General features: G+C 49.3%; 2 protein-coding genes across 8 annotated transcripts; one reads left to right on the plus strand and one right to left on the minus strand.

The window, feature by feature from the left end:
* The first annotated feature begins 202 nt into the window (after positions 1-202).
* Positions 203-74,437, plus strand: LOC125641024 (protein FAM163A). Of its 4 annotated transcripts, none has more exons than XM_075131501.1 (5): positions 203-280; positions 65,972-66,062; positions 68,514-68,536; positions 69,602-69,716; positions 71,300-74,437. In XM_075131501.1, exons 4-5 carry the CDS (start codon positions 69,624-69,626, stop codon positions 71,702-71,704), a joined length of 498 nt encoding a protein of 165 aa, XP_074987602.1. In that variant the 5' UTR covers positions 203-280; positions 65,972-66,062; positions 68,514-68,536; positions 69,602-69,623; the 3' UTR covers positions 71,705-74,437. The 4 variants fall into 4 exon arrangements, with proteins under 4 accessions (XP_074987602.1, XP_048716278.1, XP_048716280.1 ...); XM_048860321.2 differs by having other exon boundaries at positions 206-1,042; XM_048860322.2 differs by lacking the exon at positions 203-280 and adding an exon at positions 58,743-58,932.
* A 143-nt stretch (positions 74,438-74,580) lies between these two features.
* Positions 74,581-118,643, minus strand: LOC125641017 (ADAMTS-like protein 2). 4 transcript variants are annotated; one of them, XM_048860303.2, is made up of 18 exons: positions 118,444-118,639; positions 101,444-101,586; positions 94,022-94,097; positions 92,983-93,085; positions 92,573-92,718; positions 91,701-91,824; positions 88,745-88,825; positions 87,134-87,309; positions 86,360-86,807; positions 85,698-86,133; positions 84,781-84,887; positions 83,378-83,504; positions 81,563-81,776; positions 80,643-80,798; positions 79,930-80,100; positions 76,754-76,930; positions 75,291-75,435; positions 74,581-75,203 (listed from the first exon to the last, which is right to left on the minus strand). In XM_048860303.2, the coding sequence occupies exons 1-18, from the start codon at positions 118,543-118,545 to the stop codon at positions 75,085-75,087; spliced, it is 3,051 nt and encodes a 1,016-aa protein (XP_048716260.2). In that variant the 5' UTR covers positions 118,546-118,639; the 3' UTR covers positions 74,581-75,084. The 4 variants fall into 4 exon arrangements, with proteins under 4 accessions (XP_048716260.2, XP_048716261.2, XP_048716265.2 ...); XM_048860304.2 differs by having other exon boundaries at positions 101,444-101,581; positions 118,444-118,638; XM_048860307.2 differs by lacking the exon at positions 74,581-75,203 and having other exon boundaries at positions 75,330-75,430; positions 118,444-118,643.
* Positions 118,644-118,984: the final 341 nt, after the last annotated feature.

The raw sequence follows: 118,984 nt of genomic DNA on the forward strand, positions 1-118,984 counted from the left end.
ACGCTTGGCACTGGATCAAAGCAGCTCACAGGCCTACCAAAACCGGGAGGGATAAGCAGATGCAGCAGCTTGATTTCAGAACCCCCCTGCCCCCATAATGATCGGTGTAGTTTGGCCAGGGTCAAAGGTCAAAGATTTCATTCGCAACTGCGCAGAGCCGGAGCTGCCCTGGGGGTGCTGGTGGCAGGGGTGGGGAATTCAGAGCAGAGGTGTACAGGAAATACAGATGACTTGGAGGAGGAAGGGCGGCTTGGGATTCCAGCACCATGGACAGGACACGGTGAGGCCCGGCTGGTGGCCCTGGGCGCGGGAACAATGGCAGGCGCCCTGCACGGCTGGCGCGCTGGGCTGAGTACCAGGGCGGGGATTAACCCGTTGGCTCCCTGCCTGCTCTGAAGCTTCCGGACGCTCGGCGGGACTCTCTCGGGAGCCGCTGTTTTCGATCCACCCGTCGGGAGCGGGGGCGGGGCTGTCCCTGACTCCTCCGGGCCGCGCCCGGCTTGCTCGTTCCCAGGCGGGATACTGCTGCGTGTGGGTGCCCCTGGCTCCAGCCTGGCGCCTGTCCCCGCTCCGCGAGTTCGAAGCTGCGCTGGGGCAAGTCCCAGCCCCGCTCTGGGCTCCTGCTTTTCCTGTGGCCCCCGCCTCCCAGGCGGGCCGCCCTCCTTCCTCCCTCGGCGGCACGGCGCGGCCGGCTCAGCGGGGGCGGGGGAGCCACCCCTGGCCAGTGCACTTGCTCGCCGCGTTGCATCCTCGGTGGCTTCCCCCGAGTGAGCTCGGAGCGGGATTTCTGATGCCATCGTCTCGTCCCGTCGCCACCCCACACCTCGCTACCGCCTTGTAGGGGGGCGGGGGCCAGGCGGTGCAGCAGGGCGCCCCCTGCAGCCGAGGGGCGCTCACCGCAGCCATGAAATATACACGAGGCTCAGAGAGCTGAAGGCGCTTCCATCACCTCCTACCTCAGCAGCAGCTCAGCCCCTGCCTCGCAGCCCGTCCTGCCTGCAGAGCAGGCGGGAGGCGATCGCTCGGAGCAGACGCTTGCAAGGTAAGCTGCTTTGCTGGGGGCGGGCGTCTCTCTGTCTGCGGGGAGGCTGTGTGGCCAGAGAGGAGAGGTCTGGAGAATCCGGTGCAAAAGGGGAGCTGTGTCCAGAAGGCAGCGAGACATTTCCCTCTGCAAACTTCTCGGCGAGGTCTTTCCCTCTTGCATGGAGACCCCCCCCCACCCCGCCTGGGGGAAAGTGCTTGGCTGTTATGCTGGGGATGGCTCCTCTTCGCTGACAGCCCTGCCAGGCGCCTTAGCTAGGAAATTTAACTGAAATCTCTTGCTATCCCCTCGCCCCGCCTCCTATAAAAGGGGGAAAAAAAACCTAGGAGGGTGCATAGAAAAGGAAGAAAAGTCAGATCTGGCCATTGGTGAATGGTGAAGCACTCGCATGGCTGCGGGGAATGATCTGAGAGCAGCCAGCTAGAGCAGCGGGGTGAGCTCTTGACACTGGGCTATTTGTTTCCTAGCTGATTTCCTCCCGTCCGCTCCAGAGCTCTGCTTTGGGGAGCCCCACTGAAGGGTGGGAGGGCTGGCGGCAGCCTGCCGCGCCTTGCAAGAGCCCAAACTGCCGTGTTGGACTTTCCGATTTCTTGGCTAACTTGTGTGTTTGTGTTTTTAAAGCAGTAACACCCTCTCCTTGAGGAATCCTAGCAGGCAGAGAGGGGAAGGATTTAGCAAACCCATCTCTGTGCCAGGCTAGGATTGTCCCCTACAGCACTTCTTGTGCTTTTCCTAGGCTAAGTTTGAAAAGTCCCAGGTGATGGGGCTTCCACCAGGCCCACTATGCAGGTGTGCTGGACAGCAGGGACATGGTAACTCAGCAGAGCCCCAACCTTGCTCTCCTATACATACAGTCGAATGACCGCCTCATCTGCCTGATTTGCTGAAATGAAGGAAATCAGATCCCTTTGTTCCCAGGGATCTCTGTGTTGTCTCTCGCTGCAGTCCATAATTAGGAAGGAGAGCTGGGTTTAGCCTGAACATTACTGCCTGCACCCTATGGGTGACTGCTTCACCATTGGTGGGGCTTGTTTCCTCTAAGCTCATCCTGGAGGCTGAATTTCTGTCCCCTGCTGCAAAAGGGCCTATAGTAACATTTAGCCATGCAGCTGGAGTTCCTCTCTGTTGTTGATTCTGTCTGTATATTGTAGAGACGTTCAAATATGCTGTGGAATAGTCCATCAGTACACACAGAGTTCTCTTACTGTCCTCCGCCAGTTCCCTGAATGGTCTGCCCTAAGAAGCTTAGTTTTTAAATGTGATGCTGTTTGTGACTTGTCAATATTTGGGCTGTTCCTGAGCCTGGTTTTTAGTTAATTAGCATTAATAGAGCCTCAGAAGGGTCAGGCGTTGTACTAAGCTGGGCAGCTTTGCTAGTGATCTAGGAAGTATAATAGGCTCATTAAATGGGTAGGAAGGGTTTTCACTTGTTTATAAACCAGAGATTGTGATAATGGGAGATTAGCATTTGCCACTAGTGGAAATTAATTAATGAGACAACAGGCTTGAGTCTCCTCATGCCAGGGATTTTTACAGTGGTGAGTCTTCATTGGGGTTACTCCTAGTGCAGCGAGAGCAGGATCAGGCTGTAGTGATGGACATAGTGCTGATGAAGGGCTGTGAGCAGATGACTCAGGAGCCCTTGTTAAACTGCAGTGTGGGTTACTGATATCCCATGCCGTGGGTTCTTCAATGTGGTGTCCTCATTGGCTTTAGCAGCCACACCACTCCCCACTCTGCTCCAAGTAAAAGGTCCACTCCAAAGTGGTCCAACAAGGCCCTTGCCCTGATGAAAAACAAACTTTTCCTCATCATTTTGTCTCCTAATGGTTTGGGGGTATGAACAACAGTCTAGTAGAGGCTGAGACCTGGAAAACTCATAGTTTCTTTGAAAGATCAGATTCGTGTTTGCGCTGCTCTGAACAGAGGTGGATTTGACAACGGAAGAAGGGGAATCCAAGTGTATAAGGCTATTGAATGAGTTATGACAGAAGTTACCATAGACAAAGATCAGGTTAATAGATTCTAAGGCCAGGAGGGACAATTGTGTGTAACACAGGCCAGAGGATTTCTCTGAATGAATGCCTGATGATCCCAGCGAGACCTAGGTCTTTCCTCCCTTTGGAATTTCTTTCAGGCACCTGGCTGCTCAATTCCAGTCACGAAACACCCTAGATATAAGTGTGGGTAGGGGTGTCATGGCCCAGTTACCAATCCTCTCCTTGACAGGGGAAGGAGCTATAAATATCAAATATCAAAAAATATTACGTGTGGCCTGAGCAAGATCAGTTAATTTAACAATAGACATAAACAGAAATAGAACCACCCTGGCCCATTGTTGTATGTGTCCTGTGGATAAATCCAGGACGCTAGTCACCAGGGCTGCCAGTCACCCCCACTAAATGAAGGTAGATAAGCTTAGACAGACAACAATAGGCACACAATCTTGTCTGTCCTCCCCCCCCCACCTCCCCCATCTGATTTCCTTTCCTGCACATCTGCTACGAGAGCAGAAATTGAGACCCTGGCTGAGCTGCTCACAGATTGAAGTGCTGACCTTTCACATGGCTGTTTTGCTACTGAGATGAAATATTTAGCGCGGCTCCATTACTGTCTTTTTCTTGAAAGTGTGTTTCATGCTTCATCTGCTGGAAATGTTAAGAGAGTTCATGCCACATTTTTCATTCTGCAAAGTCAAAATCTATCAGGGATATGGGTGGTGTGTCTCTGGGTAGTTTCACTGCAAACCTCATTCTCCCAGCATAAATATATATCTCTTGGGTGTCTTCCATGCAGAGTTCTGCATCAGAGACCCACCTCTCATTCACTCATTAAATGGGATTAGTACCCTGTCCATGGCGTGCACAGAGACAGATCCCCTTTACTCACATTGGTGAGCATAAGTAAGGATTAAAGCCCAAATCCATTGTCTTATCTGGAGTTATACCTCATGTACCCCAGAATAAATGAGCTCAGAATCAAGCCTCATGGAGTTCCAACAGTGCAACACCGATAGCAGTAAAAGGAGAATTGGTCCCAAGAGGGTTTTCATTGCAACAGAGACAGTTGGGGGGGGGGGGAACGCTGTGCAAGCATTAGCCCACAGCAGGGTGCAGTTCTGTTCACAGGGTCAAAGGTCAGACCTACGACATGATGACATAATATCTGGCCACCCTGGGATATGTTATCACACTTTAAAATGTAGGAGGATCCACTGCAGAATGAGTAAAGGCGGTGAGCTGGGAAACCAGGCCTCGTATCTGAGGACCTGATTCCTCTCTCATTTATACCAGTTGACAGTAGCAGTAGCTCCATTGGAATTGAGGGCATTATACCTGTGTTAAAGTCATGCGAGAGTTCCAAGGGGCAGCAGGGATGGGATGCAAAGGGAGTGGTCTGCATAAATTAACAGTGACCTATCTGGTGAGTAAATAAGGGAGGAGTCCTTGGCCTGAAAGGTGGCTGTAAGGTGATGTGACTAGGGCAGAAGACAGGGATACAAAGCAAAACAAATGCTTTTGTCTTTTTGTAGGGAATAGTGTGATGATATTTTAAGAGCTACAGGAACTGAACTCAGACATATGAATAAGGCTTTTGACACAGTCCCATATGATATTTTCATAAACAAACTAGGGAAATGCGGTTTAGGGGAAATTACTAGAAGGTGAAAAGAAAAGGAGTACTTGTGGCACCTTAGAGACTACCCAATTTATTTGAGCAAATAAATATGCTCAAATAAATTGGTTAGTCTCTAAGGTGCCACAAGTACTCCTTTTCTTTTTGCGAATACAGACTAACACGGCTGTTACTCTGAAACCTACTAGAAGGTGGGTGCACAACTGCTTGAAAGACCATACGGAAAGAGTTGTTATCAATGGTTCACTGTCCACCTGGGAGGATATATCTAGTGGGGTCCCGCAGGGCCAGTCCTGGGTCTGGTACCATTCAATATTTTAATTAATAACTTGGATAATGGAGTAGAGAGTATGTTTTTCAAATGTGTAGATGATGCCAAGTTGGGAGGGGTTGCTAGCACTTTGGAGGACAGGATTAGAATACAAAATTATCTCAACAAATTGGAAAGTTAGTCTGAAATCAACAAGATGAAATTCAATAAAGAGAAGTGCAAAGTAGTCCACTTGAGGGACCAAAAATCAAATGCACAGCTACAAAACAGGGAATAACTGGCTCAATGGTGGTACCGCTGAAAAGGATTTGGGGGTTAGAGTGGATCACAAATTGAATGAGTCAACAATGTGGTGCAGTTGCAAAAAAGGCTAATATCATTCTGGGGTGGGTTAACAGGAGTATCATATGTAAGACCCAGGAGGCTACTGTCCCATTCTACTTGGCACTGGTGAGGCCTCAGCTGGTGTAGTGTGTCCAGTTGTGAGTGCCACATTTTAGGAAAAATTTGGACAAATTAGAAAGAGTTCAGAGGAGGGCAACAAAAATGACAAAAACTTTAGAAAATCTGACCTGTGAGGGAAGGATAAAAAAATTCAGAGAAACTGTCTTGAGAAAAGAAGACTGAGGTGGGACCTGATAAGTCTTCAATTGTGGTAGGGCTGTTATGAAGAGGATTGAGAGCAATTGTTTTCCATGTTCACTTAAGGTAGGTCAAGAATTAATGGGCTTAATCTGCAGCAAGGGAGATGTAGGTTAGATATTAGGAAAATGTTTCTAACTATAAGGATAGTTAAGCACTGGAATAGGCTTCCAAGGGAGGTTTGGAGGTTTTGAAGAACAGGCTGGACAAACACTTGTCAGGGATGGTCTAGGGCAGGAGTGGGCAAACTTTTTGGCCTGAGGGCCATATCTGGGTATGGAAATTGTATGGCAGGCCATGAATGCTCACGAAATTGGGGGTTGGGGTGTGGGAGGGGGTGAAGGCTCCAGCTGGGGGTGTGGGCTCTAGGGTGCGGCCATAAATGAGGAGTTCAGGGTGCGGGAGGGGTCTCCAGGCTGGGGTTGGGGTGAGGGTTCTGGGAGGGGGGCCTGAGGATGAGGGGTTAGGGGAGCAGGAGGGTGCTCTGGGCTGGGACCGAGGGGTTCGGAGGGCGGGAGGAGGATCAGGAGTCGGGCACGGGGTTGGGGCATGGGAGGGGATCAGGGGTGAAGGCTCTAGTGTGAGCTTACCTCAAGCAACTCCCAGAAGCAGCAGCATGTCCCCACTCCGGCTCCTACGCGGAGGTGCAGCCAGGTAGTTCTGCGAGCTGCCCCATCCACAGGTTCCACCCCTGAAGCTCCCATTGGCCGTGGTTCAGGGCAAGGGCAGTGTGCGGAGCCCCCTGGCTGCCCCATGCATAGGAGCTGGATGTGGGACATGCTGCTGCTTCTGGGAGCTGTGTGGAATGAGGCAAGCCCCCAACCCCATTCCCTGGCTGGAGCGGGGCAAGTCCCAGACCCCGCTCTTCAGCGGGAGCTCGAGGGCCAGATTAAAACATCTGGAGGGCTGGATGCAGCCCCTGGGCCATAGTTTGCCCACTCTTGATCTAGGGTTACTTGGTCCTGCCACCTGGACTTGATGACCTCTTCAGGTCCATTCCAGCTCTACAGTTCTATGACCCAATGAATCTATTCTACAGTGCCAATATAGTAGGCAGAGCCTGGTTAGGTTTGGCTAGTCCTGACCCTGGGGTAGAGCTGGGACTGGTTTGGGATTGGTCCTGGCCAATGGGGAGGACTGAGGGAGATTTGAATGGTGCCATGCCTAGGCAGGCTTGGAAGATCCTTTTGTTTGATTGCCAAAAGAGAAGTTATGGTTCCAATATTTGCTCAGCAGGTTTTAAATGGTATTTCATTTCCATCCTGTAAGAAGGACCAAGTAAAACAACTCCATCTGCTTCTGCCAGGTCTCTGAGGCTAGTCAGCAGCACTCCATGACGAATGTGTCAAACGCTGCGAAGAGATCCAATACATTTGACCCTGGCCCATGTCTAAGATGGTTATTTCCCAGGGCCACCAGTGTTGGCTTAGTGCCTTATCCAGATCTATATCCAATGGTGAAGGACAGCAGCAGAGGGCAGGTATTGTTGGAGGCAGCCCTTACCTAGGTTCTCGGTCACTTTGTGCAGCTAGTATGCTATTTCCCCACCCCAGAATGCATTTCTTTGTCTGTCTAATTTTGATTACATGGAAGTAAAACTGATCCTGCTTAAGCCACCATTGAGGTTTGAATGTGGGATCTTCAGAGCTAAAAGCCTCCATTGCTGGAACTCTAGCAAGAAGGGTGTTCCAGCCATTAAGGCACTAGCCTGGGACTGTGGAGACCTCTGTTCAATCCCCTGCTCTGCCACAGGCTTCCTGTGTAACCGTAGCCTTTCTGTACCTCAGTTTCCCTCATCTGTACAATGAGGATCATAGCACTGCCCTGCCTCCCGCGGGTGTCGTGAGGACAAAATACACTAAAGATTGTGAAGTGCTCAGATACCCCAAGGTTTAAGGGGGCTAGAGGAGTACCACAGCTAGATAGAAATAAGTTGAGAATGAACTAAGTCTGTTGGCTGGAAGAGGTAAGGGATTCTTCTGTGGCTCAGCCACTAGATGGGCACCAAAGCTCCCACTCTCCTAGTGACAGACAGACAGGCAATGCCTGTCAATGTTAGTCACCCTGTCGGAGTGGCAGCTGAGTGCTGTGCCCATCTGAAGGACACACCTGCATATTAATGAGGGTTTTATGAAAGAGAGAACTAGGCTGCTTTTGTTTTGCTACCTAAAAATTAAGGCAACTCCACTGGGGCTGGATCCTGGTGTAAATCACTGCAGGTCCTTGGAAGCTAGCTGAGGATCTAGAGATGTGCAACTCTCCATAACTTTAGCAGGGATTGGACATGTGCGCCTGAGGACAGGAGCGGGCCCTGGGCTTTGTTTTCTTGCATGCGCCCATCCCTGTAGTGTGTGAGCACGTGGGATGCTATCGGAGTATGACTTTGTGAATGTAATTACATTTAATGAGCCATTAAACTAAACCTCTGTTTATGCTCCAAGATAATGTTGACAGTCCCAGCTGTATGTCTTGTATCCTCGCAGGAAGAGAGTCTTTGCTTTCCTGTAGCTGATGGCCAGCGTTGCCCCTCCCCCAGCCTCTTTAAATCCTGTCGCTGCAAGAAAAGGGCAAGGTACAAGCTTTGGAGCCACACAGAGCTCTTCTTCTGGCCTGGGCAGTTACTTATCGAGATGGATATGGAGCTGTGGCTCTCTGACAGCCACATTCTCCGTCCCTTTGAAAGGAAAGAGAGACTTTAATGGATCATTTGACAGAGTGACAAGTAGGGGTGGTGAAAAAGTAGCAGAGGGGCTTTTATTTTTGTAACCAATTCTCCATTTGGTGGGTGGGGGGCCGAAGGCAACCTCTCTCACTAGCTGAGACCAACCCATTGCAAAGGGGCCAAATGGAGCCCTGCTAGAAGGAAGCAGAGCTCCATTGAAGTCCGTGGAGCTGCAGCTGCATACACCAGGCATAGATTTGGCCCAGAAGCTTTGGACGGAGGATTTTTAAAGCTGTCGAAGGTTTCTGGACATCATTAAATGAATAGGAATTGGATGTCCAAATCTGCCAGGCAGCTTTGAAAGTTCCCAGCCCCAAAGGCTCCCATCTGAAGAAAGGTGACTATCAAGTGTGCATTGGAATAGTAATGGGGAAAGTCCTTTAATGCATCTGTCATAAATATAAAGGGAAGGGTAAACACTTTTAAAATCCCTCCTGGCCAGAGGAAAAGCCCTTTCACCTGTAAAGGGTTAAGAAGCTAGGATAACCTCGCTGGCACCTGACCAAAATGACCAATGAGGAGACAAGATACTTTCGAAGCTGTAGGGAGGAGAAACAAAGGGTCTCGGTCTGTCTGTGTGATGCTTTTGCCGGGGACAGAACAGGAATGGAGTCTTAGAACTTAGTAAGTAATCTAGCTAGATATGCGTTAGATTATGATTTCTTTAAATGGCTGAGAAAATAAGCTGTGCTGAATGGAATGGATATTCCTGTCTTTGTGTCTTTTTGTAACTTAAGGTTTTGCTCAGAGGGATTCTCTATGTTTTGAATCTAATTACCCTGTAAGGCATTTACCATCCTGATTTTACAAAGGTGATTCTTTTTACTTCTATTAAAATACTTCTTGTAAGAAACTGAATGCTTTTTTCATTGTTCTTAAGATCCAAGGGTTTGAGTCTGTGGTCACCTATACAAATTGATGAGGATTTTTATCAAACCTTCCCCAGGAAGGGGGGTGCAAGGTTTTGGTGAGGATTTTGGGGGGAAAGACTTTTCCAAACGACTCTTTCCCAATAATAAACCCGGTTAGACGTTTGGTGGTGGCAGCAAAAGTCCAAGGGAAAAAGGTAAAATAGTTTGTACCTTGGGGAAGTTTTAACCTAAGCCGCTAAAAGTAAGCTTAGGAGGTTTTCATGCAGGTCCGCACATGTGTACCCTAGAGTTCAGAGTGGGGAAGGAACCTTGAAAGCATCGCTGATAATTAGCCAAGGGAGTCTTTATAAATGGAAACAAAGAATACTAGTACCTGTGGGGAAGGCTGGTTAAAATAGAGAAACAGCTGCATTTTGTCCTAGGGGTTAAGCCCTCCATTAACTTAAATGCAGCTACACTCCTTTATACCAGCGGTGGATAAGTCCATAAACACAGTCCTCCTGTTCATTCGGATTTAGTGTTGGTGAAAGCCCTGGAGACTGAAGCCTGTTTGTCCACAGAACAGGTTTCAGCAACAGTGCAAGTTCCCTACCAAAGGGCCTCATGCCTGACCTGGCGAGGTCACTCCATAGGCCGAGTGAGGAGTTCAATCTGCATCGTTCATTCAGTTCCTGGACCCTCTGCTGAGACTGCCAGCCAGGGGGGCAATTGTGATAATGGTTTTGGGACGTGGACACCTGTCAGTTAGGAACTAGATCAACCGACTTGTGCCACAAGGTAGTCATTGCCCATAAGAGCCTTTTCCACATTCCACTGTTCTGAATCTGGAGACTCCAGTCATGCTGGCAGTCAGCCCAAATCAATTATGACAGGACTCTGGGACTTATAGTGCCAGTGGCTTCTAACCAGTTATCCCCTTCACAGCCCCACGTGTGCCAAACATCAAACTCTCCTTCCTTGACTCACGTAGGAACAGAGTCAACTTCTTTTTGGTTCACCTTCTAATTGATTGCTAGGCTTTACCATACTGTCGTAATGAGCACTATCTGTGCCCCTCCCAAACAGGGATGAGTATCTCTTCATAGCACACCTCTGTGGGAGGGAGGGTTGTCCCCATTTTGGAGAGGAGAAAACTGTGGCACAGAGAGAAGTAGGCTTCTGTTTTTCAGAGGATCCCTTAATTTTGGACCCCCAACTGGAGATCCCTAGGGAAGTCAGTTGGATCTGTGCCTACACAGCACCTCTCAGAATCCGGCTTTAGACAACTCAAATTGGTCATGCAAAATCAGGGGATGTTATTGAGAATGCAGGTCTAAGTAACTCACCTAGGAAGTCTGAGTCAGAGCAAGGATCAGAATGCAGGTCAGAGTCCTTATCTACCAGGGCATCTTTCCTCTTTGGATCCAAAGGACACAAGTGGACTGTACATATGTGATGAACAGCAGTATTGGGAAACAGTTTATAGCTTTGCATTCAGCTTTTCAGCCTATTTTTAAGGTGTTTATATGACTAAATTGCTGATCTAGGGCAAACATATCCACTCTGTCAGTCTGGATCTTGTTCATTATCTATAACCACATCCAACAAAACATCATGTCTATAACCACATCATATCAACAGGACATGCAGTATTTTCCAGCTCAGTGGTAGAGTGTTTTTTACTTTTCTCTCTCCCTGATTTTGCCTTGGCTCTTTACTCTGCAATGGCAAGTGTTTCTTGAAAAGTCGGAAAGATTTCGGGGAAAGTTTTCAGATTCTTGGTGACAGTTTTGAATTGGGAGCAATCTGCAACTGACCTTGGGATCTCTGAGTCTGATGCAGCAGATGTATCCAAAACCTGCACGTGTACAACAGGCTTCGCTCATCAGTGAAAGCTTCCCTCTGGGCATAACTTTTGTGAGGAACAAGGTTTACTATTTCCCCAAGGGATTTTGCAGGGGTCATGAGTCTGATAGGGAAGCCCAGGGCCAATGTGCAACAAGGAAAAGCATTCTGGGTGGAAGGCGGTGTGCTGTTATACAAAGCTGAAGAGCTTTGATGGTGGTAATGACTGCAGAATGGGTCGGAAGAGCCAGCACCTGTGCATCCGGACATGGATGAGAGAGAGCTGCGGTTGGTTGGCTGGTTTACGTCCCTTGTCAGGAACTGCACTGGGCAGCATTCCTGAGCGTTGTTTCAGAGAAAGCCAGAGAGAAATGCTTGTTAAGACCCAGATCCTCAAAGGGGATCAATGGGAGTTGGGCACTCAAGTACCTTTGAGGATCTAGGCCTAACTTCCCAGTGGGAGCTGTGGCTCAAGCGGCAATATAACTGTCCTCAAGCCCTGGACCAGCTGCCATCTGTTTGGCTTTTAACCTAGTCTCCAAAGGTGTTAACCACTGGGAAACACTGCCTAATACCACTGTACAGGACTTGCTGGAGCACCTAATGCAGCATGTTCTCCTGGCTACACTCCAGCTGAACAATTACATCTTGCCTTCCCCAAATGGCCCCTGAGTTTCCCATTGGATGTCGTATCGACTGATCACTGCTGAATCCACCAACTTCCATAGTGCTGTCTGAACTGGCATTGTTGTGGGGTTTTTTTGGTTTTTTTGGTTTTTTTTTTTTACTCCCCCACCCTTGGGAGGCTAATGCACCAGTGCCCCGGTTCTTCCTTAAACATGACAGCCCTGGCCTTTGGAGTCCACAACAGTCTGTCTAGACAGACACTTACCCACCTGTAGTATGGTTCGGCATTGAGCCCTATAGGCAGGGTAAGCTCTTCTCTCAGGACTGAGTCCCGGCACCTCTAGGCTTGGCAGTTCAGAGCCCTGGCACTTTTGCTGCATCAGTTATAAATGTAAAAAAACCAAAACTGCTTGAGCCCCGGCACTTCTTTCAGTACAAATTAAGCATTGGCTCTTCTTCAGGTCAGGCCACTCCCCTGCTCCAAATCTTTCCTTTCGAAGGTCTAGTTCCCTAATGAGGCTCGTTTGTCAGCCCTTCCCTCTAAGATCATAGCTTGTTAAAATCTCCTCAGGGTGTGGCAGGTAGTGTTGATGAAGTTTGTTAGCCCCCTTTTTCCCCTGGCCAGTGGTGGGATACATGCACCTCCTCATGGTATTCTTCCTTTCTTCCTGTATTAAACTGTTGTGCCGTGTTGCTAAAGAACTGCTGTGTTCCTCCTCAGCGGTGGAAGAAATGAAATTCTCTCCATGCACAGAATATATAGATCCTTTTAGGAAGCTGGCTATTGCCAGTAGCATGGAGAGGCGTATACAGTCAGGACTTTCTTTTTGTCCCCAACTGAAATCTTGCGTGCATCCTCCCAGGCTATTGGAGTAGGATGCAAATCAGGATCCTGATTCCATTTCTAGATCAGGTGAGGCAAGGGAGCTGCTGCAAATTACCTCAAATTATATCTCTGCACCAGGACGAAACTGATAAGAACTTCTCTGTTTGCACCTTGGATCTCTGCAGGTTTGGTGCTGTTAAGCTCCTTCATAGGATTATGCCTGCCTAAGAACATCATAATACACAGTTTTAAGTAGCAGAAAAAGATTAGATCTGGGAGAAGAGCAAATCTCCACTGGATATGTTCAAAATACTCAAAGAATTTAGAAATTAAACTGGGCCCCTGACTCACTGGGTGTACAGGAACTGGCCACTTGGCAAAATTAGGGCTAGTTGTGACATCAGACAAACATTTTGAGACTGATTCAGCTTTCACATGCACCAAACACATACCCTCAGGTAGGTCCATAGGCTTATTGGAGTTACTACAGAGAGCAGAACTGAGCCCTCTGACTCGCTTCAGTATCTGGCTCCCTCCCTGCACACCATTGTCTTGAGTCTGCTCTCACGTCCGTTGGTGCAGGACAGGTGTCTCCTCACTGAGGTCAGGGGAGTTAAGCAACTGTGAGATCAGAACTGGGCCTTTTTGCCTTTACGCGCCCCAGAAGGTGTCCCATCTAGCAGAGCCTGAGAAGACTTCACCCAGCACGCAGCTGTGAGTGACCCAAGAGCAGCCTTTCTTGTGGCGTTTTGGCATGGCCACTCCAGCAAGCGCAGAGGTGGCACCAAAAGGCATTTTTCAAACCTTTGGAAGAAGCTGGAGTAGAGCCGGTTCTGGACAAAGCTCTGGTGGATGCTTGTTTCCTCCGAAGCAGTCTGCACATTCCTGCCTGGGAGACATCTGCTGCTGGTGATGGCTCTACCCCCAGGGCACCGGTGCCAGAAAGAGCTCAGCAGAGTGGGGGCATGTTGGGTGCAGAGCACTCTTAAAAGCTAGCCCTTATCTAGAGGCTTCAACTGGAGTTCTATTCTCTAGAAAACCTGGTGATGATTGTGGGTGTTGAGCATGTGAAAGTCTGGCCCTGAATGCTGTTGAAAACCTGATCCTAGGGGCATGAACTCAGAGAAAAGGTGAGAAAATAGAAACAAATTTAAATCCCTTGACTTTCATCCCCATTCTGTATGCCGGCCCCCGCGGTGCATGGAATGGAATAGGTCTTCTGCAGGAAGGTTGTTCTGCTCCCCCAGACTGGATGTTCCAACAGGAGGATCTAAAGCAGAAGCAACAGCACCACTTCACTGAAGAAACCCAGCAAGGAGCACCTAAGTTCCCTTAATGAGTTCCTGTTCAGTCAAGCTGTCCCTTCTCCTGCAGCGAGCCCCAGGCACCCCAACATGTGGGAGTGAGCCCAAACAGAACAGCTTGTAGGATCGCAGCCTGTAATGAGCTCATGGAGAGTTCAGGCCAGATACGTGCCCTGCCTAAACTATTTGATCTAGTGTCTTTACTATTCACTCTGACCTTGTCCAGACTAGGATTTGAAAGGTGTTTGCTAATACATGTTACGTGCCTAGTGTAGACAAGGCAGTGTGTCTTTATCATCTGTTAACTTGGCTTAGTTGACACTGCCTTGTCTACGCTAGGCATTTGACACGTGTTAGCAAACACCTTCTAAATCCTAGTCTAGACAAGGCCCCTGGGAGAAACTTTAGCAAGAACTTGCACCTCTCACACTGCTAAGGATAAGGGAAGAGCTGTTATACAGCAGAAACTAAATATTATACTTTCCTAATTTCAGTAGCATTTGAGGGAAGCCCCTGCAGTGAAGGCATGAAAAGGTCCGGTAACAGTCTGGGTATTTCTCCCATTTCTGGTTTTGGTTCTTCTCCATAATGAGCACTGGGAACTGTAGCTACAAAGACTGCCACAACTCCTTGCATGCAGTCTGACGGAAAAAGAACTGAATCCATTTCCCTTGCCTAGCCCCTCTCTCTCCCCGCACTGGTAGTACCTGGAGGCACGTGAGTTCACTCAGCAGCGACCCCACTGGTGGAGATAGGAGTAGCATTGATGGGTTCTGAAAAAACTATTTGAGCATGGTATGTGTGGGACAGAGATATATAAGGGGAAAGCACTTCTGATGAAGAGTAGCTTGCCCCATCCTGCTGCAAACCAAGAAATGATGTCCTGGCAGGAAACAAACCCTATTCTTTCTCCCAGCCTTCTGATTTGGGAGCAGATTCCCTGCGGAAAGCCCAGTTAGTGCTTTCCTCGTGTTTAAAAACTGCAGCGTGCCCTTTCGGCAGCCTAGCCCACTGTAATGTGCGAACTCTGAGCTCTGTTGCTCTCAGAGGGTGGGAATGCGACAGCGCTCAGGCAATGCTGCGCACTGCTCAGTGGTAAAAAGGCCCTGACTAGCCAGGGAGGGGGATGATCAGGTGTATGGGAGGACAAGGCTGCTGAGAGGGCTAGAGGGGATTCCCGGAAGGTGCCCCCAAAATGTAAGTTTTTACACGATTCATCACTGGTGTTTTGAATCTGGAGTAAATGACTGAAGTCAAGTGCCCCTTGTTTATCTGGAAACCAGAGTCCAGCTGGGTCAGTGAGTGCGTGTGCCTGGAAGTGCTTGTATGAGCGTGTGAGAACAGGGGGCACGTGTGGGTGTGCACGACTGAGTGTCTGGATATGCATGCATGTGACCAGAGTGTCTGTGCGTGCACCAGTGTGAGAGGGTAGCTCTTCAGGATAGTTCTTTAGCCTTGTTCCTGTCCTGCAGGCGGTGGAAATGCTCGGGTTCAGTGGGCCAGTGCCATTCAACTCTAAAGGGGAATGGATCCTCAGATGGTGTAAGTCAGTGTAACTTTTTGGAAATCAATGGCGCTATGCTGGTTTACATCAGCTGGGGATCTGGCACAGGATTCCTATTGTGGTTATAAGCCTTTCAGAGTTAAAGTCAGGCCTCTAAATGTTTTATCTCCCCTCTCCTCAATTACAGATTAATGGGAGCCCTAACTTGGGTGCCATTTTGGAAGCGCAATAATTACAAAACTTTTTACATTAATCTTTGTTTTAAATGCAGTTGTTTATGCAATGGTCTGCTAGTGCATCACAATTAATTCACCAGCTCCACTCAGTGCTGGATCTCTCTATCCTCCCCCATCAGTGCACCCCGACCATGCCCTGGAAGGAGAACCCTGACCCTATAAGACAAGTGCTAAGAGCAGAATTGACAGTGACATTGCAGAATCCTAGAAATGTAGGGCTGGAAGGGACCTCGAGAGGTCAGTCCAGTGTCCCGCCCCACACACAATGAGGCAGGACCAAGTATACCTAGACCATCACTGACTGGTGTTTGTCCAACCTCTAATGGAGATTCCACAACCTCCCTAGGTCACCAGTTCCAGTGCTTAACTATCTTTATAGTTAGGATCTAGCCTAATATCTAACCTCAATTTCCCTTGCTGCAGAATAAGCCCATTACTTCTTGTCCTACCCTCTGTGGACATGGAGAACAATTGGTCAGTGTAGCAAGTCGAGCACTCACCTGCGTGGCACCTGCTGCTGGTTGCCTTGGGAATTAGCCATTCCAGCACTCAGAGCGCCTCCTACTGACCAGTGTCTCTCCTGCCTCAGACCCCCGTGTCCCTTCCGGACCCCAGTTCCCCTTTTCTTGGAGTGCCTGTCCACAGCAGTAGCCCACACTCTGGGTCTCCCCTCCCAGAGGAACCCCCTCCCCTTATGCCCACCTTGCCTCAGTGGCTACTGCTATTCATCATCTAGCCCCCCTTTCTCTGGGGCAAACTGCAGTCCAAATTGGCCAATCATCATTGGCAAGGGGGTTGGACCAGCTGCCTCTGCCTATCCCTGAGCTGCACCTCCGCAGACCCAGTATCTCCTTAGGCCTTAACAAGGCCTCAGCCTGGGAAGTTGCCAGGCTGGAGATCCCCAGCTCCTCTTCCTCTTCCCTGCTCTGCTTCTGGTACCCTGTGCTCCAAGGCAGCTAATTCCTTTTAACTCCAAGCTGGAGTGAGACTGACCCAGCTCCTCCCTTAGCCCTTCCTATACTGGCCCAGCCTGGCCCTGATTGGCTGCCTCAAGCCCGCTCCTGATTGGCTCCCCAGGACAGCCCTTTTGCAGGGCTGTTTTTAACCCCTTCCAACCAGAGCAGGGTGACTGCCCTGCTACAGTCAGCATCTTCTCTAAAACAGCCTTTTACTTATTTGAAGGCTGTTATCAGATCCCCCCCGGTCTTCTCTTTTTAAGACTAAACGTGCCCAGTTCTTTAATCTTTTCTCGCTGGTCATGTGTCTAAATCTTTTATCATTTTCATTGCTCCTCTCCACGTCTTTCTTAAAATGTTGCCTCCAGAACTGGACGCAGTACTCCAGTACTGAGGCCTTGCCAGTGCCAAGTAGAGCAGGACAATTACTTCCTGTGTCTGACATACAACATTCCTGTTAACGCATCCCAGAATGATATAAATTCTTTTGCAGCAGCATGATATTGCTGACTCGTATTCATTTTGTGAGCCACTGTAACTCCCAGATCCTTTTCATCAGTACTTGCAGCTTGCCAGTTATTCCACACTTTGTAGTTTATGCATTGGATTTTTCATTCCTAAGTGTCATACTTTGTACTTCTCTTTGCTGAATTTCATCTTGTTGATTTCAGACCAATTCTCCAATTTATCACAGTCTTTTTGAATTCTAATCATGTCCTCCAAAATGCTAGCAACCCCTCCCAGCTTGGTGTCATCCTGACATTTTATCATTGTATTGTTCAGTCCATCATCCAAGTCATTAATGAAAATGTTGAATGGTACTTGACCGAAGTCAACCCCCTGTGGGACCCCACTAGATCTCCTTAAGTACGATTTTCCAACCAATTGTGTACCCACCTGTTAGTAATTTCATCTAGATCACATTTCCCTAGTTTACTTATGAGAATGTCATGTGGGCACTGTGCCAAAAAGCTGACTAAAGTCAGATATATCATGCCTACTGCTTCCCCCTGCTAACCACTGGACCAATAACCCTGTCAAGGAAGGAAATTAGGTTGGTTTGGCATGATTTGTTCTTGAAAAATCCATATTGACTATTACTTATTATCCTCTAGGCGTTTTCAAATTGATTGTTTAATAATTTGTTCTAGTATCTTTCCAGGTATCAAAGTCAGGCTGATTGGTCTATAATTCCCCAGTTCCTCTTCGTTCCCCCTTTTAAAGGTTTTACGTTTGCCCTTTTCCAGTCCTCTGGGACCTCACCTGTCCACCATGAGTTCTCAAAAGTAATTGCTTACTGTTCCAAGATTGCTTCAACCAGTTTCTTAAGTAGCCTAGAGTAAATCTCATCAGGCCCCACCAACTTGAATACATCATAGCAAAGAGGCTTCTAAGCATCCTGTAGGTCCACAGGAGATCTATAGGCCTGTGTCCTGGGCCCATGGTCTTTCTGCTAACAGCAGGAGTTAGTTAGCAGTTGACTTACTGGATGTTAAGGTCCAGGGAAGACCATGCCCCTCATTGGCTTAGTGTCAAGCCTGAGACCAAGAGAATGAGAAGGACCATTTGGAGCCAATTATAGAACAAAGAGGCAGAGGCAGGTTACAGGGTTGCCGTCCATCCCTATTCTATGGGATGGTCCCAATTGTTATAAACTTGTGGGACAATACAGTCTATGTGTCCCTAGACTGTGTAGTCTTCAGGGCAGGACCAAGCCTGTAAAGTGCCTAGCAACTTGTTGGGTCTTTTTAGACCTCTCCCATTTCTGTGGGCTCTTGTTGACGGGGGAGTAAGTAGGGGCCTGGTTTGGCTGTGAGGAGATCGGACCAGGGTTCTATTTGTGGCTCTGTGTGACCTTGAGCGAGTTTCTGGGCCTCTTTCCTCTGTTACCCTTTATCTGACTTGGCTGTGTAGATAATAAGCATTTCAGGCAGGGTCGGTCTCTTGCTATGTGTAAGTTCAGTGCCTAGCACAATGGAGCCCTGATCTGCTACTATAGTCAATGTATTACTGCCACTCCCCGATCCTCCATGCTGTGTATTCCACCAGACAGATCTGAGCAGAAGTAGCTGGGTTCCTACACTGTTCCAGAGTTCTTGGGGGACTAGCCCAAACTACTGGTGGGGGGAGGGAAGTGAAGGATGTGGGAGCAGTGAATAAGCAGGGTCATTCTCACCCTTTCCTAGCCATGGCAGGGCCTGCAGGGTGAGTGGCAGAGAAGCTGGCAATGCTGGTTCTACACCTTTTGGTGGAGCTCCTGGGTCAGTGAAATCTCCAGCTGGGGAGCTCTGGCTGCTTCTCTTCAGGCGGCACCACGGGAGTAGAACTGGGGGCCCTGTGTATCCTTCACTGAGGACATGATACTGCACTACTGAAATCAGGGGGAAGCATTGCCATTTATTTAAATGTGTGCAGGCAGACCCTTGATGGACCGCCACTGGACACCTCTCTGCTCCTTCTCCTGTTTCCCCGCTGCTCAGTTTCCTTCTGGTGAGCTGCGTTCCCTCTTGGGCTGCCTGTACAGTCATTTGCCTTCATAATGCCCAGTATCAATTTATAACTGTAAGAGGATACTCCGTTTCTTTCAGGGATCCCGTTTGTGGCAGAAGAGAATACAAGGCAATAAATGGCTTCTGGCCATGATCAAATGCTGAAGGGAAGTTGGCCTGCATGATAATCTCCAAAGCCCTTTACTGAGCAGATTCCCCCTTAGGCCATGAATACCCATCCTATCTCCACTCGGTCCAAAGTCACTCAAATCTCAGGAGCATGTTGCAACGCTCTCCCCACTCCCTTCAGGCATTTGAAAATGGGCTGGGGGAGATCATACGTGAGGGGAACTGGAGGTGGAGGGGGATTTGAGTTTTTAAGTTCCTTGACTCTTCAATGGTACTGCTGCCATGAGGATGTATGTTTAAGTTCTGTCCAGTCTTTGGACAGGCACCCTTCATAGCATTTCTGTCAATCAGACAGAGAAAACAAAGCAAAATCTGCAAGGATTATACAGTCAAGTAAGAGAAGATTTAAAAAATATGTATATAGGAGGGGACAATATTTTTCTTACCTCTTGAGGCTTTGGAAGTTCTGAATCAGTATCTTCTCAGCCTGCCCAGAGATAGTGAGGCTTGTGGGAATTGTGGGTGGAGTTTAGGGGAATTATTTGGAGGCAGAGCAGAAAATGAATAATTGAGGGGTGACCTCTTAGTGCAGGGCTGACAGGGGTAGCCCAGGAGTGCATCCATACATGTCATAAATATATAGGGAAGGGTAACCGCCTTTCTGTATACAGTGCTATAAAATCCCTCCTGGCCAGAGGCAAAACCCTTTCACCTGTAAAGGGTTAAGAAGCTAAGATAACCTTGCTGGCACCTGACCCAACATGACCAATGAGGGGACAAGATACTTTCAAATCTGGGGGTGAGGGGAGACAAAGGGTTTGTCTGTCTGTGTGATGCTTTTGCCGGGAACAGATCAGGAATGCAGCCTTACAACTCCTGTTAAGTTAGTAAGTAATCTAGCTAGAAAATGCGTTAGATTTTCTTTTGTTTAATGTCTGGTAAAATAAGCTGTGCTGGAGGGAATGTATATTCCTGTTTTTGTGTCTTTTTGTAACTTAAGGTTTTGCCTAGAGGGATTCTCTATGTTTTGAATCTGATTACCCTGTAAGGTATTTACCATCCTGATTTTACAGAGGTGATTCTTTTACCTTTTCTTTAATTAAAATTTTTCTTTTAAGAACCTGATTGATTTTTCATTATTCTTAAGATCCAAGGGTTTGGGTCTGTGTTCACCTGTACAGATTGGTGAGGATTCTTGTCAAACCTTCCCCAGGAAAGGGGGTGTATGGCTTGGGGGGATATCTCCAAGTGGGCTCTTTCCCTGTTCTTTGTTTAAAACGCTTGGTGGTGGCAGCATATGGTTCAAGGACAAAGCAAAGTTTGTACCTTGGGGAAGTTTTTAACCTAAGCTGGTAAGAATAAGCTTAGGGGGTCTTTCATGCAGGTCCCCACATCTGTACCCTAGAGTTCATAGTGGGGAAGGAATCTTGACATGGTGGCAGAGTGGTGGGATCATTTTGAACCAGAAGCACAGAAAGATTTTAAAGGGTTTTGTAAAAGGTGATTGCAGTTGTAGATTCTGTCTCTCTGCCTGGGGGACAGAGCAGCAGGCATAACAAAAGGATTTTTCTGTAGGCTGAGAACAGCTATCAGAGAAAAAGGCATCAGGTTACAGCACAGCAAAATTTTACAAGCCAGTTTTTTTGTTTGTTTGTTTTCTTTCTAACTCTTGGGTGTAAAGTTAGTTAAAAACAGAGAGGTTAGGATGACAGACAGCACTGTTCAACAGAAACTGGAATTAGCCAGATTTGAGGCTGAGGAAAAACAAAAGGAATATGAAAGTATCTTGTCCCCTCATTGGTCATTTTGGGTCAGGTGCCAGTGAGGTTCTCTTAGCTTCTTAACCCTTTACAGGTGAAAGGGTTTTGCCTCCATCCAGGAGGGATTTTATAGCACTATATACAGAAAGGTGGTTACCCTTCCCTTTATATTTATGATGATACGGATCCTCGCAAGAGGATGCAGATTGAATTTTCAGAGCAATAATTGGCTGAAATCCATATAATGGAAAATCTGTTTTTGGTCAAATCAAGCACTCCTGCCTCAGGCAAAATCTTTACTGAAATTAACAGGAGTTTTGCCTGAATAAGGAATGAATAAAGTCTGCAGGGTTTAGTCCATTCGACATAGAGTAGGAGGGAGACGCGTTAGTTGGTTTTTAGAGCAAGAGAACGGAAAGCAGGATTACTAGCTTTTATTCTTGGATCTGCCACTGACACATTTTGGGCAAGTCCCTTAACTTCTTTGTGCTGTAGCTTCCCCATCCATAAAAGGGAGCTAATAATACCTACCTCACAGGGGAGCAGTGAGTCTTACTTAATTAAGGTCTGTAAAGTGTTTGGAGATCTCTGTATGAAAGGTGCTGGATGAGTGCCAACTGTCATTTTTGCCATATGTAGTGTATTTTTATGAACAAACAGATTTTTTTTTTTGTCTCATGGGAATTCCTATCTCCAAATTGCAGAAGCAATACAGCGCACAGTGAAAGACTGATTTTTAAAACACCTTCCTTCTTTGCATTCATCTTCCCTCTCCACTGCTTGCAGGACTCTTGTGAGGCTGGCCAGGACAAGACGTTTTCTAGCGATCTGCCATGTCAGCGGGAACTCGTTTATTGGGCCTACACTATTCATTCCTCTTCCTGATCATTGTACTGCCCGGGGCGCTAGTGTTAGACCCTGGATAGACATAGAACGGAAAAACAACCCTGACTCCAACGGGCTTACAATCAGAGTTCCACCCCCACTCAGATCAGTGGGATTTTTGCCATTTCCCGGTTGAAAGAAGGTTCGCCCCCGTGATTAGAAATTGGGTCACTTTGCCATGGCCAAGTATGACAAGTTAGCTGAGATGCCACCTTTCAGTACCGAGTCCTCAGATCTGCTGTTTCCAAAAGGTTTTTACTTCTAGCTAGTTCCAATCTGAGTTTTGAGAATTGGGGCGGGGGAGGTAGGGGAGAGGGAAAATAAAAAGAAGAAAAGCGCCAGCCTTTTGTAGAGCAATCATAATGTGAAAGCTCTCAAGGGCTAAACAGAAACCCAAACCAATTACAGAACCTTTCCCGGGGCTCGGAAGAAACAGGATTCACAGAACAAGCTGGCAGCATTGCAGAAAATAGAACTGCTGGACTAGAGAGTCCCAACTGGATGATGGGTGACCTTGATCATATGCCAGTCAGTTACCATCAGATGTGGGACCAACAGCCTTGTGGGTTTTCAACTTCCCTTTTCTTCCTGTCTTCTGACTGAGGTCACCAAGTAAAGCCAGGATCCGTCCAGTGAATGGTGGGGATGGGGCAGGGCCAAGTTTCAAGAGCTGCATTCGTGTTTTCACAGTGACGCTTTCTCTTGCTCTGTTTGAGCTCCTGAGCCGATAGGGGCTGATTAGACCTGAGGGGCTGTTGAATTTCTTTGTGCCTTTCAAATAAAAGGCCAGATGGAGCGAGAAGTAGCAGTGGGCTGACACACAGCTCATGAAAATAGCATGCCGTCAATGGAGTCTCACTGATTTATAACCACTGGGAGTCTAGCTGTAAGTCTTCAGAATTCCCTGATCTGTTTTATTGCTTATTGCCTAGATCTTCCCTTCTGGTTCTTGTTTACTGTTATATTTGATTCCCCCTGACTCGCTGGAACATGCATGTGTGCACCATAGCATGGTGCTTTACAGAGCAAATAAAGAGCCTGACTCTGATTTTGCTGACACTGGTGTAGGGGCTGGATCCTGCACACACCAAAGTCCCATTGACTCCAGTGGTACCGGATCAGGCTTTAAATGACATTCCATTGAAGTGGTGTAAGGGGGATCAGAATCAGGTCCCTGGTTATCTGTGACATGACTCAATGCAGGGTGATAAGGAAAGGGGGGCTCACCCAAAATTAAATGATCATTAATATTATAGTAACTGCTAGGAGCTGGGATCAGGGCCCCCTTGTGCTAGATATGGAACAAACTCTTCTAAACACACAGCCTCTGCTCTGTGTAGCTTATGGTGTGGCTTGAGTTTTGCAAAGTGTGCGTTAGTTAGGTTGGTAGCTTTTTGGGGAAGGGCTGTCTCTTTTATTCTGTGTTTGTACAGTACCTTGCACTATGGGGACCTTGACTACAGCTCCTTGATGTTATGGAAATACAAATAATCATCCTCAGGTTAGACCAGTTTGTAAATATTTTGTTGTATTTATTTAGATGTTAGTCTGGTGTTGGAGAGTAGCTCATCATGTTCTACACTCTACGTGTTTCTGCACTGTGTACATTCGCTACTACATCTCCAGAGAGTTACCTAAACTAGCAGGGACAAAATGGGTCACATTTTTGAAACAAAAAAAGAGAACTTGGGCCCTTCTGAAAGCTGGGCAATGAAAATGGCATAGGGGGTTTTATGAAAAGTGGTGTTGGAGCAGCTATGGACTGGAGCCTTTTAACCCATTAGTCACCAGGCGCCAGGATTCTGATGAGCTGCCTTCTCTTGTGAGCTTTCTAAACTGTTCTGTAACTTTACACTCCTAGCCCCTCCCACAGGAGCAAATGTATGTGGGTGGGTGGGTGCGGGGGGAAGCTGAGGTCCAGGAATTCCTGGCTGGTTTCTCCTGCCCTTTGACCATATGGCTTTACACTTACCTCCTTCCCAGGAGCCATTCCTGGGGGGAAGGGTTCACTTAGTGGAGGGGGAACCTGAATGAGTTCACACTGATGGGAGTGGCGGTGGGCAGAAGCATGTCTGATGCCACTGGCAGTGGCCACACCCCAGCCCTGCCCTTTTCCATGTCCACCTGGATAGACTGATGCTGGCAAAGAGCCCAGGGAGGAGCTTCGGTGATGGTGTGGAAGGAGAGGCCATGCCACGGAAGTGGCACTTTGTTGTTCCCCACTAGCTTTTTGTCCCTCTGCCTGCAGAAGAAAGGAGAGCCTTGTGGTCTAGGCATTGGCCGAAGATTCAGTCGTGATTAAGGTTCAATTCCTAGCTCTGCCAAGGCTTCCCTTTATGATCTTGGGCAAGTCACAGTCACTTTGGGCATAGCTACACTGCAGCTGGGACTCAGCCTGGCCCAGTGGACAGACTGGTGCTAACTGAGCTCAGACTAGCCTGTTAAAAATAGCAGGATGGAGGCAGCCTGGACTCTCATACTTACCCCCTGGGTCTGAGCTCAGGTGCCTATTCCATCTCTGCTGGAGCCGCACCGTCCACACCGCTCTCTTTAGAATGCTTACTCCAGCCCCATTAGTGTCTACCCAGGCTGGAAGTCTCACTCCTAGCTGCTGTGTAGACATACCCACAGTACCTCTGTTCCCCAGCTGTGAAATGGGGGCTAACCATACCCATACTGCCTCTGTCTGGCTTGTCTCTGTAGACTGTAAACTCTTCAGGGCAGGTACTGTGTATATGGACAGCACCTAGCACAGTGAGGCGCTGCTCCTAGTCAGACTCTCTAAGTGCTGCTGTCCTACAAATAATAAATATGATGGTGGGAGAGAGGGTGATTTGGGCTTTAAAGACAAGGACCACACTGCCGGCCCTTTAAGGAGAGCTTTGCTAGCCACGGGGGGGGGAGCACATCCTGTGCCGCTGACCCTGAGCAATTGAGGTTGGTAGAAAGAGGAGACAATAGTTTTGAGCATCTTTCTGAGCAAGCACAGGCAAGAATCCCCCCTGGCAGAGGCGACACCTCCTCCGAGAATCCGTGCACTCCTCATCCCCCCACATCTCCGGAGAGCGTAGTACACATTTGTATCTGTCACATCAGATCCTTCCGCACTACCGCTCTCTCAGCCAGCTCCAAGCTTTGGCTCCCCGCCCTGAATCCTCTCTTGGGACAGGCCATCACTTATTCATGCCTTTTCTTCTTCTCTGCCTTTTCCTTCCCTCCGCCTCTCCTACCTTTAACTAACTCCCTGCCCTCTACCTGTCAATGCTGCCTACCGGAATAAAACCAGCAGCTCTCTCTGCTCGGAAGACAGAGGAGAGCATCAAATATTGACGAGACTCAGCGAGGCGGCATTGTGCTAGTTCAGAGGCGATGCTTGCGTGAGCTCAGTCGCTGGGGTCCCAGGTGCACTCCTTGCGCCGCGTGTTCAGATCTGCAAGTAATGCTGCACCATCCCCTTCCCTTCCTTTCACTCAGAGACCCGGCCTTTTGTTCCTCCGGTAGCAAAAGCTGCACAATCCTGATCAAGTCCAGAGATGGCCTGGACCAGTCTGGCTTGCTTCAGACTGGCAGTCTGAGCATCACCCTAGGCTACCAGCTACAGCCCCCGACTATCTGTCCCTATGTACCCTTTGGATGGCAGTTGTAGCACCAGTTGGCAGGTCTGGCGTGGTCCTGGACCAGAAGTCATAGTGCTTGTCCTGGAAACCTCAGGCCACAAGCCCTGGATAAACACTGTGGCTTAAACTTTCAGCAGACAGCAGGGTTTGTCCACTGCCCTCCTGTGTTCAGCAGGGTCCTCAGCGCAGCAACCCCTCAAACAGTCTCAGTTCCCCTTTCTCGCTCTCCGCACTCCTGCCTGTGTCTCCTCAGTTTCAGCTTTGGTGCTGCCCCTGCAGGGAAGAGTGGGGGCTCTGCCCTCAGAGCGGGGGGGGAGGGGGCAATCCAGCTGACCTCCCCCCCGCAGAACAGTTACCCGGCCTATTCACAATGGGCTGGACATTGGACAAACCAATTGAGGAACACTGTTTTTTTTCTGTAAGGTCGTCCCGTGCCAGTGATTTCAGGGTCCACTTGTAACAACAGCAGTGACATTTTTCAGGTGGGGGGGGTCACAATGTTCCCTTAAGGCCAGGCTGCTTGCATGACCTAGTGAGATCACGTGAACCAGAGGGACAGGAGAGATTGGGGAGATGGAAGGGAGCAAAGTGTAAAAAGATAATGAGATGGAGAGAAGAGGGAAGGATAGAGATGGACGAAGAGCTGGAGAGAGAGAGGTAGATACAAAGGGCAGGCAGGTGAGAGCTATGAAGACAGGGAGCCGTGCAGCTATAAAGATTAAGTTAAGCAGGGTAAGTGATAAATATCCTGCCAGACGCTGGACTCAGGGTGTCTGGATGCCATCTGGCAGCTCTCTCTGCTCAGTGAGGGCTAAGTCAAATCTGCTGTCCAAGGAAAGTCTCCCAGCACCTTCCAGCGCAGGTACCCCAGTTCAGCATGAGCTTTGTGTTTACATAGATCAATGCAAAGTGTATTTAATTGAGGATGATGGGAGGGTGTGGAAGCAGGTTTCTAGCCATGCATGCCCTCTGTTTACATAGATTCCTCTCCCTGACAGCTGGAAGGAGGAGTAGCATCTATGGGAAGCTGGTGGCAGATGGGGCAGAGAGGTGGGGGAGGAGGCAGCTGGCAGGTGTTCGCTGTGTTCTGAAAGGCAGTGACAAAGGCCAGCCTGAGATGTTCTCCAGTTTGAGTGTTGAGCAGTTGTAGCTGCTGGGCTCAGCAGAGGAGTTTTCCATAATTCTCAAATGCAACACAACATCAGCTTTGATGCCATCATCTTTCTCTTAATCATTGTTACCCATGCTCTGCCTTTCCTGGGTGTAACCTGCCTTCTTTAACTACTGCAGGCGGGAGCTATGGAGAGCTGAAGAAATAGCGGTGAAACACAATGAATCCAGGAATATTGGTCCAAAGCTGTCAAAGGAGCACACACCTTTTTGTGTTAGGTCTCCATGCACTTTTGAACAAGAGCTGTTTTACCAGCCTGAAGGCCATGGAAAGTCCATTTCAATTGTGTGTTCACAAGTGTTAGTAAAAAACCCCAGACTTTCCTTTTACATGTTGCAAGTATTTGCACCTGATTGTTGTTGGCTCCTCCAATCCAGGAATAGAAAACCGTGCTTTGTTACTCTTCTAAGCAAACACAGCTTAAATAGCGAATATCCCCTGTTGAGTGATTATTATTATTTTGTATTACCTTAGTCGCAGAGGCCCCAGTTACACAATGAAATAGACAGTCCCTATCCCAAAAAGGTTTACCATCGAAGCATAACTGCAGTGAATCATTTGTAAGCAACCCAGAGTGTAAAGCATTTGCAGAAAAATACATAGGAAAATTATGAACAGACTGTATTTGAGGGTAGTGTGATCCGCGGAGGGGGATTCCGGGAGAAAAAAAGGAGACTGAATGTATTGAATAAATTATTCAATACAAATTATTCATTCAGCATGTCAGCGGTAGCATCACTTCTGTTTGTTTCACACCTGTGTCCTGCTAGTGCCAGCCAAGTCTTCTTTAACAAGAGCATCTGACTCCCTTAAGAGCATGTACCACCAGCCTGCCTTTTATTGAACCTTGGCACTTTAAGGGAGAGGAATTCTGGGAGATATAGTTTCCCAGGTGGGATGGCCGGGAAGAGTAGTCTCTAAACGGGTGACCAGGAGAGGGCCCATGTGACTGATAGGCTGTATATAAGCCCTGTTACTCCGCATGGGGAAGGAGTAGAGTTACACCTTCTAGCATGAGTTTCCTTCTAAAAGTAGTGGCTGGGACTCCTCCTGCAGGAGCTCTCTGAAAGCCGCATCCTCCTGTTTCTACCATAGGATATCTCACAAACTCCACCAATGCCGGCTGGAGCTCTGGGGTTAGTAAGCTTTCTGTGTGTGCTAGCCAGGGCTGCTAGGGCGGTAGATTCCCTGTAGTGCTGCCTTGCCACGGTCAGAGAGAGCGCAAGCACGAATCATCCCTATGCCAGGTGCTGGTGTGAAGTGTTAGCAGCTGCAGCCTGCAGGTAAGGCTCTCGTGGCTGTGAGCTTCTTCACAGCAGTGCCCTGTCCCCCTCTGGATGGGGAAGGGAAGTCATCCCTAGAAGGGGACTGTACCACGTGATTGAAAGAAAAACACCCACCTGCTAGCTGCTCTCGTATTCAGGCCCAGCCTGGTATGATGCAGCCAAAGCCCTTTCTGCTAACTTCTACCCTATCCGCAGCCAGTGTGCTCTGCCATGCCAGGAGCCCACTGATATGTAACCCTAAGGCACCCATCTGATCACAGCACTGGCCGTGGCAGCAGGACTTGGGCTGGGCAGATGCTGCCCCCTGTCTCTACACAGCAGCTCACCAAATACAGTGGTGCCTGCTTGTCACCGTACCTGAAAGGCTTGCATGTGAGATCTGCCTCCCACTCCCCGTCATATGGATCCCTCCTTGTATTGCTCTGGCATTCTCATGGTAGCAGGGTTACATAAAGCAGCCTCTTGACAGCCAGCTCCACACCTGCTCCCAGGGTATTCCATTAGCTCCTGCTGCTGTTGGTGCTTTCGTGGTGCTCCCTAGTCATCACAGCCCCAGATCGTGATGGGTGTCAGGTGCACTCAGCCCAGCAGAAAACATGCCTCCTGACAGAGAGGAAAACAGGTGTTGATAGCTGTGACTGGGAATCCGGTATCTTTCCCCTGACGCTCTTTCAGTAGAACTTTACCTTGTAATAACTACACTGAAGGCCAGCGGGAGATGGCTGATATCTACAGGGAGGACTATAGATTGAATGGCCGGGATGTCTTACGACAATAACTTGGACAGCACCTAGCATGTTGTAAAATATGAGCAGGGGGAGGGGGGTTTGAGTCCCATCCCACTAGCCTCCTGCAGCACAAGTGGAGCCCAGCTGCCCGTGCTAGGATACGGGCTTAGTTATCAACACTTAAATTGACTGGCCTTCAGGGCCAATTATGCAAACAAGCATAGGCTGAACCAAATGTTAGGCTTCCAGAGGAATGAAAGGGAGGAGAATATGCCAAATGGTATAATACTGCTGTATAGATCGGCGGGCCACCGTAGTCTGGAATGCCATGCTCCGTTCTGGTCACCCCATCTCAAAGGATGTTGCGGATATAGGGGGAGTTCAGGAGACCGCAACTTAGACTGTAAGCTCCTTCAAGCAGCAACCATCCATTTGTTCTGTGTTTTCTGCAGTGTGAAACACAGTGGGGTTCTGGCCCGTGACTGGGGTTCTGGCCTGTGACCACAGTAAAATAACTCCTGGTGACTGGCACAGGACATGGTGAAACCCACATGAAAAGACACTGAGAAGAGCGGGATGGCTTATTTTAAAGAGGTGAATAAGAGGGGACGTGATTCACGTGTACAAAACAGCAAATGGGCTAGAGGGGAGAGATTAGGAACTGCTAGTGTCCTTGCCTTGTAACACAGAAGCAGGGGAACATTCAGTGAAATGGGAAGGTGGCAAAGTCAGAACTGACTAAAGAATTTTGTTTTTATACGCACATAAGTAGCCGGTGGAATGCCAGAGGGCTGCCACTGAGGCCGAGAGTTCCTGGGCCTTGAGCAGTTCCTGGGCCTGGCACAGTCCTGTCCTAGCAAGACCCCCTGAGATGCTGTACAGTAGCTGCTTGGAGCTGAAAGCTGGGATGTCCGTATAAAATAACAGACCACTGGATTCTGTCACTTAAAGGGACAATTCAAGTTTAGTTCCCCTCCCCCTGCCCAGCTGCAGTTCCAGCTGTGGGGCTCACACTCACTACCTTGTTTGTACCTGACTTTTTGGAAGTATTTTTAAAAGGTGAATTATGACTCATGTCTCAACTGCTTTGTCTTCTGGCCAGAACACCAGACTGGGATCTGGGGGACAGGCTGGGTGACTGAGTCAACACCCTGTTTTCTGCCTCAGTTTCCCCATCTGAAGATTAGAATGCTTTCCTCCTTTTTTTTTAAATAAAGCACTTTGAGCTCTTCTGATGAAAAGAGCCATAGAAGAGCTACTAGGGATCACGAAGCTGCCATAGCAGGGGCCTTGGGCACTGGTGCACCTCAGTCTCTCCTGTTCTCTGCCTGTGGCACATAACAGTCTAGTTTCCTATGGGCTGTAATACTTCAGTCTCGTTTTGGTTGTTGGGTTTGCTGGGGGGAGGGAGGGCACTGCATGGTGTTGATGGTATCCAGGAGGTCAGACTAAGGGCAGAGGAAACCACCAGCTTTTCTAAATGCCATGACTCTTAGCTGACAGCCAGCAAGCCCATGTGGGCCTCTGCAGAATCTCATTTCTGTTTGCTGAGAGCAACGATCCATTCAGGGGGCGGGGGGACCACAACAATGGGGCAGCAAAGGATGGGCTGGACTCCTAAAGGTAAGAACTGACACATGAGATGGCTGTCAGGGGAGGTCAGCTGTGTTTGGCTATAAAATCACAGTAGGGCCCTTTAACAATGACACAGCCTACTGCTCAAGCCTTCTGAGAAGGCCCAACGAGGCAGTTCTGCACCCTATTGTAAGCAAAAGAAGAGGGTAAGAGAGATGCAGTCACTTGCTCAGCTTGGCCTCCAGTAACCCTATGAGGGTGAGGAGAGGGAGCTGATTAGAAACATGTTGCAATTCTAGCAGGAGTAGCAGTGCCCTCAACTGGATGGACTCTGAACTCCTCCCCCATGTCATAGCCCCTGCTGACAGTTTAATGGAGATTCTCATTTAGCTCAAGCTGTAGGGGCCTGGGACTCTAGTGCAAGAGAATTGGAGCCCTATTCCCACTGTCATCCTGAAGTACTAGGTGGTGCAGTGCAGCACCATGGCAAATGCCAACCTGCTAGGGTGGCAACAGATTTGTCATGATGCATAGCACCTGCCTCAGTCTTTTAATAACCTTAATTACTATGGGAGGGATAGCCATTTTGTGACATAGGAACCGATGCAGAGCGACTAATGTCACTCACCCAAGATCAGTGAATCGGTCTGAGAGCTGTGATTTGTAATGCAGGAGTTCCTACTGCCCATTCACTTGCTCAGACCACTAGATCTCATCACATAGTCCTTGCTAATGATCTCCAGGAAGGTACTATACAGGCAAATAGTTGTTTGTTTTTTATGGGCTTTCTAGAATTGTGTTCCCCAGCACTCAGTAGCACTTTACAGGGCAGATCCCATTTTATCCATTGTTGAAATGCAGTCACTTCTGGGAGGGAACATGACTGCACACAACAGCATTACCTAACACTTTGTGGCAGGAGGTGAATAGTAACTTGTTTGCTGTAGCGGGAGTTTAGTGCAGGTAGGCAGAATGCAAATGTATGAGTCCAGAATGCTGCAGGGTTTGTTGGACAAACTGTTATGAAGTGTTGGGATTTTTGAGGACCACAGTTTGCTAGTCCTTCAGCTTATATCTGATATGAAAGACATGACCTTCAGCAGCCCAATTGTCCTTGCCACCACCTTGGATCGGTACTAAGGCAGCTGCCCAGTGTTTCTGGTAGCTCTCCCATCCAAGTACTGACCCAACCCACCCTGCTTAGCTTGTGAAATCCAAGGGGGCCACAGCACACAATGGCCACAAAGGATGAATTATTTCAAACTTCACTTTCCTTGGAAAAGCCTATCTTGGCCTTGTTCATATCCTGCTGGAATATGAAAACAAAGTTGTTGTTTTTTTTTTTCCATGCTGCTTCTGTGATTTTTTTTTTCTTTTTTCTTTTTCGTTTCCGCTTTCTTTCTTCACACACAACTGTCACGTCAGCAGGCCAGAGTAGTGCAGATGGTCTGCCCTGCCAAACACTTGGGTCCAGCTTCTGATCTCAGTCCCACTGGTAAAAAGTCAAGGGAATAATTCCAGTCAATAGAATCACTCTGGATCTGCACTTGTGTGAGCAGGATTTATGTTTCAAAATAGAGGGCCTTCTTTCTCATTATCTATAGTAGATTACAGCTGGTAGCAAGACTTCATTGCATGAGATCAGAGAGGACTGGAGTACTGATCTGGGATATGGTATTGCTTAGGGGGCATGGTGTGGGCTTTGTAAGGAGATGATGGAAATGCACCAAGGATCTAACATGAGACTGGCTGGTATTGCACATTTTACCACAGATCACACTGAATTGTTCATAGGAGTTGGGCAAACTTTTGGGGGGGGGGGGTGGAGCTGACTATCCATTTCTAATCAGACATATTGGGCCGAATCGTGCTCTGGTACAGCAGCGCAATTCCGTTGATTTAGTGAGGAGGAGCTGTTCCGTTATTTGCTGCTGTTGTGTCTCAAAGAAGTCACTGGGATCAACCTATCATTGATTTTTGGGTATTCTAATGGCCTTGCCTCCCCCAGTTTTTGCTAAGAGTCAAGTGGCCTCGCTCCTATGACTAAAAGCATAGGGGAAATATTTTGCAGAGGGCTATTACAGTTGCTAACAAGCATGGGTGTTTTTTTCTTTTTAATGTGTCCAGCCTAGTCTTGCACAGACCACATCCCTGAGCATTCAATGCCTGTAGTAATGATTCTCCATACTGGGATGAGCAGGGCTGGGATACTATTTAGTGGTTTGATTCTGCAAGCAAGGTGCAGTGTCCTCAGTGACCATTACCTTCAGTGGGGCTTGAAGATGATTTTCTGCTTGCAGGGTCAAGCTCTAGGTGCACAGCTATGTATGCACAGTCCCACTGCTCAAGAACCAGGAGCTGCAGAAGGAACTAGCCTCTGACGGGCAGTGGAGGTCAGTGAGAGGATCAAAAAATTTTGAGGAGGGAAGTTCAAGTCCAGAGGGGCTGATGAATTTCCTCATGCTACAGTGCGTGGCTGGGAGGGAAAGGAGTGGCAATGAGAGCATGTGCTGAGAGCTGGAGGGGAGAGGATGCTTAGTGGGCCATGTCATCTTGTAAGCTGAGGATCACAGCTAGAACTTTGCCTTGAGTTCTGCTATCTTGACAAAAAACTGCAAGTGCTTCTGAACGAAGATTCTCCTTTATCCCAGCCTGCACCAAGCACATGCAGGAGCCTGATTCTCTGAACTATCTTCCATGAGTTCTAGCAAAACTTTAAGTATCTGATTGGCTGGGCTAATGCAAGCTTCCTGAAGTCTGGCAGCTGAGATTCTGGGCTGGAGGCCATCCTCTGTTCCCTGTCTCTTGGTCATGCTGCAAGAGCTTTGCAGGGAGGGGAGGAGGACAGGTGGAGTGGGGAGGTCAAGCTGGGGAAGGGAATAAAGTGAAGCTGCGACACGCACCAATCAGCTTTATTGTGGAGTAGAGTTAGTGGATCAAATTGGAAGATAGAGATTCAGATCCTCAGCGGATGTAAATTGGGGGAATGTAAATGAAACCTGGCCCATGCTTCCTATTTTCTGTAGGCTGTCTTATGTTTAACCAGACTCAGTTAAACAATTGTGTAATGATTACAGCATGGAAGGAGTCTCATCTAGTGAGTGTTGTACAGTAGCAAGCTCCCAATACAGGCTCTGAGTCACTTTTGTATTATTCTGGTTTTTACCCCAGTATAAATCTATTGACTTCAGTAGTTACACTGGTGAAATCTGGAGTAACGCAACAGTATCTCGGACACCAAATATTCCTTATTTATTTGGATTTATGCCCCAGCAAAAAGGGGTGTCTAGACAAAGCTCTAGGCCCCCTTGAAACAATATCAAAATAAATAGCATCTTGTCCTCTCCCAACCAACCTTACTCAACCCCATCACAAAACATAAAATGATGGATGCTAGGCAAAATCAGCCAGAGATCAGTCAGAAAGCTCTCAAAATATAATTAAGGAAAATACATGGAAATCCACTGCTTGCATATCTTGGAATAACTTGCCCCACATTCATCAAGATCTGCAATGTCTCTATAGACAATAGCAGAAATGAATTTAGCTGATTGTCCTAGAATGTCCGCTGTCTTTATACATTTTAAATGTTGCTATAGTATGTTTTCTAAATGTCTTGCATATTACTGAGTCATGTGCACACACAGCCTGAACTCCCAGTGTGCTGACCTCATCCCCAGAGGTCCACATGAGTGGCTCCGATTGCAGGATCGGGTCCCTTGATAGCAGAATGGCTTTCTGCACTCATGGTGGCTGGGGGTGAAATGACTGAGATGTACTAGCTGGACTGAGAAGCTTAGTTCAAAGACAACTATCCCAATTTTGTCTTTTCTAAATTAAGGGCTTTTTCTGGGTATTTCATCTTTAGTTTAGTCTTGTTTACAAGCAGGCTTATAGGCTCCTCAGGTTACCCAAACGCAGTAACACCCAGTGCTCTCCTAGAACAAAAACCCCCTAGTTAACCAAAGAGATAGACATGGTATTGGAAACCTCAATGGTGTAAGATCCTTAAAATCTCTACGGAGAGCAAACTGTTGTCCTCAATAAAAAATCATGTTTTTTTGTGAACAAGTTTTTAGTTGCGTGCAAAGATTGATTCTGCGCGCCAAAAAAAAAAAGCCTTAAAATGCCAACTGGGTGTGTGTGTGTATAATAAAATAGCATTTCAGCAATATGAAAAGGCAAAGCAATTTCTGGAAATGTATGACTAAAACTTGAAATGAAGCAATATTTTACACATTGCTAGTGTGTGTGCACTGCATCCTTTCTAAAAATCTATTAAAATTGGCCTGAAACTGGTATGTCAGATCAGGGGCCAGGGCTTGCTAATTAATAGATCTTCAATTGGGAGGAACTGCAGCTACCACTGAGGAGAGAGAAATGGCGAAAAGGAAAGTAGAAGGGTTGCAGACCAAAAATAATTGAAACAGATTCGGCTTGGAAAACTGCAGGCTGATGGATCATGGGAAAATAATTGGAAACACATGCCCTCAGTGGGAGGGGTAAACCTGCCAATCTGTGATACTGAAAGAGATGATGGTCCAACTTTCAGAAGAGCTTGGGGATTCGATTTTCCAGGGCTCAGCACTCTGCAACTCCCATGTAACACTTAAGGCCAGGATTTCAAAGATCAGTTTCCAACATGCTGAGTGGCCTTGACAATTCTGGCTCTAGGGGTGGAAGTGAACAACAAATTGGGCATGAGTTTGCAGTGTGATATGGCAGCAATAAAGGTTGGTGGAATTTTTTTAAAGTAGCTTATTGCCACTTCCCTAGTTATTAATGCCTTTCTCTGCGATAGGGCAATTCTTCATTGGCAGGGAGGTGGACGGACTGACTGGCTCTGATTCCTTGGATTCATGTGGTTGTCTTTCATTTCTAGACACAGAAGACCAAATTAATCCATAGAATTACCCCAGGAATGAGTTTGGCCCATATTGTCAAATGTGCATGAGGTCAAAAATGCAATGAGTGTGAGGGGTCTCTGCCTAGCCTGCAATGGATGTATTGCACAACTATTGCCATAGGCCAATTTAGCAGGGCGGGAATATTTGGTTGTAAAGCTTGCCAAGGCTTGTTGTGTGCGCCTAGCCAGTAGTATGGACTCCTTACTTTCATAAGCACCACATTCATCTTGGTCCAGCTCCTACTTACATGAGTATATTAACCCACCAAACTCCATGCTCCAACTCAGGCTAATGCTTTCTTAGCAGCTGGGTCAGCAGACCCAGTAACCCCACTGTAGTGTCAGCAGAGATGACCTTCTAAACACCGCTGGATCAGCGAGATGCTGTCCGTATCCTGTTGTTTGCCTCTGTAATCTGTTTCGAAAAGGCAGCCCCAATGCTGGTTTCTCTCTCTTCTTCTCCCCCCCCCCCGCCCCAATTAGGCCAGTTAGATGATTCTGGAAAGACAGTGACTGGGCTAATTTAGCAGGCAGACATTTCATTGAATTAGCAAATGCATCCGTGAGTGAGCCTGGAACTGTGGTACGTGTGCTGGGGTGGAGTTCACCAGTGCAGGAATGGAGGGGGTTGGGTGACGTAGACTTGAGCTTATCTAATATTCTTATTAGCGATAATCTGCAACAAAGGAAAATACGTGAGCTGAAAACAGACAACAGGCTCGACCTCTGCTGTCCCCAGTCTGGTTTAAGTCAATGGGAGGCTAGCCTGAATAAAGATGGGGGCTCTAGTCTATACTGAGGAATTGGAAAAATGACCTCTCATTGTTGCTCCTGAGAAGAAAGATGGCCTCATGGTTTGGTGCTGGACTGGGACTCAGAAGGTCTGGATTTAGTTTCTGGCAGTCCCACAGACTGCGCATGTGACCTTGGGGATGTCCTTTGGGGCCAGGATTTCCAGTGTTCAGAATCCAGCAGCTCCCACTGTGATACTTGGGGCAGATTTAGCTGATCTCACATGGGAATCTGGCCTTTTGCTTCTCTCCACCTTGGTTTTCCAAGTGGGGATCTGACATCCTTTATCTCTTTTGTTTGCAAGCTGTTGAGGGCAGGGGACTCTCTTGCTATGTGCATGTACAGTTCTTAGCACAATGGGGGCCTGATCTCCATTTGGGGGGGGGCCTCTAAAACACTATGTCAGTACTCATCAATTTCTAGTACCATCCCCACCTGCTCAGTTCCTTCAGCATCACTTCCTCCTTAAAATTTATGCCCAAACGCCACCCTCTTCCATGGCTTGCAACCGGCTGCTGTGGCCCACGTATTGCTGGTTAATGCCCCTTGCTCCTGACAGCTCTTATGCTGCCTTTGTGTGATGTTTCCTTTATTGTAACAGCTGCAGAGTGTGGCAGAGCTGTCTGAATAGTGCATTTCTCAAATTAAATGGGGGTGTAAGTAGTAATCACACTTGGCTTCAGCCAACTGGAATGACTTGCCAAGCCTGCCTAGGATTGTTGCCCAAAATTTGCAGGATTATTGCCCTCTGTTCGTGGGATGTTCATAATTTGGCTGGATTCAGCACCATGGGTACAGTGAGGAGCCATCACCGAATGGCTGTTCACCATCCTCTTTCCACTACTCCCTTCAGAGCAAAGGGGTTGGCAGGGCCCTGCTGGCGTAGGGCTGGTCTCACTTGTGAGCAAATCCCAGCTGTATCTAGGGCTGTGTGGATGATTTGACTAACCCAGCCTGTTCACAAAAGGCCTGGGCCTGGAACGGCTGGAGTCTGCAGGTCAGAAGCAAGATGCATTGAGAGCGCTGTTGGAGGGGAGGAGTTTGCACGCTAGCTATGGCGTTAACAGTACAGGACTGGACCTAGCTCCATGCCCAGAGGTGTGGTCACACAGCGACCAGCTCTTCTGGGGTCCCCGCTGACAGGCAGCCAGCAGAGAGCCGCTACACCCCTGGAGCACAGGGAGGGTCAGTGGGATGACTATTGGCATGCAGGGGTAGGGCCTAAGAAAGTGGTCCTCACCCACTCAACTGCCAAATCTTCCCATCCTCCAACGGGATTTTGGAACTTAGCCCAGGCCACTATTCATCTGCACACAGGACATTACAAAAGCTGGTCAGGGCCAGAACTGTATTGTCCTGCGACTCTCCTGGCCACTAAAGTCACTCTAAGGGCTTGATTACACTTGCAAGTTAGAGCACATTAAATCAGCCCCGGGTGCCCTAACTCCTGAGGTATCCACACTGGCAAAGCACTTAGAACGCCTGAACTCTGCAGCTGGAGCGCTCCTGGTAATCCACCTCCACAAGAAGCATAAAGCTTGCTGCGCCCCAGCTGAAACACCTGGGTGTCAGTGTGGACAACGTGTTGCATTACTGCGCTGTGATTGGCCTTTGGAAATGTCCCACAATCCCCTGAAGTCAAGTGGCCATTCTTGTCATTGTTTTGAACTCGGCCGCAGGCATGCGGATATCCCCTTTCAGAGCTCTGTTTCTGACAGCCGGCATGCTTATCTGCTCCGGGACAAAGCAAACCATTACTGTGGAATGCTGGCGCTGTGTGTGTGTGTTAGAGAGGGCGGGGGGGTCTGTTGCTGTCTGAACTTACAAGACAGCATGCTGACACACTCTCCCCCACATATACACAACACACTCCCTGTTACACTCCACCTCTTCTTCCCTCCCCCCACCCCATTTGAAAAGCTTTCTTCAGCCACTTGAACACTGGGATAGCTACCACAATGCACCGCTCTTTGTGGCATTGCAGGAGCTGCTAATGTGGCCACGCCACTGTGCTTGCAGCTGACAGTGTAAACGCACTGCAGTGTTTTCTGTGCTGCGGTCTCCGAAGGCTGGTTTAACTCCCAGTGCTCTACATCTGCAAGTGTAGCCAAGCCCTTAGACTTCTTCAAGGGACGGAAACCTGTAGGGCAAGTGCCACGATGGCCCATCTCGTCCACTAAGGAGGCAGAATTGCAGCCCGGGACTTCCGAGGCAGGTGCCCCAGGTCTGAAAAGGTCACTCCATTGACATCGGAGCAGCGCACTGGCTTTGCTCAGAGAGGGGCATGGAAAGCCTTGACTAGAAGAAGAGGGAGGGGCGGCAGCAGCAGCAGGTGGGTCCCTGGCCTGGCTGCAGGTGAGGGGGCCAGGCGGGTGCCTGGCCTGGCCTGGCCTCCCATCCCCAGCTCATGCATGGTGCTGCTGGACTCTGGTCCCACATGGTTTGGCCTAGTCCTTTTGAGGTGGCTGCCATGAGAGTAGATTAGGCTCTGAGATAGTAAGGTAGAGGGGAAAGCTAGTGAGCTGTGATGGAATGAGTCAATGTGTGGGGTGGAACTGGGTTGTGAATGAATGGGCAAGGGGGGGAAATGCAGGAGGGAATCTGCGAAGGATAAATACCAACAATGTGGAAACCCAGTGCACAGAGCGATCATTAGTTCAGAATGCAGGCTCCAGGACAGCTGGAGACAAGGAGGGGAAGGATGCCTCCAAAAAATGCTCTGGCACACATCCTGTTGGCACCACATCGCTGCAATCGCTTTGGTCCCAATCCTGCAATGAACTCTGCAAGGGCAGACCCCTGTGCTGGCATGGAGCCTTACTGACTTCTACGGGGCACTGTCTGGGTGGGGAGATCTGCTTGCACAAAGCCCATTACTGTGGAATGCATTGCAGGGTCAGGCCTTTGCGTGTATGTTGCTTCCTTCCCCCACCCTCCATCTGTCTTGTCAATGGATCTCAACCTTTTCCATACCGTGCCTCCTAGCTGTCTCTGGAAACAAATTTCAGGACTCTCCCGCCCCGCCCCTCTCAATGACTCAGATAAAGGGTGGCCACAGCCCACCCCACCCCAAAACATGCTCACAGCCCCATGTTAAGAACAGGGCTGGATTAACCTTTTGTGGGCCTGGCCCCAAACATATTTGTGGGCCCCTGTGGGGGCAAAGGAGCATGATGCGGGGAGGTCAGTCTCCAGAGCAAGGAGCCAGCCAGGGGCAATGGGGCATAGCACGGTGGGGCTGGCCCCGCTCCACCCAGCCCAGTGCAAGGGCACTGTATACAAACCAGCAGTTGCCAGACACACACTGGCCAGCCCAGCCCTGTGCTGCCAGTGTGCCCCTTCCCCTCGGGGGTGGGCCCATGCCGTGCCACACAGCCCCCAACTCACTATGCCCAGCGTCTCCCAGAACTGCTATGCCGGCAGCCCCCCACACAGACCCTGCACCACAAATGCACAGCGGCTTGCACACCACCACCCCTGTCCAGCACCCCCGCCCCCACAGCCGCACCACTACTTCCCAATGCACTTCCCCACAGCCCACCACCACTACACAGAACCCCACTCAGACCTCCCACTGGCCAGCAGCCCCTCACACACCTCCCAGAGACCCACTCCCTCACACCCTGCCCCCTGGCCACACTCACCGGCCCAGCTGGAAGGTGACGGTGTCTACCAGGCTGAGCTGGCAGCGCGGCCAGGGCTGGTGCAGTCCCCAGGGTGGGGAATAACTCCAGCCTCTCAGGAGTGGCACAATTAGCTAGGTCAGGGCCTGCCCCCGCCCTGGACAGACTCCCTCAGGACCCACTTGCCTGGAGATACGATGACCATACGTCCCTGTTTGGCCAGGACAGTTCCCTTTTTAAGTTCTGTCCTGACCATCCTGACACTTTTGACAAAAACAGGCATTTATCCCATTTGCTCTTGCCAGCTGATCAGTTGGCAAGAGCAAATGAACAAATGCCCATTTACCAAAAAAGTCCGGTGCGCCCCCCTAGCGGGACATGGCAGAACGTGTGTGTGTGTGTGTGGGGAGGGTGTGATGTAAGGTGTCAGGCAGCCGGGCTTGGGGGATCAGCCCCAGCCGCAGGTAGAATAGAGCTTGGGGCGGGGGTTGGGGCGAGCCCCAGCCCCTGGCAGTGCTGCAGGGAGCTGAGGTGAGGGAGGGATCAGCCCCTGTCCTGGCAACAGCATGCGGAGCTCGGGGAGTGGGGGGTCAGCCCCTGGCTGCGGCGTGGGGAGCTGTGGGGGAGGGTCAGCCCCAGTGGCGGATTTAGAGTTAGTGGGGCCCTGTGCTCAGCTTCATTTTTGGGGCCTCTCCTTGGGACCCAGCCAAGAAAAAGAACTTTCTCCTATCTCCCACCCTCCACCCCCATTTTCATTCTTTTTTTCTTCATCCTCCTCCTATAAGTAATAGCAAGTAAATGGAAAATAAAGTGAGGTACCTGGATTGTTCTTGTATTCTAACTTACTTTTTCACAGACCACTTGAAAACCACTTGAAAGGATCTCGGCAGACACTTAATGATCTTTCCAAATATTGTTTGTACCATTAGCTAGCTACAGTAAAGCGCTTTGGATAAGAGTGCTTTATAAAAAAAAATGTAATAAAGTTGGGGTGCAGGGTCTGGCCAGGACTTAGGGTGCGGCTGGGAGTGCAGGGTGTGGGAGGGAGTCAGGGTGCAGGAGCAGGCTGGGGGTTGGGATGCAAGGTCTGGCCAGGAGTTGGGGTGAGGGAGGGGGCTCATGGTTGGGACAGGAGTTTGGGGTGTGGAGCGCTTACCTGGGGCAGTTCCCATTTGGTGCGAGGGGTGCAGGATGGATGTGGGGGGGTGCAAGAGTCACGGAGGGCAGGGGTCTGGGGCTGTGTGAGGGGGGTGCAGGAGTCAGGGCTGGGGGTGTGGGCTGGGGTCGTGGAGGTGCTCCCAGCCCCCTGCCCTGAGAGTGGGCTGAGCTGGGGCCCCTTTGGAGCCTTGAACTGTGATCAAACGCTGCAATTGCAGTATAGACAGACCCAGGGACTGCAAGGTATTTGGAGCAGGGATGTGTGTCTGCAAAGCACCCTGCACATGTTAGGCAATGCAAGATAAGCACGCCTAGCAGGAAAGATTCTGGAACAAGAGGGCTAGCTGCTGCATTGCTGGAGGATGTGGTAGGCAGAATAGCATAGAGGCTGCTAGTCCACATCTTACTGATTTGCTGGGTAAACAGGAGAACAGAGTCTTTTGTCCATAAACCAAGCACATACGGATGAGAACACACAGGGAGCAGAGGTGGGCAGGGCAAGAGGCCACGGTTTGGTAGTTCTTTTCCAACCTGAGCCACACTGACTCACAATGAGTTGAGCACTAGCTTGTCTCTAGCCTGCTAAGCCTTCAAGGAACAATGCTTGGTCGATATTAACACCAGGGCTGGGTTTTTGTCCCAGCTGAAGAGGGAAGGTGATGGTCCTGTGGCTAATGCACAGGCCTGGGGACTGGGTGAGCTTGACTTTCTTCCTGGCTTCACTCCAGGTTCGCAGGGTGACCCTGGGCAAGTCCTAGCCTTTGTGTGTCCACATCCCCATCCGTAAAATGGTGATAATGCATCTCACTCACCTTACAGGGGTGTTGCAAGATCAAATGCTTTAATAGCTGCAAAGCATGTTGAGGCCCGGATGAGAGGTGCTGCATAAATGTAAACATCACCCTCATCTGATTGAAATGGGTCCGGCCTTCACCACATTCTTGACCTCTGACACTTGGGAGGGTTTTGTGGATGGGTGAGTAGACGGTAACAGCAGAAAAAGCTGCAGCAAAGGCTTGCCACGTGGGAGGCTGATGGGGCCTGATTCACCGTTACCGAATAGGAATGCAAAGCGGAGGTAAAATGCTATTGCTGGTGTAAATGGCTGAACAAGGTGCAGGTGATGGGGAATTGAGCCCAAAGAGTGGGCGCTCATTATTCGGTTGCTTTGGCCTTTTGGTTTAGATCAAGCATCGATGCCACTTACAATCTGATGTGTGATTTGTCAGGGGACGGTGGGGCTGCCTCCTGCTCTGATGAGGGGATGGAGTTGGTGCCTTTCTCATCTTTAGGATATCCCTGTGAGGACGCCGAAAAGCAGACTGGTGGGCGCTCAGTGAACACCACTAACCTAACAGAATACAAACACAGGCAACAGGGTGGCTGATATTCCTGTTCCCATAGGATCCTGAAATTGGTGCATGGGTGGTTTACATGTTGCACTAGGGCATAGTCAATTGCTGGAGGACACTAGACTGTTAGTGGCATAACATGGGTGTCAGGAAAGTGATCTCATCTCTCACGCACACCGCCAGTACAGCAGATCCACCCCTTTTACGCAGGCACATGCAATGATACTTTCTTGCCACGTTAGTAAAACTAGCCGGGAGACTATACAGGGTTATATGGGATGGTGAAAGTACTTTGTTCCATTTTTACCATCCACTGAGAATTCCTATGGGGTGGAAGATCTGCATATTAATTAATAAGGGATCAAAGATACTGATTAAAGCAGTGCTCTATTGATCATAGGCTGGTCTTTGACTAATATTATAAAATGGATTTTTCAACATTTAGTTTGCTGAAGGGAAGTGGAATATGCATAGGCACTGGTATTGTAGCCATGGCTAGTATCTAGCCCTCTCAAATAAAGACAATTTACATTTATGCAGGGTGGCGCTTTAAATCCAAGGAACCCATGCTGAGCTCTAGGTAATCTAACTCTGTATATTCAAACCCAAATGGAAATGCCCTGATGCAGCCATACCAAACAAACAACCTCTGAAATGTATTGCTGTAAGATGCTTCTTTCCCCACCCCAAACCACTGTGATTTGTTTTGTTTTATGTTTCCTTTAGCACCAACTCATGCTTATTGTTAATCCCGGGTGTTAGTGGGATTGTTGGTGAGAATATGGATTGCTCCCAGGTAGAAGGGTAGCGGGATTGGGTCCATTGCCAGTGCGCATTCTGAGGCAGGGGCTGTGTCTTCTATTAGTTTGCTAAGCGCTGGGTGGTATATGTAATATACTTTGTAAATATTAATGACTTGGCTTCATGACACTCATTAGATGGGTAAATATTACTATTCTCATTTTATGAATGGGAAAATTGAGGAACCAGAGAGGTTGCCTAGGGTTACACAGGACTTTTCTATAGTGCTGTGGATAGATTGCAGCTCCCCCTGTCACTGATCCACACTAGTCACAAGGCTCTCTTTCCATAATAGCAAAAATAGACTTTGTGTGTAGAGGAAAGTTGGGGTTATTAAAATAGCCTGGTTGTTACAAATTGAAGGACCAGATTTGGATCTCAGTTTCACATGGGTGTAACTGAGATCAAAAGCGGATCTGCGGTGATTTACATTTTTACTATGACTTTTTCTTCCAAATTTTGCTCTTAGCATTGCGCCTCTGGCTAGGTATCAGGCAAGAGGGACCAATGAACTTTTCTGTTAAAGCATCTCTTTTATGGTCAGAACTGCTTGTGGTTAACACAGATAGTGGTGGTCTTGTTTGAAATGAAAATGGAGGGGAAAACCAAGTTTTATGTTTTTTGCAAAATGAGATCTGACTATAAATGTTGTTGGCAATATGGGCTTGATACAAAGCCCATCAATGGACAGACTCACGTGAACTTCAGTGAGCTCTAGCTCAAGCCCCCAGCCCCAATTAAAAAGTCCATTTCTATTCAGCAAACCCCTTCGAACAGGTGCCGAACTCTCATTGACTTCGGTGGGGCTCAGGGACTTGATATAATGTGCTTTGCTGAATGAGGGCTCATGTCTGTCTGTCTCAGTGAATATTGCCACAACAACACCACAGCCCAAGGTAGCATCATCACTTGGGGATGTAGGAGCACAGATGTGCTTTAAATAATGAGCAAAGACCTGGTCCCAGCCCCAAGAGCTCAGGATGGGCTGCTGTTGAGATAAAAAGCGAAGGAAAGGGGGTGGATGGGAGAAAGGATTAGGTTGTTTGATGGTAAAATGCACATCTGATTAGCTCCTGGTTTTGCAGGATTTGTAGGTGTTGCAGAATGTGAAGGAGCAAGAATTCTGCTTGATTCCCTCCACTCCCCCGACCAATGTTGTAAGGCATTGCTGACAATGCTGACTTTTGGCAAAACCTTGTATTGACTTGCAAACTGTGCAAATTTGATATGGACGTCACTGAAAGAGAATAAATATAGAACATCAAGATGTTTTTAATTTACAGAGTCACTTTTCAGGCCATAACTTCACATTGAGCCACGGCGTCAATTAAAGCAAATGTATCTCTGCACCAAGTGGTTTTGCATGTAGTTTAACACAGTCCCTATCCTTCACCAAGGATTGTGTCTGCCTTTGGTCCCTTCTTCCTCACCTCCCTGAAACAGTTATGCTATTGTATCCTCATTCTAATTGCTTCCAGAAAGCCAGGGAAAGGCCAATGACACGTAAGGTAACTGCGCAAGCCCCAAAGTTTCTAACAAGCTATAATGGTAATTTGAATCTCTGCTTCTATTTGTATTGCATTTTTCTGAAAGACCCTTTCAACTGCTCTTGAAATGCAACCACCTCTGGTGTGGAATGCAGCAGCCCACAGTAATGTGACAACAGTTTGTGATGGGAATTTTTAAAAGACTAATACTGTACAGTTGAAATAAAAGGGGACACTGTCACTGCCCCACTTGGAACTGGGCCAGGATATCCTTTCTTTTGTAAAAAGTGCATGATTACTTGTCATAAGATCAGCCTGGCCCAGCTGACGAGGAGGGAGGCAAAGGTGACTGTATAAATTTGTGGCTGCTAGATTCTAGGGCTGACCAGGCACCAGTCTAATCTCTGTCATAAATTAGAGCAGCCTGAAGGCTGCTTTGATTTATACCAAGCTGCCGATGGCTCCTATTTCCAGCCTCTGGGAATAGCTGGCCACATTCCCTGTGCTGGGGTAGGTGAAAACATATTGCTGCTACTTTGGCTCCCTAGGCCACAGGGAGATTTCCCTTACGCAAGAGGAATCCCCAGGTACCCTGTTGAGCTGGCTTGTCTGCAGCAAAAAACAGCTGGAGCAGAGTGCAGAATTTGGCGTTTGAGTCTCTTCTTGCCATTAGCTTAGTCTGTGACTGTCAGTCAAATCCCTTAACACTCTCTGCCTCAGTTTCCCTATCTGTAAAATGGGGACAGGGATGCTACCCACCTTTTCCAAGGGGTTTGAGGTTGATGGCTTGAACGCATCTAGAAGTGCAAAGGAGAACTTTCACTGGACCAAAATAAATAAAATCAGCTCAATGTCTTCCATTTACACTGATCTCAAGGACAGAGGGACGTACTGCAAGGTTAGGTACACGTCAAATTAATACTTTGGTGAAGATTTGCGGCTGGTAGAGCAAACAAGCCAAAGCAACTATCTCTGTGTGCGTATTTTTTGTTCAGCAATGCAGTCAGTCTCTTCTCCTTAAAGAAGAGGATGTGTCTGTCTTTAAATCGCTGGGACTAAAGCAATGCAACGCTAGGTAGCTTTTTCCCTCTGAGTTTTAACAAAGCGTTATCCTCTGTACTAAAGAGCTTTTTCTTGATCCAAAAGTCTGTTCAAGTCAAAAAATGTTTTGCCACAGATACTTTATCTCAAATCAAAAGAGAGCATCCCAAATGCATCTAGACTGTGTATTGATTGACCGACATACTAACTGAATTGAAGGACACGTTAAGTTACCTCGCTTTCCTTAGTAAGCCAAGTGCAAAGTAGCAGAGTTCTAAGCAATAATCAATTTGTAGGACAAAGGCTGTTTTTCAATCTCTAGTGTTGAGGTATTTCCCCTTTTTTAAATGAAGGCGCGGGTGGGTGTGGCAGCAGAAGTGACTGTTTTGGCAGTCCAGTGAGGACCACAAAACATGTGAGAGCCAAAAGTTGAATGCTGGAAGCCCCCTTCTCCCTCCCCCCCCCCGCTCTTTTTTTTTTTTTGCCTCGTGGTTGCGTCTGTTGGCACCAGAATGTGCCCAGGGTCTCCATTCTTCTTTTCTGGAATACATGCAACATGACTCTCGGTGCTGCTGGAAGGCACTGGGCATCTCTGAGCACACAGGGCTAAGCAGAACTTCCCGTTGCTGGCCTGTCAGTACGTCTAGCTACAGACGCCCCCTGTAGGAATGAGAGCAGAGTTCACATTTCCTTACATGCAGCCCACTCGTTAGAACCATGGGCCAATTCATCCATCACACTGATTGCGTCTCTTGAGGGCTGCCACCCTAGCAAGATCAAAATCGGGGACAAAGTGCTCTGAGGAGAGCTCCCGTTGTCATCAGCAGGAATTGGTGGGTAAAGTGAGCATGATCTCGCCTGTCCTGTCTTACTGCACCGGGGTCGATAAGTCAGCGGCAAATGAGCTAGTTTTAGAAAGGGGCCATGTGTCAGCTTTGTGATCTAATGGGCTTGCTTGGAGTTCACTGGATCTACCATACCCAATTCCAGAAGCTTCTGGATGTGGAATGCTTAATCTCCCTAGCAACAATGACCCAGACACAACTCACTCCTACCTCCCCACAATGGGTCTCTTAGAGAGATCTCCCTATTAGGCACATGGGTTACACCATGACAGCCAAACGCTGTTTCTCATGCCGCAGAACAGGTGTTTTCTGGGAGTGCGGGAGAGAGCCAGCCATCCTTCTAGAACAGCTGCAAGTGGCAAACGCCTGTCCAGTCTCTGAAGATACTCATGGTCTCTTAACCCAGTTTGGTCCATCTCTGGGGCCTTTTTCTTGAATTTCATTTCTTTTCTGCAGAGTCTTGTCATTACACCCACACAAGGGTAGAGTCGTAAAGGGGCCCCTATGGCCCAGCTTGGGACATCTGAAATGCTGTAGCTAGTTATAGAAGGTGCTTCTGATTCAAAACTGCTTATCTAAGTGTATAGATCTCAAAATCAGAAGGAACCATTATATTCTTGTAATCCCACGTGCTGAAATAATGCAGGCCTAGGATTTTTATTTTTATTTATTTTATTTTTTACCCAGAGATTCCTGGGTTCATGGCTGTTCTCCTGCTACACCATCTTCCCACCCCTCCCCCATCATTATCATACTGTTTGTACATCCCAGCCACAGCATCTCATGTGACCTGAGCATTGGGTTGTGATACAATTTTGTATCACCACACAACCTGGAAAGGTGTTGTCTTTTTAATCCCCTTGCTGGACAAGCCACGGTAATGGGGGCAGTCCCATGCCCTTTGGGAAGGCTGTCCTTACTGGACCCCTGGGGACTTAGAGAATTACAACTGCAGAGGACCAATCTTTTGTCTTGCGCACCTTTTTTCCCCTTTGAACTTGTAAAAGAATCTAGAATGGCTTGTGTAATCCTACAGTGGTGTGCGTATGCGTGAGCACAGCTGGAGAGTAGAGAAGACTTTTTTAGTCTGTTTTTTAACAAGGCCAAGTGACAGGTTTCAGAGTAGCAGCCGTGTTAGTCTGTATTTGCAAAAAGAAGAGGAGTACTAGTGGCACCTTAGAGACTAACCAATTTATTTGAGCATAAGCTTTCGTGAGCTACAGCTCACTTCTTCGGCTGCATCCGATGAAGTGAGCTGTAGCTCACGAAAGCTTATGCTCAAATAAATTGGTTAGTCTCTAAGGTGCCACTAGTATTCCTTTTCTTAAGGCCAAGTGGTACATGAAATGTTTAGACTGCAATGCGTTTGTTTCAGGGAGCAGGCAATGAATTTCTGTACCCACCCTTCCCAGAAGGCACAGCTTCTGATGAGAAGGGATAAAACTCTTTAAATACAGCAGTGTCAGAAAGGAAAATAGGGAAAAGATCCCTCCAATGGTTATATAGGTCCATCAATGGCTATTAGCCAGGATGGGCAGGGATGGTGTCTCTAGCCTCTGTTTACCAGAAGCTGGGAATGGGTGACGGGATGGATCACTTGATGATTACCTGTTTTGTTCATACCCTCTTGGGTGTTGTAGGAGCAGCAGTGATCTGTATGCTCTGTATAACCTGTATGTTCAAAAGTTCTGTTACACCTCACCCCCCCCCTCCCTCTTTGAATACCTGTGAAGTGGCTTTTTCCCTCTCCCCCTCCCTCCTGGAATGCTTGTGGGATGAATGGGCTGGTTGAACAGCTGGAAGATCAGAAGAGCTCCCAGGAAGATAAGGTGTCCGGGACTCTAATTAGGCAGTAATCACACACTCAATGCATAGACACTGTCCGAGGTGGAGTGTGACCAGCCAGACGTGGCCAAGTCATCTCTAGTCGCAGGCCATGAGGAGCAGATCCTTAAAAGGGGAAGGGGCCATGTGCTCAGGAGTTCACTCACAAGATTGTACCTCCCGTAAAGGCCCTTAGCCTGGCCAGTGGTTCGTCGCATTGCATTCTATCGCACCGTCCATCGCTGCTCTGTGGGACACTTACCTTGAAGGATCCTGGCATCTCCAGTGCCGTGCCTGTCCTGGGAGTGTGAGTATGCGAGTGTGAGTGTGACCCTCCCACCCCGTTTCTTTTGAGCTTAGCTATCAGTATAATAAATGTGCTGCTTTCTGCCAAACTCTGGTGGGTCATTAGTCCTCCCTAAGCTTACTAGCTGGCCCAATTTCGGGTAACATAGGGCACCTGGCATTGGCCACTGTCAGAAGACAGGATACTGGGCTAGATGGACCTTTGGTATGACCCAGTATGGCCGCTCTTATGTTCTTCTGAATTGCTGCCCTAACTCCGCAAAGCACATATTTAACTTCATGCCTGTAATTAGGCGCTTTGCTGGGTCAGAGCCTTTGTGCTGGTGAAAAGTGCTAGCCTGTGATGGCCCCGGACACAGCGGGCTGCTTTTGGGGCCAAATCTGACACCCATTAACATCAGTTGGAAAACCCCTGCTGATGGCCTCATGGCTGAGCCTGCAATCCACAGAACAGATGCAGCTTGGGAAGCAGCTGAGCAAGAGTGAGTCTTCCACACCCCCTTGTCAGCATGCCTCCGCTTTAGCTTGAGGATAGAGGGCAGCCTCTAGGAGTCTGAGGGGGGTGCCATTTCTATGGCCTGCTCTGGCCTTGGCCTCTCTTCAGTGGCTGCTAACAAGGGAGCTGATTCTTGGGAGCTGTGAGTTTGGGGTCATGGACATTTGTTCTCTGGGAGGTGGGCTGAGCCCACCAAGTCAGGGTGCTGAGGCCGCTGAGACATTGCTAACATAACAGGGCTCAAGAGGGTAAGAGTAGTTGGAATTCTTCCAATCCAAAACTGTTGTCAGTAGCTCATTGAACCAGTCTTGTTCAAGGATTCCTCTTGAGTTGGATCAGGTCCCAACTGCTTTGATTTGGGCCCAGTCATCTCCCCTCCCCTGGTTCAGCGCAGTGCCAAGATACCAGAGCACCCCTTGGCTTCTGTGCTCTCAACACCTTGTTTGTGGTGCGAGAACATTGTCTCTGTCTCTCTTTCCAGGATATTAGGGATGGCCTGGAAAGCCACTTCTCTCCCCCCACTCCACACCATAATTCTCACAGCCCACCTGCTTGGTCTAACCCTCGGGATAATTTCAGGCTGCTCTCATAGTTCTAAATCAAATCACTGTGACCAGGAAATGAAGTTTTCTGGATGCAAACAGCTCCCTGCCTCATAATTCATGGCTCACTCAAAACAGGTCACCAAAGGTCAAACTCTGCCTTCTTCCAGCCACTGTCAGTAGCCCTCCTGTATTAAAAAAGCCCAGTGGGCTTTGATAACGTAATAGAAAACTGTTCTGCCCCCATCTCTTTATATGTGGAAGGCACAGCTCCGGTATAAAAGAACTCAGGAGCCTCGTGTTTTCAGTCTGAGTTCTTAGCCCTTCTCTGGGTTGAGTGTGTTGACTGGATGATGGAAATATTGTCCCGTTGGGCTAGGAAGGTATTGGTTTGGTTTTTGTGGAGTATTTTTTTTTTTGTAGGAAGAAATCAAATACTAAACGTCCAGCCACATCGTTTTGGCATCTCACCGTAACTTTCCAATCACTTGTGTGAATGGCCAGATCCTTCAGAGTTTGTTTTGTTCTCTCAAAAATCATCTCTAAAAAGACAGTTAATTAACTGTATCTGTATTCCCTGAGAGCACTGTGTGGCTGTCTAGACAGATCAGCGCAGCATATTCCAGGCCTCCTCTGGCGCACTGTTCAGAGGGACATGTTCCTGCTGGTTTGATGGCAAACTCCTTTCCTCTGTAGCAGCTACGAGTTCCTTGGGGAAATGAATGTGCTAGTGTAATTTGTATTAATCTCCTTAGCTTGCTTATGTCTCTTCCTCCTGAATTTCCCCCAGCTAGGGAGGCATATTTGGGGTTTCTTGTATTTGGCATCTGAATGAGTGGTTGGAGAACAGATTTGCTAACATAATGTGGCTTTCCAGTGTGGCTAAACGCAGCAGGGTGGCTGCTAGAGTGGAGTGGGAATTTGACTTTTGTTGTGCACCCCATCTCCTGCTTTTACAGATCATGAATGCTGAGCTAAACTCCTGACCATCTCTCCAGAATCAACCCTTTCCAATCCACCTGCAAAGAAAGAGACCCAGACTGAAGGATCCTAACTAGTGGCAGGGGAGAACAAAACCCATCCCCAAATCCAACAGAACCTCTTCTGGCCGCTTGACAAAGTTCAGATCTCTTATCCCCCTTGCCTATTCAGCTATTATCGTTTCCAGCCAGGGGCAGGTAGTGAATATGGCGAAGGCTAATGGATTGTTCTTGTGGCGTTTCCATATGAGTTTGCTGTTTTGAAGCATGTGGATAGTTCAGCTAAGGTTCTGATCAGCATCTGAACTCTCAGGGTATGTCTACACTACGGAATAAGGTCGAATTTATAGAAGTCGGTTTTTTAGAAATCGGTTTTATATATTCGAGTGTGTGTGTCCCCACAGAAAATGCTCTAAGTGCATTAAGTGCATTAACTCGGCGGAGCGCTTCCACGGTACCGAGGCTAGAGTCGACTTCCGGAGCGTTGCACTGTGGGTAGCTATCCCACAGTTCCCGCAGTCTCCGCTGCCCATTGGAATTCTGGGTTGAGATCCCAATGCCTGATGGGGCTAAAACATTGTCACGGGTGGTTCTGGGTACATATCGTCAGGCCCCCCTTCCCTCCCTCCCTCCGTGAAAGCAAGGGCAGACAATCGTTTTGCGCCTTTTTTCCTAAGTTACCTGTGCAGACGCCATACCACGGCAAGCATGGAGCCCGCTCAGGTAACCGTCACCGTATGTCTCCTGGGTGCTGGCAGACGCGGTACGGCACACAGTAGCAGCAACCCCTTGCCTTGTGGCAGCAGACGGTGCAGTACAACTGATAGCCGTCCTTGTTGTGTCCAAGGTGCTCCTGGCCACGTCGGCTGGGAGCGCCTGGGCAGACATGGGTGCAGGGACTAAATTTGGAGTGACTTGACCAGGTCATTCTCTTTAGTCCTGCAGTCAGTCCTATTGAACCGTCTTATGGTGAGCAGGCAGGCGATACGGATTGCTAGCAGTCGTACTGTACCATCTTCTGCTGGGCAGGCAAGAGATGAGGATGGCTAGCAGTCGTACTGTACCATCTTCTGCCGAGCAGCCATGAGATGTGATGGCATGCAGTCCTTCTGCACCGTCTGCTGCCAGCCAAAGATGTAAAAGATAGATGGAGTGGATCAAAACAAGAAATAGACCAGATTTGTTTTGTACTCATTTGCTTCCCCCCATCCCCTGTCTAGGGGACTCATTCCTCTAGGTCACACTGCAGTCACTCACAGAGAAGGTGCAGTGAGGTAAATCTAGCTATGTATCAATCAGAGGCCAGGCTAACCTCCTTGTTCCAATAAGAACGATAACTTAGGTGCACCATTTCTTATTGGAACCCTCCGTGAAGTCCTGCCTGAAATACTCCTTGATGTACAGACACCCCCTTTGTTGATTTTAGCTCCCTGAAGCCAACCCTGTAAGCCGTGTCGTCAGTCGCCCCTCCCTCCGTCAGAGCAACAGCAGACAATTGTTCCGCGCCTTTTTTCTGTGCGGACACCATACCAAGGCAAGCATGGAGGCCGCTCAGCTCACTTTGGCAATTAGGAGCACATTAAACACCACACGCATTATCCAGCAATATATGCAGCACCAGAACCTGGCAAAGCGATACCGGGCGAGGAGGTGACGTCAGCGCAGTCACGTGAGTGATCAGGACATGGACACAGATTTCTCTGAAAGCATGGGCCCTGCCAATGCATGCATCATTGTGCTAATGGGGCAGGTTCATGCTGTGGAACGCCGATTCTGGGCTCGGGAAACAAGCACAGACTGGTGGGACCGCATAGTGTTGCAGGTCTGGGACGATTCCCAGTGGCTGCGAAACTTTCGCATGCGTAAGGGCACTTTCATGGAACTTTGACTTGCTTTCCCCTGCCCTGAGGCGCATGAATACCAAGATGAGAGCAGCCCTCACAGTTGAGAAGCGAGTGGCGATAGCCCTGTGGAAGCTTGCAACGCCAGACAGCTACCGGTCAGTCGGGAATCAATTTGGAGTGGGCAAATCTACTGTTGGGGCTGCTGTGATGCAAGTAGCCCACGCAATCAAAGATCTGCTGATATCAAGGGTAGTGACCCTGGGAAATGTGCAGGTCATAGTGGATGGCTTTGCTGCAATGGGATTCCCTAACTGTGTTGGGGCCATAGACGGAACCCATATCCCTATCTTGGCACCGGAGCACCAAGCCGCTGAGTACATAAACCGCAAGGGGTACTTTTCAATAGTGCTGCAAACTTTGGTGGATCACAAGGGACGTTTCACCAACATCAACGTGGGATGGCCGGGAAAGGTACATGACGCTCGCATCTTCAGGAACTCTGGTCTGTTTCAAAAGCTGCAGGAAGGAACTTTATTCCCAGACCAGAAAATAACTGTTGGGGATGTTGAAATGCCTATATGTATCCTTGGGTCCCAGCCTACCCCTTAATGCCATGGCTCATGAAGCCGTACACAGGCAGCCTGGACAGTAGTCAGGAGCTGTTCAACTATAGGCTGAGCAAGTGCAGAATGGTGGTAGAATGTGCATTTGGATGTTTAAAGGCGCGCTGGTGCAGTTTACTGACTCGCTTAGACCTCAGCGAAACCAATATTCCCACTGTTATTACTGCTTGCTGTGCACTCCACAATATCTGTGAGAGTAAGGGGGAGACGTTTATGGCGGGGTGGGAGGTTGAGGCAAATCGCCTGGCTGCTGGTTACGCGCAGCCAGACACCAGGGCGGTTAGAAGAGCACAGGAGGGCGCGGTACGCATCAGAGAAGCTTTGAAAACCAGTTTCATGACTGGCCAGGCTACGGTGTGAAAGTTCTGTTTGTTTCTCCTTGATGAAACCCCCCGCCCCTTGGTTCACTCTACTTCCCTGTAAGCTAACCACCCTCCCCTCCTCCCTTCGATCACCGCTTGCAGAGGCAATAAAGTCATTGTTGCTTCACATTCATGCATTCTTTATTCATTCATCACACAAATAGGGGGATGACTACCAAGGTAGCCCAGGAGGGGTGGTGGAGGAGGGAAGGAAAATGCCACACAGCACTTTAAAAGTTTACAACTTTAAAATTTATTGAATGACAGCCTTCTTTTTTTTGGGCAATCCTCTGTGGTGGAGTGGCTGGTTGGCCGGTGGCCCCCCCACCATGTTCTTGGGCGTCTGGGTGTGGAGGCTATGGAACTTGGGGAGGAGGGCGGTTGGTTACACAGGGGCTGTAGTGGCAGTCTGTGCTCCAGCTAGCTGCCTTTGCTGCAGCTCAACCATACACTGGAGCATACTGGTTTGGTCCTCCAGCAGCCTCAGCATTGAATCCTGCCTCCTCTCATCACGCTGCCGCCACATTTGAGCTTCAGCCCTCTCTTCAGCCCGCCACTTACTCTCTTCAGCCCGCCACCTCTCCTCCCGGTCATTTTGTGCTTTCCTGCACTCTGACGTTATTTGCCTCCACGCATTTATCTGTGCTCTGTCAGTGTGGGAGGACAGCATGAGCTCGGAGAATATTTCATCTCGAGTGCGTTTTTTTTTTTTTCTTTCTAAGCTTCACTAGCCTCTGGGAAGGAGAAGATCCTGTGATCATTGAAACACATGCAGCTGATGGAGAAAAAAAAGGGACAGCGGTATTTAAAAAGACACATTTTATAAAACAGTGGCTACACTCTTTCAGGGTAAACCTTGCTGTTAACATTACATACATAGCACATGTGCTTTCGTTACAAGGTCGCATTTTGCCTCCCCCCACCGCGTGGCTACCCCCTCAACCCTCCCCCCTCCCTGTGGCTAACAGCGGGGAACATTTCTGTTTAGCCACAGGCAAACAGCCCAGCAGGAATGGGCTCCTCTGAGTGTCCCCTGAAGAAAAGCACTCTATTTCAACCAGGTGACCATGAATTATATCTCACTCTCCTGAGGATAACACAGAGAGATAAAGAACGGATGTTGTTTGAACGCCAGCAAACATACACTGCAATGCTTTGTTGTACAATGATTCCCGAGTACGTGTTACTGGCCTGGAGTGGTAAAGTGTCCTACCATGAAGGACGCAATAAGGCTGCCCTCCCCACAAACCTTTTGCAAAGGCTTTGGGAGTACATCCAGGAGAGCCGCGAATGCCAGGGCAAAGTAATCCTTTCACATGCTTGCTTTTAAACCATGTATAGTATTTTAAAAGGTACACTCACCAGAGGTCCCTTCTCCGCCTGCCGGGTCCAGGAGGCAGCCTTGGGTGGGTTCGGGGGGTACTGGCTCCAGGTCCAGGGTGAGAAACAGTTCCTGGCTGTCGGGAAAACCCGTTTCTCCGCTTGCTTGCTGTGAGCTATCTACAACCTCATCATCTTCTTCGTCCCCAAAACCTGCTTCCGTGTTGCCTCCATCTCCACTGAAGGAGTCAGACAACACGGCTGGGGTAGTGGTGGCTGAACCCCCTAAAATGGCATGCAGCTCATCATAGAATCGGCATGTTTGAGGCTCTGACCCGGAGCGGCCGTTCGCCTCTCTGGTTTTCTGGTAGGCTTGCCTCAGTTCCTTCAGTTTCACGCGGCACTGCTTCGGGTCCCTGTTATGGCCTCTGTCCTTCATGCCCTGGGAGATTTTCACAAAGGTTTTGGCATTTCGAAAACTGGAACGGAGTTCTGATAGCACAGATTCCTCTCCCCATACAGCGATCAGATCCCGTACCTCCCGTTCGGTCCATGCTGGAGCTCTTTTGCAATTTTGGGACTCCATCATGGTCACCTCTGCTGATGAGCTCTGCATGGTCACCTGCAGCTTGCCATGCTGGCCAAACAGGAAATGAGATTCAAAAGTTCGCGGTTCTTTTCCTGTCTACCTGGCCAGTGCATTTGAGTTGAGAGTGCTGTCCAGAGCGGTCACAATGGAGCACTCTGGGATAGCTCCCGGAGGCCAATACCGTTGAATTGTGTCCACAGTACCCCAAATTCGAGCCGGCAAGGCTGATTTAAGCGCTAATCCACTTGTCAGGGGTGGAGTAAGGAAATCGATTTTAAGAGCCCTTTAAGTCGAAATAAAGGGCTTCATCGTGTGGACAGGTTTACGTCAATTTAATGCTGCTAAATTTGACCTAAAGTCCTAGTGTAGACCAGGGCTCAGGTGTTTATCCAAAATGGATCTCTGAGCTTTGTGAGAGCCCCCTTACCCCCAACAGTAATGTATAACTTGCTGAGCTCCAAAGAGCTTGGAAGATTGTAGGACTTCTCATGTTGGATTAGACCACTAGTCCATAAGAAAATCTTCCTGGGCCACTAATCAAGTCTTGTTGGCCATTCTGGACCAACCTTTTCCATTTCTGCTTTACCCTTTTAAAGATGGGATGATTGGGATTCAACACAGTATTTGGGGGGAAGATGTGCCACTAATTTCAATAATGACATATTTTCAGTATTGTTCTCTTCCTCTCGCTATACAGCCCAAGCTTTCTTGTTTGATGCTGCTGTCTGTTGAGCAGATGTTTTCTTTGACCTGTTGAAGTGACACCTAGATCTTTCCTGAGTGGTTACAGTTAATTATAAGTATGAGTAACTCAAATAGTTCATTCCAGCACTGGCAATCCCGGTGCACTTGCACTTGTCTCCACTGAATTTCATCTGCTACTGTTGCCCAGTTGCCTAGCTCTGTTAGCTCCTACTAAACTGGAAATCATCATCTCCCCAGATCCTGCTCTGGATTTTAGAATCTTAGTGTTGCCATCTCTCCTAATTTTATTGCAAGTCTTGCCGTATTTGTTTTTTCTTCAAGTCCTGGCTGCTGGAGTCGTGACTACAGGAGAATTTTGGCTTTCATTATGAAAAAGGTAAATTTTCTTGGAGAGAAAGCATGGAAAAACTGCTCCAAGCCTACCCACAAGGCAAAGGCAGGGGGAAGAATCCACCTTTTTTTTTTTTTTTTTAAATTTTTAAATCTCATGATTTTGGGAACCTTGACTCATGATTTTTGAACGTTTGGATTTGGCAATACTAGAACCCTGCCAGGTTACCAGGGATAGTCAAGCTGAATATTAATTTTGAACATTGAGAACTATTCAGCCATTTGAATATTACTTCTGTATCGGTCAGGTAATGTTCAAATCAGAGATTTGTTCCTGCCATCTCTAGCCCCATGCAAAGCAGCTCAGTCCACCTCCCAGTTGCTTCCTCCTCCTTCCTTTCATGATGGAATTGTCACATACTGATCTAATGGCAAACCGCCAAGGGACAATCATCTTCATGGTGTGAAAACTGTTCTGAACCTGCACCACAAGATGGGATCTAAATGCCAGATCTTTTCACATGGCTAGTGCAGGACACACAAGACAACCCACCATAGCGCTGGAACTGCTAAAGTAACAGCCTTGCATTAAAAATAGGAACCAGAAAATAGAAAGTTACATGAATTTTAAAACCAACCATCCGAGCTGACTGAAGTGCAAAGTGTCAACAAACAGTATAAATGGTGAAAACAAAATCTGATATCAGAAAATAGGGCTGAGATTTTCAAACCTGCCTAGGAGATTTGGACGCCCAGTTCTTATTAACTTTAAGGAATACAGATGCTCTATTCCCGCTAGGTGGATTTGAAAATCTGAGCCTGGATGCGTAGTGCATTCAGCTTAAATGCAATAGCCCATGCACAAGTGTGGCAACATGCCTGTTAACAAAGATGGTGGTGTAACACGTGGTGGGTGAAATAATTCAATCTGTCATTAGCCAAGATTCTATGCTGGTTTGCACCTGGTGTAACTCATTGGCTTCAGTGCAGTGTAAGGTTAGTATTTGGCCTTGGAGTGTGTAGATATGTTGTAAGTGTGCAAAGCACTCTGAAATCCTTCAGGGTGAAAACTACAACCCTCTATGGAGGCATCCGAGTTAGAAAGCAGCCAAGAAGGGCCAGGGGGTGAAACCCCCACCCAAAAGGGCACTTTAAGTGTGTCCTCCATGACTTTAACATCACAGATGGGGAGGGATGTGAACTGAGCCCCCAAACCCACTAGTAAATGCTTTTATTTTTCTAGGAGGTTTTAAAGGGCTGGATCCTAGCTCAAATTGGTGTACCTCTAGAAGTCAATGGAGTTATCCTATAGCTGGGGATCTACCCCTTTCCATTTCCATCCCAGTGGCTAGCTCAAGGAGCGAGGAAAGTGTCTCTATGAGCAGAGCCGAAAATAAAACTAGAACACTCTTTATCCCGGCCGAGGCTTCTTTTGTTTTCTGAGAGCAGCCCCGTTTATGGTGCTCTGGCCTGACCGCATTTCCATTACAAACCCCTCGGTTCAGAAACTCCGAGAGTCTCTCTTAATAAACAAACCAATCAATTAACTTGGGGGTGCCTGTTAGTACATGGTGTCTCGGGCGAAGAGTGGAGTGGCAGGAAATCCATTTGTCTATTTTAAATTGCAACAGGGGAGTCGCCTCCATTTTCTAACTGAGTAAAAAGGAAAAAAATGTTTCTTGTCTTGGGCACTCCGGTATTCTTCGTTATTTAAAAAAAACAGTAAAGAGACACTGCCAAGAATTAGCTTCCCAAAAAGTCTTCACCTGTGTTACTAACAACATCTTTAGGGTATTAACACTGACTTTTAAAGGACGAGAGTCCAGTTCAGTGCTCCATCATTTCAGGCTTCACTTGGATCTTAGATTCATAGATACTAAGGTCAGAAGGGACCATTATGATCATCTAGTCCGACCTCCTGCACAACGCAGGCCACAGAATCTCACCCACCCACTCCTGCAATAAACCTCTCACCTATGTCTGAGCTATTGAAGTCCTCAGATGGTGCTTTAAAGACTTCAAGAAGCAGAGAATCCTCCAGCAAACGACCCATGCCCCATGCTACAGAGGAAGATGAAAAACCTCCAGGGCCTCTTCCAATCTGCCCTGGAGGAAAATTCCTTCCTGACCCTAAATATGGCGATCAGCTGAACCCTGAGCATATGGGCAAGATTCACCAGCCAGATACCCAGGAAAGAATTTTCTGTAGTAACTCAGATCCCACCCCATCTAACATCCCATCGCAGGCCATTGGGCCTATTTACCATGAATATTTAAAGATCAATTAATTACCAAAATCATGTTATCCCATCATATGCTTGACCATGTGCCTTTAAAATAATATGGAGCTTCCATGGATGACCAAAACATAGGCTAGCATTCCAGGGCATTCTGGGGAAAAATCCCAATTGAAGAGGGGTATAATTGGGGCAGTTCTCTTTTAAGGTCAGTGATTAGTGTGCTAGCCTTGGACTCGGGAGAGTCTCTGCTCCACCACAACTTTCCTGTGTGACCTTGGGCAAGTCCCTTAATCTCAGTTGCACCTCTGTACAATGGGATAGTAGCACTGCCTTGCCTCCCAGGGGTGTTGTGAGGATCACCACATTACAGACTGTGAGGTGCGCAGGGGCTGTGGTGATGGGCGCCAGATAAGTACCTGGGATAGGTGTGTGTTTGTTTTTTTTTAACACCAGTGTAAGTCCAGAATCCATCCACAGAAGCCAGTGGAGTTATGCCAGCCTTGTACCAGTGGAATGCAGAGCAGAATTTGGCTGACGCATCCAGTCTCTTCTGCTGCGGCATGAAAGCTCCCATCAGAGTGACCCACGGCACTGAATAAAGTGGTGAAGAGGTTTGGGTTGTTGCTGCCACTACCTCACAAGCAGTGGAGAATGTCTTTGCCAGGTGAGAACCACTTCTGACGAATAAGCAGCCGTTTACTCAGCTCTGGGACGTGCCAGCTTCTGCCAGTGTGTCCTACGGCACAGGGTCCCCGGCAGAGGGAAGTCTGCCTGGGGCAGGGGAAGCGCAGGCTCTCTCACCCTACTGTGAGTGGCTCAGAGTCAGTCAATGCAACCCCATAAGAAGATGGCACTAGGCGGGGGTTGGAGGGGGTGGAGTGGAGAGTGGCCAGGACATCTTGAGTGCTAGTGGGTAGCCTCCACTGACACAGCCCTATGGAGTCCTGGGCACAAGCTCGTGCTATTGCCACACAGTGGAACACCCAAGCAGGGTAACACTGTGCCAGTCTGATGAATCAGAACTGTAGATTTCTATTGCTTCTGAGGGGCAGCGTACTAGGCAAATTGCCCTAAGTGAATCCACCCTCTGTGTGCTGTGTCTCAACAGCAGAGCTCTCTGGGCTCGCTGGCAGTTGGGAAGAGTTGGCCTGCAGCATTGTTTTAAGTGCTGTTTACAGCCTGGCTCATTCTAGCTATTTAGTAATGCTTGGTTTGTCACTGCGCTTCTGGAGCTTTTAACTGCTGTGTGCACGGAACAGGGAGCATCCAACAGAGTTTAAGTAATCAGTGCTGGGGTGCATGGCGCGCTCTGGGGAATCCAGCCCTGTGCAGATGGCCTCCACACAGTCTGCACCACTTAGGTCCCAGCCCCCATCTTACAGTAGGACTCGGGGGGGGGGGGGGTGTGCTGGGTTCCTGCCAAGGAGGGAATATTGCCCTCTGTGTGTGCTTGTCCGTTCTCTCTCTTTCTCTCTCTGATGTGCGTGCTCTGCATAGCACGAATGCAGCAATTTTTCAATTCTTATTGCACGTCACCACTTGCTGCAGGCTGCCGTAGCACCGCTCCATCCTGGGACCTTCCCCGGCACTCATGCTAACACGGGAATTGAAAGGGATGCTTTGCCTGTGGAACTTGGTCTGCATCCAGAGGCTCTCCTCTCCTCTGTGCCTCAATGTCTTATCCGTAAGATAGGCATAGTACTACTTTTCTCCCCCTCTGTCTGCTCTAGTACATTGTAAGGTCTTCAGGCCAGGAATGGTCTCCTACTCAGTTTGCAGTGCTTAGCACAATGGGGCAGTTATCTTGGTTGGGGCCTTTACAAACTGTTGTCATACAAATAATTAATGGGCCTGCCAATACCAAGCTGTGGGGGTTGCATAAGAACAGAGGTAGAGAGCAAGCCAGCTGTGGCAATGATTTTTGTTCTGCATGCTGTGGCTCAGTGAAGTTCAGTCTATGCCATAAGCAGCAGGCCTAGACCAACGCTCAGTGGAGACTGTAAGGCAGGAGTAGGCAATCTATGGCACGCATGCCAAAGGCGGCACGTGAGCTGATTTTCAGTGGCACTCACACTGCCCGGGTCCTGGGGGGCTCTGCATTTTAATTTAATTTTAAATGAAGCTTCTTAAACATTTTTAAAACCTTATTTACTTTACAACAATAGCTTAGTTATATATTAAAGACTTATAGAAAGAGACCTTCTAAAAACGTTAACATGTATTACTAGCACGCAAAACCTTAAATTAGAGCGAATGAACGAAGACTCGGCACACCACTTCTGAAAGGTTGCCAACCCCTGCTCTAAGGGAATCCTAGCTTGCAGAAAACAATGAATTTCCTTGCACTGTTTGTAGGTGAATCGATTCTTGTTCATTTGTCAAACACAGACTAAAGGCTCTAATGGAAAAATAATTTAGTGTGAATTCAACCGGAGGCAGCAAATAATTGACCACAGACTTAACAGGCCAGATTCTGCTGTGAGTCACGCTCCTGTCAATGGACGAAAGTCAGACCGACTGACTGTTAGCAGATGCAGCACCACCTGCGTCAGTGGACTTGTCCCCACTTGCACCCGCTCTGAATGAGGCCCAGTGAGCAGGCACGGTGGAGGAAAGAATCTGGCTCCTTATTTATATTTGGAGAAATACATTCAATCAGATTCTCCTCTCAGCTGTGCTGGTGGAACCTCAGAGTCCAGTGGAGCTGGGCCAGCATGACTACGCCAAGAACTCATCTCTCTGACTCCAAAGCGATTTCCCCTAAAACATGAAGCACCAGGAAAAGACGGAGGCTGGGTGGTTTGAATATAACCGGAGGTAACGTTAAGTACTAATGCAGAGGCGTTTTTCCTGCCAGCCAAGTGGCGTGCGTTTCAGAGCACACCTGTCTGCTGCACTCTAATGCAAGAGTGGCCAGAGATCAGGCACAGACGCATGTTCTCTACCGTAAGTGGTAGCAAGTGTTAACCTCCATATGCATCTGCTGTCTTCCTTACAAGAGCACTGAGTTGGAGGGGTGGGGCATGGATGGAGAACGGTTGTATTTTAGACATGGGTTGGATCATTAGTACAAGGATTGCTGAATAGACCCAGAGCTGTGTGTCATACGCCCTATATTGCTGGCAGAAGGAGATTCCCCTCTTCCTCCTGCTCCAAAAGCACAGGACTCTCACTGGAGCATCTGCATTCTAGCTTCACAGCTGATTCGGGGTTCCCTGTGGCTGCGGTGTGCAACATATAGACAACTGTAAAGTCCCAGATAGCCATCAAAATGTTAGCAAAGCTAAGAGTTGATGACATGCTCCAGGCCCTTCAGCCAGTCACTGATCGAGGCAGGGTTAAAACAGGGCTTCCTGACTCCCCAGTGTCATGCTTATTCCTTTCGCTGGGGCCTGCTGCCTCCTCTGAATGGCTGAGAGCTGAACATGTAGCATGTGTTTGAACGTGGAGCATTATGGCCCTAAGTCTCTCCTTGTCTAGTTCCAGCCAAAATAGCCTGCTCCCCCCAGGTTGGGGAGAAGGGTGGAGCCATTCGGATAACCACTCTGAGTGCAGGAGAAATGAAAAGGCTGGTTGCAGCCCAAGCCAGGGGTACGCTTGGTGCCAGCCAGCCATGTCGTCTCTGCACAGCCAAAAAGTAAACCGCAAACGAGGCCAGCATGGAGCGTGAACGTGCCCAGCTGGGACTGCCACTCCATCTGCAGCACGCGCCACGTGCCCGGAGCTTTGCTGGGGCTTGGCAAGGAGGGGGATCCATTAGCGGGAGAGTCCACGCAGCCCAATTCACAATAGCGTGACTTGGCTCCCTGCTGCCTATGCAACTTAGCTGCGGCTTTGCTTTTCCTGCCGTAATTTTCCTCTGTTTAAACTACGAAACTGAGCATGATTAAGCTCAGCACAGATAAATCTTCCTGTCCTTCCTTCAGCCCTCACAGAATCACCTCTTTTCCCTTCTGTCTCCATCACCTTTGCATTTGGCCTGTGCTGTAGCTGTTTTTCCCCTTTCTTGCTCTTTATGCTTCTCTCCCCCATAGCAGTAAACTCTGGTAATGGTTGACTTTTTTTTTTTAAATATATACACATACACCAGACAGAAATTCTTCCTCCTCCCTTCAAATCACTGACCAGGGATGCTTATTCACAGGGGGCAAGGGACCCTATCTCGAGGGCCACTACTTCCTGCCCCCCCATTCCACACATAAGCCATTAATAAGGACAGCACTCCGCTCCAGCAGCATGACTCACTCACAGGTCACCTCTGCCCCAGAGCAGTGGGATAAGAATAGAACCTGGTCGTGTGATATGTGGGGTCCGGTTTCCCGGCAGGAGCAGCCTCTGGTGTGCCGAGAGCTAATTAGGAGACTTCTCTTGCTCTTGGGAGGTGTGGTGCCAAGGTAACCGAGGGGTGCACACCAGAGCCGATGATGGTGATGAAGCTGGGACCAGTAAAATGGGAGGACAGGAGGAGGTGTCAGCCAACCTCCTGCAGCTGGTATAAGGGCTTGCCGGCAGCATGCCACTAACCATAACCCAGCGATGCTGATGTGGGAATCCCAGGGCAGTTTGGACACTGGAGTAGGTGTCAAATGTTGGGCAGGGCCAGAAGGGCCCCAGTCCCTACCCCAGAGTCTGAGCGGGGTAGGGGCTCACCATATGCTCTAGAATGTGTGATTTCCTGTGAGCACCTGCAGGGGAATGTTGTCATGCTTCCTGCACCCAAGGTCTCTGTGCTCTGTAATAGGCAGGTGGCTCTGGGCTGTCCCACACCGCCCAGAAGAATTGCTTGTCCCTCCTGGTGAAGGCAGTTCAGGTATGGCTGTCCAAGTGAAGCCTTCGGGGTGTGGGTATCTGGTTCAGGCAATGTACAAACCACAGCACCATCACCCAGCTCTGCTGGCGCACAACAGTGTGCCCCACTAGCAGAGCTGAAATACCTGGCCAAAGGAGAAGGTGTGGTGGAGTGAGCTGTTGGTCTCGATTTTGTTGAGTAGCTTCCACAGCCCACTTGCCATGGGGAGGGCTTTCTGAAAGCTCCGTGTACACAGCCTGGTGCCTCTCTAGTGAACATCATCCTCTTCAATTTTGCCTAAGAACCTGGTTCCACCTTGTTGGGAGTTTTTGTGCTTGTGAAACTACTCATCCTCGACTAGAGCCAGGCACAGTGCCAGCAACGCACAAGCTTCCACCCATATCCACAGCCGTGCCAGTGCACCCCAGCCCAGCTAGCTCAGTCCTCATCCCTCGATAGCTCTGCTGTTGTGCTCACTGTATCAAATAGCAGCTGGAGAACGGCAGAGAGAGAATAAGATGATGGGGGCGCTGTATATTTTTGTGAGATTGCAGAAAACTAGCTAGTCTTTCCTCAGACAATCAGTGCATAACATAAACCTGACGTGCGCCTCCTGCATTCCATTCCAGATCATTGTTTGTGCCAGATCATGTGGTGACTTTTTTGCCTATGAGAGACAAAGACCATCTTCCTTGTCCATACACTGTCATTGAATTTAGTGTTCTAAAATAGCTAGTGGACTAGCAGTGCTGTATGAAATGACACACTCCCTGTGAAAGGACTGTGTGAACATTGCATACCCTAGACCTGTATGGCCCTGCTAGGTGCACAAAGTACAGCCAGTGTCACTTCATGTTAACTCCTTGTAAAGGCTGCGTTACTTCACTGGGACTGCCTGAGGAGTAGGCTAAAGCCGAAGTTGCTCTTTGGATGTGGAACATTAAGCCCTGCCAATGAGGACCTATCATGGAATCATAACAACTAGCGATGGAAAGATCACCAAACAGGTTAAGCTGAGTGTGAAATGTTTTTCCCGTCCCAGGAGAGTTTCTGAAACTTAAAGTCCTGTCCTAACCTTGGATGAAAAAATGTGGGATTGGGTCAATGGACATGTTTCATTTTGATTGTGACCTTTTGTAGGTATAAATTGACTAAAAATTTTTGAACCAAACAACAAAACTTTACATTTAGAGAAGTTTGAAACTTTATATGCACACGTGGACACACACACACACGTGTGTATGTCTGTATGTACGTAAATATAAAAATACTGGAGATTTGTTGAAACCAACACTTTCCTGCCAAAAGTTTCGGTTTAGACAAATCAACACTTTCTAATGGAAAAACAATTAGTGGGAGAATTCCATGCTGTGGCCAGGGCAGGACTGCTTCCTGCAGTATATTTGCCAATGCTTTGACCAGTCCACTTTTAAGTAACTGAACACTGGGGATTCTGCCAGTGCTCCTTGGAGACCATTCCACGGTCTACTATTTCTGCCTGTTAGAATATCTTCTTGAAGTTGAGCTCAGAGCTCTTTTTGTTTAACTTCATTCCATGTTCAGTTAATCCAAGGGGTTTCATTAACTATCTTCCTACCATTCTTGTTGTTTGTAGCCCTTGAATACTTTATAAGGGTTTGGGGTATCATACTGTAGGTTCCCCACCATCATTGTGAAGCCAGGCTATGTGCACTTGGTTCTTCAAATCAATTCCCCACACATCCTCCCAACCCTGCATTAATTTTTCATGTCCCAATGGGAAAGACGAAAGGCTCTTTAGAAGAGTCATCCCTGGCATAGATAATTTAGCAGTATCCAGAGTGGCACAGTACTTCTACACACACGCGCGCGCTCTGTGAAACATCTGCCTTATCCATGTGAACCCATCAGGCATGTGGCAGGCTAACAGGCACCTGCTTGGCACCATCATCCTACAGCCGTGCCCTGCAGTTCCACTGCCGAGATGCAGACTACATTGCCTGTGTGCATGTTACCCTGGGGTGGGACATGCAGAGACATGGTGAGTGAGGCGTTAAAAGGGAAAATAGGCCTTTGTTTTCCACTGCAACTCTCCTGGCACTGTGGAGAACCTGGAAGGGCCCAGTTGGTTCTGGTCCACATCCATGCACTGCTTAGCAGTGCATGAGTTAAGGAGCCAATTAGACACTTTTCTTATCCAGGCTGCCACCTCGCTTGATCAATTTCACGAGTTAATTAATATCTCTTGAGGGCTTAATTAGATTGGATTGGCTGGAAATGGACTGGGGCACAGGTCCCTCTCAATGAGCATGCTCCTGACGGGGCTGTGACTCAAAAGGAGATGGAGATTGTTAATTAAATGTGATCACGCCAGCTGCAGCCAGTGTTTTCCCCAGTTACAGAATCAGTGCTGCCCTGGGGAAAAGTGAAACTGACAGACACTGAGCGGGGATGTCTCAGGTGGACAGGCTACCTGGAAACTGGGTCCATTGGCCTAGGGCCTTACGGTGGGTGGGCTTTCCATCTTCCTTTTGAAGCAGCAAGGACTGGGTCACTGTAGGAGGCAGGTAAGGCAAATCCTTTGTTCCAGCAGGGGCTGGGAACAGCATTATAGTGGGAACTAGTCAAAGTTCCTCAGAGAGATGGGATCTAGGGACTAGGACTCTGGGGGCCTGGGCTCTGTTCCTAGCTCTGACACATGACTGATGTGTGATCACTTCGTCTCTTTCTCTTCTCACACCCTGTGTCCGTCTTTAGTCAGATGGTGAGCTCTGCGGGACAGGCGCTATCTCTTTCTGTGTGTACTTACGTATGTACATACAGGGCCGAGCACAGTGGAGTCCTGATCTCATCTGTGGTTGACAAGTGCTGCTGTAATATAAGTAAATGATTGTACTGCTTCCGATGTTTTCCTCTCCGATTTCTCCCCCTCAAGGACAACCCACGTAATGCCGTGTGGAACTTCCTGCTCCAGTCGTCTCCTCTCAGGCCCATGTGACTGTGGCACCATTTCAGCCATTTTCATTGTAAGTGTCCAGCCAAGCTACCCATGACAACCCACTTGTTCAAGGTTAGACATCTGGGTAGGTGTTGAGAAAACCCCCATCTGAGCCCTGTGGGGAAGAGAAGACATGCTCCTCGTGCACTGATAGTCTGTTTGTTGTAGTGTGGTGACTGCGAATTTACACTACATGGGACAATATACCAAGTACACAGGAGGCTGATCTGGTGGCTAAGGCACTCAACTGGGATTCAGGAGAGCTGGGTTTGATTCCTGGCTCTGCTACAGACTGCCTGTGTGACCTTGGGCCAGTCACTTCGGACTCTTCTTCCCTGCAGAGTTAACTCAAGTTACAACTTCAGTGATGCCCCAAACTGCAGTCCTGCCCCCCTCCCCCTCCCAACCCTTCACTTGAGCGCAGTGGTGCTTTTAACTCCAGTTTGCCGGCCCACCAAGTGGGATAGGCTAGCTCAAGTCAGCCCAACTCATCAGCTGCTAACATGGCCGCTCTGTGTGCAGCTGGAATGTGTGACAGGCTGGCTGCTCGCACTCAAGCTCAGCTCACTTGAGTGTAGTTAACTTTGCAGTGAAGCCACAACCTTTGAGGTAGGAGCTGTCCCTATACGGCATCTAGCAAAGTGGGGCCCTGCCGCTGGTTGGAGCTTTTAGAGGGTGCATCTACTGGCTGTGGAAGCAAGCCTCCCAGCCAGGATCGAGAGAAACTTGGGCTAGTGGGCCTCGTGCCAGCGCTCTAAAAATAGCTGTGTAGACTGCGTGGAAGTTGTGGCTCAGACTCGAAAGCCCACCCCCATTCGTAGGCTCCAGAGCCCAAGTCACAATCTCTGCCCATCCTGTTGTGGAGCGGGAGTGTGCACCCCGCTAGCCTGAGTCTGTTGAGCCAGGCTAAGAGGCTCGCTGCCACGGGCAGAGTAGACCTCCCCGAAGTGCTGCTGTAACAATAATACATAAAGTTTGTGTGGGCCAGTTTTGAGGCTAGCCAATAGCATGCAGTGCAGTCAGTTGTAAAGATTGTAAGACTAAATAATACTTAACAAAGCTGTGCTTTTCCCCCAAGAAGCAACATTGAATTATTTGCAACCTCATGATAGCCACCGTGTCCTTAAAAGGTTGCCCTCTTGGGGGGCCGGGAGGGAAGAAGGTAATGTTTTTTGTAATCCTGGAGGCCAAATGCCTCTAACAACAATGCTAAAAGCCCCATTTTGTGCCCAGGGCTCCTGCTGACTTCAGTAGAGCCATTCACATGCAGTCTAGGGATGTGTTTGGCTCCAAGACTCCACTCGGCAAATCATGCCTTGCTTGCTGATTTCCTTGGAGTGGTTGGTCTTCTGCAAACATCCACTTCTCTGTGCTTCTAACTAAAAAATGACAAAAGTGGCAAAGCAGCTAGTGGGCAGGGCGGGGGAACTGGCTCTGCTGGTGACTCGCTATGTGTGACTCTGAGCCTGTCCCCCATCGGTACAATGGGGAGTCTTAATACCTGCGTCCTAGAGGTGCTGCTTGGCTGAATTAATCTGACCTGCTGAGGCACATTGAGAGCCAGAGGCTGCAGCACTGTCAGTTGCACCATGGCAGCCATTGTGCGGGAGTGGCAGTGAGACCGACTGAGCAGCAAGGCTGTTCACTAGTGCCTTGGGAGCACTGTGCACCAGGTTGCGTGGCTGGGCTGAGGGAGGTGGGTGGGCACTGCCAGACCCACTGGGGCAGGGCTGCCTGCACTTGCATCATATGCCCAGCAATGTACTGAAATGTACACTGCTCACGTGTGCTGAGCCAGATCCTGGCCCTTGTGTGCAGCCCAGATAGGCCAAAGGAGAAGGAGGGGGAAGTTCCCATGGAGCGGAAGGAAGGGGAATTCTCTCCTCAAGGCATGGAGCAGCAACAGAGCCATCAGGCTTTCAGCAGCCCCTGCAGCTGCCCTCGCCCTCAGCCCCCTGTGGGGTTTGGTGAAGGATTGACCAGCCTTGCCCACACGGAGGTGAAGGGGGAGCCCATGTGGAGAACCAGAGCGCGTGTCTGTGTGGTGTGCTGCCGCCACGGCCATCGCAGAGTAATCTGATGGGCAACGGAGGTGCAGCAAACAGCCACGGGGGTTTTTTGCCCTTGTGAATTATTGCAGAGCAAACGTTACGCAATGCGCACAGCTCAGTTCGCATAGATCCTGGCTCCTTGGACTCTGCAGCATAGCACCATCACTGACCATTCATTCTTAGACCCAGCAATGGGATTAAGTTAATGAGGGGGCCTGATTCTCAGAGGCGCTTAGCACCTCCAGTTACCACTGACTTCAACTGGAGTTGTTGGTGCTCCTCACCTCTAGAAATCAGACCCAAAACGCCCAACACTTGACTGTCCAGGTTTGAACCACTGCCCCCCAATGGCTATTCAGAAATATTGCATAATGAATGAACATGGTCTAATCTCTCTCTCTCTCCCCCCACCCCCCCATCCCTTGCAGGTCCAGCGCACCCTTCAGTGAACGTAAGTACTCTCTGTTAACTCTTTCAACCCTGTCACCCACTTCATGCCCTCTTTGCAATGACTTCCCTTCTGTATGGCACTTTTAATGCTGGAAGGTGCTGGGCTATTGCAGTGAGGCTGAGGGCTTCCCCCAGGCCTGCTGATGCCTTGGAGCCTGCTGTGCTCTGGAGTTTGGGCTTGCAAAGGCTCCGTGACCAAGTCAGGCTGTACCTTTAGACGTTCCCTGCTGGAGCTCTGGGTTCGAATCTAGCATCATGCTCCTCAGATCACAAGTGAAGCTCAGTTTGGAAGGATCTTCGTCCTTACTCCTTATCAGAAATTCTTCATGCAGCTGAGCTTCAGAAGTAGCCTTTGGTCAAGAGCCACCTGCAGTTGGACAAGACTGGTCACACTGCACGGGGACCTGCTTTCTGAGGGTCAGCCCTGTATTTTTCAGCTGGAAACTTTCTTACCAACGAGAGGCAGCAGGCAGTAGCTTGAGCCTGCCCTCCCCTGGGCATATGGAAGAGCTGCCCATGTAGTTGTAGGAGCACCAGCGAAAATCTACTCCCGTCCAAGCTTAACTATAGTCTCCTAGCTCGTGTGCTGTTGAATTCGTACCACCCGTGACTATGTTGGGAAGCATGGAGCCTTGACTTGCAGAGTGCCCTCGGGCAAATCCGCCCAGCTCAGTTCCACCAGTGGGCTGCAAGGGTTAATTAGTGTTCCTTAAGCACTTTGAGACACCTGTGTGAAAAGGGATATGTGTGCAAGGTACAAGAGAACGGACTTCTGCTACCCTCCTCGCTTAGTCCTGGAGAGTTGCATTTCATTGGTCACAGTGCTCTTCTCCACCCTTCTGTTTTTCAGGCATTTATTTGACTAACGCCATTCATTCTCCCACATGCACAGGGAACTCCCTGGGCTTGATTCTGCAGCCACTGAGCTACCCACATTTAAAGGCAGCGGTAGCTGTACGGATGCAGCAGTAGCAGAATCAGAGCCCCTAACTCGAACCACAGTAACTGACCATTGCTCTTAGCTCCCTTGAGTTTAACCCGCTCCTTTCCTTGCGCTGCCTTTCAGAGTTTGATGGAGAATCGGTCGGATGACAGCGGGAACTGTTGTTATCACCGGTGGAATACTAGCGACCGTGATCCTACTGTGTATTATTGCGGTGCTCTGTTATTGTAGGCTACAGGTATGTAACTACACTTCTGGGGTACGGTACCTGTGCTTTGTACTCACCTGGACAATGCAGCTGAGTTTCAGGAATGCTGCTGTGCATTGCTTTATACCCCATTGCAGCAGGACACTGGGTGTTGTGATTGTTAGATCTTTGCTATGCTCCCCCTTTCCTAGGGAGCTCCATAGAGTGAGGGCTTATTTTTGTTTTCCTTTTTCCTGGTGCTGGATGCAAATCCTGGGGGTTGAGGGTTTGTAGAACTCAAAATTAATTGGAGAGGTTGGCTGGTTTCGCAGTTCCCCCTGTAAAGTAAACCACTGGGGTTTTTTTTCCTAAGGAGATTAGCTAGAAAACCCTTTTTATACATTGAAGTGAAGTCGGTGCTAGGGGTAGAGGCAGAGTTCCCCACCATGCCCAAGCTAGGCTGCCTCAAATTTTCTGGACTAGATTTTCAGTTCCACCTGCGCTACTTTGCACCATGGCACATAGTGTCTGAATTCTCACTATAGTGGCCAGCAGAGACCACCTTTGGCAGAGGCGGTCTCCGTACTGCTGTAAAACCTCTGAAGCTGGCTCCTGTGCCAGCCACCTCTTCCCAAAGCAGAGGGTGTGCTGAGGAGAGAGGGGGATGTGTGTTGGGGCGAGGCGGAGCTCTGCTACGCTACTCTGATCACTGCTGACATAAGGTTCCTGTGACCGTGTACCAGACCCTTTGAGGCCCCCTGCTGGAGGCATCATGGTCCTACCACACCCCCGCCCCAGGGAAGGAGCAGAGAAGTTGGCTCCTCCAGGCCTGCCTAGAGAGGCTTTCATATGAGGCGAGATTAATAAGACTGGGACTTTTCTGCTTGCAAAAGAGATGACTAACGGGGATATGAAAGAGGTCTATAAAATCATGATTGGTGTGGAGAAAGTAAATAAGAAAGTGTTATTTACTCCTCCTCATAACACAAACACTAGGGGTCACCAAATCAAACTAATAGGCAGCAGGTTTAAAAACAAAAGGAAATATTTCTTCACACAGTGCACAGTCAACCTGTGGAACTCCTTGTCAGGGGATGTTGTGAAGGCCAAGACTATAACAGGGTTCAAAAAAGAACTAGGTAAATTCATGGAGGAAAGGTCCATCAGTGGCTATTAGCCAGGATGAGCAGGGATGATGTCCCGAGTCTCTGTTCGCCAAAAGCTGGGAATGAGCGACCGGGGATGGATCACTTGATGATTACCTGTTCTGTTCATTCCCTCTGGGGCACCTAGTATTGGTCACTGTCGGAAGACAGGATATTAGGCTAGATGGACCTTTGGTCTGACCCAGTATGGCCAGTCTTATGTTCTTAAGCTCTTTGCATCTCCTCTCGAATGGTTCTATGTGCAATTCCCGGTAGTTGACCATTATCCTTCAGCCCCTGCTGAAGGACTTTCATGGATGAAGAAACATTGTGGGGAGGGGAGTGAGAATGACCGTGAATCCTAAAAATGTCTTCAAAAGTAGCCTGTGTCCAAGACCATGTGTATGACCCTCTACGGGCCTTTGTGCACAAGCATAGCTGCATGGTATGCTATCCTCTTACTAACCAAAGCCTTTTCCTTGTGCATAGTATTATTGCTGCAAGAAAGATGAATCTGCTGAGGAAGAAGAGGAGGAGGAGGAGGAGGAGGAGGAGGAGCCTGACCTTCCCACTCGCTCATACCTTACAACCTGCAATGCCTGCAACTCTCGCATCGTGGACGGGCAGGGCAGCCCAGCACCACCACCCCACGAATTTAACCAGCAGGGTGCTCGGAACTACTGCCCTACCTGTTCCCCCTACAGCTCGCCCTTTTACATACGGACCGGTGACATGGTGCGGAATGGTGGTGAGAGGATCACCTACATGCCTGCGTGCTACAAGGAAATGGGGCCACCCATCAGAATGGCAACCCTCCAGAGTTACCCGATGACCCGCCATGGCATCGTCCATGAGACCTTTCCAAACCCGAGGGCTATTAGTACAGATGTGTAATCAGCATTGTCACTATCTCACAGGGTGCGCCAATGAAATGGCCATTGCGGGGTGGAGGCTCCATTTATTTCAGTGGGGTTTCTTGCAAAGAAGAGGAACCCTTGAACGAACATGAACAGCTAAGTCAGAGACCCAGCGTGGTCCTGAAGTTGATCTGTCCAGATCATTGTAAGCTTTCGTGGGACATTTGAATGAAGAGCTTGAACGTGATTTCTGAACCTATCACAAGTGTAATTATTATTCCACTGTATCTACGGAAGGGACTTGTCTAACGAGGGCTATGTACAGTACGAACTAACTTAGTTATCAAGACCCTTGTGACTCTCCTTACTCCCTTGAGTCCTTAATGAGGTCTTTGGTGTCTACACTAAGCAAATCCTACTTGTCACTTTCCAAGGCAATACCACTGGCCTCCAGTATGGATGAACTGAGCACATTCAGCAAGAGCAAGACATCATACGGGGAGCTGTCGGCTCCAGCAATGGCTGCGGCATTAGAAAGGAGGAAGAGACAGAGAGGGTGAAGATCCAGCCAGTGTGCCGGGAGTTCTAACACTCTTGCTTGATGAAAGCTAATGGAGAAGCAAATAAACAGTTTGATCATTTTGTTCCCTTCATATCACGTTAGTTGCAATTGAATGCTAGTGTCTGTGTTAGAATGCAAAATAGGCTAACCTCTCCCTGGCTACTTTAGATAATTATGAAGGGGAGAAAAGGGGACTAGTGAAATTACTGACATATGCTAACAATGGAGATGATCCTGCTGCTGCCAAAAAAAAAAAAAGCCCTTTAATCTTCACAGGCTTTTTTTAAGAGTGATTTAATTTAGAGGCATAAAAAGCGCAAGGTTTTATTGAAAGAAAAAATTGCACTATTAAAGAATGAAAGCTTTGATCTTCTGCAGTGTGCAAAGCCCTGAAAGGCCCACTGCCATCTTCTGGGAAACTGAGAAATAGTCTGTTTAGGACTAATTCTGCTTACAATAGCAATAGGAATGGAAAAGATCTACTAGATCATGACCTTGGGGTCATGACCACCAGTGGGAGGAATCACACAGACAGGTCTTTAGGGGGCTCATGATTGCCTTTCCTTTCTTTGGGGCTAGATTGGAGGCCCAAGCCTACTTTCTGGGGTAACATGGGGTCACTGCATGAAAAATGTTGACAACCACTGAGCTAGACCATCCAGTCCACCTCTCTGCAAAATGGACATGGAGATTATTTTTTACTCCAATACCAAACTCGGTAAAAATTACTAAAAAGGCGCATCTGTCATTCTGATCCATTTCCATAGCAGCCAGCTGCAGGGTCCCCAACACGTGGTCCCGTGTGTGCAGGTGGAGAATACAAATTGGTTGCAGGTGAACCTATAAAGCTAAGTTCCTGCTGCCACACAAACTTCCTTAGCGATGATCGCTAGAGTATGGTTTAACACACACCCATGCTATTTAGGCAGCATTATTTAGAACTATAAACTGTGATAGAAGAAATAGTCTAACTCCATGAAAGGCGTTGGACTGACAGCCTTTATATTCTCTGTTCATCCACAGTTGGGACATGACATGGTGCTGAGGCACAGCACTGCCCAGAGCTGCAGGCTCCACGTTAGTAGGGGAGACAAGGGTTCAGTCTTCAGGCCCATTTGCTCTTTGGTGTCCCTGCTGAGACTGCCAGTGAGGGAGCAGATTAGTGCCAAACGCGATGGTGGTGTGTATGACACAAGCGTCTCTCCATCAGGAACCAACCCGTTTGGTGTAGATGGTTTGAACGGCCATTGGTCGCCTGCTGGTCTGTATTTGAACCAAGGCCTTAAAACTGAAAGACTTCTCATCCTGATACTCCCTGGCTCCTAAGCCATCCCATCCTCACTGTGACCCCTAAATAGCATATTCTCCAGTTCTCCCTCAGATGGCAGTTGCCTCTTAAGTGTCCTCTTACGGACCCTGGGAGAAAAAGCCAGCTAATGTTGGGAGGGCGGTAGTAGCAACAAAGGCCTCTGACCCGAAGTGTTCAATAGCCCATTGCTCCTATTGGCTTCCTATCCCAACCAGCACACTCCCCTGGTGATACAGTGTCTGGCAGGGTTTTCCTTGGTCTAACTCAACAAGTCCTGTCCTTTCATATGCTAGTACCTGCTTTAGCTAGCCCTCCAGCCTGAACTTAACCCCACACGACCTGTGGTGGTCGAAGTGCAGCCCAAGAGCTAAACAGAGCACAAAGCTCTGCCTCTTTAATATGAAGGGACAGCCCACGGAGACTAACGGTCCCGGCATGCAATGCTGTCTCTTCCCAGTGAAGGTTGCTGGGATCAAAGTTGTGCATTATATGACAGGCTGTAGGCTCTGTGGGTCACACCTCTGTTAAAAGGGAAGATAGCTGTAGTTTGCTCCATTGTACACACATTAAATGTGACCCTTAGGCTTCTAGCAGGCTGATGTGGCCCTGAGCTAAGCCAAGTGTACCCCAGTATGAGATTGGTAGTATACCCCAGCTGAAGACCCCCATCACTCATGAAATCCCAAATACATTTTGCATGTGTGCTGGAACATGTGAACAAGTACAAAAGTGAGAGCTACAGAACTCAAGTGGGAGCCCAAAATGTAGCTCCAGCCCTGCTAAGGGGTCAGGGAAGGAACAGGGAAGTCAGACTTTTCTACGTGGTGTTCTACATCGTTGTTGCTCAGCTGTGAATACAGAGTGAATGTCAGAAATAAATGAGGACTTTGAACTATAAAGCGGGCTGTCTCTCTTCTTTGATCGGGGCCGGGCAGGTTTTACATGGTGCTGCGCTGGAAGCGGTCTTGGGGCACATGCACCCTCCCATCCATTCCAGCCCTGCCCCCCGTCCAGGCCCGAACACACGTGCAGAAAATACAAATGGATGGGTTATTGCTTTACTGTCAAATGGACTTTTTTGTTTGAAAATTGACCTTCTGGCTGGAGGGTATAGCAGCTGGTCTAGCTGCTGCCGGCTGTGGTACACGCTTGGCCACCTCTTGATGGGACTCCTTGCTCACGTCCCTGAAGCTCTGGGTACACACCCAGCAGGAGTAGGGCCATGAATTAGCAGTGTGGTGGGGAAGAGGAGCAGCTCCTTGGTGATGGATGGCAGGGACCAACCTCCCACACTACCCAGGCTCTGGTTGCTTTGTAGGAATTGCTGGTCTCTCTATAAAATCCTATAGGTGAAGAGGGGACTGTTGTTGCTACGTGTGCCCAAGGAATCCTTCCTAGCTGAGCAGGATGTTCTACAGGGACTGGCTCCATGACAGAGCACTCCAGACGGAATGGCTTCCGTCATAGAAAAAGGGTTTATGGTGGAGTCTGTTTCTAAGGGGATCTTGCCCCTTGGTCTTGGAAGGGAAGCGTGGTGTGGCAGCCATCAGGGCGCCTTACTCCTACATGACCGGCAGCAGGCCTTCCTGTAGTACCAATGGGAGCACAGCTTCACCTTCAGCACCAGCACGCAGTTGGCTGTCGTTTTGTCTTCACAGTCTTCATCTGGGGAGCAAAAGCATCCACAGCAGCGGTTAAAGCAAGGGCTTGCCCCCAAGCCTGAACTGCCACCTCAAGAGCGCCCCCCTTTACCTGGTGCCTCCGTGGGGCACACCTGGAGCTGGCACGTCTGCTTGGCATCGGGTTTGGAAGCTGGGTCGCAGCCCTGTCCCAGGGCATCTCCCTGGTAGCACTTCACCTCTCGGAGCCGCAGGCCGGCACCACACGTCTTACTGCACTGTCGGAAGCAAGAGGGAGGAGAAGCGGGCTGTGAGCCTGGTGCCTATCACCCCCCCAGTCACTCCTCTTGGTCCCCCAAGATGGGATATTCACTGAGGGAGTTCCCACTTCACCCCACAGTGAGTCCCCAGCCAGCCTCTCACCTAATGGGCCTTGGGGGAAAACTACTGTTCTCTTTCTGTGCTTCCCTATGCCTATTACTGACTGGTCCCAAGATGCTTGCTCTTCTGCTTCTGGCTGGCTCTCTGCATAAGAGCTAGCAGCTCAGAAATGTCCCCCAGGCCATGCTGAGAGTTGTACAAGCTGAATAAAAAGGTTGGTCTCATTAACTAGCATATCCAGCATTCCCAGTGCTATGCATGTCTGCACAGCGCCTGGAGACCTGGCCCATGCTCGGGGGCAGAGAGTCTAAGACCTTCAGACCACCATCGCTCAAAGGGCTGCAGAGGAGGTTAGAATTTAGAGTTAGTAACAAATGAGGCTGCAGGGGGGACTGGTGATGGACCCTTTCCCTGCACCATATGCAACTTGTTCAAATCCACCAGAGCACATGGGGACTGAAACTGGCTACCAGCTAACAACCCTTTGGTGGCCTACGGGTAATAAGTGTGATGGCTTCCATCTACCACCCATTGCTTAGGTGCATGCATTGCAAAATACCTCCTGCCATACCGTGCTTGCTCATCAGCTCCCTGGTGGGAGGACTCAACAGAGATGCCAAGCACAGAACAGTTTCAGAAATTGAGCTCCCTTCTTATCCCTGCAAGGCAGGGCTGGGGCATATGCATGGGCTGTGGAGGAAGTCTGCTTTGTTGCAGCCCTTTGGGAATCCTGTTTGGCCGCATATCCCTGGGGCTGTCAGTCTGGCACTGTTCGCTAGCACTAAACACACCAATTAAATTCAATTGAAAGGTGTGAAGAAAGTTGGCTCCTGGAGGGTAGGGGTGTGCATTCTATTCTATGGGGCATGACGCCCAAGGGAGATGGGCACCAAGATAGTCACCATTACCCAGCACACAGGTAATTGGTGTCCCTACTCCTGCTAGGTCTGTACTCAGAGACTCGGGGATGTGAGCATGTCCAGCCCTCTCCTCTCCTGCTAGCCCCTGAAAGGAGCCGGTTTGGTGGTTCCATTCAGACTTAACTATGCCACAGGCACAACACGAAAGTAGCAATTCTCCTGGCTCCCTTGGCATCTGAGTCTTCCTTTGCAGCTCCCTGGAGTGTAGGCCCATCACCCCTCCCCCCTTGGTATTTGTCATTTCCATTTTCCTGCCAGCTCTTTCAATACCCACCCCCTCCCTCTCGCTCCCTACCTGAGACCAGGAGGTCGTGAACCACGTAGAGCAAGGCCTCTTGAAACAGGCCGCCTGCACCTCCGGTTTCTGAGAGGCATTGCAGCGCTTTTCTGGATACTCCCTGTACACGCCGTTCTCCAGGCCGGCACACAGCACGCTCCTGGTCTTCACCCCCCGGCCGCAGCTGGCGTCACACTGGAAAAGCGAAAAGGAACCCAGCTCATTCACGGCTGCTACGGACTGCTACACCCTCGGCACAGGGCTCAGGCTGGCAGACGCGCCGGCCTTCCAGCAGGGGGGTTCTTGCTCAGAGCAGTTCACCGTGCCGTCTTGAACAAGTCACTTAACATTTGTGCTGCTCCTGACGCAGCCGCTGATGCCAATGAAAGTTAGCAGCCGCGATACCTTTGAGACGTTGGATGTTAGTGTCTGTAACTGGCTTTGAGGTCCTTAGACACAGAAGAGCATCTGAGCTACCAGGCTAAAAGTAGCCGCAGTAGCACGGGCAGTGGTGGAGCAGGCAGGCTGCCCCAAGTGCGTCCCCCCAGCGTTCAGGCAGATCTGTGCTCGGGGCAGCAAGCCCATGCTACCACGGCAGCACTGCTGTCTGACGAGCACTACTGCGCGTCTGTGTACGTGCGCTGGGAGTCGCACCCCTAGGTCAGGGCGTAGACTTAGCCTTTAGGGAGGTCGTTGTACCCAGATGCCATGTAAGAGCTGGCTATTACAGCGCATTAATACATCAGTCTTGGTGAGAGACATATTGCACGCCCCTGGATGGGGACGGAAGGAGCACAAGGAGGCTTAGTTGTAACGGGCGCCAGGCCAGTGCAGTGTGACGCGGGGCTCTACTGACACGCTTTAGCTTGTAAGACAGTTCTTACATACTCAATCGTGCAGTAGCAAGAGCCCAGCTCTGTTCTGCGCCCTTTGCAGGTCCCCAGCTGCCTCTGCCAGCGTGACTGCCACCTCTGTGCTTGCCCCGTTTTTCACTCCCCCCGCCCTCGCCATGCAACGCACGCACAGCTAGAGGGCAGGGAGCTGGATTGTATTCCATCTTAATCGCCCTCCAGCTAGACTTGATCACCAAGGCCCGCTCAACCCCGGAAGGGGACATGAGAGAAGAAAAGCGCTCATACTGAGTTCACGGGCGCTGGTACTTGGAGAAACAGAGCTTGTAAACCCAGCTGCACTGGGGTGTGCAAATTGCACAGCAGGCAAAGGGGGTAATGGACTGCCATGGCGTAGGGAAATAAAACAGCCTCAGTTTATTACACCCATCAAGCCTCAAGCCCTCAGCACTAACCAGGAGGTGGGTTTAAGCAGGCTGCTCAGACAAAGGGAGAACACTCTTTAGCCAGGGATGGTGGGACCCTAGGCACCTAGCACTTGAAATGTAGAATTACCAAGTGGTTTCCCTGCTTCATATCACCGCCCCAGCTTAAAAGTGCTTGGGGTCTGGCTGGTTCTGCTAGGCCCCAGGGCATCTCTGTGCTCCCTCCTGAGTTCACTGTAAAGCCATGTTAGCTCAGTGCTGTATGGGGAAACCAAATGCCAAAGTGTCCTGGTTTGCATTATCTGGGATGCCACCTAAAACAAGCTATTGCAAGGCTGAAGCTGGCAGGCAGCACAGAGCAGTGCCTGAGCTGAGGCTGGGTCTATGCTATCACTGGCCATTTGGAAAATCGGTGGCACAAAGCAATCGTATTCGCTGGAGCCTTTGTACTGCTCTGACACTGGCAGCAGCTGTGGTGTAGACAGGCCATGAAGGGGGCTGGCAGAGTGTGGCTGGCTGGGGAGGGTTGCTGGCAGCTAGGATGTGCTGGAAGGAATAGTGTGGCTGGAACCCAGCCCCTAGCAGTTACCCTCTCCCTAGGCCCAGACTACCCCCTTTCTCCCCCGCCCCCAATCCCCAGTTGTGCCCACACTCAACCCTGCTATGCAACCTGCCCCCCATGACCGATGGCTCGGGTTTCAATCTGACCACTCTAGACCTCAAGTCAAAGCGGAGGAGGCAGAGGTAGCTACGGCTCATCTGCTCCTGGTCCCGAGAGATTCTCACACTGCCGTGTGCTTTCACTGGCTCTCAGTGAATGCTTCAGGAGATGCCCGCTGCACAGTGATCTTGATGGCCCTGCTTTCAGACAGCCTATGGGTCCTGGGGTTTGGCTGGGGCCCCTCTCCAGTGCTCTCCACTCTTACTGCAGTGTGCATAACGGGACTGAACTTCAGGGCCTTGTTTAGATCTTGGATCTGCAAGAGCCAGCAGGCTAGAGCGGAGGAGCAGAGTCCCTGCCCTCCGATGGGAGCTCTGGGAAAGCCAGCATGTGTCAAGCCATTGCGGAGCGGCAGCTGTGGGGAGTGGCGCTTGTGACTCCCCTCCCTGCTTCGGGAACCTCCTGAGCCGCCTCGGGCGGGAAAGAGCCAGCTGGCAGGCGGTTCTGCTAACCCAGCCCGGGACGGCATAGCTCCAGCACCAGCGCAGGGGCTGTCGCTGCCCAACCCGCGGCAGCTCTGGCAGTAAAGCTGGGAGCCCCAGGCACCCAATGGGGCGTCTGGCCTGAAGAGACCGGCCCCAACTCAGCCTGACCAATGATGACTTCCTCCCTCCTCCAGCCTCTGCTATGGCAGGCTGTCCCAGGTGCGGGCAGGATGACGAGATCCGCTCCAGGGAGCAGGAGGGCCACGGCAGCGAGAAGAGCCTGAAGGAGCTAACCAGCCCCAGGGAGCTGAGGAACCTGCCCCTCCGCGGTGAGCCAGGCTTCGGGTGGGGAGCGGAGCCGAGCTCCGCCTCAGGAGCCACCTGTCCTGCAGCAGAGGGTGAGTCCCATCAGGCCCTGCTTCATTATGTCCCCCACCCCTGTGTGCTGCTCCTGCCCCCAGCCGTCTCCCCCCAGGGGACAGCGCCCCCCTGTCGCCCAAAGGGACCGTTCTCCTGGCTTCTCGGCTTCCCCAGGGTTTGTGCTTTGATCCCTCCCCGGGCCCCAAACGCTCTCCCTCCCCGAGGCTCACCCCTGCTTCATTGCCTCCTCCCAGCCCCTCAGCGCTGACACACAGGCCCCCTGTGCTTGTAGAACACACATGTTGGCTACCCAAGGCCCATGTACCCTTTCCCTCCCCCCAAGGGGGCCGGATGCTTGGAGTCAGCCCCTCCAGACAGCAGGCAGGTCAAAGTGAGGCCACTCCAGGCTTACCTGGTCCCATTCCTGCTCCACCCAGTGTGCAGGGCAGTTCTTGTCCCCACAGGGGTAGACAGCCAGAGGCTTGGCAGCCGGATCGCACTGGGAGTCCGAGATCACCTTCCCCTCCAGGTTGCGACACACGACAAAGCGGCTCATCCGTCCCTTGCCGCACGAACCTGAGCACTTGGAGAAATAAAGGGCATGTCAAGGTGCCAGTCACTGAACAGCACTGGCAGGAGTGGAGGGAGCATGGTTGAGTGGCCAGAGTATGGGAGTGGGAGGCAGGAGACCAGAGTGCTGGTCCTAGCTCTGATGCTGACATGCCGCGGTTAAGGGCTGATGGCCTCACAACTGCCTCCTTAACTCAGGAGACGCAGTAGCTTCCTCGTTTTCAGGCACTCATAATGGTCCCAAACTTTTGAGCTGACCTTTTCCAGGCTCCATCTGTGCCTGGAGGGGAATGTTTGTTAAAAGTCTGAGCAAAAACAACTCAACCGTTAGTTTGCGTGTAATGTAAACTGTCTGTGTGGGCGATAATCCCGTAATCGGCCCCGTAATCTGCTCTGGGTGTGTGGGGGATTCTGGTCCCACAATCCACTCTAACGGGGGGCGGGGTGGATTCCATCTCCACCTCCATTCAGGCCTGGGCTACTGCATTTCTTCACCCAAGTCCTCAAGCCTCGAACAGGTCCGGGAAAGAGGAAAAGCAGCCGGTCTGGACTCACCGGTCCCCAGTCAGAGGCAATCCAGCGCCGGTCACAGGGTGGGCCTGTGCACTCCTTCTCACTGACAGGCTTCAGGGCCTCATCGCAGAGGCCTGGCTCTACTGAGCAGCGTACCTCCCTCTTCATCATCCCCTGACTGCTGCACCGAGCAGAGCACTGTAGCACAAGAGACCAGACTGCGTCAGTAAGGGGACAAGAGATTGGGTGGGGGCAGAGGGAAAAGATACATTTTTCTTCCCTAGACTGAGGTGAGTGCTGGTGCAGAGGGGAAGGCTGGTCCTGTGGCTAAAACAGTGGCGGGGGAATCACGATACCAGAGTTCTAGTCCCGGCTCTGCTGCTGGGTGGCTACAGGCAAGTCACTTCACCCAAATACCCCCAAGTTTTGGGTGCCCAGCATGAGTCACCTTGGGTTTGATTTTCAGAGCCGCTGAGTGCATTCAGCTCCCACCAGCAAACCGGAAATGCAGGGGTCTGGCACATCTGAAAACCAGACCTACAAGGCGTGTTGAGTTGGCCACCCAAAATCAGTGACCTCTTCTGAAAGTGTGGGGCTTAGCTTCTTAGTGCCTCAGTTTCCTGAGCTGTAAAATGGGGGGAGGGGGAGGTTAGTCTCGCAGAGGTGCTCTGTGGCTAAATTCACTGAGATCCTCACAGGGATGATCCTATAAAAATGCAAATTATTATGCAAGATAGCAGAAGGGGTAATAGACTCCCCTGGACTGTGTTAGAACAGGAAAAAGATGGGCAAGAACAATGCTAGCTTCCCTGTGATGCCTAATTACTGTGCTTCAAACTACCCAGAGACCTCCTCAGCACGACACATAGGAATGAGTCTACTGCTGAGGTCAGTTTTCCTCTCGTCATGGGCCACTCCCCAGTCTAACCCTGACACATGGGGTAGGCCACTGCACTCCATACCTCCGACCACTCGGAGAGCTCCCACTGGGGCCCACACGCCTTGTTCTTGCACGCTTTCTTCTCCATTGGCCTGGCCAGCCCAGCAGACTCACACAGCTCGTCGTAAACGGAGCTGTCGAAGCCTGGAGCCAGCATCTTCCAACAGCGCACAGTCCGGTACTGGTAGCCCTCCCCACAGGTCCTGGAGCACTCGCTCCAGCGACTGGTCTCCCACCTCCAGGTGGGTTCGCAAGGGGAGAGAAGACAAAGCATAGGTCAGAACAAGGCACCCTGAGGGCCACAGACATCAAAGACAGGGGGTATCTGACACAGGTCACTGGTGGGCTCCTTTCATCTTCCTGAGTACATGGGACTGCCCAGTGCGCATGTGTCTCCAATTAAAGTGATAACTCTGTAGGACAATTATCCCCCTGTAATTAACTACCAGTTGCTCATTTGTCTCCCACATGCAGCACAGAGGCCTGATTGCATGTGGGCCTTAAAAACTTCACTCCATGGCCCTTTCACAAGCGTAAGAAGGTTAACACCTGTGTCCCCAGTGTCCAACTGCCCTGCTGCCTAGCATTACTGAGGTCTTTCAACTGGGTACTCTGTCCTTTTCTCTGTGCCTTATTCTGTTGCACAGGGCTGCTGTGTGCTGTTTCAAGGCTGTCCCTTTCCAGCGCAGAGGTGGCAGCGTATTTCCAGGAGCAGCATGATCCCCCTACGCAGAGGGCTGGGTGGTCACAGTGTTTGTCTGAGTCAGCAGGGGAGTAAGGACCTTAATCCCTTGCTCAGACTGTGACTGACTCTAGTGGGGAGTGCAGGGGCTACTCACCCACTGTGAGCAACTGGGTAGGAGCAGGGGGAGAAGGATGGGGCGTGGGGGGAGCCCTGGCTCTGCATCCACCAGTCAGAGTAGGTGCACGAGTGCCTGGGGGGAGTGAGTTGCTCCATGAAAAGGGGGTGGAGTAATTTATTCCCCCATCAGAGTAAGGTGGGAGGGGGCAGGGAGGCAACGCGACAGAGGTACCACTCAGTCTCTGGGGTTCCTGGGGCAGTGCAGCTGTGGGCCACCCCTTCCTCAGGGCAGGTTGTTGAATTGCTCTGTCTAGCCCCCAGCTTGTAAATTACACCCAATGCATCTGGCCCTGCCTATGTCCTGGGGGGTTTTATCCTGACTTGCACAACATGTTAGGCCACCTTTAAATAGACACCGGCGGATATTCCAGTCTGCTGTAAAGCAATGTAACCCAGCCCAACAACCTGAGCTGACGCAAACCCACGGTCTAAGCATCGCCGGGGTCATTCCTCACTCTGCTGTATCAAGATGGCCACCAAAAAATGACTGTCCCCACCCACCTCTTTCTAATACTCTGCACTGTGGGTGCTAAGTGACACCCAGCGTCAGAGTTATTGAGTGGGATCAGCTACAGGACACAGAAATCCCACCGACGCCCACCCCTCTTCTCTCTCATGCTTTCTCCCTTTCTTTTCCCCTGATTTAGGTTCTGTCTGTACTGCGAGCTAGGGGTGATCCCCCTGCGCGTGTGCACATACTCACACTGGTTCTCCTAGAGCTAGCACGAATCTAACTAGCAGCAGCGGAAGCATGGCCGAGCCGTGCTAGGTACAAACCCACCCGAAACCGTGGGTGTGCATTGGGCACCTCCTTCTCTGTTGGTTGTTGGCTTCCCACGCATTATTCTGCCTGTGCAGTCTTTGCCAGGTCCCACCTAGCTCGGTTTGCTGCTGTGCAGGCCCATCTGTGGCTGTATCCTTGGCTGATGGGGTGTCTTGCTGAGAGGGGGCCAAGGCTTGAATATCCTCACTCACCTGGGTTGACATTCTCTCCCTGTGCAGAACTCATGAGTGGGTTCTGGGCGGGTCAGGGCATCACAATACGCTTCCCCTACTTCCACTCCATCGTACCGGACACACATGGCATAGGAGGTGCTGATGCCTGCTGGGCACCAGGAATCTCTCTTAGTGCCTGCTCTCCAACAAACCACTACTCGCTCCATCTATTACATGGTGCCTATGTATCTGAGAGTCTAGTGCCATGGCAAAACCACAAATATTCAACAGGATCATTATCCAGAAGAGAACTGCAAAGCTCAAGCCCCATGTGATGAGGCCAGCAGGACAGCAGCCAAGACCAGAACTGAACACTCTACAGCATAGTTTACCAGTGCCAAAGACAGCCCGATGCTGCTGATGGGTTGCTTTCCACCCACCTCTTCCCAGGACCTTTACTCCTAGTCTCACTTCATTCAGGCAAAAGGATGCTGAAACTTAAATAAAGCTCCCATCCTCTGAAGTATCTATGCTCATTCTGACACCACTCTCCAGGAGCTTCAGACGTGTCAAGAGGTCCTCTGCAGACTAACAGGTCTTGAATGTACCAGCTCCCTTTCCCCACCAAATATACTTCAGCCCCTCCAGTCACCCCACCAACATGAAACGAACTGGCAAGACTTGGAGCCCAGCTTGGAGCTATTCACATCAAGGGACGTCACCATTTCCAAGTGTGAACCTACTATTCAGCTGGGCTCAGGTTCTTCTCGATGGCTTATTACAAGTTTTAAAAGGCTCAGCCCAAGCACAGAAACATTCACCCACCTCCCAGTTAGGGTAATTATATAGATCCTCAATGAAACAGGAGCCACCATGACCCATAAGATCATATACTACATGCCCAGGTTCTTCCCCTGCAGCTCTCTCCCATGCACCTTCGGCTGAGGTACAGGAGCCGTGCCTGTGTGTAAATGTTAACCCTTGTTCATGGTGTAGCTGGATCCTTCATTTGCATTTGAAGAGGATTTAGTGCTGGTGAAAGGCACTTGCCGGCCCTGGAGAAGGGATTCCTCTGTTGACCCACGCACGAAGGACAGCACAGGCAGCAGCAGTGCAAGCTTTCACCACCCTGCCCTAGCCATGTGCCTCCGCCCTGCCCCAGACAGGGGAAGGAGAGCTCACTTGCCATTCCCAGCAGCTGAGATTGCCCATAGGGGTGTGACCTAGTGCCAACCGATGCAGGGGCTTTTGGGATGTGGACACTACTCCACTAGAAACTGGCTTGAGGACACCAAGTTATTTCACAGAGGCCACCAAACCACTTTAAAATAATAATAGCTTCTGGTTGCTGGGCTGGACTATACCTGGGGACCTTCAGGTGAAGGGCTCTACATTTCATTCCCAGTCCTGCAAAGCCATCCAGTCTCCCAGACCAAACCTACCTGAAGTGCATGTGGAGCTGCAGGGAGCATAGGCGGAGACCTTCCACCGGTACATGTCGGCCAGGCTGATGTCATCATGGTCCAGGGGGCTCACATCAAACTCGTTGCTGCAGAGAGAGGAGCAGGAATGAGCTTAGTTTGGGATGCGATGAGTGACAGATAGTGAAAGCTTTCCTCGGGTACTCCAGGGGATGGAGAGGGACCCCAGTGGCTCTGCTTCTTTTTCTTACTGCTCTCCTGCAGGCTTGCGTGTATCAGGTTGCATGAGAAGATCTCCTACGGCTGGTGGAGCACGTTGGTGAGTGAGGGATCACGTAGGAGGTGACCAAGCCCCTTTGGAGGAGCAGAGGCACTATGGAACGTGTTCTGGGAGTCTGAGATGGACTGGCACAGGCTGCTGACTTTGTCCCACCTTCCCCATCACCACAATAACAGAGGAGTCAGAGAGGGGAAACCCAAGTGGAGAACCAAGTGGAGAATTTGATAGCTGCTTTTAACTACCTGAAAGGTGGATCCAAAGAGGATGGATCTAGACTATTTTCAGTGATAGCAGATAACAGGACAAGGAGTAATGGTCTCAAGTTGCAGTGGGGGAGATTTAGGTTGGATATTAGGAAAAACTTTTTCATTAGGAGGGTGGTGAAACACTGGACTGCGTTACCTAGGGAGGTGGTGGAATCCCCTTCCTTAGAAGTTTTTAAGGTCAGGCTTGACAAAGCCCTGGGTGGGATGATTTAGTTGGGATTGGTCCTGCTCTGGGCAGGGGGTTGGACTAGATGGCCTCCAGAGGTCCCTTCCAACTCTGTTATTCTATGATTCTATGATTCTAACCCTAAAGCTACCATGGGAATGGGATGATCAATCCTCCCAGGATAACCGGCATCCTGTCTTCCCTCAGGAACCTGGCGGCATCTCACCTTTCAGGGCCAGGGGCTTGAAGAGGTTCTGCCAGGTGGCTATTCCCGAGGCCAGAGTGGAGGCTTGAGTTGGAACCCAGCACGGGGTTCTGAATGCTTGTAATCACACTGTAGTTAGCTGCCTTCTCCTGGCTCTCAGCGTAAGCCTCTGCCTTCGTGCTCTCCAGCAAGTTCATATTGGCAGGCCCTTTGTGCAGCCCTTCTGGCCATCCAGCCACCAGCTCTCTCCACAGCCCTGCAGTTGAGTTCTTCCAGCCTAGCTTGGCAGCCAGGTACTGCAGTTCCCTGCAAAAGGCAGCGTTTTGTGGGTCCTGGTGACACAATCTCCTGAAGACCTGGAGCCTGGCTGCCCCAATCCCACTGCTCTCTGGCATCTCGGGCCTCATCACGCTGAAGGGCATGGCTGTGCTGATGGAAATCTGGTTTAAGCTGGAGGCTAAAGGAAAATGCAGGGGCGTTAATGAGCCCACAGAGGCTCTGGTTCACCACCTCTGGTTCCCCCTCTGGTTCACCACCTCCCCCATCCACCCAGCTGGTATGGTACAGCGCCCACTGGCTTCGATGAGAGCAGAGGTGGGCCAATGCTGAGTGTTTCTGTAAGTCCCACCCTTAACAAGCACCTCAGTTGCCCAACCATGAGGTAGCCAAGAAAACAAACAAACCCAAATCTGTTTCTCCACCTACTACCGCCGCCTCCTCCTCCTCTGCCTCCTCGCCCACTCCTTTTGCATGGTAGACTTGTCTGATCCGGAAGCCAAACTTCTCTTCTTCCTCTTCCCTCTGTTCCCAGCCCCAGGGTCCGGCCTGAGCAGTGGAGTTACTCTGGAAGAATTCATGACTGTTGAAGCTCAGGTCTCCATGCTCTTCTTCTCCGGGTGGGAACCGGTCGCTGACATCGTCCGGGGAGAGAGACAGCCAAGTAGCATTGAAATCACGCACAGCCCCAGAATCTGCTGGGACTGGGGCTGGATGTTTGGGGCTGGAGTCCGGTAGATGAAGGTAGAGAGGTGCCTTGAGGGCAGGGGCAGCTGTTTGGAGAGCTGGCGAGGGCATGTGTGGCACAGTATAGTCATACGTTATATGGGGCATTTTCCCATTGAAGTTATAGTACTGGGGAGAAAACAAAAACCCTGTTAGCTCATTTGCATGTATCATGTCTATTGGATCAGAAACACGTGACCCACACCCTGAAACCTGACCTGGAGAGTAAGTGCTTTGTGATGAACACAGACGAGATGGTGTACCCATGATGGCCGGGCAGGACCGCCCAGGAATGGCACAGCCAATCTCTCCCAGAAGGCATTGCTATAGGGAATGAGGCAGGAGCCCCAGCCGTGGGAAAGCTCAAAATTCCCTTGCCTGCAGGGCACCTGTGGTCTTGGGGCTCGGAAAGCAGACCACCAGGGAAGCACCCAGATCTTTAGCTCCATACATACCATGGCATTCAGAGACTGATTGGTGGGGCCCTGGGCAATGACATACTCCAGGCCATCCGCATGCAGGTTGGAAGGGCGGCGGTACTTGAACACCGTGCCAGCCACACGGAAGTTCTGGGGATTGTCAATGGCCGAATTCCCATTGAAGAAGAAGCGCCCAGATTCATCCGCCAGGGCTGCAAACAGAGGAGAGGGACAGGAGACTTAACTCCAAGCAGACTTCAAGGAAAAGAGGCCAACAGCAGCCCATGCTGACTTGTATGGAGAAGTACTCCTTGGCCAAGGAAAATCACCCAGGGGGAGACACTGTCTTGGGCTCCATGTGTCGGTGCCCTGAGGGACGGAATACCAAGTTGGGGGTGGCCTGAGCTCACACTACAGTACGTCACGTTTCTAGTCCAGACCCCTGGAACCACGGCAACGTGTGAGGCAGAATTGAACGTGCAACATTAAAGAAAAATTGGTGGTTCAATGGCACAGCGGCTAAATATAGAGAAATTTCACCTCCAGAGAGCTGGATTTATTTATCTCAAAAGTCAGGAGAAACCCACAATTCTGACCCAGAGCTAGCTTTCTAACCCTCACCCCACAAATTCAGGGCTGTTTGGATCCAGTGTTACAGTGTGAGCCTGGCTTTAGTCAAGTGAATTACAATGGAGGCAGGGCTGGTCAGGGTATCTGTGGTCCCCTAACAGCCTCATTCCAGCTAGATCTCTCAGCCCTTTGCTTTCTGAAAGCACCAAGAATAACACGTCAGCTGCGACCCAGCCCATGCAGAAAGCAAAGATCCAACACAAAGGATTGTGTGACCCATAACAGATCGTTCCAGGTGAGAGAGGATCACAGACGGTCTTGTCCATCCTTTATTTCCTAAAGCCTGTATCCTTCCCTCCTACGGAAACACCTGCCAGAGGGGTACAGTTGTCACCAGGGCCGGCCCCAGCGTCCCAAGCAGGAGCTTGGAGCGGCTGTTCGAAAGGGGCGGCAGCTCCGCCGGCTGCGGCGGCAATTCGGAGGCAGCTTCTTCCTTTTGCCGCCCGCGGCGGCAGTTTTTTTTCACTGCTTGGGGCGGCAAAAACTGTAGAGCCGGCCCTGGTTAGCACCTAAGGGACGGGGCAAGGGTTCTAGAGGAATCCCTCGGTGCTGCCAGAGGGGGTGCAGGGAAGTCAGGTGGACACCCCGAGAATCCTGGTTCAGCTGCCCGGTGTGCTGGCCCCGCCCTGCTGCTTCCCATTCACTCAGGAGCCACGCTGCCTTTGGCTCCCCCCACAGTCACCAGCACCCTCCTCTCCGAGAGGGTCAGAAATGGCAGTGCAGGAGTCAATGCAGCAAGGTGCTGGGGATTCCTGTGTCCAGATCTGCCCATTTCTGTGGGGCTCACAACCACTTAAAGCTGCTCCCCAGCACCTTCCCTTCTCTGGTGTGACTTTACCCGCTCCAGCCTGGCTGTGGTCATGCACAGGGCCTCCTGCAGACTCCCCTTGAGCTTTTGCTCCTGCCTTCCTTTGCTGTCGGGGCCTGTCCTCTCCGCACCATTCCCAGGAGCACAGCCCATGCCCCACTTCTGGCGGTGGTGACGTGCTATCCGCTGCGTGCTTTTCTGTGGCTTACCCAGGATGTTTTCAGTCTTCCGGCGCTCAATGATAAGAATGTCCGTGGCGCCGGCAGGGATGTTCGTGATGAACACATAGCCTGGGGAGTGGGAACAGAACAAAGGGTTGGGAAACCCAACGCGGGAGAGAGACTCAGGCTGCTCCAGCCTCACAGGTAGCTCAGTGAGGGCATTGCAGAGCTGCCAACTCATGGTTTTGTCATGAGTCTCATGATACTGTTGTTGTCCTTAACGCCCCAGCTCCTGGAGTCAAGTGGAGATGGGATGAGTTCTGCCTTACTTTTTCTTTAAGAATGAAGTTTCTAGCCCTTGTGGCTGTGGAGAAAGCTTCAACATGTGAGCCTGGTGCATCCTAAAGGCTCAGAAAGCAGAAGGCAAATAAAAAGAACGCCACATCTATGATTTTTACATAATCCCAGGATTTTAAAGCCAATCTCATGATTTTCTGAACATTAGGGGTTGGCAAGCCTGGGAGTGATTGATGGGCTTTTGTTATGTTTCAACGGTAGTAGTCAGCGGCAGCAAGCTGGCTCTGTGTCCATGCAGGAGGGGGATGGTGCCCTGCTGCACAGGGCACACTGAAGAATTATTCTTTTAGCTCCAGGAGAAGGGGTCTTGTCCCAGCTCCCTCTTTGTGTGTGTGTGTGTGTTTGTTTGCAATCAAGGATTCATTATTAAAAAAAAATCCCTGCCTGGTCTGTTGAGGTTGAGCTGCTGCAGACCTCAGGAGTTCATCTGAGTCCCGAGTCAAACTCTGAGGCAGGAAGAAAGTATTAATTTTGGGCGCATGAGGGAGTCATCCCACCCAGTAGAGCCACACGCCCAAAAAGATAAAGGCCCAACTACTGCCCAAGGTTGGATCTGAACTAGCAACCTAGAGATCAAGGGCTGCAGATCTCATCCTCTCAACCTGATAGTTTCCCCTTGGAGAGTGAAAGGTGACCTGCAAAGGGAGGGGAAAACAACAAGCAAATGCACAAGCCAATTTTTTAATGCTGGGTAAAGAGGGTTTTTATCAGATTGTATTTGACATTAGAAATGTGGGTCTTCTCTACCATGCAAAACTCTGTGGTGACGGGAAACCTAGTGAAATGCTGGAATCACAAAAGAGTGTATACGTCTCACTCTATCCGCAGCAGCAGCATCTTTGCTACTGCAATCTAAATAGTAAAAATAACAACAAATACAAGATGAGCAATGGTGTGGGGAAGAGAGTTTTAGACACCTTTTTTTGGCCTCTGTTTTGGTTTGCTGTTGTTGTTAACACTTTTTGAACTCAAATATCTAAGACGCACTTTTGTTAATAATCAACTGCCTGCGTCCACCTCACCCAATAGAGACAATGGATCTATGGCTTATTACAACACTCTAACAACCCGCACAGTTGCTTACCCTTCCCCTCTTCCTTTCCTCCCAATGACTGGAGAGATGTTACCAGGCCACTTCATCTTGAAGGGCCCCTTGAAATGTGTGTTAACTACTTCTGCTAAACAATCTGTTCCACTTGTATTTAGCTGACACACTCTAAGGCTATGTTTACACTACCACATATGTTGGCTTATGTCACTCAGGGGTGTGAAAAAACCACCCCCTGAGTGACATAACTTTTGCCAGTATAAGTGCTTATGTGCACAGCTTCTCCCACCAACATAGCTACCGCCGCTCATTGGAGGTGGTTTAATTATGTCAAGTGGAGAGCTCTAGCCCGTCGGCACAGAGCGGCTACATGAGAGATCTTACCACGGTGCCAGTTGTAGACATGACCTAATTAAGTTTCCCAGACCTAAAGAAGAGCTCTGTGTAAGGTCAAAAGCTTGTCTCTCTTACCAACAAAAGTTGGTCCAATAAAAGATATTACCTCCCCCACCTTGTTCTACCTTGCCCCTTCAGTTAACATGTGAGAGCTCACCATACAAATCTCAGAGTCCCCAAGACCCCGCAGAGTACCAGATGTGACAATCCTGATATTTCAAAAAACCCAAACCCAGAAAGTAATACTTATTTTTGAAAACTGTTTCAGGCCTTCTTTATCCATTCTAAAGCAGCACAAACGGGCACAAACCCAATCCTCTGCAGGTCACATTTAAAAGCAATGAAGTGCATTTTGGTGTTGGGTTTATTCAGAGCTGGCAGTTGTTCCTGGGAAAGGAAAACCACCAAACAAAAAACACTTCTGATTCAACTTTTTCCTCTTCCCACAGAAAAGGAGAACGAATCACCAGAGCTGTGAAGAGCACTGGGTGCAGTTACAACAGGGCTGTATCCAGTAGAGGGTGCTACAGTCTAGTGGAATTACCATAAAGTAGAGTAGTAGGTGTCCCAGAATGTCCTACAATCAGTATTCTCTGGTTATCAGTGCATCACAGTGCTGCTCTACCAATCAACAATCCCATCATTCTGTGAGGAGGGAAGAGTGGGAGTATGGAGAGGGGTAGAAGTGAGGGGAGTTGTAGGGCCTGAGAGAGGACCACGTTTCAGAGAACACTTACCTCCTCTGCAGCCCATCGGCCTGGAGAATACAGGAGAACGATTGCTGTCACCAAGAACAGCAGCACACATTTACAAATGTAGTGACCCTCCTCGTACAAGATTAACATCCAAGCGTAAAATCAACTCAGAGCAGAGATAAAAGAAAGCGCATTGAACTCCTAACATCATCGGGCATGGGCAAGATGCTGAGATCAATAGATATAAATAGGACCCCCCGCCGCTTCACATCATAAAGTGATGGAGGAAAACCTCACTAACTAACCATACAGCGAACCAAACCAGTTTCCTCTGCTGATTAAGCTGAACAGACAAAATACCATCATTTTGGTTTACATGGGGAAAGAAAGGCAAGGTATTATTCAGCTCCTTCAGCTGGGATGTTCAGACTCTGCCCTAGTTAGCAGTCCATGTTAGCAAGAAGCAACATGTGAAATTATTTGATGGGCATCACTTAACAGGGTGTACCTAACTGTGAGATCCCCTTTCGGAAGCTTCCTGAGACCCGGTAGCAAGTGCTGCCATCCCCTCCGCACACCCTGCATCTGTCCATCGTCCGGGATGAGTAGAGACTCCCATCGCACCCAACCGGCTGCAAGAAATACAGAAGAAAAGACAACATTACCAGAGAGGTCTTCAATCCTACTCTGGAGCAAGGGGTGTCCACAACAGACCTACTGGGTAAGTGAGATTCTAAACTGGGGGAAATCCCTAGAGTGAGAGTTTACATGTCTTGGACACACAGAAGTAAGAACTCTGAGGTGGGGTGAAGGGCTGTTTTAGCTCATACTGCACCTATGTTTAACCAACCCACCTTGCTGGGACATTGGTTTGGAATATCCTTCCCCTGGAAGGGGATGCATCCAAGAATGGCCTTGCTGAGCCAGCAGGCAGCTGTTTTTAGTGGGACAATGTCATTTTGGCAATGACCGTCTCCAGGAGGCAGCACATCCAGCAGCAGCAATGCCAAGCCGCCAAATCACTGTCCTATGGAGTCTTGAGGTTTAAGTACCATTGCAACGCAAGAGGGCTTTCGCTAACAGATTAAAACTTCTTGCACTGCTGGGTGCTCCTTCAAAAACAAACCAAAGCTGCTGCTTTTCTCCAGGCTCAAGGGAGAATGTATGCTCCTCATGCAAGTACGTGGCTGCGCATAATGATCTCCCCAGCCCAAACCTGACTGCTCCATTCTACACAGGCATTATTAGTGTGACATTTACAGGAACCCTATAGCAGCTGTTCAGTTTCACCTTACTGCCCATACTTGTGGTGCTTGAGGACAATGATTTAAAACCAAGCCTTCAGCCCCCGATACACAGCCCTTCCTCCCAGTGCCTCACCTCACACTTGCCATTGATGCAGACCCCCTGGTACGTCCTATCTTTGCAGGATGTGCCGTCCTGTGCTCGGGCCATCAGCTGTCTCTCTCCACTCCTGGTGGTGCACTGGAGGTCACAAGGCTTGTTGGAGATACTCGTGTAATCATCTGAAGGGAGAGAGGTGAGATGGCACTGGGCAGAGCAGCGGGGGCACAGGATGGCTCCAGGACCAACAGTGAGACAATCTTCTCCTTTAGGTCACTGGTTTACAGCTACCCAGGGGGGCGCCTTGGCCTAGAGACGTAGAAAGCTTACGCACCTACCCACCCACACCCGAAGGAAACTCTCCTTCTCCTACCCCTATTGACCAGGTTTCCCCAGGTACATTTTGTCCCCATCTCTCATGCTGAGCTGGTCAGCCATGGACAGACCTGGGTAGAGAGGTGTCCAGTGGTAATAGTGCTTCCCAAAGGCCTTAGCATTGAAGGTGGCGCACTGCTGTTGTTTGAAGCTGGCCATGTTGGCTGGGCAAGGCTGCAGAGAAAGCAAAGCTAACATTAGCCTCCTAGATCAAAACCAGCCCACTACAGAAAGGGAAAACTTCCAAGGGATTGGAATTCCTCTCTCGTTCCAGAGCAGCGTGGCCCCTTAGGTCAAGGCTAGGATCCACTGGTAGAGCAATGCAAGAAAGGTTCATATGAAGTTAGTATAGCCTGCAGGCCATTCTCATCTCAGAGCTGTGAGCAGACACTTGGATGTTACAGAAGGGGCTCGTGGATCTAATGGACAGAGCAGAGGCTGAGAGTCAGGACTCCTCAGTTCCATTCCCCTCTGCCACGGGCTTGCTCTAGGAGCTTTGGCAAGTCACTTTTCTCCTCTGTAAAATGGAGATAATTGTAAAGCACTTTGAGATCCTCAGATGAGGGTTGCTGTGGCAGTTTTACTCCTTGCTGATTCCCCTAGTGGATAGGGCAGTAGACCGGGCCTCAGGAGGCTTGGATTCAGTTCCTGCCTCTGCCACTGCTTTGCTGGCTGACCTTCGGCAAGTCAATGCCTTATCTGTGCCTCAGTTTCCCCATCTGTAAAATGGGGATACTGACCTCCTTTGTAAAGCATTCTGAGATCTATGGCTGGAAGGAGCTAAGTATTCTTCTTATTGATGTATTAATATTAATGAAATGCTCATCAGTGTTTCACCAGGGCTAGTGGCACTGAATCAAGATTGCTGCTGTTCTCAGCATTAGCCTTGTTCTTATCCATAAAACAGAGAGCTGTAGTCACACCTGTGACTGTCTCAATTCTGGGGTGACCCGTGTCTGTCCCGCTCAGACCCTTAATCTGCTTGTCATTGCCGTACCAAATCTTAGGCACAACCAGTAGGCTTGTGCCAGCACAACAACCCTGTGAGCACCCACTGCGGCCATGTCATTTCCCTCGGAGTAAATGGGTAGCCCTGGGAGAGGTTCTTACCTGTTGCTGGCACAGCTGGTAGTGCTTGGATTGGCCCCCACACATGGTGCTGTTTGTTCCCTGGGATAGGTGGAGTCTGAAAGGCAGAGAAGAACTACGCTGTGGGAGGAGCATCCGATGAAGTGAGCTGTAGCTCACAAAAGCTTATGCTCAAATAGCTGTGGGAGGAGTGACCAGTGGTTTGGAGGACTATGAGGTGCTAAAACACAGAGGCTGTAAGACAGTTGTAGCCTGTAGCTTAGAACAGAGACGCAGAAGTCAGGCAGTAATTTTACAGGAGTGTGTATTAGAACAGCTGGTTTTGCATCCAGGTTGTCAGACACAGCCTATGTAACAGTGTGTAGAAAATGTATTTCCAATGGCCCCAGTTTTAGGGTGGGATGCTCTCACTTAGCGATAGCAGCGGGGGTATTACACTGGTCGGAATGGCAGCATCAGAGCCCTGCCACCTTCCTCCAGGCTATGCCGTTTTCTCTCTCTCTGTCCAGGTAGAACGACTGATGAAACAGTGTGACAGTTTGCGGATCTATGTACAACTTATGAATTCTGTTTGATAGTGGGGACACTCTATGTGTACCTCTATCAGACTGCGGACTCCATATTGAATGTGGGCCTTGTTTGCCTTCTGTTTTGTCTTTTACCTTCATTTTAGGATGAAATCCCAAGGGCTAGTGGCACAGGGTTAACAATGGCAGGTCATTAAACCTTGCTAGTCCTCTATTCACATGGGAGCCCCCTTGGACAAAGAGTTTGCTGCCACACAGAAGAACCAGGCTGCCCAGGTGGGTTGGTCACTAAGCTATGCATCACCTGGTGGCAAAGGTGAAAGTAAGCCGGTACGCCCCAGTACGGTGTACCGGCAAGAGCCGCTGCACCATACTGGGGCAGCCCGGCTTCCCCAGGGGGCAATTTAAAGGGCCGGGGGCTCCCAGCAGTGGCTGGAGCCCCAGGCCCTTTAAATTGCCTCCAGAGCCCCGCTGCTGGAGCCCAGGGGTAGCAACTGCAGGGCTCCGGCAGCTATTTAAAGGGCCTGGGGCTCCCCTGCTTCTACTGCCCTGGCCCTTTAAATAGCCACCGGAGCCCCGCCGCTGCTACTCCAGGGCTCCGGGGGCTATTTAAAGGACCGGGGCGGTAGAAGCAGGGGAGCCTCAGGCCCTTTAAATAGCCCTCAGAGCCCTGGGGAAGCAGCGGGGCTCCAGGGGCTATTTAAAGAGCCGGGGCTCCAGCTGCCTCTGCCGCCCTGGTCCTTTAAATAGCTGCTGGAGCCCCGCCGCTTCCCCAGGGCTCCAGTGGCTAATTAAAAGACCAGTAGAAGCAGGGGAGCCCTGGGCCCTTTAAATAGCCCCGGGAGCCCTGGGCTGCTGCTGATACCCCGGTGGGGGAGGGGGGAAGGAGGGAGGGGCACTTACCTTACAGGTTGGGCTGGGGCTGGCTCTGACCCCCTCAGCCCCGCCCTTTCCAGGGGCCAGAGCTGGCCCCAGCGTACCGGTAAGTCACTTGACTTACTTTCACCCCTGCGTGGTGAGGGACTTTGCTCACCTGATGAAGCAGACTGACAAAGGAGACTGGAAGTTATGAAAGCGAAGTGAGGTCGCTGCTAGCCATTTTGGGGAGAGGGAGACGAGACCAGAAGCAGGAGAGACAGGAGAAGCCTTGTGCAGGAGGGAAAGAGGAGAGGAAGGATCCTAGACTCCTTAAAAGAGTTTGACTTAGGCCCAACGAATGCTCAAGAGCGGTGAGGACACCAAGGCAGGGAAGGATGTATAGGTGTTTTATTCTGAGTTACGTGCTATCATTTGTCTCTGAAGAGGTAAACAGTAAACCAGAGTGGTCGCAAGGTTGAAGCTCTGGGAAGGGATATGCTTAAGCAACTTGGATATCTTGGGAGGTCAGCACTGGTCCTGGGGGCCCACTGGTCACACTTCCATGAGTGGCTAACAGAGAGTCTGTGCTCAGGAAATGTGTCAGAAGCCAAAGTAAGAGAGAGAGAGGTTGGAGCCTACCCAGACCAAGGGATGTTTAAAAGCACATGGATCAGTGCATGGGACCCAAACACAACAGCTTGGTGTTGTAATATTAAAGGTACCTAAAGTTGAATCAACAGTAGCATCGGGTCCGGTGACTCATGCTTTGAGGCAGCGGGGGAGCTGACTTCATATTCATAAATCGAACCTGCTTAATCAATACTCCTGGTTTTAATTGAGAAATCACTGCTTCACATGCACCAGCTGCTTGCAATGCTGCATCTTCTAATCGCTGGGCAATCTGAGTTACAAGCGGGGGTCGGGAGGATGTTAGTTACTGCCACCATTAAACAATCAGGCTACGGTGGTGAGTGTTTGGCAGGAGCTCTTTATCAGGGCTGTGACAGACAGTGTGATCCAGTGCAAAGCCTACTCATTTAGAACTCAAGAGCCCTGGGTTCATTCCTGACTCCACCATTGACCTGCTGTATGATGCTGGGCAAATCACTTCCCCTCACTTTCCTCTCCCGCCTGTAAGCTCTTTGGGGCAGGAACTGTCTCTTACTAGGTGTATGTACAGCCCCTAGCCCAGTGGAGCCCTGACTCTAGTGATCTCTGGGTACTACTGTACACAAACATGATTACTGGCAATAATAATCATTAGAGCTGTTTGAAACATTTCATACACAACGTTCTTCCATCGGATAATGCCATTTTGTCAATACTGCCATGTTTTGTGGAAATGTGTTGACTTCAACAAAATGTTGTTTAGAAAAAAATGGGACTGGAGCAGTCCAATAAAGTGCAGAGGGACTACTTTGACCTTTTTGCAATGTAATGTTTCCATTTTCTGTTTCAAAATGATGGCTTCCATTTTTAAATATTGTATATGATAAAGTCTAAATCAGAACAAAATGTATGAATTTTATCCAAACGTTACAATCAACCCCACACAATTTTAGTTTATTTTGGCTGGAGGAAACTGTTGCAATTTTTTGGTCGTGTCAGAACTGCAAAGAAATACACAGCAGCGTAATTCCCCACAAAACAGATAACCCAAGTTCCACGGCACTCTAGCAAAAACACCCAGATGGCAAATAACAAGCAAATCAAACACCATGACTGGCATTTTAAAAAGAGTGGAATTCCATAGCACCAGCGATTGGACTGACCCAGACACTTGTCACCTTGGGTATGTCAACACAACAAGTAGACACCCACAGCTGACCTGTGTCAGCGAACTCAGGCTTGCAGGGCTTGGGCTGAGGGGCTGTTTCACTGCCATGTAGACATCTGGGCTTGGGCAGGAGCTTGGGTTCTGGAAGCCTAGGTTCTAGGACGCTGCAAGGTGGGAGGGTCCCAGAACTCAGCTCCAGCCTGATCCTGGAAGCCTGCACTGAATGAAACAGCCCCTTCCCCTGAGTTCTGCCAGCCGGCATGGGCCAGCAGTGGGCTTTTTGTTGCTGTGTAGACATACCTTGTAAGGGCTTGGTACAGACTTGTCTGTGTGTGCAATCACCACCCAGTCCCTGCTGGGCAGATTGAGTGGCAGGATGCTTTTGGAAGCCAGCCACCAATGTATTGAGTCTACTCCAGATGGCAAAGAAATAGAGGGGCCTGGGAAGAATCTGGGCAGAAGCTATGTGAAACTCATTGTTCTATATAGCACGTTGCTACCTACAGTGCCAGCTGTGCCACGTTACTGGAGCAAAAAGATGCCGGGCTCCTCCCCCATCTAGCCATAAAGAAAGAGAGGGTGTTTGTATAAGCCACTGGTGAGTGTTACAGGTACCCCTCCATGCCTGATCTACAGAGGATATGGAGCTGTTAGAGCCCTTGCTATAGAGGCCTGATCCTACCTCAAGCTGTGGCATCTTATGCTTTTAACACGGGATGTCCCTCATTCAAGCCTGTGTGTCAACTAAAACAATGGGTGCCACATTTGCAATCCTCTGAGACCTGCTTGCACCTCCCAGGTTAAGAATGCATGGAATAGATTAGGTAGGTCGACTGCTGACTGCTGACTGTATTTGCTAAAATAATGATAGGGTTGACAAATCTCACCTGTCAGAACATAGAGGAAATTCTTCCTGCAGGGATAACACCGTACAGTGGTACACCCTGTGGGTTGTTTTGGTTTTTTTGCCTTCAGTTTTAGCCACTGCCAGAGACAGGATACCCCACTAGAAAGTGCAACACTCAGCTCTTTTCCTAAGCAAATCCTATGCTCCTAACAGACGCTAATGAAACAGAAGCACTGTGACCAAGTTGGTCAGTTTCAGGATTCACTGGGCCATTGTGCGGTGATGGCACAATCTATTGCACGGCAGTTACCTAGAAATGGCTGCGTGAATTTGGTGCTTGTGATGGCAAAATAATCCAAATGCTGTGCAAGTTTCCCAGCACAGCACTACCAATGTGCCTTCGTCCTGGTCTGCAGCGGACATTGTCAGGGAGGAGCTGGAGTTCTCGACAGTTGAGAAGGGGACAATCTTTTGGTAGCTGGGGGCGCAGTTTGAGACCATGGAATAAGCATATTGGCTCACTCTGCAGAGCGTCAGCAGTGAAAGTGTTAAACAATGCTGGAAACAAAGTGTGCAGCCTGAGACTTCACAGTTATCATCCTCTTGGGATGAAACAGGGCAGCATTATTTCAGGCTGTCTGCAGACTCAGGCAGATATCACAGCACTGTGTACACTTGGCTGAGGCTTGGAAGGTTTTCTTTGCAGCTGCAGAAAGCTTTCTATATTTTTGTTTTTAAATGCAAGCTTGAATTCTGGAGCAAAACCCTGCAGAGAGGGGTAGATTCTGCAGCAAATTCCCTGGCTGTGGAATTACAGAGGGCCGGTTCCAAAGCCCATTGAAGTCAGTGGAAGGACTCACTGGGCTTTCGATCAGGCTTGGAGGACACAGAGCCCTAGCTAGGAAGGCACAGGGAACACTCTGGGGGCACTCAGGCCCCCTTTCCCATTTCTTTTCCCCATCTTTCTCCTATGATGGCAGTGTCTGTGCTCACCGGGCAGAGGGGGGACACAGACACTGGCATGTCTTGTTAGTGGTGAAGTTATCGGAGAATCATGGCCATCTCCAGACGGAAGGCACCTCTGCACATCCGGATCCTAATTATGCAGCTAGCCAACCCACATAAAAGAAGGGGTTTTTTTTTTCCTTTTGAAGGAAGGGAAGAGGGAGGAGGCCGTGCCTGGGCTTCCTCTGCTTAGAAGTGCATTCATGCAGAATGGAAAGGAGCAGAGGAGAGGGGCAGGCACAGTGAGCTCTCTGCACTCTCAGATGCCAGCTCTCATTAGCATCTAGGGAGTCTCATTAGCAGGTTAAAGAGATGCCTCTCCAGGGGTCTCATTCATCTCTTTAGGGGAGGTAGAGGCTTCCACTCCAGTCCCCTGCGCCGCCCTCAGTGGCGGATTTGACAGGAGCTAGCAATATAGCCTGGCTGAGAGAGAGCAGCAGGTGTTCACTGGCAAGTGCCACAGGCCATCAGCTGCTGTGACGTGAGGGAATGAATGGAGCGAGCAGGAGGGGATCTGAGCGAGAGAGGGCCAGGGCCGGCTCTAGGCACCAGCCAAGCAAGCAGGTGCTTGGGGGGGCACATTTCTAGGGGCAGCATTTCAGCGCCGACCCTGCCGCCCCTAGAAATGTGCCCCCGCCACCCCAGCTCGCCTCTGCCTGCTCCCCTGAGCGTGCCGCCGCCACTCCGCTTCTCCCCCTCCCTCCCAGGCTTGCCACGCGCGAAACAGCTGTTTCGCGCCACAAGCCTGGGAGGGAGCGAGGGAGGAAGGGGAAGCCGAGCAGCGGCACGCTCGGGGGAGGCGGCGGTGGTGGAGCGGAGGCGAGCTGGGGTGGGGAGCAGTTCCTCTACCCCGCCCCATTACTTCCTGCGCTCCCCCCCACCCTCACTCACCTCCGCTCCGCCTGCTCCCCTGAACACGCTGCCTCTCCCTTGCCTGTGGGGGGGGGGAGAAGCGGAGTGGCAGCGTGTTCAGGGAAGCAGGCGGAGCGGAGGTGAGCTAGGGTCGGGGGGAGCCACAGGAAGCAATGGGGGGGCGGAAATGCGGCACGCCTGGGGGAGGAGGCAGGGCTGGGGATTTGGGGAAGGGATTGGGAAGGGGTGGAGTTGGGGCGGGGGCAGAGAGGGGCACAAAAAAAAGCGGGGGTGGCCAAACATTTTTTTGTTTGGGAAGGCCAAAATCCTAGAGCTGGCCCTGGAGACAGCCACGCAGTGAAAAAGAGGAGGAAGTCCCAGAGACGTGCCTGGGCCCAATGCTCTGGGATTAACTGGGCAGTGTCAGAAGCACCAGAGTAAGTTGCATATGGAGGGTAGGTCAGTGTAAGTGGCTCTCGCACAATAGTGTAACTGGCATTGCCGTGGCGGGTTTGCCAAGCAAGCGTAGCTTATCTGCTGAAGGCACGTGGCAGGGAGATGGGGGGCATAGCAACAAAAGCAACTGACAGGGGGATGTGAGATAAAGGCAGCTACCTAAGTCCCACCATCGCCCATGCCCTCACCTGTAAGTGGGTGCAACTCACCCGTAGGCCAACATGAGTTGCACCTGCTTATGCCAGGGCTGAAGACGGTCCCTACGGAATTACCAAATCAGTGTAAATTATGCACATTTCACAGGCCCGCTGGATGTCAAAGCAGGGCTCTTTACTTTTCTACCCGCTTTCTGAGCAACGTACACCACACGTGAAATATACCCTGTCCTCTACATCAGCCAGATGCAAAGCGAAAAAGAAGACGCGAAAAGTGGCCCAGCTCCCCAGCCCAGCATGCTTCGTTACTCCAAGATATGTACGTTGCAGAGCACAGTTGCCTAGTGTAACCCATGAGTCCTCCTTTGTGCCTGCGTCAAAGAGGATGTGAGTTTATTACAGCTCCAAGCACCTTTCACCTCCAGCAGTAGAAGCTCATGCTTTTAGCTCTGGAGGGTTTCTGCTCAGTCCCCAGTTGTGACCAAAATGGGGGTCACCACACTAGAATTTGAAATGTTTCAGATACAGAGCTAATACCACTGCACTACTCAGAAGGCAGCGGATCTCCATGAGAGGGATGCGGGAGGGAGAAGGATGCACTTTGGGTCACCCCTCCCTGCAGCTAGTAAGAAAAGCTGAGGCTGGCTGCAGGTGGGCTGTAGCGGGCAGAGGAGCCTGTTAAGCATCCAGCTGCAGTTCTGTTCCAGATCCATAAATATCCAGTTTTTCCTGCCACGTCAAATATCTGGTGGCTTTTGGCAAACACAGAAATGTCAGTTCTGCTTTCTAGAGCTTGGAATCATTCAGGGCATGTGAAAGGCTCCGCAGGAAAGGAGAGACACTCTGCCCTGGGTGTTGCCTCCCGCTCCCCTCCGCTGGGTGCATCCAGCATCTGGGCACCTTATCGGTAAAGGTTTCATGAGTGTCCATGAGTCTGGCGTTAGCTGGTGCTGCTCCATTGCTTACCTTTGCCGCAAGCAGTGCCTCTCCCGGGACATCACTCCTCCCCCACAGGTACGGGAGCATGTGGACCAGGAGCTCCATTCCCCCCACCACTTGGTGACCTCTTCATCCCAGGGGCCTGCTCCTTCTGCTGCCTCACTACTGTCCTGACAAAAACAGAGGATGGTTAGCTTGAGAACCCCAGCTCTGCAGCTGCCCTTGGGAGGGGATCAACCCTCTCCTCTGTGGATCTTTGGGTGGGCCACAAAAGTGAAAACCTTAAGTCTTCTAGTTTGGAGAGGGTAGGACAGCCATGGTAGAGTCTAAACTACATGGCTCCTATTGTACAGTCCCCAGTATCTGCCCCTTCGCAAGCATAGGATTCCTGGGTCATTCAGGCTGATCCCCATCTCTTATAAGGAGTGCACTACACCACGGCTATTCTCTGCTTCCTGTGTCCCAGAGGGGGACACGGAAAGCAGAACACGGGCGGCTTTACCTTACACTGGGCACTAGGCCAGCCTCTGCATGGTCTCAGAACACCGAGTGGCTTAAAGTTACCTTGGACACTACTGCATCCTGGCTCCAAACACAGAAACAGGGAAGTGTGAATCAGGCTCCCAGCTTCTATTCCCTGAATCCAACTTTCACTATTAGGTTTAAACTCCAGCATCCCACCATCTTCAAAATCCCCTTCCCCTCCCGCTGTGCCGAGATCAGACTGGCTGTGTGCTGACACTGGGACATCAGCAAGCCAGTGACTTGAGCAAGGCCTTCCTCTGCCCACTGAGTAGTCACCGTTACCACAAGGGAGCTGCTTGAGCTCCCGCAACTTCAGCCCCTGGAGAAGTTCCCCTGCAACAGGAACAGGGCTGATGGAGGTTCAGCGCCCCTCCCTCCTATATTTCAAGGGAATGAAGGAGAGCTGTAGGAGAATGCAGGAGGGGCCACAGCTCACAATCTTCTGCTCAAGGTTACACAGTGTATGTGTTTATATTGCAGCGTATGATGATTTGCATGATTCTTGCTTGATAACCTCAGCTGCAGCCTTTCCGCTGGATCTGCACAGAGACACCCCCAGCCCACAGAGGTTTACCCACATAGCTCTAGTTTCAAGAGTGGGGCCATAGTTATCTGATCATATACTTCTTAGCAGCCCCTTATCGGATGCAGGTCTTTGGATTTTGGCATTGGCTTCTGAGCTCCAAATCAGCTTTTGGTGGACCCCTGCACACCAGTAATGGACTCCCCATAAAACAGCGTTTGGGTGGTTCCCCTGCTGAGTGCCTATTGTCACAGCACGGCGCCAGTAGGGACCCCATTCCCGTACTGGTCAGCATCCACTCTGAATGAGGGAACACAATGGAGTTTGCACTGCAAGCACAGCCGATGGTGCACGTCAACTCACTGGAGCTACAAATGTATTTTTAACATCGCTCCACAAATGATAAATTCATAATCTTTCACACAAAAGCCCCAACATTTTAACTGAGAAGCGATGTTTCACCTGACCCTCTTGAAGTTGCTATTGCTTTATTTCACCTGACTTCTCCAACTGAATTCCCCACTCTCCCACCACGAGCTTCCTTGAAAATACCATTCCCTGCTCAAGTTCTTCACATCCACGGTGCTGAGTCTTTCTACAGTGCCAATCGGGGCGGGTCTGTGTATATATATGAGGAACCAAGCAAAGACAGCAGAATTCATAAGGATGGAGACCTACAATGGAAGCCAAAGCCTTGGGCCCTTTGATCAATATGAGGTCATTAATAATTTTTGTCCCTTAATGGGGGAGAAGGGAGAGCGAGCTGTGATTTGCGGAGATGTGATGGATATGCAAACGCTTAGTTCTTGATCACAAACCCAACCCCCTCCTTCAAAAATGAGGCCTTAAGGAGCAGCTTGTGTTTAATGTTGGCTTGCATGTCAGTGTCACTTAAGATGTTGGTAAATGGCAGATGGGGACCCAGGACAGTGCGTTGAAGACAGTCTCTTTGGGCCAAATTTGCAAAAGAGTGCAGTGGGGACGTGTTGGGTGCAGAGCTCTGATGAGAATCTGGTCTTAAATAGCACAATGGGATCTGCTGGCTGCTGAGCACTTTTGAAAAGCTGCCTCTAATTGGGGGGTGGTGAGCACTGGACAGTCTGGCTCTTGGAGACCAACTCCAAACCCTGTGATACGCTGGGTGACCAGCAACCCAGAAAGCAGGTGTCTCCGGAATCCTTTCAGAGCAGGCTCTGAGGTTCTGTGGGCCTGCCTCTGGCAGCATGTTGGGCCTGGCCATGTGTTTTTAACCTCTTACGCTCCAAGCTCCCAAGTACATTTTCCTTAGAGTTTTCCTCTCGGCAGCATGGAGGAAAGGTTTCATCCCCTTCAGTTTCCTACTTTTCTAGTTGGCAGACTCTGGATTGGGAGCTAGGTCCTGCTCAAGCGGGGCTCCTATGGAACCCTGTCAGGACTACCAAACCTCCTGAGGGAGCGTGGCAGCTGCATCCCACCCTGTCATCCTCTAGGGGGTGAATCCCCCCTCACTGCAGCACACCCTTGTGTCAGCAGGGCTGAATCAAGCCCATCATCTTTAATGGTTTAAGATGTGCCCCTGCAGTGTGCTCTGTATAGGCCATCCCCACACACTGGCTTTGATGGGGCCCCACACAGGTGCAGGGGTTCACCCGTGATGCTCATTGTGGGATCAGGTCCTTTACTGCCGCCCCCCTGCATATTGCTGTCAGATTGAATTCTGCTTACATTTACCTGCCATGTCTCACACTAACTGGATGGCAAGTGTCCCTGAATGTACCACTCTGTTTATCCTTGTTTTTTCCTGCCAATCATCCAAGGTGTTGGCTGATAACAACTGGTCCCACAGCTGTAACTTAACAATGGGGGCTCTGTAGGAGGTCACTGTTGTATTCTACCTTTATTCTGTGAATTAATTTTGCCCCTTTCTGACCCCTAATAACTTCCCCCAGTGCTGGGTTGGTCTCTTACAGGATCTTTGTTTCTGGGCTGTCCCTTTAAATTGAGCAGAGCCAAGCGGTTGCAGCCCTAAAGTGGCCATTTTGCAACAGGCTGCTGCCAGCTGCACCTTTCTCTCATCCAGCAGGTAAGAACTTGTAATGCTTTCCTTGAGTTTTCCTTCTCTTATTGCTGAGGAAATGGGACAATGTCATGGGTGCACGTAGTGTATAACAGCTTAAAGGATCCCAGAACAATTTACAAATTAATATGTGTACAAAACCCTCACCCCTACAGAGAAAGCACTGCACCCTCTTGAAATACAGCCACATCTAGTGTTGAATGTAGCTATTATTTCAACAGTATAAGGCAGCAGCCTACAATGACTGAAGCCAAGTTGTCAAGAAGTGTACTTTAGTCAATTGAAATTGAAGAGGGGATACATAAACAGAATGGTATTAGCAGTTGGTAAATTACATTCATAACTTCTTGTCTCGGTAAAATATGTTTTACTGAAGCGAGAGAGTGCAGGGAAGTAATTTCAAGGCTGTTGCTGTGTTAATAGGAATTTGCCAGTTTGCAGTAGTGACTTGGAGACCTTTTATGAATTAGTGAGTTTTGCCAACTAGCCAATGAACAGACAATAAAAATACCCAGGGTCACTCATCGCACAATGTATGTTGTTCATCTATTTTTGTAGCTTAGCTTTGATTATTTATGCTCTTTCCTAGTATAACAATCAATGTGTTGTGGTGTGTTTGGTAAAAGTGATGGATTCTCCGGCATGAGCGACCTGGCTACAATATCTATTATTAAATCTTTTGTCAGAGGGGCAAAGAGCCAGGAGCTTTTGTGCAGATTATTAAGTGCAGTTTAGCAAGGGTCGATTTACATAACATTTTTCAGAGCTTCAGTGGAAAGCCAAAAAGGATCCCTAAGGATCCCATATCTTCAGTCAAATTATTTTCTAATACAAACCCTACCTCCCCCAACCCCCTTTATACCATTGAGAACACCACAAGGCCTGTCCTGGGATATTCCAGCTGTTCAGCTCAGATTTGCAACTATCCGGAGTGAGGATTACATGAATAATAATTACTTGTATTTTGGTATTGCCTGGAGACCCCCCAGCCCAGAACAGAGCCTCATTGTGCTAGGAACTGTACAGATGCACGGTGAGGGATGGTCCCGGCACCAAATAATTTACTATCGGCGTAGACCATGCAGACAAAGGATGGAATGGGAAACAAAGACACAGAGAGATGAAGTGACTTCCCTCTGTCACTGACCTGCTGCGTGGACTGAGCCACCAACACCTCAGGCTTCCTGAGACCCAGTCTAATGCTCTATCCACATGCTGCCTCTCAAACACGTGATACCTGCAGTTGTACTGAGGGGGATATTATAAGAACATAGGGCTGAGGACTGAAAAGGACCTCCTGGGTCACCATCTCCAGTCCCCTGCCATCATAAGCAACTCCATCACAAGAATCCTGTTACAAACGTATCAGTCTGCGCCTTCAAACTAGTTAAGTTGTTTGCACCCACTCTTCCTATTGGGAGGCTTTTCCAGGACCTCCCTCCTCTGAGGATTAGAAACCTTCTTCAAATTTCCAATCTCAGTTTATTCATGGCCAGTTTATTCTCATTTGTTCTTGTACCAACAGTGTCCTTTGGCTTAAATAGCTAATAGATAGTGGAGCTTATCCATCTCCATGCTACCTTGTGCCCCTGCTTGCTTGTTGCTCATTTAGAGTAGCACGCTTCCATCTCCCCACGACAACACTCAGACATGTCAGATGGCCGCAGAAGTCAGAAAGAAGCCTCGTTTGAGAGATACTGGCCAAAGAAGAAGAAGTCAGGTTTAAAAAGCAGAAGCAGCTGAGTAAGTTTGTGATCTAGGGGTACTGGACTATGACTCAGAAAAACTGAATTCCATTCCTGGCTCTGCCACTAACCTCCTGAGTGACCTTGGGCAAGTTACTGCCCCTCTCTGTGCCTCAGTTTCCCCTCCCATCTTTTGTCAGTTTTGTCTGTTTAGGTGATAAGTTCTCTGGTGCAGAGACTCCCTCTTACTTCCTCTTTGTAGACCCTGTAAGTGCTACTGTAATACAAATAATTAAGAATACTAATATTGGGTTAAAACGTTTGACTATGTGGACTATCCCAGTGCAGAAGCAGGAGAGGTCACATGCTCTCCCTCACAATTTCCTCTCCTGTAATATAGGGATTTGTATCTGATAAATGGTGAATTTCCTCTAGGGCCATGGTAGACCTGAGAACCGTACTGCTCTGAACTGATCTGAGATTCTGTGCCTATAAGTATTTACTCATGTAAGTAAGGACACTATAAAGATAGTTTTTGCAAGTGAAACCAAATATTTTCTTTGTCAGATCAGAAAGAAACGTGGTTATGTTGTGCCTATGAGCGATTAGACCTGCCTGCAGATGACCCTCAAGTATCATTTTTCTCTCTCACTATGGGTTTACTGCACCACTATGTCTGACTTCCTGGTGTGATGGTGGGGCTGCAGGTACCGGGAGACTGGGCAGTTGCTTCCAATTTTCTGCTGAATTTGTTGTTTTGACAGAAATAAGACTTCATTAAATAATTGTGACATAATTGCACTTCCTGATTTTAATTATGGTGCTAGCATTAGGCATCTTCCAAATTTCCAAACAATAAATTGAGGGATGTTGGCTAGGTCCCAGATTACATGTGCTTCTGTGCTTAGTTTTCTCCATGTTTCCTGGCTGCGTTGACAGATTCCAAGATCTGCCTACCAGGTGAGTGAATTTGGCATTCCAGAATTCTCAGACATCAGCCAAGGCCCAGAAGATCTGGGAGAAGAACACCACATTAAGCAGAGACCTGACACAACTTGGAGAAAGGGGTCCAGCTGGCTTTAAGCCACCCTTTGCATTTCCCCAATCTGGGGGATTGTGGAAGCTGATCTAAATTATGCTCTGCTGCAACGGCCCCTAAAGAGCCATTCCACAGCTGGGGACTGCAAGACTGCAAGCATAGGAGCATGCTGGGGGAATGCTGGCCATGGGGATGTAGTGCAGGGCTGTTGTGGTTAAGGATGCTGATGGATCTGGTTAAGGGAAAATGTGATGGTCAGATGCAATTTCTGAGTGACTTCTTAGGAAAAGAAATAGAGAGGCAGGAATTAAATCCTCAAACAGATGGGCCACACTCAAACTCACACAGGTGCTCTCTACAATGATTTCTGGGGGGTCATCCTAGGCCAATGGTTCTCAAACAGGGGTATGCATACTCCTGGGGGTACGCGGAGGTCTTCCAGAGGGTTCGTCAACTCCTCTAGATATTTGCCTAGTTTTACAACAGACTACATGAAAAGCACAAACTAAAATTTCATACAATGACATGTTTATACTGCTCTATATACTATACCACTGTTTCTCAACCCTGGGAGGTAGTGGGGGGGGTCCCCAATTTATTTTATAATTATGTGATAAAAATGAGAAAGTAAGTGATTTTTCACCAATAGTGTGCTGTGACACTTTTGTATTTTTATGTCTGATTTTGTGAGCACGTAATTAAGTGAGGTGAAACCTGGGGTCCGCAAGACAAGTACGCCTCCTGAAAGAGGTACAGCAGTCTGGAAAGGTTGAGAACCACTCTCCTAGGCTTCCTGGACAGTGAGAGAATCGAGGAGTTCTTTAGTGTAAACTAAACTTGCCAGCCAAACCTTTACCACTTTCCGAGACCCTTTTGTAGCCCTGCCAGGGGTGTATTCTGGACCTGACGCGTACGGAAACTGCTCTAGCACCTCTCTTTGCCAGGGCTAACACAGGAGCAGGGAGCTGCTCCATCCCAGCTGTTCCGATGCAGCAAAAGTACCTGGGCCTTTGTACACAGAAGCTCTGCAGACAGTGTTATAAAAAGCCAGGTGGCAGTCTTCAGATTAGTCAATATTAGCAATGGAAAATCCAGCACCTACAACAGCGCCAGCATCCTCCCTGCTCTGCCCTTAATTCCAATTAACAATGCACCTATAGCTCCTCCAGCAGCAAAGACAGCCCCAAACAAATTATCCCAACCTTGCAGAGCAAGACAGTTTCCAATCGATGTGGTATAAACTGTTTAGGGCAACCTTTCTGAGAACTGCGAGCAAAATAAATACCCAAGAATGATTCTTTGTCATGCTCTGGATTAATTTAGGCCACTATTTATGCCATTTTTCCCCAACCTCTGGAAACTCAGACATAACTGGAATGGATTTTTCTAGATAATGTGGTTTGAGCATAGCCTTATGTATGGTGCATATTACGCTCTATTGCCATGTCCTGACTTCATGGCTCATTAAAGTCAGGAGGTCCAGGGAAAGGCTGGCTAAGGCCTTGTCTACACTACGAGGGTAAGTCGACCTAAGTTACGCAACTCCAGCTACGTGACTAACATAGCAGGACTCGACGTAGCTTAGGTCGACTTACTGCGGTGTCCACGTTATACTGGGTCAACGGGAGACACTCTCCCGTCGACTTACCTTATGCTTCTCGTTCCGGTGGAGTACCGGAATTGACGGGAAAGTGATTGGCAGTTGATCTAGTGGGTCTTCACTAGACCCGCTAAATCAACCCCGGTGCATCGATCGCCACAGTGTTAATCCCCAGTAAGTGTAGACATGCCCTAAGACAGAAGACAGCAGGCCAAAAAAGAATGTGAAGATCAACTAGCCAAAGATTTAAAAACGAACAACAAAAAGTTTAAATACATCAATAGCAGGAACCCTGCCAAACAATCAGTGGGGTCACTGGATGACTGAGGTGCTAAAGGAGCACTCAAGGAAGAAAAGGCCATTGCAGAGAAGCTAAATGAATTCTTTGCACTGATCTTCACTGCAGAGGATGTGAGGGAGATTCCCACACCTGAGTTGTTCTTTTTAGTGATAAATCTGGGGAACTGTCCCAGATTAACAGGTTGATTGAGGTGGTTTTGAAACAAACTGATAAATTAAACAGTAGCAAGTCACCAGAACTATAAGGTATTCACCCAAGAATTCTGAAGGAATTCAGATATGAAATTGCAGAACTACTAACTGTGGTATGTAACCTATCATTTAAAGCAGCTTCTCTACCAGATGATTGGAGGATAGCTACTGCAACACCAATTTTTAAAAAAGGCTCCAGAGGCAATTTTGGCAATTATAGACCGGTAAGCCTAACTTCAGTACAGTACCAGGCAACTGTAGTAAAGAACAGAATTATCAGACACACAGATGAACACAATCTGTTGGGGAGAGTCAACCTGGCTTTTGTAAAGGGAAACCATGCCTGACCAATCTATTTGCATTTTTTGAGGCGGTCAACAAACGTGGACATGGGTGATCCAGTGGATACAGTATACTTGGACTGTCAGAAAGCCTTTGACAAGATCCCTCACTGAAGGCTTTTAAGCAAAGCAAGCAGTCCTTTGTTAAAAGATAGTTTATTCCTACCCATTGTTTTCTATCAGTTTTCACAATGGAGAGAGATAAATAGTGGTGTGCCCAAGGAATCTATACTGGGACCACTGCTGTTCAACATATTCTTAAATTATCTGGAAAAAGGGATAAATAGTGAGGTGGAAAAATGTGCAGATGATACAAATTACTCCAATCCAAAGACGACGAAGAGTTACAAAAGGATCTCACATAACTGGTGACTAGGCAACAACATGGCAGATGAAGTTCAGTGATGATAAATGCAAAGTAATGCACATTAGAAAACATAATCCCAGCTATACATACAAAATGATGGGATCTAAATTAGCTGTTACTGCTCAAGAAAGATATCTTGGAATCATTGTGGATAGTTCTCTGAAAACATCTGCTCAATGTGCAGCGGCAGTAAAAAATCTAACAATGTTAGGAACCATTAGGAAAGGGATAGATAATTAGACATAAAATATCACAATGCCACTATATAAATCCATGGTACATGTACACCTTGAATACTGTGTGAAGTTCTGGTCATCCTATCTCAAAAAAGATGTATTAGAATAGAAAAAGGTACAGAGAAGGGCAACAAAAATGATTAAGGATATCGAACAGCTTCCATGTAAGGAGGGATTAAAAAGACCGGGACTTTTCAGCTTAGAAAAGAGACAACTAAGAGGGGATAAGATAGAGGACTATAAAATTGTGACTGATGTGGAGAAAGTGAATAAGGAAGCGTAATACTCCTTCTCATAACACAAGAACCAGGGATCACTCAATGAAATTAATAGGCAGCAGGTTTAAAACAAACAAAAGGAAGTACTTCTTCATACAGTGCAGTCAACCTGTGGAACTCATTGCCAGGAGATGTTGTGAAGGCCAAAACTATAACAGGATTAAAAAAAATAGATACATTGATGGAGGATAGGTCCATCAGTGATTATTAGCCAATATGGTCAGGGATGCAATCCCATGCTCTGAGTGTTTCCAGTCTCTGACTGCCAGAAGATGGGAGTTGATGACGGGATGGATCACTGGATGTTTGCCTGTTCTGTTCATTCCCTCTGAAGCACCTGGCATTGGTTACTGTTGGAAGACAGCATACTGGGCTAGATGGACCATTGGCTGTTATGTTCTTCTCTAGTTCCTTTTATTAGGGAAATTGGGGGGGGGGGGATTTCTGTCTGTTAAAACTTCACAAATTTAGGCTGTGCATATAAGACACTGATCACCACTGGGTTATTGCAGTTGTCATTGTAGGGAACTTCACTCAACCCAGGCAAAACCTTTTCTGAATATTGCCATATGTGACTGTTTAAAAGTTCAAATTGAGGCAAATACTTTTACAGACCTCCTCGCATTGTCTGCACATGTTCTTCCTCTGATAAAAACCTACCTGATCTCTACTAAAGTGTTTCTCAATGTAACACCACACTCTACTCACTGAATCATTTAATAGAAGGTTAAGATCTGTGCACAGTTATAATAGGAATTGCAGTTAGCATCCATATTATCTAGTCCTACTATCATGAAAAATAATGACAATGTTTGTTCTGTACATATTTTATGGGAGTTTGGTTCTCGTTAGGGCTTCATCATTTTATGCTCTGATTAAAGCTGGGACACCAGACTTTAGCGGAGCCTTGCAAAATTCTGCTAGTAAGCCAGCTGGCTCAGTAGCTTGCCTTGAGATATTTTATAACTAACTGGCATTCAGCTAAAGTTATTTTTCATTCCAGCATGACTTTATCATCTTTGGGTAGTTTAGTTAGGGTTAATATTTTGTTTAAAAAGAGATTCCACTTTGGATACAGACTGGTAGAGGTGAAAAGGATCTTGTTTAAAAAAAATCAAAACAAGATACTCGAGGGAATTCCCTGTAATGGAATGTAGGAGGTGGGAATGAGTAGTAGGACAGATAGTAGGATAATGACTTGTGACAGGTTCTTGAAGGAGCAATATTACAGCAGATTTGTGTGCTCAAAGAGGGAATTTTGATCTGTAATAAGGTACAAATAAGAAGTACATTAGAAAGCAGGCTAGCAGCAGCCCAGAATAAGAACTGCAAAGTTGCATTTACAATTATACTTAAAACAGTGTTTAAGTTTACAGACAACAATCCCACTTCTTTGGAGGATTTTGGTTAAAATCAATTGGGATATTTTGCTCTAAGCAGAAAACTGTCTCTTATCCTAGGGATTCTCAGCTAGCCAAGGCTGAAACCATGTGGAAAATTAGAGGTTTGTGGGAGAAAGGGTAGGATAGTGACCTTGGATATGCGTGTGGATGGGGGAGTGATATTTAGCTGTTCTAAGCTCACACTGGCTTGGGGTCTGATTTTTAGGGGTGCTGAGCACACAGAGATCCCATTGGCTTCAAATGGAGTGGTAGGTGCTGAACACTTCTAAAAACAGGCCCTACCCTGCATGTCTTGTGCAACCAAGTCACTGGGAATTTGGGGTACATGAAAAATGCAGGATCAGCCCGTGAATGACTATTTTCTGCACAGTAAGAAAGAGGAGCTGTTGGTCAACTTAGTGTCATGATGTTGTTTATTTAATGGCCTGATTCTGCCACCCCTTATTCACGTTGAATATTCACTACTCAGACACTAGTTCTTTTGGGGCTACTTACAGAGTAAGGGACTATTTGACTTAAGTGTAGAGGAATGCTGCCCTGAAGGAACAGCACTGGTGTTATTAGTGATTATTTGTACTGCCCATAGCACCTGGGAGCCCTAGCTCTGGAGCAGGACCCCATTGTGCTAGGTACTGTACTAACATAGAACAAAAAGCCAGTCCTTGCCCCATAGAGCTTTGTGCCATACAAATGCATTAAGATGGATGCACTATGAAGTATATGTATAACAAAGTTTAGCTGCCCTGCTGTAGCATCAGCTTTGCCTTCGCTGCTAAATAAGGTGTATTTTTTACCTTGGGGAACTTTCACTCAGGGTCCATGATAGCTAAATCCAGTTTATATTAGGGCTGTCAAGCAATTAAAAAAATTAATCACGATTAAAAAAATGAATTGCGATTAATTGCGCTGTTAAACAATAATAGAATACCATTTATTTAAATATTTTTGGGTGTTTTCTACATTTTCAAATATATGTATTTCAATTACATCACAGAATACAAAGTGTACAGTGCTCACTTTATATTTTTATTAGACGTATTTGCATTGTAAAAAAACCCCAAAAGAAATAGTATTTTTCAGTTCACATAATACAAGTACTGTAGTGCAATCTCTTTATCATGAACGTTGAACTTACAAATGTAGAATTATGTAAAAGAAAAACTGCATTCAAAAATAAAACAATGTAAAATTTTAGCGCGGGGGTGGGCAAACTACAGCCCACCAGCCCTTTAATCTGGCCCTCGAGCTCCCGCTGTGGAGCAGGGTTTGGGGCTTGCACTGCTCTGGCACTCCAGCTGGGGAGCAGGGTTGGGGGCCGCTCACACAGCTCCCGGAAGCAGCGTCATGGCCCTCTCTGGCTCCTACGCATAGGGGCAGCCAGAGAGGGCTCTGGTCTGCACGCTGCCCCCACCCGAAGCACTGCCCCCACAGCTCCCATTGGCCTGGCACCACTGCCAATGGGAGCTGCAGGGGCGGTTTCTGCAGATGGAACAGTGTGCAGAGCCACCTGGCTGCGCCTCCATGAAGGAGCCAGAGAAGGGACATGTCTCTGCTTCCGGGAGCTGCTTGAGGTAAGCACCACCCGGATCCTCCACCCCTGAGCCTCCCCCCATGCTCCAACCCCCTGCCCCAGCCCTGATCCTCCTCCTGCCCTCCAAACCCCTCGATCCCAGCCCACAACACCCTCCTGCACCCCAAACCTCTCATCCTCAGCCCCACCCTGGAGCCCTCACACCCCAACCCCCTGCCCCAGCCGTGATCCCCTCCCACCCTCCAAACCCCTCGATCCCAGCCCGGAGCACCCTCCTGCACCCCAAACCCCTCATCCCTGGCCGAACCCCAGCATCTGCACCCCCAGCCAGAGCCTGCACCCCTTCCTGCATCCCAATCTCCTGCCCCAGCCCTGATCCCCCTCCAGCCCTCTGAACCCCTCGGTCCCAGAACGGTGCACCCTCCTGCACCCCAAACTCCTCATCCTCAGCCCCACTCCAGAGCCCACACCCCCAGCCGGAGCCCTCACCCCACCCACACCCCTGCTGCAGCCCGGAGCCCCATCCTGCACCTGAGCCCCACCCCAGAGCCCGCACCCCCAACTAGAGTCCTCACCCCCTCTCGTACCCCAACCCCAATTTTGTGAGCATTCCTGGCCCTCCATACAAATTCTATTACCAGATGGGGCCCTCAGGCCAAAAAGTTTGCCCACCCCTGTTTTAGAGCCTACACGTCCAATCAGTCCTACTTCGTGTTCAGCCAATTGCTCAGACAAACAATTTGCAGGAGATAATGCTGCCCACTTCTTGTTTACAATGTCATCTGAAATTGAGAACATTCTCAATGTTCTCAATTTAATGTAAACAAGAGAGGCATTCTCATGGCACTATTGTAGCTGGCGTTGCAAGATATTATTTACCTGCCACATTCGCTAAAGATTCATATGTCCCTTCATACTTCAACCACCATTCCAGGGGACATGCTTCCATGCTGATGATGCGTTCAGTTCGATAACCATCCAGAGCTGTGCAGACCGACACCTGTTCATTTTCATTATCTGAGTCAGATGCCACCAGCAGAAGCTTGATTTTCTTTTTTGGTGGTTCGGGTTCTGTAGTTTCCGCACCGGAGAGTTGCTCTTTTAAGACTTCTGAAAGCATGCTCCACACCTCGTCCCTCTCAGATTTTGGAAGGCACTTCAGATTCTTAAACCTTGGGTTGAGTGCTGTAGCTATCTTTAGAAATCTCACACTGGTACCTCCTTTGCATTTTGTGAAATCTGCAGTGAAAGTGTTCTTAAAACGAACATGTGCTGGGTCATCATCTGAGACTGCTATAACATGAAAATGCAGAATGCAGGTAAAACAGAGCAGGGGACATACAATTCTCCCCCAAGGAGGTCAGTCACAAATTTAATTAATGCATTATTTTTTAATAAAAAGAAAAGGAGTACTTGTGGCACCTTAGAGACTAACACATTTATTTGAGCATAAGCTTTTGTGAGCTACAGCTCACTTCATCCACTGAATGCATCCGATGAAGTGAGCTGTAGCTCACAAAAGCTTATGTTCAAATAAATTGGTTAGTCTCTAAGGTGCCACAACTACTCCTTTTCTTTCTGCGAATACAGACTAACACGGCTGCTACTCTGAAACCTATTTTTTTAATGAGTGTCATCAGTGTGGAAGCATGTCCTCTGGAATGGTGGCCGAAGCACAAAGGGGCATATGAATGTTTGGCATATCTGGCACGTAAATACCTTGCAACGCCCGCTACAAAAGTGCCATGCAAATGCCTGTGCTCACTTTCTGGTAACATTGTAAATAAGAAGAGGGCCGCATTATCTCCTGTAAATGTAAAGAAACTTTTTTGTCTTAGTGATTGGCTGAACAAGAAGTAGGACTGAGTGGACTTGTAGACTCTGAAGTTTTACAGTGTTTTGTTTTGAGTGCAGTTATGTACCAAAAAAAAAAAAATCTATATTTGTAAGTTGCACTTTCACGACAGAGATCGCACTATAGTATTTGTATGAGGTGAACTGAAAAATACTATTTCTTTTATCATTTTTACAGTGCAAATATTTGTAATAAAAAATAATATACACTTTGATTTCAATTATAACCCAATACAATAGATATGAAAATGTAGAAAAACATCCAAAATATTTAATAAATTTCAATTGGTATGCTATTATTTAACAGTGCAATTAAAACTGTGATTAATCCCGATTTATTTTTTTTAGTTAATCGCATGAGTTAACTACGATTAATCAACAGCCCTAGTTTATATATAATGCTTATTGTATTCACATTGCTTTATGGTTGCGAAGTATTGCAAAACATATGGGGCAAAAGCTGCAAACATTTGAAACAAAGTCCCTTTGCCAAATCCTAGGTGTGACAAGGTTAGATAGACTAGAAAGGATGACATCCATAGATCAAAAGTGCAGTTTGACCACAGTCCTCAAAATGTGCCAGAATGACCCAACTACCTACAATTGTTCTGTAAGGAAGAGTGCATGGAGAGAAAGGCCATGGACAACCAAGGAGATGTCCAAGGTATAACTTGGTATATAAAACCACCCAGGCAACCCCCAAAAGGTTCAAACGGGAGCTCAAAACAGATGTGGATGGAATCTGCTCATAAACCTCAGTGTTGGGGGAAAGCAATAAATGAATGCGCATGAGCTATCCTGAGGCAAAAACCCAGTGAAGATCAACTACTTTAGTTTTACCATGAGGTAAACAAGTCAAAGTCAACCCCAGGTGGCGGGTTAGTGGTGACCTCACCCAATTTACCACATAGTAAAACTAAACTGTCTTGTCTTCAGTGTGTTTTACCTTGGGATAGCTCATATACAGGGTATATATTTCAGGGTAATTAAGGTACATGAAGAAAAGGAAGACTTGTGGCACCTTAGAGACTAACAAATTTATTTGAGCATAAGCTTTCGTGAGCTACAGCTCACTTCATCGGATGCATGAGTTATCCCAAGGTGAAAACACAGTGAAGACAGGAGACTTTTGTTCTACCACAAGGTAAATTAGGTGAGGTCAGCACTATACCACCACTTGGGGTTGACCTTGCTTTGTTGACCTCATAGTAAAACTAAAGGGGCTGGTCTTCCCTGTGTTTTTACCTCAGGATAGCTCATGCACACTATTTACCCTGAGTTAATAAATATACCTTCTTTTTAGCAGTGAAGACAAGGCCATAGATGGAAGTCGAACAGGGCAAGGAGCACTGAATCAACCATCTGCAATAAAGAAACTATATGGGGTTCCTTCAGAGACGTTAAGCACAGAGCCACGTTGTGCTCAGCGACCCATGAAAGCTGAGAGGAGGTCGCGGCACTGTTCAGTGGAATGATTGAAGTTAGGATTTTGCCTCCTCCAGTCATAATAACAGAGGTGGTTCTTACAGGCCAGGCCTTTGAGTGAGTGCCCTATAATAAGAGGATTTCACAGAAAGGGCTTTACAGCTGCTAGGAGACAAGTGTTATTAAAGGGGACAGAGCTCTAATAAGAGCCTGGCTGCTGGGTCAGAGGGTGTGTCTCTGCCCTTCCAGAAAGGACAAAATGAATGGCTTGAGGGCTCCAGTGCTCACACAGCTACAGAGAATGGTGAAATGAGGCTGGCTAACCAAGGAGCCTACTTCACACATACTTGGGGGGTAGGGGGGTAGGAGGAGAAGTGGAGGGGGAAGGAGGGAATGGATCAGTTTTCATCTCCATCCACAGGCTTGTGAGCACTGGTTACCTGTGGTACAAAGGGCATGGCTTCTTTGCTGCTCATAAAAGAATAACACAACAATATTCTTTCACAATACCCAGCTTTAAAGGAAGGGGTCCATAATTTGGTGGATGAGGGTAGTTATTCCCCTGGACAGTTGTGGGCTAATTCTTGACCAGTTTTACGCACTTTTCAGGGGAAGAACCCTATGTGCACAATTCTGATGGTGCTGATCTGCGCTCCTGCATTGCCAAAAGCTGCCATTTCACCTCCATCACTCCTTTCTGAGTGCCAGAGTCATTGCGGTGTCTGAGGGGTCCAGTCCTCGGAGGGAACTCTAGGGCAAGCAGCACAAAATCCCTTTCCCAACCAGCCTTGAAGCACAATGCTAGGGAAAATCAGATGCACAACATACTTGTCTCATTGAACCACCCAGAGTTTTAAGCCTTTCCATTGGGATGTGGGTGAAAACAGAAGCGGAGCATCAGCAAAAATCAAAGAAAGCCTTGACAAGTTTTATAAACCTAGGCACCATATGGGGTTGGCTGGGTTCTGCCTGTTTTACAGTCAGGGAACTGCAATCTTCCTTCCAGATCCAAGGTCAAACTCCACTCACCTTACTCATGTGGGCAGCCCGTGGGTGCCGTACCCCTGCCTGACCCCTCCTCACTTCATCAAAGGCATTTCTAGGAGTTTAGCGCTGGTTTAGTGCCGTCACACCCAACACAGTAAGAGCCGCCCAATGCCCACCAGGGCTGAGTCTTGCCCCACACCTGGACTCTAGCCACGGCTGAGTTAAACGTGGGCAGGGGGAACAGGGGTTGCCTTTTTTCACCCCACGTGAGTGTGTGGAGCTCCTAGGAGGCTTTGAAAACAGCTTGCCTTTCCTGATTTCATTGGGGCCGCTGGACATGTCTCCGCCAGGGTCTTATCGCCTCCTCCTGGGCAGCTTGAAAGGGGGGTGGGGGACATGGGGGAAACAGACAAGACAGGAAAAGATCCGAGCTGTTACTATGGAGTGGGGGTGGGGGATTAACCCTGGGAGCGGGGCAGCTTAAAGAGGGCCATCTAGGCAAGCCACCTAGGCCGCCTGCCCCAAGCCCAGGGCAGGGCTGGTGGAGAGGCGCCCCACCAGTGGCAGGGCACCTTTGCTTCTCGGCTCTGGCTCCAGCGCTCCGCAGGGGCTCAGGGCTGCGTGCCTGCAGATCGGATCCCGCTGGGGCTCGGAGTAAGCGCCCCCCTGCCCGCCCGCCCCTTACCTTAGCGCCCGGGGCGGCGGCGATCAGCAGCAGCAGGAGCAGCGGGGCCAGCCGCCGGCCGGGAGAGCCGCGCGGGGCGGCCATCCTGCGCTCCTGCTCCATGGGAACAAGGCAGCGGCGGCGGCAGCCCGGAGGCAGCCGCAGTCGCCTGAGCGCAGCCCTGCATGGCTGGGTAATTAATGACTTTCCAACCTGTTTGGTGGCTGGGCGCCCGCAGCTCCGCGGGGCCCTGATTGACACAAGCCGACCTGAGCCACCCGCAGCCCGGGGAGGGCGGGGGCCACGTGCCCCTGCCCCCTGCCCCTGCCCCGCATTCCTCCCAGGCTCGGGGAGGTTTGGGACGCAGACAAAGGAAGCCAAACCCGGCGCAGCAGGATCCCTGCCCCTCCCCTCCGCAGCCCCGGTCCCTTGCGGGGGCCTCGGGCTCCCTCCAGCCAGGGCTTGGGGACAGGCCAGGACCAGCACCCCCTCCCCAAACTGTGTGTCTGAGAATCCGGATCCACATCGGATCAGGCCACTCCGCATTGCCTGACCCCTTCCG

This window comes from Caretta caretta, chromosome 8 (genome assembly GCF_965140235.1).
Source record: "Caretta caretta isolate rCarCar2 chromosome 8, rCarCar1.hap1, whole genome shotgun sequence".
Taxonomy (NCBI): domain Eukaryota; kingdom Metazoa; phylum Chordata; order Testudines; family Cheloniidae; genus Caretta; species Caretta caretta.

Bases quoted from the DNA above. Each gene is read 5' to 3' on its own strand.
- LOC125641024 (XM_075131501.1), top strand. From the start codon at position 69,624: ATGACAGCGGGAACTGTTGTTATCACCGGTGGAATACTAGCGACCGTG. The intron at 69,717-71,299 runs GTATGTAACTAC...CCTTGTGCATAG, and splicing joins TCTGTTATTGTAGGCTACAG to TATTATTGCTGCAAGAAAGA.
- LOC125641017 (XM_048860303.2), bottom strand. From the start codon at position 118,545: ATGGAGCAGGAGCGCAGGATGGCCGCCCCGCGCGGCTCTCCCGGCCGG. The intron at 92,719-92,982 runs GTCTGTCCATGG...CTCTCCCTTCAG, and splicing joins CTGGACACCTCTCTACCCAG to ATGATTACACGAGTATCTCC. The intron at 86,134-86,359 runs GTTTGTTTGTTT...ATTTTCCTTTAG, and splicing joins AGGTGGAGAAACAGATTTGG to CCTCCAGCTTAAACCAGATT.